General features: G+C 46.1%; 3 protein-coding genes across 9 annotated transcripts in view; 2 read left to right on the plus strand and 1 right to left on the minus strand.

Annotated features, from left to right (window-relative positions):
* The first annotated feature begins 23,391 nt into the window (after positions 1-23,391).
* Positions 23,392-83,183, plus strand: ube3b (ubiquitin protein ligase E3B). 7 transcript variants are annotated; one of them, XM_038816465.1, is made up of 29 exons: positions 23,408-23,615; positions 24,292-24,399; positions 25,958-26,145; positions 27,563-27,731; positions 33,789-33,906; positions 36,549-36,608; positions 37,307-37,411; positions 37,911-38,007; positions 39,011-39,096; positions 39,879-39,961; positions 42,087-42,192; positions 43,484-43,604; positions 44,632-44,809; positions 46,067-46,230; positions 47,697-47,864; positions 48,854-49,025; positions 51,044-51,162; positions 55,180-55,294; positions 59,042-59,141; positions 60,331-60,450; positions 61,713-61,889; positions 62,146-62,256; positions 63,204-63,341; positions 72,210-72,275; positions 73,062-73,120; positions 75,868-76,050; positions 76,340-76,451; positions 80,301-80,393; positions 80,800-83,183. In XM_038816465.1, exons 4-29 carry the CDS (start codon positions 27,571-27,573, stop codon positions 80,989-80,991), a joined length of 3,204 nt encoding a protein of 1,067 aa, XP_038672393.1. In that variant the 5' UTR covers positions 23,408-23,615; positions 24,292-24,399; positions 25,958-26,145; positions 27,563-27,570; the 3' UTR covers positions 80,992-83,183. The 7 variants fall into 7 exon arrangements, with proteins under 7 accessions (XP_038672479.1, XP_038672393.1, XP_038672054.1 ...); XM_038816126.1 differs by having other exon boundaries at positions 23,408-23,595; positions 80,800-80,991; XM_038816032.1 differs by having other exon boundaries at positions 23,408-23,506; positions 80,800-80,991.
* Positions 83,184-87,960: 4,777 nt separating this feature from the next.
* mmab (metabolism of cobalamin associated B) lies at positions 87,961-115,907 on the minus strand. The gene is made up of 9 exons (XM_038816682.1): positions 115,696-115,907; positions 113,337-113,398; positions 111,993-112,086; positions 98,841-98,898; positions 96,180-96,252; positions 95,201-95,298; positions 93,879-93,943; positions 91,791-91,850; positions 87,961-88,796 (listed from the first exon to the last, which is right to left on the minus strand). Exons 1-9 carry the CDS (start codon positions 115,809-115,811, stop codon positions 88,706-88,708), a joined length of 717 nt encoding a protein of 238 aa, XP_038672610.1. The 5' UTR covers positions 115,812-115,907; the 3' UTR covers positions 87,961-88,705.
* Positions 115,908-116,162: 255 nt separating this feature from the next.
* Positions 116,163-144,179, plus strand: part of mvk (mevalonate kinase) — a 38,963-nt gene continuing 10,946 nt past the window's right edge. The window contains exons 1-6 of the mRNA XM_038819791.1: positions 116,163-116,368; positions 117,358-117,448; positions 126,858-127,005; positions 131,582-131,732; positions 133,093-133,248; positions 136,347-136,450. Coding sequence (XP_038675719.1) covers positions 117,371-117,448; positions 126,858-127,005; positions 131,582-131,732; positions 133,093-133,248; positions 136,347-136,450 — 637 coding nt within the window. The 5' untranslated portion in view covers positions 116,163-116,368; positions 117,358-117,370. The remainder of the gene's footprint in view (positions 116,369-117,357; positions 117,449-126,857; positions 127,006-131,581; positions 131,733-133,092; positions 133,249-136,346; positions 136,451-144,179) is intronic.

Below are 144,179 nucleotides of genomic sequence, written 5' to 3' on the forward strand. Positions count from 1 at the left end.
TCTTGTCACTGTTTTCTAAGTGCTCTGCTACAATATCTTTGATAATGGATTCTAGACTTTTTTCCACTACTGTCATCAGGCTGACTGATCTATGATTTCCTGTTTTCTCTCTACCTCCCTTTTTAAATAGTGGAGTTACATTAGCTACCCTCCAATATGTAGGAACAGTTCCAGAGTCTATAGACTCTTGGAGATGACCAACAATGCATCCACTATTCATAGGGCCAACATCTGAGATGTATCAGGCCCTGGGGATTTATTGGCCTTCAATCCAATGAAATTCCCCAACTCCATTTCCATGTTAATACTGAATTCCTTCAGACCCTCCCTCTCACTAAATCTGGTGTCACCAACATTTCTGGTACAAAAACAAGGATAACAATTATACAATTGAGAGTAGAAGCCAACACTGAATATATCCAATCACGGTAGAACAACTGAAGCTCTACATTCTGTTTGCTTTTTATATTGGTAAATTAAATGCATTTTTTATTCATTCATGGGCTGTGGGGATTGCGGCTCGGCCAGCATTTATTGTCCATCCCTAATTGCCCTTGAGAAGGCAATGGTGAACTGCTGTTGTGCCCTCCTGCACTCTTCATTGAACCAAGGTTGATTCCCTGGCTTGGTGGCATTGATAGAGTGGGACATATGCCTGACCATGAGTTTACAGGTTCTGTTTGAGTACAATACTGTTGCTGCTGGTGGCCCACAGCACTTCATGGATGCCCAGTCTCGATTTACTAGACCTGTTCAAAACCTATCCTATTCAGCACAGTCGCCGTGTCATACAACATGGTGGACAACATTCTCAATGTGAAGACGGAACATTGTCTCCACAAGAATTGTGCAATGGTCACTCCGACCAATACTATCATGGGCAGATGTTACTGTGGCAAATTGGTGAGGATGAGGCCAAGTATGTTTTTCTCTCTTGTTGGTTCCCTCGCCACCTGCCCAGACCAGTATAACTGCTACAACCTAGGAACTAGGATTCACCAGTTCAGTCTGTAATGGTACTAACGGGCCACTCTTAGTGATAGACATTTAAGACCCCACCAAGAATACATTCTGCACTCTTGCCACCCTCAGTGCTTCCTCCAAGTAGTGTTCAACATGAGACTCCATTGGGTACGGAGCCGGGTTCAGAACTCCCAGGCAACTCCCTCCCGACTTTGTCTGGGACATAGTCATACTCATGCCTTACAAACAAGGTCAGGCTGTTGCTTGACTAGTCTGTGGACAGCTCCCAAAATTTTGGCACAAGCCCCCAGATGTTAGTGAGAAGGAATGTGCAAGGTCAACAGGGGTTTGCTGTTGTTCTTTCCCGTGCCTAAGTCGATGCCAAGTGGTTCACCTGGTTTTATTTCTTATAGACTTCATAGTGGTTTGGCACAACTGAATGGCTTGCTAGGCCATTGAGTCAGTCACATTGCTGTGGGCCTGGAGTCATATGTTTAGCACAGGGCTAAATCGCTGGCTTTGAAAGCAGACCAAGCAAGCCAGCAGCACGGTTCGATTCCCGTAACAGCCTCCCCGAACAGGCGCCGGAATGTGGCAACTAGGGGCGTTTCACAGTAATTTCATTTGAAGTCTACTCGGACAATAAGCGATTTTCATTTTTCATATGTCAGCCAGACCAGACAAGGATGGCAGAAAGGGCCAAATGTTTTTTACGACAATGAACAATGGTTTCCATTAGACTATTTTGATTCCAGATTTTTAAAAAGTCTGCCATGGTGTGATTCAAACCCAGGTCTCCAAAGCCGTTACCTGGGTCTCTGGGTACTAGCCCACTACAATACCACTATGTCACTGACTCTCCCACATTGAAAACCACATCCAGCTTTCTTCACCAACACACAAGAGAAACAACCAAGTCAAGAAACACAAAATGAAAAGACTTGTAGTTATACAATGTTTTTCTTGACTACTGACATTCCACAATGCTTTCAGCCAACAAACCGCTTATGAAGTGCAGTCACTGTTGTAATGCAGCAGCCAACTTGCATGTAGCAAGTTCCCTCAAACAGCAATGCAATATTGACCAGTTCATCTGTTTTTGTTCGTGCTGTTGATTGAGGGATATTTAATAAGGACACAAGAGTCCACACCAAGTAAGAATAACAATGGAGGAACAGGTGGAGGACGTCAGACCCTCTTTGGTTCCGGTGAAATGTCAAGCCCCCGAAGCAGCTGATCAGGTGGCGTATACCTCGAAGGGGAATCTGTGGCAAGAATGTGGTGGTGGACGATCGGCAGGAGGCAGCTGAACCATTGAAAATGCATCTGAGACCTCAGACATCTGCGCCTCCATGTCTGAATCTGAAGATACAACGTCAGGCATGTCGAAGTCGACTGGAGGCGTCATGGCAGCCTGGTCCAGCAATGGAGCTGGAAGATCCAAGACAGAATTCTTCTGAGGAACCTCACGAAGGCTCAACCTCCACGACCAAATATGATTTAAATGCCGTCGCATCAGTTGCCCCCGGACCCGAACTTGGTAACAGACTGGTCCTGTTTGACGGACGACAAAATGGTGCCCAGGGAGCCAGCGGGTACCGTCGGTGAAGTTACTACTTGGTCAGATGCAAAGAGTCGGGTAGGATGACGTTGAACCGGCTAATGCCCTTTCGACTCCTAGTTATGATGCCCCTTCATGCCCATGTCTTGGAGGACCGAATAAAGTCAGGTATGAAGCCGACGGTCCACAAGCATCTCAGGGGAGGCCATCCCAGTTACTGCTTGCGGAGTGGTCCTGTACGAGAATAAAAACGTGGCAGCCTGGTGTCAATCAAGCCTGAAGTCTGCTTCTTTAGCTCCCATTTAACTGTCTGCTCGGCCCTCTCTGCCAAGCCATTTGATGCCGGATGGTGTGGACAGTGGGGGGCATGTGAATCCCGTTGCTTTTCATGAAAGTGGCAAATTCTTCACTTGTGAAAGAAGCTCTGTTATCTGTTATGAGTACCTCCAGGATTCCATGGGTAGAAAAATAAATGTGCAGTCGCTCAATGGTCTCCTGGGAGGTGATCGTCGCCATCTTGTGGACGTCCAGGCACATGGAATGGGCATTCACCAGGATGAGAAACATCGGGCGCGATTTTCCGACCTCCACGCCAGGTGGGAGATTCGTGGGAGTGCTGGGCGATTTCTCGCAGTGCCGCCCTGGCACCTGCACGCGATTCTCCCCCCCCCCCCCCAAACGGCGTGCCGCGTTTCACGACAGGCCGCTCGGAGAATCGCCACTCGCCGTTTCTAACAGGCGAGCGGCGATTCTCTGGCCTGGAGGTGCCGAGCGGCCTGCCCAATCCGACAGGTTCACGCCGGCGCCAACCACACCTGGTCGCTGCTGGCGTGAACAGCGCGCGAATGCTGTGTGTGCGGCCTGTGGGGGGGGGGGGGGCAGGGAGGATCGAGCACCAGGGGGGTGCTCAGTAGGGGTGCCCACCGATCGGCAGGCCGGCGTCTCTAAATAACGCACTCTTTTCCTCCGCCGCCCCGCAAGATCAATCCTCCATGTCTTGCGGGGCGCCCACAGGGAGGTCGGCAACCGCGTATGCGCGAGTTGGCGCCGGCCAACCTGCACATGCGCGGGTGACGTCATTTAAGCGCCGCCGGCCGCGTCATTTATGCGGTGCCGCTTTGACGCGGCGCCAGGGCCCGACGCGCGTAATTGACGCGGCGCCGCTCCTAGCCCCCTGGGGGTGTGAAAATAGGGGGCGAGGAGTGGCCTCCGATGCCGGAGTGAAACACTCCGGTTTTCACTCTGGCTTCAGCACTTTGTCTCCGTTGGGAGAATTTCGCCCAAGGAATTCAGGAACGGACCAGCGAAATCAGCATGCTCTTGAGCCCAAGGGCAGCCTGGCCACTCTCAAGGGTGTTGTGGTGCCAACACGGGGAGCTTGCATTGCTCTTGACAGAGTGAGCATTGTTGAGCCAACGTCTCTATATCCATGTCCAAACCTGGCCACCAGACATACCTTCTCACCAATACCTTCATTTTGGACACTCCTGGATGCCCGCTGTCGAGGTCCTTCAACATGATTTCCTCGCCCTTCGCCGGATCAACAACCCTCATGCCCACAGAACGATACCATCTTCTAGGGTCACCTCTAAGAATTTCAAGGAGAGCTTTCAATTCACCTGGTAGCCGTCGATGCTGCCACCGTATTGCACCAGATGCCGCATCTCAGCAAGGATGGGGTCGGTTTGTGTCCAGTCACAAATGCATGAAGTGACAGGCAAGGAGTCCATAAAATTCAGGACAGCGACCACCACATCCACTGTAAGGGGGTTTGAGGGCTTGGTCTGCAGATGAAAACGGCTCAACATAATAATAGCTTATTGTCACAAGTAGGCTTCAATGAAGTTACTGTGAAAAGCCCCTAGTTGCCACATTCCGGCACCTGTTTGAGGAGGCCGGTACGGAAATTGAGCCCACGCTGCTGCCTTGTTCTGCATTACAAGCCAGCTGTTTAGCCCACTGTGCTAAGCCAGCCCCTAACATCGGCATGTGCAATCTGGGTCGCTGGGTGATGCTCAAAAGAGTACTCATAAGCAGCCAATAACAAGGCCAGCCTGATTCTACGCAGAAGCAATAGGTGGGATTCCCTTGCCTTCACAGAAGAGGCCTAGCAATGGCTTGTCATCCGTGATGATAAATAAATGGCCATCAAAGTACTGATAAAGTCTCTTCACCTTCTTTTTCTATTTGAGCCGACTTACGCTCAGCTAGCAGCCCACCCCCGGGAGGCAAAGGCAATCAGACATTCACGGCCATCGCTCATCCGATGAGACAGGATTGCCCCAATCCCATTTGGCAATGCATCATGTGATGAATAATGGCTTTGAAGGATCGAGATGCGTCAACACCCCCGAAGAAGACGACAGTTTCACTTCTTTAAAAAACTGTTTATATTGGTTTTCATGTTTAATGTTTCACACTTCAGTTTATAAATTACATTACATGTTGCATACCCATGCAAAAAAATGTGAAAAATTAACATTACCAAAAAAAAAGAGATAAGGAGAAGGCAAAACAAAGACAAACCAAAATATATTTATAAGCAATTGTTTCCCTCCCGCTGTGGCCGCCGTTCCCCCCTTAGCCGATATGCCTCTGTTATGCTCACCAGTGTGGCCAGAGTGCATCTTTACAGGTGTGTCTTTACCGTTTACTTTGGTTTTCAGCATGCACTCGGGTCCGTCCCCTGCGGTATTTCCCTTGTCTCTTTTGCCTATTTTGCGTGCTTTCGTTCTCTCCCACCTGTCCCCCATCCTCCCTTTTCCCCCATGTCTTGCTTGCGACTCCCACCACCCTCAGCCCTCCCCTGCCCTCTTTGACCCCTGGATGGCAAAATTTATTTTCTCCTGCCTGAGAAATACCGTCAAGACGGACAGTTTGCAGCTTTGGGTGGTGTTGCCGATCACCAGCTGAGCAGGAATCTTCAGCGGACGATTGGGGAGGCAAAGGCTAGGGCGCTGGCCCCCCCTCCCAATAAAGACTTCTGACTGGTCTGAAATTCCAAAGACTACCACTTTTGGGCAGGGCTCCACCTTCACGGCAGCACGGTAGCCTTGTGGATAGCACAATCGCTTCACAGCTCCAGGGTCCCAGGTTCGATTCCGGCTTGGGTCACTGTCTGTGCGGAGTCTGCACATCCTCCCCGTGTGTGCGTGGGTTTCCTCCGGGTGCTCCGGTTTCCTCCCACAGTCCAAAGATGTGCGGGTTAGGTGGATTGGCCATGATAAATTGCCCTTCGTATCCAAAATTGCCCTTAGTGTTGGGGGGAGGGGTTACTGGGTAATGGGGATAGGGTGGAGGTGTTGACCTTGGATAGGGGGTAGGGTGCTCTTTCCAAGAGCCGGTGCAGACTCGATGGGCCGAATGGCCTCCTTCTGCACTGTAAATTCTATGTAATTCACAACCTTGGACATTTCCTCAAAGAAGGTTGTTCAGAACCCGACGAGTCTGGAGTAGACCCAGAACATGTGAGTGTGGTTGGCTGGGCCTCCCTGGAACCGTTCACATTTGTCCTCCACTTCCGGAAAGAAACTGCTTATTCGGGTTCTGGTTCGGTGTGCTCTGTGCACCACGTTTAATTGCGTTAGGCTCAGCCCTGCGCATGTGGATAGTGAAACTGTGGTGGTGAATCTGTGGAACTCTTTGCTGCAGAAGGCTGCAGAGGCCAAATCAGTGAGTGTCTTTAGAACAGGGGTGGGCAAACTACGGCCCGCGGGCCGCATGCGGCCCGCCAAAGGTATTTCTGCGGCCCACCAAGTCATTAAAAAAAAAAAAAAAAAAATTTTTTTAATTTTTAAAAAAAAATTTTTTTTTTTTAAGGTTAATGGGGGGGCTGTTGGGTTACTTACTGGTATGGGGTGGATACGTTGACTTGAGTAGGGTGATCATTGCTCGGCACAACGTCGAGGGCCGAAGGGCCTGTTCTGTGCTGTACTGTTCTATGTTCTATATGAGGCGCCCAGAATCATAACCGGGTGAAGTAATTATTTTACTTAATATACTATGCGGCCCTTTGTGAATTGTGAATTTCTGAATGTGGCCCTTGCACGGAAAAGTTTGCCCACCCCTGCTTTAGAACATAGAACAGTACAGCACAGAACAGGCCCTTCGGCCCTCGATGTTGTGCCGAGCAATGATCACCCTACTCAAACCCACGTATCCACCCTATACCCGTAACCCAACAACCCCCCCTTAACCTTACTTTATAGGACACTACGGGCAATTTAGCATGGCCAACCCACCTAACCCGCACATCTTTGAACTGTGGGAGGAAACCGGAGCACCCGGAGGAAACCCACGCACATACGGGGAGGACGTGCAGACTCCACACAGACAGTGACCCAGCCGGGAATCGAACCTGGGACCCTGGAGCTGTGAAGCATTTATGCTAACCACCATGTTACCGTGCTGCCCCCTTTTTATAAGGGGCAATTTAGAGTGCCCAATGTAGCTATCCTGCATATCTTTAGGTTGTGGGGGTGAAACCCACGCAGACACAGGGAGAATGTGCAAATTCCATACGGACAGTGACCCAGGGCCGGGATTCGAACCCGGGTCCTCAGCGCCGCAGGCAGCAATGCTAGCCACTGCGCCACCGTGCTGCCCCCTTTAGACAGAGATAAATAGGTCCTTGATTAATAAGGGTACAACCAGCTTCTGTCGCGACACGACGGACTTCCTACAGAAACTCAGCACCCATGGACCAGTTGAACCAGGAACATTCCTCGCCACAATGGATGTCTCGGCACTCTAAACCAGCATCCCCCATGATGACGGCATTGCTGCAACAGTCTCAGTACTCAACACCGACAACTGCCAATCTCCAGACGCAATTCTGCAACTCATCTGCTTCATTCTGGATCACAACGTCTTCACCTTCGACAACAACTTCTTCATCTAGACACACGGAACAGCCATGGGGACCAAATTCGCACCTCAATACGCCAACTTCTTCATGCACAAGTTTGAACAAGACCTCCTCACCGCACAGGACCTTCAACCGACGTTATACACCAGATACATCAATGACACTTTTTTCCTTTGGACCCACGGCGAAGAATCACTGAAACGACTACACGATGACATCAATAAGTTCCATCCCACCATCAGACTCACCATGGACTACTCTCCAAAATCAGTTGCATTCTTGGACACAGTCGTCTCCATCAAGGACGGTCACCTCAGCACTTCGCTTTACCGCAAGCCCACGGATAACCTCACGATGCTCCACTTCTCCAGCTTCCACCCGAAGCACATTAAAGAAGCTATCCCCTGTGGATAAGCCCTCCGTATACACAAGTTCTGCTCAGACGAGGAAGAGCGTAACAGACATCTACAGACGCTGAAGAATGCCCTCGTACGAACGGGATATGGCGCTTGACTCATCGATCGACAGTTCCAACGCACCACAGCAAAAAACCGTACCGACCTCCTCAGAAGACAAACACAGAACACAACCGACAGAGTACCCTTCGTCGTCCAGTAATTTCCTGGAGCGGAGAAACTACGACATCTTCTTCGCAGCCTTCAACACGTCATCGATGAAGATGAAAATCTTGCCAAGGTCATCCCCACACCCCCACTACTTGCCTTCAGACAATCGCTGAGCCTCAAACAAACCATTGTTTCCAGCAAACTACCCAGCCTTCAGAACAGCGACCACGACGCCACGCAACCCTGCCATGGCAATCTCTACAAGACGTCCCAGATCATCGACATGGACACCACCATTACACGTGACAGCACCACCCATCAGGTAGGCGGTGCATACCCGTGCGACCCGGACGGCGTTGTCTACCTCATATGCTGCAGGAAAGGATGTCCCGAAGCATGGTACATTGGCGAGACTATGCAGACGCTGAACGAATGAACGGACATTGCGCAACAATCACCAGGCATGAATGTTCCCTTCCAGTCGGGGAACACTTCAGCAGTCAAGGGCATTCAGCCTCTGATCTCCGGGTAAGCGTTCTTCAAAGCGGCCTTCAGGACGCGCGACAATGCAGAATCGCCGAGCAGAAACTTATAGCCAAGTTCCCCACACATGAGTGCGGCCTCAACCGGAACCTGGGATTCATGTCGCATTACATTCATCCCCCACCATCTGGCCTGGGTTTGCGAAATCCTACCAACTGTCCTGGCTAGAGACAATTCACACCTCTGTAACCTGGGGTTACCCCATCTTTGGATCTGTAAAGACTTAATTACCTGCAAATTCTCGCATTCTAAGCATTGTCTGGCATCTTTGAATTTGTCTATATATATATATATATATATGTTTTTGGAACATACCTCTTCATTTACCTGAGGAAGGAGCAGTGCTCCGAAAGCTAGTGTTTGAAACAAACATGTTGGACTTTAACCTGGTGTTGTAAGACTTCTTACTGTGCTCACCCCAGTCCAACGCCGGCATCTCCACATCATGATTAATAAGGGGATCAGGGGTTATGTGGAGAAGGCAGGTGAATTGGGATGAGAAACATATCAGCCATGATTGAATGGCGGAGCAGACTCGATGGGCTATAAGGCCTAAATCTGCTCCTATGTCTTATGTGGAGATTGAGATCACCCCGTGCAGTTCTTCGATCCAGAATCCTTCCCCGACTTGCATGCCTAATTCTACCACCCATTTTTTCCTTGTCTCACCCAGGGGGGAGTGTACCTCCTCCAGCAGTCACCCGTACAATCCCCACAGTTCCCCCTCCCTAGATCGCCCACGTCCAGCAGTTCCTCAATTAGCGAATGTCCTGGTATCTGGGGGTATGTCGTTGTTTCATTACGGAGGTTAGTTTTTGACCTGTATGTGTCTTAGTTCATTTCCTTTTGGTGGTTGAAACCTCTCCGTGAGTTCCTCCAGGGTCACTACTCTATTTGTGTATATGTCTCTCACCGTCAAAATCTTCTTGTCCTGTCTCCACCCTTTGAAGGTGACATCCATTATTGTGGGAATAAGCCTGTGGTTGTTCCAAATAGGCGCCATTGTGGATATTTGAGTTGGGCCGAAGTGCTGTCTCATCTGGTACCATGTTCAGAGGGTGGCTACCACCACTGGTCTTCTTGAGTACTTGGTTGGGGTGGGATGGGAGTGCAGTTGTGACTAGGGCTTTGAGGGATGTCCCTATGCAGGAACTCTCCTCCATCTTCACCCATTCCGCTGCCCGTTCCTTCACCCATCCTCTCACTCTTTCTGCAGTGGCCGCCCAGTGCTAGAATTGTAGGTCTGGGAGGGCCAAGCCTCCCATGTTTCTTCTCCTTTATAGGACCTTCTTTTGGATCCTCAGGTTCTTTCTACCCCCACATAAATGCCATGGTTAGTTTGCCTACCGTGTTGAAAATGGCCTTGGGGATGTAGATTGGAAGGGATCTGAACAGGAAGAGGAATCTGGGCTGTATGTTATTTTGATCGTCAGCACCCTCCCTGCCAGTGAAAGTGGGAGTATGCCCCACCTCTGCAGGTCCCTTTTGACTTCCTCCACCAGATTCGTCAGGTTCCATTTGTGGATCCGTGTCCGGTCGTGGGCTATTTGGATCCCAGGTAGTGGAATTTAGTTTCGACTTGTTTCAATAATAGTCCCACCAGCTCTGTCCCTCTTCCCTCCGGGTTCACCGGGAAGATTTCACTTTTACTCAGGTTGAGTTTGTAGCCCAAAACGGATCCAAACTCCTTTAGGAGCTTCCATTCCATGCTGGCCTGAGGGTTGGAGATGAGCATGTCATCCACAAGGGGTAAGACTCTATGCTCTTTGGCTCCCCTCTGGGTACTTCTCCACCCCTTCGCCATTCTGAGGGCAATCGCCAGTGGCTTGATTGCCAGAGCAAACAGCAGCAGGAACAGCGGGCATTACTGCCTTGTGCCTCTGTGCAGGTGTAAGTATTTAAAGTTGGTGGTGTTTGTCTGTATACTCGCGGTGAGAGTGCTGCACAGTAGTTTCACCCAAGAGGTGACCTCTGGCCCGAACCCAAACCGTTCCAGTACCTCTATCCGTTTCTGCCACTCGACTCTGTCAAAGGCCTTTTCTGCATCCAGGGAGATGATCACTTCTGGTGTTCTCTCCTGGGATTGGGTCATTATCATATTCAGCTGGCGCTTGATGTTCGATGTTAGCTGTTGCCCTTGACAAAGCCTGTCTGGTCTTCCGCGACCACCTCTGGCACGCAACTCTCCAGCCGCTTAGCCAGGGTTTTTGCCAAGATTTGTGCCTCTACATTGAGTAGCGAAATGGGCCTGTAGGACCAACACTCAGCACCAGCAGATCTTTGTCCTTTTTAGGTATCAGCGATATTGAGACTTATGCAAGTGTTGGCAGCAGCGTGCCCCTTGCCAGCGAGTCTGCGAACATCTCCCATAAGTGAGGGGCCAGTGCTATTGCAAATCTTTTGTAGAAGCCGCCGGGAATCCATCTAGCCCCGGCGCATTCCCTGCCTGCATGGAGTTGATACTCCCCTGACTTCTCCCAGTTCTAATGGTGCTTCCAGGTCCCATCTCCTATCTTCCCCTACAACCGGCATATCCAGTCCTGTCTCAGTGCGTTCCCAGAGTCTGGCAGAGCTAATGAACTGCTTTCCTCGTGGAGAGTAGGTCAAAGTCCATTTGTAGTTTCTTCCTCTCCGTCAGTAGCTCTATGGTCGGGGCCATGGAGTACCACCGGTCCACCCACAGTATGGAGTCGACCAGTTGTTGCTTAGAAATTCTCTCTTTATCTTTGTGCGCTTTGTATGCGATAATTCCCCCCCCTTATCTCTGCCTTCAGTGCGTCCCAGAATGTGGAGGGTGAGACCTTCCCATTCCGTTTGTTGGTAACGTACCTGTCTCTTGCCTGTGATATCCGTTTGCAGAATCCCTATTGGCAAGGAGGGCCATGTCCAACCTCCATGGGGGGCATTGAGCTCGGCCCGTCTCCGATCTCACATCCATGTAGTGTGGAGCGTGGTTAGAGATTATGATTGCAGAGTATTCCGCTCCTACTACCCCTGGAAGCACCGTTTTCCCCACGACAAAGAAGTCATACCTGGTGTGGACCCTGTGTAACTGTAAGGAGAAAGAGAAAGCCTTCTCCCATGGATGTGTGAACCTCCATGGGTCCATTGCCTCCATCTGTTCCATGAATACGCACAGTTGCTTCGCCATGTTTGATTTTTTTCCCCCGATTTGGGATTTGTTCTGTCTGTCTGCGGGTACTGCAAGCAGTTACACCCCCCCCCCACCCCCTCCCATGATGAGTCAGTGTGTGTCTATGTCGGAGACTTTCATCATGGTTTTCTTCATGAATTCTGCGTCGTCCCAGTTGGGAGCTCATACATTTACAAGGACAACTGCTGCCCCTTCCAAGACATCACTAACCATGGCATACCGTTCCTCTTGGTCCATAACTATCCTCGTCGTAGTAAAAGTTGTCCTTTTATTGAACCACCCCTCCCCCAGCCTCGTCCCGTGGCACGAATGGTACGTCTGTCCTATCCAGCTCTTTCTTGCCCGCAGTCTGTCCTTTTTCCTCAGTTGGGTCTCCTGGAGGAAGACTACACCAGCTTTCATACTTTTCAGATGAGCCAAGACTTTGGATCTTTTCACTGGGCCGTTACGTCCTTTGACGTTCCAGCTGACTATTCTGATAGGGGGCCATCCAAAATGGCCGTGGTCACTGTATTCACCATGAGGCCGGACCCCTGCCTTCCAGAATTTCCCTTTGTCCAGAGGACACCCAAGATGGCCACACCATATTTGTGTGCCCCTGCACTCCAGAGTTCCCTTTGCTTGGAGGCCCTCAAAAGTGGCGGGGCCTTTGTGTTCCTTGCTGCCATGTGCGATCTGTTGTAGCCAGCCAACCCCCCCAGCTTTCCCCTTGGGTCTGTCTTCCCCTCCCCTTGTCTCTGGGAGTGTCCCCCCCCCCCCCCCCCCCCCTGTCTGTAGTATTCTCTCCCCCTGTCACCAGGCACCCTCTTCCCGATGGGAGATGTGCAGCGCCCCCCCCCCCCCCCACTGGCTCATACTTCCAAGCGCTAGCTCACCCGGTGGTCGATCTTTACCTCCCCGCAACTGATGTGTTCGTTCCCCCTTCTCATCCTCGCCTGTGACCTACTGTTCTCGCCCCCTCCTTTCTGAGACTCAACATCAGAATTTTAAATGAGGCGGTTCAGTCCCGCGCAAATATTCTCTGCATGTTACGTTTTGATGCGATGAGGTATCTGGTTCATTTCTGGTTACCCCGTCCATGCTTGTGGACAAACTCACCTACATCTGCCGGTGCAGTGAAATAGTATTCCCTGTCCAGGACCATCACCCAGAGCTTGGCGAGGTACATTGTTTTTATCGAGGGCCACTTGGCTTTGTAAATTCTGCCCGGCGCTTGGCCAGGCCTACTCCAATGTCTTGGTACACCCGGTTCAAGTGACCCTTACAATTGCAGGACCTTGTGTGTCTTACCCAGTTTAAGATACTTTCCTGGTCTTGGCACCGGTGCTGCTTTGCAATGATGGCACGTGGTTTTTCTCCGGCCTTGGGCTTTGGCCGGAGTGACCTACGGGCTCTGTTCACTTCTGGAGATTTGGGGAAACTTTCCCTACCAACCAGTTTGCCTAGAATCTGGGCCACAGACTCCATGGGATTCCTACCCTGGGTTCCCTCCGGTAGGCCCACAAGGCAGAGGTTCTAGCGGTGCTCCCGATTTTCTTGGTGCTCAACTTTCCCCTTTAGTGTCGCTTGTGTCGCCACCATCCTTAGCATTTCCATCTCCAGTGAGGAGATCCGAGCTTTCTGGTCAGTTGCGGCCTTCTCCAGCACCCTGATCGTCGCATTCTGCATCTCCAGCTGCCTTTCCATCTTCTCCAACGGCGCTTGCAAGGTGACCAGCACCTCCGCTACCGTCACTTACACCGTTGCCATCATTATATTTTGATGGCATCCTTGAGCTCTTGGAATTCATGGGGTAGGAAATCTTCCATTATTTAATCGGGGGGGGGGGGGGGGGGGGGAGGAGGCTCTGCGTACGCTCAGGTGTGGCCGGGACCTTATTGCCCTACCTGTTTGCCTTCGCCTCGGTCTCCTCTAAAGCCTGTTGCCATCTCCTTGGCTTCTAGGGTTGCTGCTGCTTGGCATGTCTTGGTGGTGTTGAACAAGGGTAAGGGAGTTTTCTCCCGGATTTAGCAGGCTATTTTGGGTCGAAAGTGCCTAAATTCGAATTTCCAGGAGGAGAGCCAACTTTTGTGCGTCCGGTCAGCACATCCCTGTCACTGGAAGTCCCTGTTTGACATTTTTAAACGGCTCCTTCTGGGCCTACTCCACACCCAATCTGGCGCTCTTTGAGGAGCAAATAAAGGGTGCCAGGACAGTCAGCAAATTCGGAATGACTCTGCCATAATAACTGACCAATCCAAAAGAGCAAAGCTCTGTGGCATCTTGAAGGACAGGAGCCAGTGGGATGGCTGTCACTTCCTTGGTGACCAGGTGTAGGCCATCTCAATGTACCCGATACCCCAAATAGACAACTTCATTTGCATGAAACATGCACTTTGCACGGTGCAGGTGACCCCATGCTCAGAAAAGCGTTGCAACACTGCTTCGAGGTTCCGTAAATGTTCCTGGTCCGTAGTTTGTTACAAGCACGTCATCAAAGAAGACCGCAATGATGTTACCATTATGCATTGAAAGGTTGTGCACGTTGAGGATACTCAGAATGGTAGTCAAGTATAGTCATAGAGACCCTTGTGCATATTAATCGTGACGTACTTCCATGAGGACTCATCAAGCTCCAGCTGTAGATAAGGGTTGCTCATGTCTGATTTCGCAAATGTGTAGCCTCCGGCCAAAGTAGCATAAATATCCTCGACACGGGATAAACAATAAAGGTTTAATCTCAAAGGTGTGTTCACCTTCTGTTGGAACTAAACAGCTGTGCTCACCACAGCTACAAGACTCCTCAACGACTCCCCCTCGGACTGATCTGTTCCCTGTAAGAACACTATACACAATGCCTGATGCTGCTCTTACTTATGTATTTGCTTTGTTTGGCCCCTTGTTCTGCACGGTAACCAATCACTGTTTGTCGATGTACCATTTGCCAATGTTCTCTGTTGATTATTCTTTTTGTCTCCCATGCACGTACTGTGTTTGTTCCCGCGGCCGCAGAAAAATACTTTTCACTGTACTTCGGTACATGTGACAATAAATCAAATCAAACCGTCAATTTATAGTCCCGGTAGAGGTGGACTGTTTTACCTTGCTTCATTACGGAAATCACCGGTGCCGTCCAATTGGCGAAGCATACAGGTCTAATGATACCCAAACTCTCCAAGCGACGAAGTTCGATCTCGGCTAAAGCGTAGGGAACTGGGTGGGTACATAAATATCAGGGACGGGCCTCTGGGTCCATCTGGATCTTGGCTACGGCCTCTTTAACTGTACCCAAGCCTGGCTGGGAAACCTCGGGGAACTTGCTCACAACCTCACACAGATCGCCAGACCTCATTTGTTGCCAATCCAACTACAGCTGGTGTAACCAATCATAACCCAACAGGCTAGGGCTGTTTCCCAGTGTGATAGTGAGGGAAAATCGATTGGTGCCCATAAGCTACCGGAGTAAGCGTCGTCCCCACAATATTCAGTCGCTCTCCCGTATAAGTGGCCAAACAGCTGCCGTGTCAGCCAAAGTGTGCGCACTGTTTAATAAGTTCAAAGGTGCTCTGCGCTACCACAGAAACAGCAGCACCTGTATCCAATTCCATTTGGAGCATATGGTCATTTACCTGTATCGGAACTCGAATAGCGGCCAAACAGTTTTCTTTGAATTATTTTTATTCAAATTTTTGTCAAAAAACATAATTTTTGAATAACCGTACGCAACCATTAACATAACAACATAAAAGTTAACCACATATACAGAGAAAAGAACAATACCATGTAACGATCCCCCCCCCCCCCCCCCCCCCCCCCCCCCCCGCCTCCCCGGGATGCTGCTGCTGCTGAGCACTATTGCTCTTCTAGAAAGTCGAGGAATAGCTGCTACCTCCGAGAGAAACCCGTCAAGGACCCTCTCAAGGCAAACTTTATCTACTCGAGACTGAGAAACCCAGCCATATCACTAACCCAGGTCTCTACACTCGGGGGTTTTGAGTCCTTCCAGATCAAAAGGATCCATCTCCGGGCTACCAGGGAGGCAAAGGCCAACACGTCGGCCTCTTTCGCTTCCTGAAGTCCCGGATCGCCTGACACACCAAAGATCGCTATCTCTGGACTTGGCACCACCCGCATGTATAAAATCTTGGACATTGCCTTAGCAAAACCCTGCCAGAATCCCTTAAGAACCAGGCATGCCCAGAACATATGGACATGATCTGCAGGGCTTCCCGCACACCTCGCATATTTATCCTCAACCCTGAAAACCTTGCTCATCCTGGTTGCCGTCATGTGTGCCCGGTGGGCCACCTTAAACTGGATTAAGCTAAGCCTGGCATATGATGAGGAGGAATTAACCCTGTTTAGGGCATCCGCCCACAGGCCCGCATCCAGCTCCCCGCCTAGCTCCTCCTCCCACTTGCCCTTGTTCTTCCGCTGGGGCTTCCTCCGCCTTCTGACGTTCCTGGTAGATGTCCGACACCTTCCCCCCTCCCCTACCCAGGTGCCAGAGACCACACTATCCTGTATCCTGCGTGGGGGTAGCAGCGCTAATGATACCACCTGTTTTTTGAGAAAGGCGCGTACCTGAAAGTATCTGAAAGCATTTCTGGGTGGGCAAACTGAATTTCTCCTTCAGCGCTTTCAGGCTGGGAAAGGTCCCGTCTATGAACAGGTCCCCCCATCCTTTTAATGCTTGCCCTATGCCAGCTTTGAAACCCTCCGTCTATCTTGTCCGGGACAAAATCTGTGATTGTTGCGTATCGGGTCCAAACTGAGACTCCCTCCACCCCCCTGTGCCTTCTCCACTGACCCCAGATCTTTAATGCCGCCACCACCACCGGACTGGAGTAGTGGGCTGGTGAGAATGGCAGAGGTGCCGTTACCAGTGCCCCTAGGCTGGTACCTTTGCATGAGCCGCCTCTAACCGCTCGCACGTTGACCCCTCCCCCAATACCCATTTCCTAGTCATGGCTATGTTAGCCGCCCAATAGTAGCTGCAAAAGTTCGGCAGCACCAGCGCCCCCCCCCCCCCCTCCCCTCCCCCGACTGCGCTCCAGGTACAGTCTCTTTACTCTTATTTGCCCGTACAAATCCCGAGATGATCCTGTTCACCCGATAAAGAAGGACTTAGGGATGAAGATGGGAAGTCACCGGAAGACGAACAGGAATCTGGGGAGAACTGTCATCTTAATGGTCTGCAGCCTCCCCGCTAAAGATAGCGGGAGCATGTCCCACCTTTTGAAGTCCCCCTCCATCTGCTCCACCAGCCGAGATAGATTAAGCTTGTGGAGGGCATCTGACTTTCGAGCCACCTGTATCCCCAGGTACCGAAAGCGCGACCATCTTCAGCAGAAGCTCACTCAGTCTCTTTGCCTGTTTGTCTCTTTGCTCGGCACAACATCGAGGGCCGAAGGGCCTGTTCTGTGCTGTACTGTTCTATGTTCTATGTTCTTAGCTTGGATCACAAACATCTCACTTTTCTTCTTGTTCAGTTTGTACCCCGAGAAATTGCCAAAGTCGCTCAGAATCTGCATGACCTCCCCTATCTCCTCGAAAGGGTCTGAGATGTACAGGAGCAGATCGTCCGTGTAAAGCGAGACCCGGTGCTCCTCCGCCCTCCCCCCCCCCCCCCCAAACCAACCCCTGCCAGTTCTTTGAAGTCCGCAGCACTATAGCCAGCGGCTCTATCGCAAGGGTGAATAGTAACGGGGCGAGGGGGCACCCCTATCTTGTACCCCGGTGGAGCCTAAAGTATTTCGACCTCACCCTGTTTGTGCGCACACATGCCACGGGGGCCTGGTAGAGTAGCTGGACCCAACCTACGAACCCCTCACCGAACCCGAACCTTCTTAGCGCATCCCATTGGTATTCCCATTCCACCCGGTCAAAGGCTTTCTCTGCGTCCATCGCCGTCACTACTTGTGCCTCTCCTCCCTCTGAGGGAATTATGATGATGTTTAGGAGCCTCCGTACATTGATGTTCAATTGCCTGCCCTTGACGAAGCCTGTCTGATCCTCCCCTATCACCGCAGGGACACAGTCCTCAATTCTAGCAGCCAAGATCTTGGCCAGCAGTTTGGCGTCTACGTTCAGGAGCGATATCGGTCTATAAGATCCACACTGTAGCGGATCTTTCTCTTGTTTGATGATGAGTGAAATCGAAGCCTGTGACGTTGTTGGGGGGAGGGTCCGTCTCTCTTTGGCCTCATTAAAGGTCCTTAGTAGGAGTGGGCACAGCAGTTCCGAAAATTTCTTCTAGAATTCTGCAGGGTAGCTGTCCGGCCCCAGGGCCTTGCCCGACTGCATGTTCCCTAGATCCTTTACCATCTCCTCCGGCTCTATCGGGGTCCCCAGTCCCTCCACCAGATCCTCTTCCACGTTTGGAAACTTCAGTTGGTCCATGAATTGCTTCATCCCCATCCCTCCCGGCGGGGACTCTGACTCATCCAATTTACCGTAGAACGCCCAAAAAACTTTGATCACCCCCTCTGGGTCTACGACCGTATTGCCCTCCTTATCCTGTACTTCCCCAATTTCCCTGGCCGCCGCCCTCTTGCGAAGTTGGTGCGCCAGCATTCTACTCGCTTTCTCCCCATATTCGTAGACAGCCCCTTTGGCCTTCCTCATCTGTGCTACCGCCTTCCCAGTGGTCAGCAGATCGAATTCCGCCTGCAGCCTCCGGCGCTCTTTCAGTAGCCCCATCTCGGGGGTCTCCGCGTAGCTCCTGTCTACTCTGAGTATCTCCTCGACTAGCCTTTTCTCTCTCTGCTCTGTCATTCTTCTCTCCATGGGATCTGATAGAGATCAACTCCCCTCTGATAACTGCCTTCAGGGCCTCCCACACCGTGGACGCCGCTACCTCCCCCGTATCATTAGTTTTCAGGTAATTTTTAATGTTCCTCCTTATCCGCCCACAAACCTCGTCGTCTACTAGCAGCCCCACATCTAGCCTCCATAGTGGGGGCTGACCTCTCTCCCCCCAAAATGCAAATCCACCCAGTGTGGAGCATGATCGGAGACTGCAATGGCCGAGTATTCTGTCACCTCTACCCTAGGGATTAGCGCCCTGCTCATCACAAAGAAATCTATATGGGAGTAAACCTTGTGGACATGGGAAAAGAAAGAGAACTCCTTCGCCCTCGGTCGGGCGAATCTCCACGGGGCTACGCCCCCCCACCTGTTCCATGAATCCCGTCAGTTCATTAGCCGCTGGTCGCTTCCCCGACCTGGGGTTTGACCGGTCCAATTCAGGGTCTATAATTGTGTTGAAATCACCCCCCATAATCAGATTGTGTGAGTCTAAGTCCGGAATTTTACTCAGCGTGCGTCTCATAAATTCCATGTCATCCCAGTTCGGGGCGTAAAAGTTCACTCGCACCAGGTGGATTGGCCATGCTAAATTGCCCGTAGTGTAAGGTTAATGGGGGGATTGTTGGGTTACGGGTATACGGGTTACGTGGGTTTAAGTGGGGTGATCATTGCTCGGCACAACATCGAGGGCCGAAGGGCCTGTTCTGTGCTGTACTGTTCTATCTTCTATCTATCACCTGAGTCCCCTGCAGTTTCCCACTAACCAATATATATCTGCCCCCCTTGTCAGCCACAATACTCCCTGCCTCAAAAGCCACCCATTTGCTGACCAGGATTACTACTCCTCTGGTGTTTGAATCCAGCCCCGAATGGAACACCTGGCCCTCCCACCCTTTTCTCAATCTTGTTTGGTCCGCAAGTTTTAGGTGCGTCTCCTGTAGCATGGCTACGTCTGCCTTTAACCCCTTTAGGTGCGAGAACACGCAAGACCCCTGACCGGCCCATTTAGGCCCTGCACATTTCACGCGATCAGCCTGGATGGGGGTCTAACCACCCCCCCCCCTGCCGGTTAGCCATCTCCCTTTTCGACCAGCCACGAACCCGCGTCTCCCGCTAATTCGAGTCCTCCCATTGGAGGCCCCTCCCCCCCGACTCTCCTTCTGTTCCCCCATGTTGGCTCCTTTTCTGTCAGCCATGCAGCATCCCATCCCACCCCCCAGCAACCCCGTGACCCCAAACCCCCAATTCAAGCACCCGCTTGACACTGGCTCTCCCCCATTACGCTTCCGTGAGTCAGCTGACCCATTTTTCGGGCCCCTCCCTCCCTGTGGAAAGCTAAACTTATCTGCTTCAACGGCCCCAAAAGAACATTTCCCTCCCCACAAACCCCAGGCGCAAACCCAACCCCACAAAAGAAATGGCTCCGGCTGCCAGGAGAGCAGCCCTACGTGTAGGGCCCCTCTCCTCCCTCTGCAGCCGAGCTCTACAAAAGCCGAAAACATGGCCGAAGAAACAGGGGCAAACAAAAATAAGAGGGAACAACATAATGTCGCTCCCTCTGGCTACTCAGCAATTAACATCCCCGCCAGAGTAACATCCCAGTGTGTCCTTTAAGTTGAGTCCAACTTTCCTTGCTTGATAAAGTTCCACGCCTCGTCCGGTGTATCAAAATAATGGTGGCGATCTTGATACGTGACCCACAGCCTCGCCGGATGCAACAGCCCGATCTTCACCCCTTTGTTGTGGAGGGCCGCCTTAGCCCGGTTGAATCCAGTGCGCCTCTTGGCCAGTTCTGCTCCCAGGTCCTGGTAGATGTGGATTACGCTGTTCTCCCACCTGCTGCTCCGCTCCTTTTTATCCCATTGCAGGACTCGTTCCTTATCCGAGAAGCGGTGGAACCGTACCACCATGGCCCTCGGCGGTTCATTTGTTTTGGTCTTCCTTGCAAGGACTCTGTGCACCCCATCCAGTTCCAGAGGCCGAGGGAGTGCTCCTGACCCCATCAAAGTCCCCAGTAACATGGTCACAAATGCGCTCGCGTCCGACCCCTCCGCACCCACAGGTAGGCCCAGAATGCGCAGGTTTTGCCTCTTGGACCTGTTTTCAAGGTCTGCCAGCCTCTCCTGCTACTTCTTATATAGGGTGTTGCGCGCCTCCACCCTGACGGCCAGGCCCAGTATCTCATCCTCATTATCCGAGACCTTTTTCTCAATCTCCTTGATCGCCTTCTCCTGCATTTTCTGGGTCTCAACCATTTTCTCCATTGAGTCCTTCATTGGAGCCAGCACCTCCGTTTTCAGGTCAGCAAAGCAGCTTCTAAGGAATGCTTGCTTCCCACAACCACTGGGCCCAAGCTGCCTGAACCAAGCCGGCCGCCATTTTCTGTTCCCGCGCCCGTTCCTGCCACTTCTCGTTGCTCGCTTGTTTAGCCGTCCTACTCCTGGTCCCCTCCATAAACTGCTGTGGGTTGCCTTCTAGCGCCGTTTGCCTGCTGATTTGTGCTGTAAAGGGGCCGTCAAAGTTCCTTGAAAGGGCCCATTAATCCGTTAGCGGCGGGAACTGCCGAAAACGTGATCTACGTTTGCCACATGACTGCCACATGAAGTCTGCGGCCAAACAGTTTAACTGTATCTCAGCCTCATCTTCTGCCTCTTCAGGGTCATCCAGATGTAAGCCTCGGCCCCGTGGCTGACGTCTACCTCAACCAGGGTACCTGGAACGCTGGCCCTCCTGCTGCCTGTGGTTACACCTAGATGGTCGCCTGCATGTCACACACAGGCCGGAATCTCATTCAGCTGAGTCCGGGGATGTCCCACATCTCGACAGTCGGCTCTTCGTTCAGAGACCAGAGTCACTGCAGAAGGTGGTCTGAGCCGTGGGGAAACGACGTGCGGGTCATCGCCCCAAAACTTTTACCTCCATCACTTGTATTTCTTGGATGCCATGTTCTGCTCTCTCGGGACAAAGAGATCTGTAGTGCCTGCTGGAAAGTCAGGGAGGTCTTACCCAAACGTTTTTTTTGTGTCTCCATATTATTTATACCGCAGACCAGGGCAGCACGGTGGCGCACTGGTTAGCACTGCCGCCTCACGGTGCTGAGGTCCCAGGTTCGATCCCGGCCCTGGGTCACTGTCCGTGTGGAGTTTGCATTCTCCCCGTGTTTGCGTGGGTTTCGCCCCCACAACCAAAAGATGTGCAGGGTAGGTGGATTGGCCACACTAAATTGTCCCTTGATTGGAAAAAATGAATTGGGTACTCTAAATTTATATTTTAAAAAAATAATTTATACAGCAGACCAAATGATTGTGGAGCAAGTCAGATAAATCAGTTCCATACTCACAAAACTCAGCTATCTACCATAGTTGTGATAGGAACTTGGTGACGGACTCACTGGGAGACCTTTCTCCCAGTATGACCGTCTGGCGCTCGTTCTCTGTGATGTTGTTGGCCCAGAAGAAGTAATGTAACCTTTCTGCGTATTGGTTCCAGTCTTCAACACTGATGTCAAATGCTTCCAATCGCCCAAACAGAGGCATGGCAAAATACTTTTGTGCTAAACAGAGTCCAGAAAATCAGGGAGGTGGCTCAGCTGAGTAGATTGTAGCTTCGGTGGCAAACCAGCTTACCAGTTTAATAAGGACACGGGGAGACCATACCGAGCAAGAATAACAAATTTTGGTTTAATTATGTTATATATAACTCCTGGTAGATCACCACTGAGTCTATTCTCGGTTGGTCCATTGCTGGCTGACCTTTTACACATAGTTGAATGGAGTTCCCCTGCCCCTCAGCGGGAGAGCTCATACTCCAGAGAACCACATGGAAGATAATCATTCCCACCCGTAAGTCCCCTGCGAGATATTACAGGATAATTATTGGCCTGGCCACTAGTGATTACTCCCTGCTCTAACAAATTCAAATCGTCAGAACTGTAAGTTCTGAAAAACAGTAGAAAAATGTCTTTAACCGTAGTAGGTGAATAAAGAATACTTGTAATAACCTTCAACAGCCTCAGAACATCCCAAAGCACATCACAGCCAATAAAGTGCTTTATAATATTGAATTTAATTGGATTTGTTTATTGTCATGTGTACCGAAGTACAGTGAAAAGTATTTTTCTGCGAGCAGCTCAAACAGATCATTTAGTACATGAAAAGAAAATACGTAAAAGATCATTCGGGATTTATGTCACCTGGTACATCTTCATCCAAAAAACAGATTAATGCCTGCAATAGTCTTCCTTATGGACATTGAGGCTCTTTCATGAAGCAGTTAAGATGCAGGATTGTCAATTAGGATCAAATGTGTTCCTGAAGGACTCAAATGATTTGCCCCCAAGCTCCAGCCATGAGTTGGCCAACACAGCCATCCCTGTGCCACACTGCCAATCAGAAGCATGATGTGGAGATGCTGGCGTTGGACTGGGGTGAGCGCAGTAAGAAGTTTTACAACACCAGGTTAAAATCCAACAGGTTTGTTTCAATCACTAGCTTTCGGAGCACTGCTCCTTCCTCAGGTGAATGAAGAGGTAGGTTCCAGAAACATATATATCGACAAAGTCAAAGAACAAGACAATGCTTTGAAAAGCAATTGGAAAGCAAACAGACTCATGTCCCCTGAGTGATGCTGTACTGGACAACCTGAGGTGATCAAAGAGGGTGTGGGGGAATCGCGCGCGCGTGGAAGCAACAGGCCGGACATGGGGTGAACAGAACCCCAGCATCTCCCTCCTTCCTCGGGATGCCAGGTCGGAGTCGTGGCAGGGCAGACAGAATATTCGGACCTGAGTTCTCCGCGGCTTTAACCGAGTTGGCAATCTGTTGTCGACTCACTGTGAGATTCGGCAGCTTTACCAAGATGGCGGAACCCTCCCCAGCCCGGTGGGCATGCGCAGTCTGCTCCCCCGCCCGCGGGAGGGGCGGGAGTACGACCGACCCCCACCTCCCCTGACCCGGAAACGGAAGCGGCGGCTGGCGGTGATGGGCTTCTTGTTGATGGAGTTGTGTTTGTTCCGAGAGGGAAGGAAATATAAAAGGAGAGCGGAGCTGGGAGTCAGGAGCCGGGTACTCACCTTTGGAACCTAATACTACAAAACCCACCATCACTATTACTCATAATACCTTTCAGGCTATGCACATCCCTGAAAGAAAAGGTCCTGGAACACAAGAGGAGGTTTTTTTTGGCCTAATTTCTGATTGTTTCAAGTTTGTGCAGCGACTGTAATCGTGTTGCTGCGTGTATGTATAATTCCTCTAGTTGCTGTGCTGTGAGATTGCGGAATGCAGGAAAGTCATCCTCACAAGGAAAAACCTTATTGCCATAATGCCTTTCTGACAGCCTGCACTATTCGTCTCAAAAGTCCTGCAGTGCAGGAAATGCTGGACAATCTCAGCAGGTCTTACCACATCTGTGGAGAGAGCAGAGAGCTAATGTTTGGAGTCATCGAGTCCCTACGGTTGCAGAAGGAGGCCATTTGGCCCATCAAGTTTGCACCAATCATCTGAAAGAGCACCCTACCTCGACCCCATCCCCGTAACCCACCCTAAAGGGCAATTTAGCGCGGCCGATCCACCTAACCTGCACATCTTTGGGCTGTGGGAGGAAACTGGAGCACTCGGAGGAAACCACACCGAGACACGGAAAACGTTCAAACTCGACAGAGTCATCAGAGGTCGGAATCAAATCCGGGTCTCTGGTGCTGTGAGGCTGCAGGGCGAACCACCGTGCTGTCCCCGATGAACAGTGCAGGCTGTCAGGAGGCTGGATCACTCTTTGTCAAAGCTTATAGTAATAGATTTGGGCTTGTTTTTAAAATAAAACATTATTTTTTGTTCTTTGGGTCTTTCAGAGCGAGTGTTTTCTGGTGCCACTTCTGTGTGTAAAAGTTGTGTAAGTGTTGTGCAAGATGAGTGCAGCATGTACAGACTTAAACAAAGATTGTCATCAAATATGCAAGGTGAAGGATGTTTGAGTGATCTGTCTTCTAGCTGAAATAGCATTGTAGTATTTATTTCTGTTTAATTATCTAACATAACTTGCATGGGGTTACAAATTCAAGATTATATCCTGGTGCTATGAGCCAACAAAAATGAAGCTTTGAAACAAAATTGTAAAACTTTAAAAATGTTTTAGATTTTTTCATGCACAAATTTGGATTGTTTTAAAAAATAATTCCTGTAATTTTTAGTGTCACTGGAATTTTGGAAAATAGTTATGCCAGTTAACTTAAATTTGTGTTGAATATCTGCCTATATTATGAGACACAACCAGAAGTACATGATCGATTCAGTCTCTCCAAATATGTCTGGAGAGTACAGTTTAGGATGTACAAAACAAAGGTAAAAAAGTGATGCCACATGTCTGCCACTGGTCTTTGAAGCGAGAATCACAGAACATTAGACCGATTTTTTTTCTTCCCCTTCCCTTCCCCCTTCCCTTTTTTTAAAACAAGTTATCAGTAAGCGTTGAGGCAGCATTGATAATGGATCTCTCGGAATGATTGCAAGTTTACAAAGATTCAGATAATCATAAACTGCACTTTGAGATTATAAGTTTTAAATACTTAATTGTCTTGTTCGCCAAAAATTACAGCTTTCTAATCTCTATTAGGCACATTATTTCCCAAGTTGCACCATTTGATCCTTTGAGAACAACATTGATGTCTCTACTGTGCGGATGTGTGTGAATGTACATCACATATATATCATTATATACATATTCCTGTACAGTGGTGCTGAGGTTATTCATGAAGGCCCCACCTTCTCGACCTTGCCCCTTGCCTGAGGTATGGTGACCTTTGGGTTAAATCACCACCAGTCAACTCTCAAAGGGGGGAGGAGCCTATGGTCCTCTAGGACTGTGGGGACATTTACATAAATATATTACATTTATTATAAATCACAATATTCTAGATCTGTGTTACTTAAGTCCTGGGTATGAAGTTTTGTGAAAAAGAACACAGAAAATGTGCCTGTGTGGTCATTTTGTTAACGCTGTAGGAGAGAATCACAATTATATGGGTTCAGATACAGAAATACGCTGCACTTAGAAGCAGGAATGAAGATTTTAAAAGCCATTAATCTTTGAAATCAAGAACAAGGAGGTGGTGATGAATTTCTGTTCGGCGTATGAAATATATTGCCATAAGTAGCATTTGATGCTAATTTAATCATGGTGCTTGAGTGGGAGTTGGGCAAACACTTGAGGAAAAATAAAGATTATAATGAACAGGAAAATGGAACTGCATTGTGTAAAGTTTAATGGTGGTGCACAATAGCCAAAATGACATTCTGTACTTAAATTTGCATGATTCGTCCAACTCCGTTAGATGTACTAATTCAGCTTATGTCAGGTAGTTTATTAGGCTTTGAATGTTTGAAATTCAGCAGCCAAATCAGCCAATTTTGGTAGTCAGCAGTCAGGGTAGATATTAACCTCTATCCATTACAACTTGTAAATTGGCAGTCATAAAGGATGCATGTCTAATTTTTATGACATATTTTGTTCTTTTTTAGGGTTTTCATTGTGCACAGTCGTGTAGATAGCAATTTTGCTCTGAGAAGATAGACTTGAAATGAGTCATCCTGTTATCAGTGCATAATGCCCATTCACTCCAGATCGGCCACTCTGAATGAGTGCCTCATGTCCATGCACCAGGACTGAAGAACTGATTTCCAGTCTTGGACAGCACTATACAATTGAGGTAAACTGGTGCTTTACTTTACTGATAGTTTGTCACCATTATTCCCTTTTGCTTAACTGGTAGTGAAACGGCTGTCATTTCTATAAATGTTGGTGGTGATCTAGTTATAATATGCATGGGCAGTGTCTTCTTGATGTAAGTCAGAACCATAAGAACTGAGAAATATGGGGAATAAAGAGCAAGTGAGAACTTTCAGGAACGGGGATGGATGGAGAAGTTGCTCTTCGTGTGGGAGGATGTGATGTCACCTTGGATGAGTAGCACCTAATTTAGAGTGGAGCTCGGGCGAACATTAGAGTTTGGGAAAATAAAACTTGTATTTATGTAGCGCTTTAACCTAAAAGGTACCAGGGCACTTCACAGGAGCATTATAAAACAATGCTTGACACCGAGGGACAACATGATGCTAGGTCAGATGACCTAGGAGTGTCTTAAAGGAGGAAAGTGAGGTAGAGATAGGGTGAGTTGTAGGCAGGGGAATTTCGGAATTTGGGTCCCAGGCAACTGAAACCAATGATGGAGGAATGTTAAAGAGAGGGATAGTGTCGGGCTATGGTGTGCCATTTTCTGGAAAGAAAAGGTAGGACATCCTCTGTCCAGTCAATGTTGAATTGAGGAATGTTCTTGTTCATCCAGGACACACTGTCAGTTCAGCAGTCAGTCACAGTGGTAGCAGAGAGGCAGAGCTGGCGGTCAGTGTCCTGGAAAGCTAACTCCATGCTGAAAAATAATGCATCTTGTAATATGGACTAGAGTCAGTGTAGCATTAGCTAGCCTAATAAGCTAGTGTTATATTGGAGCTTTGCTTCTGAATGTGCCGGTACTTTTATGGTGTCCACAAAACTCTGTCTTGGGTTAATCTCTGTAAAAGCCAGTACAGTAACGGGTGTAACTAGGTGTGCCAGTCTTTCATGAGAGAACGTCTTTCAGGACTGTTCTCATTCGGCCTTCAGTGTATAATAGGCTCAATATGTGAAATTTTCCTGCTAAGCCCATTTAAACTATGAAACATCATCTAGCAGAATAATTGGATCATTAAGTCTCTCATGTTCCAAATTTGTGCTGTCTCTAATGAGAGGATTTTAAACTGTACAACACTGAGTCCTTCGAGTTCATGTCTTTTTTTGGTGGTAGGAACTGTTTGAACTAATGTAAGAGCAACAGTCAAGAGGTGAATGTGCTTGTGTTTCCTATTGTGCATTGGTATCAAAATGTTAAATGTAGTGAAGAGGCTTGGTGAGGCTTTAAATTTGAAATAGTTCATGTATGCATTCAAGTGTCAGAAAATGTTAACAACACTTGGGACTCCGATAAATAATAATGTTGGAATCTTGGGTCATGCTATTGAGCACGTGCATTTGGTCATCGATAAGAGAGAAAATCCTTTCAAAAACTCCTGTTGTTGTCATGTTCACAGAAGCAAGAATGTTTAGCACTACACAAACTTCCAAAACGCAGTTCCTGGACAAAGCCCGGGCGGCTCGGGAAGAGAGGAAAGGGCAGAAGGAACGGGAACATGCAGCTATTCAGATTCAAGCGCTGGTCAGGAGGTACCTCTGCAGGTGTCGGCTGCTTCGAGAAATCAGGTCAATTATTTTGTTTTGCAAGAAATATCATAATGCAATTTTCAAAAGAATAATAGTATAAAGAACAATCAGAAGTAATAATGTTGGCCGCAATTCTCTGGCCCTTCGCTGTTGGCAGGATTCTCTGGTCCCGCCGGCATTGCACCCCCGCCCTCGTGTTTCCTGGTGGCGTGGGGTAGCTTCAATGGGAATTCCCATTGAGAGGTGGGAGTTGCCAGTGAACGATGCTGCCTCCTACTGCTGAGAAACATGTGGCTGCAAGGCCAGACAATCCTGCCCATTATGTTTTAGAAACAAAGCAAAATCCCAATAAAAGACAAAACGGGCAAAGTCATAGCAACAACTGCTATAAACTTTATAAAGCCAAAGAACATCCAAGACTTGGAACATTGCACTCCTATCTATGGAAACTTTTAAGCCTCAGTTCTACTTTCCGCAGTTTTTAGGCTTAAAAAAACAGCTTGGTATAGCTCCATTGCCGCTACTCTTTCAACAATACTGTGGGGCTTGGATGTTTCCCATAGTTTTAAAGAAAAACACGCACTCCCAAGCGCCCTGGGAAAGCTGATTAGATTCCAGTTGATATGCCAGTTTAGAAAGGAAGTAATGGATAGAACAAAGAACAATACAGCACAGGAACAGGCCCTTCAGCTCTCCAAGCCTGTACCAGTCATGATACCAACCTTTGCCAAAACCCTCCACTTCCTTGTGCCGTATACCTCGATACCCATCCTATCCATGTGTCTGGCAAGATGTCTTTTGAATGCCGTTACTGTATCTGCTTCCACAACCTCCCCTGGCAACACGTTCCAGGCATTCACCACCCTCTGTGTAAAAAAAAAAAAAACCTGCCTCGCACATCTCTAAACTGTGCCCCACTGAACTTAAACCTATGCCCCATGGTGACTGTCCCCTCCACACTGAGAAAGAGTCCCTGCCCATCCACTCTATCCATGCCCGTCATAACCTTGTAGACCTCAATCAGGTCATCCCTCAACCTCCGTCTTTCTAATGAAAACAGTCAGAGTCTATTCAGCCACTCCACATAGCTAACACCCTGCAGGCAAGGCAACATCCTGGTAAACCTCCTCTGCACCCTCTCCAAAGCCTCCACATCCTTCTTGTAGTGTGGCGACCAGAATTGTGCGCAATATTCCAAGTGCGGCCTTACCAAGGTTCTATACAACTGTAGCATGACTTGCCAGTTTTATACTCGATGCCGCATCAAATGAAGGCAAGCATCCCATTTGCTTTCTTGACTACCTTGTCCACTTGTGTTGCCACCTTCAAATATCTGTGGACATGCTCTCCCAGATCTCTGTGACTTTCTATATTCCTAAGAGTTTTGCCATTTACGGTATATTTCCCCTCTATATTAGACCTACCAAATGCATTACCTCACATTTGTCCGGATTAAACTCCATTTACTATTTCTCTGCCCAAGCCTCCAACTTATCTATGTCGTGCTGTATCTTCTGACAGTCCTCAACACTATCTGCCACTCCACCAACCTTGGTGTCACCCGCGAACTTACCAATCAGACCGGCTACATTTTCCTCCAAATTGTTTATGTACACCGCAGGCAACAGAGGCCCAAGCACAGATCCCTGTGGCACACCACTAGTCACAACTTTCCAGTCAGAGAAACTCCCTTCTACTGCTACCCTTTGTCTTCTGTGACCGAGCCTGTTCTGTATCAACCTCACTTCTGATCCCGTGTGACTTCACCTTTTGTATCAGTCTGCCATGAGGCACCTTGTCAATGGCTTTACTGAAGTCCATGTAAACAACATCCACCTCCCTCCCCTCGCCAATCATCTTCGTCACCTCCTCAAAAACCTCGATCAAGTTAGTGAGGTACAACCTCCCCTTTACAAAACCATGCTGCCTATCGCTTATGAGTCCATTTGTTTCCAAATGGGTATAAATCCTGTCCCTGAAAATTCTCTCCAATAATTTACCTACTACTGACGTGAGGCTCACCGGCCTATAGTTTCCAGGATTATCCCTGCTACCTATTTTAAACAGTGGTACCTTATTAGCTGTTCTCCAGTCCTCTGTAGTCAATGAGGATACAAAGATGTCAGTCAAGGCCCAGGCAATATCCCTTCCGGCCCAGGAGACTTATCTACCTTAATATCTTTTAAAAGACCCATTACCTCCTCCTTTTCGATGTTAACATGATCCAGACTGTCCACACACCCTACCCAAGAATCATCTTCCACAAAGTCCCTTTCTTTGCTGAACACTGATTCAAAGTACTCATTTAGTACCCTACCCATTTCCTCTGGCTCAACATCAATAGATTCCCCCACTGTCCTTAAGTGGTCAATCCTTTCCCTGGCCACCCTCTTGCTTTACATATGAATAAAAAGCTTTGGGATTCTCCATAATCCTACTTGCCAAGGGCTTGTCATGACCCCTCCTAGCCATCCTAATTTCCCGCTTCAGCACCTTCCTACTTCCTTTATACTCCTCAAGGGTTTCGACTGTCCCCACCCTTCCAGACTGTACAAAAGTCTCCTTTTTCTTTTCGACGATGTTTACAATATCCCTTGTTATCCAAGGCTCCCTAAACTTCCCAAATTTATCCTTCGTTCTCTCAGGAACGTGACTTTGTTGAATCCTAATCAATTGTCGCTTGAAAGACTCCCACATGTCTGATGTTAATTTACTATCCAACAGCGCACCCAATCCAAATTCTTCAATTCCTGTCTAATGTTATCGTAATATTCCTTTCCCCAATTTAGCACCTTAACGTGAGGGTTGCCCTCATCTCTGTCCAAAAGTACCCTATAACTTACGAATTGTGGTCACTACTACCTAAATATTCCCCTATTGAAACCTCAATCACCTGACCCCTTCCCTAGTTGGACTATCTACATATTGCATCAAGAAGGCTTCATTGATACACCTTACAAATTCTGCCCCATCCAAACCCCGAGTACTATGTGAGTCCCAGTCAATATAGGGGAAATTAAAATCCCCTACCACAACAACCCTGTTACTTTTGTACCTATCCAAAATCTCTCTACCTATCTGCTCTTCTATCTCTCGCTGGCAGTTGGGGGCCTGTAATAAATGCCAACATTGTGATTGCCCCCTTCCTGTTCCTGAGCTCTACCCAGATTGCCTCATTGTATGAGCCCACAGTACGGCTATAATATTCTCCTTATTCAGTAATGATACTCCCCCACCCCTTTTACATCCCCCTCTATCTCTCCTGAAGCATCTATATCCTCTAACATTCAGCTGCCAATCCTGCCCTTTAACCATGTTTCTGTGAAAGTCACGATGTCGTCATTCCAAGTATTAATAGGTGCTCGAAGTTCATCTGCTTTACCCGTTATACTTCTGCCGTTGAAACAAATACACTTCAAACCACTGCGTTTGAGCAGACAGGGTGATGTAGCCCCCCCCCCCACTCTACTATTCTATCATGATGTTGTCTATATGAACGTCAGTAAGGCCTTTGACAAGGTCCCTCATGGCAGACTGGTACAAAAGGTGAAGTCACATGGGATCAGAGGTGAGCTGGCAAGATGGATACAGAACTGGCTTGGTCATAGAAGGCAGAGAGTAGCAATGGAAGGGTGCTTTTCTGATTGGAGGGCTGTGACGATTGGTGTTCCGCAGGGATCAGTGCTGGGACTTTTGCTGTTCGTAGTAAATATAAATGAGTTGGAGGAAAATGTAACTGGTCTGATTAGTAAGTTTGTGGATGACACAAAGGTTGGTGGAATTGCTGATAGCAATGGCCACTGTCAGAGGATACAGCAGGATTTAGATTGTTTGGAGACTTGGGCGGAAGATGGCAGATGGAATTTAATCCGGACAAATGTGAGGTAATGCATTTTGGAAGGTCTAATGCAGGTAGGGAATGTACAGTGAATGGTAGAACCTTCAAAAGTATTGACAGTCAGAGAGATTTAGGTGTACAGGTCCACAGGTCACTGAAAGAGGCAACACAGATGGAGAAGGTAGTCAAGAAGGCATACGGCATGCTTGCCTTCATTGGCCGGGGCATTGAGTATGAAAATTGGCAAGCCATTTTGCAGCTAGTTAGTTAGGCCACACTTGGAGTGTAGTGTTCAATTCTGGTCGCCACACTACCAGAAGGATGTGGACGCTTTAGAGAGGGTGCAGAAGAGATTTACCAGGATGTTGCCTGGTATGGAGGGCATTAGCTATGAGGAGAGATTGAATAAACCGGTTTGTCCTCACTGGAACGACGGAGGTTGAGGGGCGACCTGATAGAGGTCTACAAAATTATGAGGAGCATAGAGCATGAGGATAGTCAGAGGCTTTTTCCAGGGTAGAGGGGTCAATTACTAGGGGACATAGGTTTAAGGTGCGAGGGTCAAGGTTTAGAGGAGACGTACGAGGCAAGTTTTTTTACACAGAGGGTAGTGGGTGCCTGGAACTCGCTGCCGGAGGAGGTGGTGGAAGCAGGGACGATAGTGACGTTTAAGGGGCATCTTGACAAATACATGAATAGGATAGCAATAGAGGGATAGGGACCTCGGAAGTGTAGAAGATTTTAGTTTCGACGGGCAGCGTGGTCGGCGCAGGCTTGGAGGGTCAAAGGGCTTGTTCCTGTGCTGTACTTTTCTTTGTTCTTTGTTCATGCCTGGGATCAACCCTGGTCAATGAGGAGTGCAGGAGGGCATGCCAGAAGCAGCACCAGGAAAACCTAGAAATGAGGTGTCAACCTGGTGAAGTTATAACACATCACTACTTGCGTTCCAAACAGTTGAAGCAGCATGCGATAGATAGAACATAGAACAGTACAGCACAGCACAGGCCCTTCGGCCCTCGATGTTGTGCCGAGCAATGATCACCCTACTCAAACCCATGTATCCACCCTATACCCGTAACCCAACAAAACCCCCCCCTCCTCCCCCCTCCCCCCTCCCCCCTCCCCCCTTACTTTTTAGGACACTACGGGCAATTTAGCATGGCCAATCCACCTAACCCGCACATCTTTGGACTGTGGGAGGAAACCGGAGCACCCAGAGTAAACCCACGCACACACTGGGAGGATGTGCAGACTCCGCACAGACAGTGACCCAGCCGGGAACCGAACCTGGGACCCTGGAGCTGTGAAGCATTTATGCTAACCACCATGCTACCGTGCTGCCCTTTGGGCTAAGAGATCCCACAACCATTGGATCAGATCTACGCTCTGCAGCCCTATCTCATCCAATTGTGAATGCTGATAGGTAATTAAACAATTCACTGAAGGAGGAGGCTCCACAGGTGTCTCCATCCTCCGAGATGGAGAAAGCCCAGTACATCAGTTCAAAAGACGAGGCTGAAGCATTTGCAATCATCTTCAACCAGAAGTGCTGAGCGAATGATCCATCTTGGCTTCTGGAGGTCCCCAGCTTCACAAATGCCAGTCTTCGGCCAATTTAATTGACTCCACGTGATATCAAGGATCGGCTGAAGGCACTTGGTACTGCGAAATATGGGCCCTCACAATGTTCTGACGAGAATACTGATGACTTGTGCTCCAGAACCAGTTGTGCGCCGAAGCAAACTCTTCAAGTACAACTACAACACTATCTGTGGAAAATTGCCGAGATTTGTCCTGTACACAAAAGACAGGACAAATCCAATGTGGCCACTTATTGCTCCATAAGTCTACTCTTGACCATCAGCAAAATTATTTTTTTCATCCATTCATGGGATGACAGTGTCTTTATTTGGATTCTGAGTGATCAGTCTTCAAGGACCATGTAGAATTATTGCACTGTCATCTTTTGTGGATACTGTTTGGTCCAGCAAGGATCTTAAACTCATTGCCATACTCTTTTAATCTCTTCCATTTTTAATTTAATCATTACCTTGTATTTAAATAGTCCTTAGTTCATCTTATTTCTCCTCTTTTACTCAACCTTGAACCTTATTAATATTTAGCTCAATGGGCCTCGACCCTTCACCTAGGCTTCTTAAAACAAAATCCCAGGGACATCTTTTTGAAAGCCACTTTGTATAGTTCCCGTTATTAAAATATTATCAGCATTGGTTAATTAGGTGATGTTGCCTTTACAGGATGGAAGTTGATTTCTTTGACACCGATGAAGCAAATTCATCAAAAAGAAGTGCACTTGCTATGTTTAAAATCATAAGGAAGCTACTCTTTGTGTATCATGTGAAAGAAGATAAAGAGGTAAGTGTGCGGGTTAATCTTGAATAGGGAGGGAAAATCCACACGTTGGGGATTCTTTGAGTGATGTTGCTACTTTTATAAAATTTACAGCTAAACGGGAGGACGTAATTGAAGTAATTTAATCCAGTTGGGAGTTGCATAGAACATTACAGCGCAGTACAGGCCCTTCGGCCCTCGATGTTGCGCCGTCCTGTGAAACCCCTCTAAAGTCCCTCTACACTATTCCCTTATCGTCCATATGCCTATCCAATGACCATTTGAATACGTTTAGCGTTGGCGAGTCCACTACTGTTGCCTTACATCCCTATCCCTTTTCCTACCTATGTCGTTGGTACCTATGTGGACCACGACTTGGGGCTGCTCCCCCTTAAGGATCCCGAAAACACGATCCGAGACATCGCGGACCCTGGCACCTGGGAGGCAACACACCAACCGCGAGTCTCTCGTTCCCACAGAATCTCCTATCTATCCCCCTAACTATGGAGTCTCCAATGACTAATGTTCTTCTCCTCTCCCCCCTTCCCTTCTGAGCAACAGGGGCAGACGCTGTGCCAGAGACCTGTACCCCATGGCTGACAGTATCCAAAGCGGTATACCTGTTAGTAAGGGGAACTACCACAGGGGATCCCTGTACTGACTGCTTCCCCCCAGCCCCTCTCATCGTCACCTGACAACAGCCCCTCCAGAAACCACCTTCAAATTACGGTGACCGCACTGCACGAATGCAAATTTCCCCGGAACAGCCAATCAGGAGCTCCACTCTACTGCCCTCTGCTGGATCCAAATTAGATACTTGATGTCAGCAGCAAGGATTGTCTAATTAGCTGAGACATAAACTCTTCTCTTGCAGGGTCAGATTTAATGTATTCATGTGTTATCCATCATCTATTTCTAATATATAATTTCAAGTTATCCTAAAGTCTGGTAAAAGTGAAGCAAAGGATTCTCAGACCCATGTTTACAAAGAACAATACAGCACAGGGACAGGCCCTTCAGCCCTCCAAGCCTGCACCGGTCATAATATCACCCTTGGCCACAACCCTCAGTACTTCCTAGTGCCATATCCCTCTATACCCATCCATGTATTTGTCGAGATGCCTTTTGAATGCTTTTAATGTATCTGCTTCCACAACCTCCCCTGGCAACACGTTACAAGCACTCACCTCCCTCTTAAAAAAAACCTCACACATCTCCTCTAAACTTTGCCCCATGGACGTTAAACCTATGCCCCCTAGTGACCGGATTGAAAATGTCACTCCAAGATCAAAGGGTGGCTGGTGTGGGAAATAGGAAAAGTGTCACACTGGTACAGTTTTGTGATTGAAGATGGGCAGAGAAGAAAGAGTTTATGTCCCAGCTAATTAGACAATCCTTGCTGCTGACATCAAGTATCTGAAATTTTCTATTCCCCAGAATCAACATCCCACAAGTGAAAAAGTCTTATAAAACGTTGCAGCTCTGGGAACTAATGCATCATGTGATCTATGTGGAATTCTTAAGCGGTGTAGAGTTCCTTTAGGCCAGCCTGTTGGTGCTGAATGAATTGATAATCAACACATTTTACTTCAATGTTCCCCTAGTTGCTGAATTTGTGGTCCCGGCCAGGCCAGGACCTGCACCATTACCAAGTTGAGAGGACAGGCTTGAGGGCAGGGCAGCCAAATGGTATGTTGGCCTTCATAGTGAGAGATGCGAGTACAGCAGCAGGGATGTCTTGCTGCAATTATACAGGGCCTTGTGAGGCCACACCTGGAATATTGTGTGAAGTTATGGTCTCCATATCGGAGGAAGGATATTCTTGCTCTAGAGGAAGTGCGGCGAAGGTTTACCAGACTGATTTCTGGGATGACAGGACTGACGTACGAAGAGAGATTGAATCGGTTTGTATTGTAATTGCTGGAGTTCAGAAGAATGAGGGGGCGATCTCACAGAAACCTATAAAATTCTAGCAGGACTAGACATGGTCGGTGCAGGAAGGGTGTTCCTGATGGTGGGTGTGTCCAGAACCAGGGGTCTGAGGATACGCGATAGATCAGAGATGAGGAGACATTTCTTCACCCAGAGAGTGGTGAGCCTGTGAAATTCATTACCACAGGAAGAAGTTGAGGCCAAAACATTGTATGTTTTCAAGAAGCAGTTAGATATAACACTTGGGGTGAAGGGCATCAAAGGATATTGGGGGAAAGCGGGAGTAGGCTATTGAGTTGGATGATCATAAACAATGGCGGAGCGGGCTCAAAAGGCCCAAGGACCTCCTGCAGCTCCTATTTGCTATGTTTCTATGTTTATATCCCATAGTCTTCAGTGCCACAAGTAATGATTCAATTAAAAATGGAAGAGATTAAAAGAGTTGTTAAGATTGACAGAATTGCCTTCCTTATAATCTCCAGTGAGCATCAAAATTAACTTTGATTTGACATTTCTTTTGCCAACATGTCATTAGAGACAGAGGAATAGAGAGTTTGCCAAACATGCAAAACGGTGGCATAGGCATTCCAAAGTTCATCCTTCTAGTCACTGCATAGTTTGTGGAAATTGGGAATGTCATTTGTCCATCAAGGTTCAAAACCGTGTGCAAATCCTACCTCTCCTCGGGAGATCTGCATCGGTTGCTATAGTAATGAGTTGCTTTATCTTTCCAGAGACTTCAGAAGCTGTGCCGCTGTATCCTTAATAGCATGGAAGTAGAGAATGAGTCCAAGGTTTGTATGTAATAGTATTGGATTTCCCCATTTCTATGCACCTCCAGTGGTTTAGTTGATAAATGTTCTGCCCAGTGTGGAATTCAACTACACAGATAATCAAAGTCCCATTCAATTCTTACTCGCATGACATTCCATGGTATTTGGGGTTTTCATTGTGCGACGCCATCTGCCTTGTCCATGAAAACTGAGCACCAGTGGCCTTTGTTATCAGTCTTGTTTCAATGTATTTTCCATACTACATTAATGAACTGTAGGGGAAAATAAACTTGACCTTGATTGATCCTATTTATGCTACTGACAGGTATGTATTCCACCCCTCCTTCACCCCAACGCTGCACAGCACAAATACTCTCTCTAGTCATATTGTGAGTTAGGCAGAGCCAAATTAGTATTTGTACTGCTGGATGTTTTCACAGCCCAAGTGGACACATCATGTAAATTTCATCTAGTTACCTTTACACTCTACTGTAATCCCATTAACAGGAATGTTGAGCAAGATCTAGCGAGTGCAGGTAATTTATGCACTTTTATGATTTTTGTTAATATACTGGCACATATTTAGCATTGGGCTCGTGCGTTGGGCTCGTGCTGTTCTCCCACAAACATGCTCTTTATTTTGGAACAGGATTACTGATTGATTTTGTTCCCATTTAGAAAAAATATAATATATACATAAATGTCATGTCTATTCACAGGTCTGGTATGTGTCACTAGCACTCTCCAAAGATCTCACCCTGCTATGGATCAAACAAGTTAAAGACCTACTCTGGCTCTGCTGTGAGTTTCTGAAGCAACTGAAGGTAAATGGAAAACTTGTTCAAAATTCCCACTGTGTGCGGAGAGAAGGGAGCTGCAATCGAAACTCCGAAATGACTCTTTCAAAAAATCGTTACTGCCATGAGATTTTCATTGACAGTGGACCAGAGTATTTAGTAAGAGTGGTATTCCAACTTTATCTTTTTATGGAGATCCCTCTGGACTCCTGTTACTGAACCAGATGTTCCCACCATTTAAATGCCACTCTTGTTCTCACTGAACTTTAGTGTATTCAGAATAACCTGCCCTCTGGGGAGAAAATTGCAGTTCAGCCGCTGATGTATGATTGATATGCTATCTTCTGTATCGCAGTTGTTTTCCAACTAAAATGTCAGCTAAATTAAAATTAGAATTTTTCATGGACACAGTGGAGCAGCAGCTTCCTAGAATTTGGTACAATATGGGGTGGCTCAAAGTCATGTTGCTTATTTAAGGTAAGGAATTACTGAACAGATGGAAATATTTGAAGTTTTTTTCTTGCAGCCTGATATTCTGCAGGACTGTAAGTTCATCACATTGTATCTCACCATGCTGGTCACATTCACAGACACCTCAACCTGGAAAATACTGAAAGGGAAAGGTCAGTGGCAAAAGCAACCTCTGCATTAATTCGCTAATAACCAGAAGCTTTTCATCTGCTGTAGACTTTGCTTTGGACTTTTGAGGTAGTTCCCACCTTTTTTGGTTCTGTATTCCTCTGTTTCCTCTTTCTCTGCATCTGTGCATGTCCGGCTTTCAGGATTTTGTCGATGCCCCTTTGTAACTCAACAGTCCAAGTGATCGGATGTTCATTTTTTCTTTCTTCTTCCTCAGTCCTTCCTGAGGAATTGCTTGTTCTCCACTAAATGTTCTCCCCTATCAGCACAAGTGAAATCTAAGAAGTGAAGTCTCAAATCAGGTTTCCGCCTATTATAAAAGCATAACAACGGGGTAAAGAGTCGATCAGTATCACATCTTCTATTTCAGTTTGACGTAATGGGAATCATTACAACTGTGAATTAAATGGAAAATATTGTCACAGCCCCATCAAATCATTTCTTAATGTCATTTGTTTTTATTGCCCTCCCTGCCCACTCCCCCCTCCCACCGCCCCTATTTTCCTGGCATGTGCTGCAGTAAAGGTCTCTATTTGTTGGATATCTTCTGGTGCATTATTGCAGTGGGCAATTGCAGGGACTTCAAAGCTGAGTCCAGTACTATCCTCACATTTCCAGCACAGGCCCCTCGAGGGAAAGAGAGAGAAGGAAAGTTCAAAAGTGAGAACCCTGGCTGAACTTCCATCCTCTATTCCAAGGACTTAAGTGGACATTTCAGAGTTCCGACCACCACTTCAGCTGGTTCAGCACAAGTAGAGAGTTAAGGCATTAACATTCCGCAGAGTGCAGTCGATTTATTGATTAAGTTTATAATCTAAACAAGTGTAAATTTTCTGTCACGTACTTGAGCGACATCAAGGAAATAGTCATTTTTAATTTCTGAAAATGTTGCTAACCACCTAAAAAGCCACATTTCAGAGCAGTGTAAAAATTCCGTGAACTTGTTCGTCTCACGTTGCCAACACCGTTGATTTTTCTTGATGACAGGAGAAGCTCTGAGACCTGCCATGAACCACATCTGTGCCAATATCATGGGACATCTCAATCAAAAGGGATATTATGTTGTGCTACAGGTTTGTTCAAAAATAATGCTTAAATTCTGTAAATCTAGTGTTTAAAAACCAGTAGTTACGTTCATTGGACATTGAGTTAGGACTGAGCTTTTGTGTGTATATTAGCTGGATATTTGATAGAAACCTCAACATCAGGTTAGAGGGTCACCAAAGAAAATTACTGAATTTCCAAATGTTTCATTTTGTTCATGGGATGTGGGCATTGCATGCAAGCCCAGCATTTATCCCCCATCCCGAATTGCTTCTGAAAGGGTGTGATGAGCTGCCTACTTGTATTGCTGCAGACAACATGGTGTAGGCACACGCTCCATGCTGTTAAGTAAGGAGTTCCAAGGTTCTCACCCAGTGATGATGGATCGATATATTTCAAAGTCAGACTGGTGTGCGACTTGAAGAGGAACTTACAGGTGGTGGGCATGTGCCTGCTGACCTTGTTCTTCTAGGAAGTAGAGATTGTGGGTTTGGATGCTGTTAAAGGAGAATTGCCGACTGCTGCAAGGCGTGCACATTGTTGTCACCGGGTACACCACTTCCCCAATGAGAGACTAAATGGGCTCTGAGACAATACTTAAGGACCAACATGCTGTTTGTGTTTAACTAGCCAAAAGTAGGTGGTTGATCACAATAGAGCAGCTTGGACTGAAGTTGAGGAAAGTATCTACAGGTGTGCATAGGATTAAAGCTGATTTCTCTGTGTGTGATGATCAGGTGCAGTATAGAGAATTTCTACTTGCATCATTTTTTGTTCATCGGTGATGGAAAATAAGTTTCTTTATCTCCAGATATTGTTAACAAATGGACTGGCAAGATCCAAACCATCTTTGTCCAAAGGCACTTTAACAGCTATTTTCAGCCTTGCATTACGGTAAGGGAACTTCCAGGTCAAACTTAATTTCTGGTGTATCTTGCTTTAAACCCTCCTTCATGAACAATGCAAAAGCAAATTCTTAATCGCTGTACCTGTCCCTCTTATAAACACTAGGTTTGGAGCAGATTCTTCCATTGTGTGGCTGGATTTCACAATCCTTTGACTCCTAGTCAATAATAATAGCAGCCGATTTAGGGTTTTACAATCCAATGGTCTGGATTGCGGGGGTTAACAAAAAGCTTGAGCAACATTGTTTGAGGTTAAACCCAATTGCAGTGACAGGATGTGTGTGGGGGTTGAAGTGGGACCTCCACTGCAGAGCCTGAGGTTCCAGTGTCTGAGCTACTGGTCTTAAAGTAATGATTCCAGTGTAGGTGCCCGCCCCAGCCATTTTCCCTCTTGCCTAACAGAACTGACCCTAATACAGCAATCAGTTTTCTAGATAATTGCATTTTTCTGGATAATTTAAAGAGCATTATTAAGTCCTCTATCCCATAACACATTAATTTTGGCCTTAATACTGGGGCCATAATTTAAACTGACACTCGTTACAGCTACAGAGTGGTCACTTCAAATCAATATTTTTTCTTATTTTTATAAATATAGAGTACCCAACTATTTATTTATTTTTTCCCAATTAAGGGGCAATTTAGCATGGCCAATCCATCTAACATGCACATCTTTGGGTTGTGGGGGTGAAATTCATGCAGACATGAGAATGTGCAACTCCACACGGACAATGACCCAGAGCCGCGATTCGAACCTGGGTCCTCAGTGCTGTAGGCAGCAGTGCTAACCTCTGTGCCGCATGGCGCCCCGCTTCAAATCAATATTAAAATCCTATTCACCATCACATGTGTGCTCACGAAGCAACATGTCGATTTAAAAATTCAAATTCTTGTTTTCAAATCCCTCCATGGCCTGACCCCTCCGTTTCTCCAATCTCCTCCAGCTCCTCCACCCTCCAGGATACCTGCGTTCCTCTAATTTTGACCTCTTGAGCATCCCTGTTTTAAATCGCTCCACCATCGATAGCCGTAGCGTGGGCTGTCTAGGCTCTAAGCTCTGGAATTCCCTCCCCTAATCCCCACTCATCTCTGCCTTGCTATCGTGCTTTCCTCCTTTAAGGCACTCCTCTTTGACCAAGCTTTTATTCATTTGCCATAATATCTCCTTTTGTGTCTGTGTCATTTTGGAGGGAATTTAATGGAGTTTTGTGGCAGGAGGGTAGCAGGTCGGTACCTCCACCCTGATTCAATCATTGATGGGGAAGCCCGTGGATGGCCTTCCCTCCCTGCTGTCAATTGAGGTCTTTGAGTGGCCAATTAATGGTGTTCGCCAAGCGGCATGAGAGCTCAACATGTGAGAGCCCAATAACGGGTTTGCTTGCTGGCTACCAGGGGAGACCCTCTTTCATAGGCATTCAGTGGCATCAGGAAGAAGGGGGACCTGCTGAGAGCCACCTCTCTGCCCGTTGCTGCCACCGTTTACCTGTGGTCCAGTGATGGTGCTGGGCCTCAGGTGGGTCTTGTACTGGCAGCAGCCACCGTCTTCCTGGTGATGCTGCCAGTCAGTGGAGCTGCAGGCTTCTGATTGGCCTGAAGCACTCAGTGGGTGGGACCTCCGTCCCCAGGGTCCTTGACCAGTTCAGTGCCTGAATGACATTTAATTTTATGTGCCTTCCCTAAAAGAGGCGACGCTGGGCTCCCAGCAGCTCTCCATCCAGCAGGCAACATGTCTGTCACCTCCATTAAATCCAGCCAATTGTATTTTGTAATGCTCTGAAGTGTCTTGACATTTTATTAAAGGTGTTCGATAAATTAGAGTTGTTGTAAAAATATGGTCTTTTATCATTTGAAGTGACACAAATCTGCAGTTGGTTAAATGATGTAGGGAGAAAAGAGTAGAAGAGTACAATAGAGATGGATGACCAGGAGTGGAAGGACAGTTAATTGGAGGATAAACACTGGCATTGACGTGTGCTAAACGATCGGTTTCTGTGCTGTGAATTCCATGTATAATACCATTGGTTTGGTCCTTTCAGGCTAGTATGTACTTATTTTTTTAAAGCACCAATTGTTAACTCTTTTGGCACACTAATAGTTTACGTTCTTTTCTCCAGCCCAGTGATTGCTGCCCATTTCTCAGACAACCTTCTCCGTTCCTTTCTGCTTCACATCATGTCAGTCCCAGCACTGGTGACGCATCTCTCTACGATCGTACCTGAGGTAAAGATGTGTCACAAGGAAAATTGCATGCAACTTAATATCTGTTTGTATAGGTACCTTTCCACTCTTTTATTAGTTTTTTTTGAAAAGCATACTTTTTGTTTCCAGCTTCACCCCCCCCCCCCCCCCCCCCCCCCCCCCATCTCCCCAAATTTGCCAACTTCCAGTTCTTTTTTCCAATACATTGCACCATGAGAGCAAAGGTGCATACTCTCATCAATTTCATAGTTGTACTGGACACTATGGGGTGCAAAAAATGATGATCATTTGGAAATGGTTCCTCCTCTTCTCCTCATTTCCTCCCCCCCCCCCCCCCCCCCTCTCTCTCTCAGAAACAGCTTTAAAATTGTTTCTTGCCTTTGTCTTCCTCATCCCCTTCAGACTGCCTGGCTGGCTAATAATTTTAAAAAAAGGAAACAGGGTGGTGGTAGAACTGCAGAGTGGGTTGATCGGCACCTGGAGGTGAGCACTTCCTATTTACAGGTGCTGGTGGTGCTGTTTTGCATTCCTCGTACTTAATGTTTTTGTTTCAGAAATTTATTTTTGGTGAATTGCTGCATTTATTCTACACGGTTAGGTGATGCATTATTATCCCAAGTCTCTGCAGCTTCAAAATATTATTGGGTTGTTTGTTTTTGGTGCTGTTTGAAAAGGCTGGGTTTGTCACTCCAGAGGCAAGCTGTATCTTTGCAGCACAAGCAGACACACCGCTGTTATCTACAGGTTCAGGGGACAGGCTATTCATTTAATAAAAGAAGGATTAGACAGTACTTCCAGTAGATCAGAAGCTGCTGCAGCACATGTTAGTATTTTTGAATTGTTTTAGGCATTACAGAACTGAGATTTGTTTGTAACTTCATTTTAAATCCATTTACTCCCAATGGCCATTTTTTTTAGAAAAGTTTTTTTGCCTCTGTTAGAATGAGTGGACATTTGGCTTTAAAAAACTGTGGCCGTTTTGATCCATTTGCGGGAAGAAATGTAATTGTAGGTATTTTTCCATTTTGAGAGCAGTTATCCCTGGCATATCTTTTCTTAACTGCTCAGTTCCTTTGCATTTTACCTGATGATAAGTAAGTAATTTGCACTACATCTTACAATAGCCGGGAAGTTCAATGGAATCACCTTTTTGTTTTGCTGTAATCACAGCAGTTTCTGAGGAAGATTCTGAGCTGAATGTGGCACAGTGTGACGATCTCGCACCAGAGTGCTTTTGCGCTATATCCGCCCTCCCATGAGATATCCTCTCACCTTCTCACCAGATCTGAATGAATTGTCTCTTTCTATTCAGTGCATGGCTACGGTCCATTCCCATGAGCTGTTACGGAAATTCATCCTGTTTTTAAGTCGTGACGAGCAATGTGATGATATCTGTGTTTGCTTGGAGGGAAGCCACACGCTTTGTCTGCTGGGTGAGTGTTCCAAGAATATCTACTTATTCAAGGTTATGCTTGCAATGTTGTTATTTTGCCAATGTTTAAAATAATGATTTGTTTCACCATAGCATACGCAGTTTCTTTAAAAGCATTGTGCATGCCAGATACCCATTAACCTTTGTGTTAGATATTGAGTGGGCCCCCGTTTTCTCTATTCTGAAGTAAGATCATATCTGGGCGCTCTCAGTGATGTAAAGGATCAGTGGAAGTGACCACAAGGCAAGTTCTGGATGAAATTACCCAAAGTTGATCATTCTATCTGACCTGTTTAATTTATTTTGGTAACGTTGGGAGACACAATTTATCTTGCCAATTCTGTTGTATTGAGGGGGAAAATACATTCCTCATGCTCACCACTATCTGCGACTTTTGCTGGTAAACTACACGTGAATGTTGGTTTAACCTTGCATAGGACGTCTCTCATTCTTGAATAGTTTACTGATGATCACTGTTTATGCTCACTCATGAGGGGAAATTTGGCCAAGTCTTACAAAGTTGCTCATGCAAGCATAGTCCAGTATAGAACTGCAGAAGGAGGCCATTTAGCCCATCTAGTCTGCACCAACCCACTTAAGCCCTCACTTGCACCCTTTCCCCGTAACCCAATAGCCCCTCCTAACCTTTTTGGACACTGAGGGCAATTTAGCATGGCCAATCCACCTAACCTGCATGTCTTTGGACTGTGGGATGAACCCGGAGGAAACCCATGCAGACACGGGGAGAACGTGCAGACTCCACACAGATAGTGACCCAGCAGGGAATCGAACCTGGGACCCTGGCGCTGTGAAGCCGCAGTGTTAGCCACTTGTGCTACCGTGATGCCCATGAGTCAGTGTGAGTCAGTGCAATCAGGGAAATCGAAGGGGAAATTGGGAGAGGAGGTGAATTAAATTTATCTTATTTGGACCACAGAACAGAATAATCGCTGAATGTTGATAAAAGTGGCAGTTTGTTCTTAACTTCGATTTTTTTTTCCAAAATTAAATCTGTCCAACTGACACAGGAAATCTAATTTATCTGGCCTACCTGTCTGAGAATGTGTTGGAGGAAGAGACAAATCACTTTGTCAATGTGCTGACTGCCATGCTGTCATATTGCCAGAAATATGTATCTCAGAAGAAGTCTAACCTGACGCACTGGCACCCAGTACTTGGTTGGTTCTCGCAGACTGTTGATTATGGGTATGTGCTATCAGTGGATATTTGCGTTGATCTGATAATATCTGTCGAACTAACGGTGTTACATTTGTTTAGTTTGTCAGGTCTGCTTGTTGACCTCAAACCTCTGCTAATAGTCTCAGCCCCTCTCAATGGGAACAGTGTTATGTCATTTGCGCTGTATCTAATATGTGCTTTGCTTTACCTGGGGGAATTTGATGTTGACACTGTGCGCAAAATTGTGGCAAAATGTTCCAGTCCCCAGCACTGATGTTTATTACCTCAACGTCAATATTTGACCAAAGATACAAAGAAAATGTTTGCCCAGCCTTATCAATAATTGCTTATCATCAATAAGTTGTAGCTGTTGACCAACTTGAAATGTTAAATCACTTTCCATTTTGACAATTTAGTAATTCAGCGAGTTAGGACACTGTCCTTTTTACCTTTAGAATTTGTTTGTAAATCAAACCTAGAGTTGATGGAACTTTTGTTTCATGATGGTTATAAGAACCTGAAGTGAAATTTGTTTGGGGAGACTTGAATATTTATCACTGGGTGAGTTTTAAATTTCCCCATTTTAAACTTTGATGCCACAAGAGCAATTGAAAATGCTGACGCACAAATGATCCTCAAATTGGCACTTTCACAGAAGAAAACTAGGACAATTTGTGTGTTAAAAGGAAAAATCTCGCATTCGTTTAGCAGGAAATGCTTTTCTGAAGTTGGGCCAGAGAAATATTGTGTAGATCCACTAATATCGGCTTTACACTGAGCCATTTCCCCCAGATAGAGTTGTCAACAGAAAGTCTGTTCCCAGTTGTGATATCCCAGTGCAAGGTGTTTTTTTTTGGTTGATAAATTTAGAGTGCTCATTTAATTTTTTTCCAATTAAGGGGCAATTTAGCTTTAGCTTGCACATCTTTGGGTTGTGGGGGTGAAACCCACGCAGACACGGGGAGAATGTGCAAACTCCACACGGACAGTGACCCAGAGCCGGGATGGAATCAGTGCTGCCTTAGCTAGTGCAAGGTGTTGACCTTTAATGCAAAACATCAGGAAACATTCTGTCCTTCAGCGTTGACACATTTCACATTGATTTGTTGGGCTTCAAAGATTGAGTCTTTACCTGATAATAAAAATTGAAGCACAATTAAGATACATATTGAAACGCAAGATGACAAAGTATAACCAGTATTTAATAGTTTGCTCTGTGAACCATTAAAGAAGCTGTATTCTAACTAATTTCTCCAATGATTCCTTCATTGTGCCTCTTTTCAGGTTGAACGAAGCAATGCCTCTGGTCACCAAGCAGTTGCAATACTTGTGGAGTGTCCGGGTTATTCGCATGCTTTTCCATGATGTATTGAGCAAGAAACTGGCTGAGAATCATGATATAGCACATAGTCATTACTCTAGTCCTTCAAATAACATTCATGTCAAAAGTAAGCATCTGTTTTAGTATGTATCCTCCATGAAAAGCACTAAAGGATTGTTACCACCACAGCTTCATTTTCCTTTTCTAACCACTTTGATATTTGGACTGATCTTGGTTGCGAACAAAGGACAATACAGCACAGGAACAGGCCCTGTGGCTCTCCAAGTCTGTACCGGTCATGATACAAACCTTTGCCAAAACCAGTTTCTCATTATCTGGGGGGAAAGCTGTTAGCGTGGAGAAGTTATCTCTATGGCAAGCAATAACCAGTCTTGACCAAAGCTCCCTAGTCTGTGTTTTCTTCACAACCAGGCTTGGGAATTTCCCTGACACTAAAGACTGGGCATTTCCTTATGCCTTCACCTCCTAGACTCACACTTGAAGAATTATTATATAAGTGAGTTCTATAGAACCGCAGAGAGCTGAGTCAGTCTGTAAGGAGAAAAGAAAACTGGCGACAGGCAGAAATGGGACTTAAAATTAGACAGCTTGTGCGATGGATTGGGCTGCAATGTGCTCTTTATAAATGCTTCACAGCTCCAGGGTCCCAGGTTCGATTCCCGGCTGGGTCACTGTCTGTGTGGAGTCTGCATGTCCTTCCCGTGTTTGCGTGGGTTTCCTCCGGGTGCTCCGGTTTCCTCCCACAGTCCAAAGATGTGCGGGTTAGGTGGATTGGCCATGCTAAATTGCCCGTAGTGTCCTAAAATGTAAGGTTAAGGGGGGGGTTGTTGGGTTACGGGTATAGGGTGGATACGTGGGTTTCAGTAGGGTGATCATGGCTCGGCACAACATCGAGGGCCGAAGGGCCTGTTCTGTGCTGTACTGTTCTATGTTCTATGTTCATCTCTAGGACTTAATTTGGAAACCATCCCTGACTATGGAAGTAAAGTCTTCCTCTTCCTGTAGCAGTGAAGGTCCCAGTGGAGCAGGCTATGGCATAGTGGTATTGTAACTGGAATAGTAATCCAGAGACCCAGGGTAATGCACTAACTAGGGCGTCAGTTTTGAATCTCACCATGGCAGATGGTGGAATTTGAATTCAATAAAAATATGGAATAAAACATTCTAATGACCATGAAACCATTGTTGATTGTTGTAAAAGCCGATCTGGTTAACCAGGCCCTTACTTGGCCTGGCCTACATGTGACTACACCCACAGCAATGAGGTTGACTGTTAAAAAGCCCTCTGAAATGGCCTACCAAGCCACTCCTTTCAAGGGCAACTAAGGATGGGCAATAAATGCTGGCCCAGCCTGAAACACCCACATCCCTTAAATGAATAAGAAAAAGTATGCCCTTGCAGACAAAGTCTGTACCGCAACTTCACGTTGCTTTACCTGCAAACGCTTGCTGCTGTCCGTGGAAAATTGGGAAGGTTCTGCAATTCTCAGACCCAGATCCAGCATCTGTCACCTGATAAGCATTAAAATAATGTTTCCGTGTGATGGTTTGATTTTTTTTTTTCTCTTGTAGATCTCTTCAGGCGAGCATTTCAGAAGTCGGCATCCATGCGAAACATTCTGAAGCCAGTTGGTGGGAAGCGTGTGGACTCTCCAGAGGTGCAGAAGGTCTGCAGTATCTGTGTGCTTTATCAGACAGCGCTGACTACACTCACCCAGATTCGACTCCAGATTCTTACTGGTCAGTCTTGTGTTTTTAAAATGTCCCTGTAAAAGTCAACACTTTTTCTGAGGTAGTGCAGCAAAGATATTTTTCCAAATGAATAAACTTGCAGTGAGGAATACAACAGAAAGGAATTTCGCCCAAGTTTATCTGTAATGGAGTGCTGATCTATTGTCATTTTCCCCAGGTCCTTTTTAACTTTATGTTCTTTTACAAATATTTATTCTACTCTTTTAAAGGTGTAATCAATCCTGTTTTCATTACTGTTTCAAGTAAGACTCCATAAGTCCTCAAACCCCTCCATGTGAAAGAGTTTCTCTTAATCTTTCATTCCTTTGATAATCATCTTGAATTTATGCCCTCCAATTATCAACTCACCAGAAATAATTTTTCCTTGTTTCTTATCGAAACCTCTTAAAGTTTAGAACAATGATGCAAGATCTTTTAAACTTTTTCTAGTGAAATACAAATCTATATTCCTATCTTTTCATTATTACTAAAGCCTTTAATCATTGGTATCATTTTACTCCATCTCTTCTGTATGACATTGGCTTCGGTCCCAAAGAAAGGTCCCCAAAACTTTGCACAATACATCTGCAGCCTCTCCAGTGATTTATCCAGGTTTAGAATTATCTCAGCTTATGTTTTTCTTGCAGTCAATAAAATCTAGGATTCAGTAACAGTTTTATCAATTTAACCATCCACTTCTAAGGATCACACCAGACGTTGTATCTACTCACTGAGCCATTAGGAAAGCCTGGAAAATTAATGTTTCAAAAATATATACTTTTAGTCTAAAATACTCGCGCACTGTTGATGCTTAATGGAACAAATTAATAAAACATCTTCAGAGTCATAAATGGAGGAAGGAGAAATATATTTGAGGTCAATGCATTGCGCATTGTAAACTATTTTAATTGGGAGTTGAGTGAACATTCTCAGCCCATCTTGTATCCAGGGGATGAGGGCTTTTTTGTGTTTTTAGTGAATTTGTATGTCTGTTTCAGGGTTAACCTATTTGGATGACTTGTTGCCCAAGTTGTGGGCATTTATTTGTGAACTTGGACCTCAAGGGGGTCTGAAACTATTCCTTGAGTGCCTGAACAATGATACCGAGGAATCCAAAAGGCTTCTTGCAATGCTGATGTTATTTTGTGACTGCTCACGGCACCTTATCACGTAAGTTTGTGTGGGATTTGAGATAGACCTGTCGGCTTAAATAAAGTGCCCTGGGATGTTGGTGGTAGAACAAAGCAACTTCATTTAAAGAGTAAAAGCAATTAAAGGTGAAAGATTTCTGCTCCCAAGAACTCCAAAATCGTATAGAAAACGTTACTGAGATAAATGATTGTGTTTTTTAAAAATAATGAAAAGCAATTATCTTGCCAGCAGCAGGTCCGCGATGGGCTGATAGGCCACATTGATGATGTGACCGGTGAGAAGCATCCACATTCGTTCTCTATTTAAAAAAATAAAAATAGCTGTGTCAACTTTAAACCAAACTTGTCGCGACACCAGAGCCATCCATTTGAATTATTCTGGAGACTGGGAATTTCTTGTCCCAGCCTGGAAAATATGTTTTTGCAAAGCCTTAAACCAGTTATTATCACCAACTCTTCCAATTAATTTTGAGTAACTTGTCCCATTTCATTGCAAAATGTCTATGAAAGGCAGTGGCAAACTCATCAACCTATTTAAAATGATGGCCGTGGCACAGTTTTGCTTCAAGGGGTGAGCACATTTAATCCCATTGAACCAAAATCTTAATGCTGGAGCTGAATTATATTTTTAGTCTAGTTTTTCTTCCGACTTGATTTTATGGCGTGTCTATTTTGACAATAAATATGACTATTGCTGTGCTGGAAATTTAAAAACTAAATTATTTTCAATTAACGCATGATGTTAATGACACAATATTAGAGATCGTCATTTGATCCTGAATACCTGTATCAGCACAACGGGGAGGCAACGGCGTAGAGCTATTGTCACTGGACTAGTAATCCAGAGACCCCCAAGGTAATGCTCTATGGACCTGGGTTCGAATCTAACCAGGGCAGGTGGTGGAGTTTAAATTCAATACAAAATGTGGAATTAAGAGTCTAATTGACGTAAAACCCATCTGGTTCAATAACGCCCTTCAAGGAAGGAAATCTGTCATCTTAACCTACATGTGACTCCAGACGCACAGAAATGTGGTTGACTCTTAAATGCCCTCAGAGATGGGCAATAAATGCCCAGTCAGCGATGCCCCCAAAACAGTCTCAATTATTTACTCTGATTAAATTTCTGTTTTTAATAAATAATTCTGATTTTTTTTTTTACCTCACTACATTGTGTTGGGTTATCTTGTTGCGGGAATTCATTTTGCTTCCATGGCATTTGCAGGAGTCCACGTTAACCCAATGAGTCTGTTGCCATAGTCGTACAGTTACCAGGAGTGGATTTTATGAGCAGGCGTTTTGCCTTGGAAGCACAAGCTATTGAGAAATAAAGAAGGTGTGGATCTATGTAACACCTTTCACAACCTTTGGATTTATCAAAGTGCTTTGCAATCGATTAAATATTTTTGAAGTGTAGTTACTGTAGGGAAACACAGCAGCCTGTTTGTGCACAGCAAGATCACATAAACAGCAATGAGATAATGACAAGATAAACCTTGTTAGTGGCTTTTTGGAGGGATATAAATTGACTAGGACACCAGGATAACTCCTCTGCTGTTCTTCGAATAGTGACATGAGATTTGTTGTGCCTATCTAAGTGGGCAGACAGGGCCTCAATTTGAGGTCTCATTGAAAAGACAGCACCACTGTCGATGCAACACTCCCTCAGTGCCAATGAGGGTTTCATCTGACTCGGTAGCCACTAACAATAAACACAATCTTAAATTTTGGTTCACTTCATGTGGCACCACTTTATTGATGGGTGTATTCAATAAGAATAATGCAGCTCAAATGTTGTGTACACAAGTAGAATGTCACACCACTGCGCCTTAGTGCCGAGTTAAGTATCATTTATTTCATTTGTGGTTCTCCGTAGCAAGCCCCATCTGCTGATGGAGCTCCATGGTTCATTAGGCAGCTGTTGACTACAGGCCTGGGTAAATCTAACTTTTTTTTCTTTTTTTTTGTACCACCTGCTTCACCCTTAGTTTTCTGACTCCTGTCCTGTGAAAATAAATTCTAACAATATTATTACAGGATCTTGGATGACATTGAGGTGTATGAGGAACAAGTTTCATTCAAACTGGAAGAGCTCGTCACCATCTCCTCCTTCCTGAATAATTTTGTATTTAAAATGATCTGGGATGGCATTCAGGGTGAGTTTACTTGCGTAATATCAAGAATTATAACTGGTCTGTTGTGACAACTATCTGGTTGGGTTTGTGGGGCCTGTGTTAAAATTTAACCAGTGATTCCTTTGCTTAAAGTCCCATGCTGTGAGGAGAGATTGATTAGAATGGACCTATGATCTCTGCAACTTAGAAGGATGTAAGGTTATCTTGTTGAATCGTATAACATTCATTGGAAGGTTTGATAGGATAGATAATGAAGCTGGTTCCCATCACTGTAATCTATACCTGGGAGTCATAGTCTCAGGGTAAGGGGTTGTCTAATTATGACCGAGATGAGAAACCTTTTCACTCGAGAGGTTTGTGAATCTTTGGAGTATTCTCCCTGAGGGCTCTAGATGCCCAATCGTTGAGTATATTAAAGACTGAGATCAACAGATTTTTGGACACTAGGGAATCAGTAGCATAGGGCATAAAAGGGAGTTGAGGTCGCAGATGGAATGGTAATACAGGTTCACGGTGACCCGCCTCCTGCTATTTCTTGTGTTTCTTCTATTGTGACAAGGATATTCTTAAAAATTTGAACTTTCTGTTGAAATAAATAAGGAAGCAATCTTTTCACTTCTGAAATCTGGCAATGAATCCAGTTCAGATAAAGATAATGATGTCTTTATCATTAATAGGGATAACCCTGGGAATTACAGTCCAGTTAGTCTTACTTCGGTGGTAGGCAAAGTAATGGAAAGGGTACTGAGGGATAGGATTTCTGAGCATCTGGAAAGACACTGCTTGATTAGGGATAGTCAGCACGGATTTGTGAGGGGTAGGTCTTGCCTTACAAGTCTTATTGACTTCTTTGAGGAGGTGACCAAGCATGTGGATGAAGGTAAGGCATTGGATGTAGTGTACATGGATTTTAGTAAGGCATTTGATAAGGTTCCCCATGGTAGGCTTATGCAGAAAGTAAGGAGGCATGGGATAGTGGGAAATTTGGCCAGTTGGATAATGAACTGGCTAACCAATAGAAGTCAGAGAGTGGTGGTGGATGGCAAATATTCAGCCTGGAGCCCAGTTACCAGTGGCGTACCGCAGGGATCAGTTCTGGGTCCTCTGCTGTTTGTGATTTTCATTAATGACTTTGATGAGGGAGTTGAAGGGTGGGTCAGTAAATTTGCAGATGATACGAAGATTGGTGGAGTTGTGGATAGTGAGGAGGGCTGTTGTCGGCTGCAAAGAGACATAGATAGGATGCAGAGCTGGGCTGAGAAGTGGCAGATGGAGTTTAACCCTAACAAGTGTGAGGTTGTCCATTTTGGAAGGACAAATATGAATGCGGAATACAGGGTTAACGGTAGGGTTCTTGGCAATGTAGAGGAGCAGAGAGATCTTGGGGTCTATGTTCATAGATCTTTGAAAGTTGCCACTCAAGTGGATAGAGCTGTGAAGAAGGCCTATGGTGTGCTCGCGTTCATTAGCAGAGGGATTGAATTTAAGAGCCGTGAGGTGATGATGCGGCTGTACAATACCTGTGTGCAGTTCTGGTCACCTCATTTTAGGAAGGATGTGGAAGCTTTGGAAAAGGTACAAAGGAGATTTACCAGGATGTTGCCTGGAATGGAGAGTAGGTCTTACGAGGAAAGGTTGAGGGTGCTAGGCCTTTTCTCATTAGAACGGAGAAGGATGAGGGGCGACTTGATAGAGGTTTATAAGATGATCAGGGGAATAGATAGAGTAGACAGTCAGAGACTTTTTCCCCGGGTGGAACACACCATTACAAGGGGACATACATTTAAGGTAAATGGTGGAAGATATAGGGGGGATGTCAGAGGTAGGTTCTTTATCCAGAGAGTAGTGGGGGCATGGAATGCACTGCCTGTGGAAGTAGTTGAGTCGGAAACGTTAGGGACTTTCAAGCGGCTATTGGATAGGTACATGGATTATGGTAGAATAATGGAGTGTAGATTCATTTGTTCTTAAGGGCAGCATGGTAGCATTGTGGATAGCACAATTGCTTCACAGTTCCAGGGTCCCAGGTTTGATTCTGGCTTGGGTTACTGTCTGTGTGGAGTCTACACATCCTCCCCGTGTGTGCGTGGGTTTCCTCCAGGTGCTCCGGTTTCCTCCCACAGTCCAAAGATGTGCAGGTTGGGTGGATTGGCCATGATAAATTGCCCTTAGTGTCCAAAATTCTATGATCTATGATTAACCTAGGACAAAAGTTTGGCACAACATCGTGGGCCGAAGGGCCTGTTCTGTGCTGTATTTCTCTATGTTCTATGTCAATCTGATTATCTGTTAGAACATAAGAACTAGGAGCAGGAGTAGGCCATCTGGCCCCTCAAGCCTGCTCCACCATTCAACGAGATCATGGCTGATCTTTTGTGGACTCAGCTCCACTTTCCGGCCCGAACACCATAACCCTTAATCCCTTTATTCTTCAAAAAACTATCTATCTCCATCTTAAAAACATTTAATGAAGGAGCCTCAACTGCTTCACTGGGCAAGGAATTACATAGATTCACAACCCTTTGGGTGAAGAAGTTCCTCCTAAACTCAGTCCTAAATCTACTTCCCCTTATTTTGAGGCTATGCCCCCTAGTTCTGTTTTCACCCACCAGTGGAAACAACCTGCCCGCATCTATCCTATTTATTCCCTTCATAATTTTATATGTTTCTATAAGATCCCCCTGTTAGTTGCTACCATGGCCTTGCGTTGGGTGCTCTGTGTGAAATTCCAGTTCAGGTTGCTTTTACATTTTGCATTTTCAAATACCTTTAGCTGCACCTAGAGTTATAGAGTTTTTACAGCCTGGAAAGAGACCCTTCGGTCCATCGTGTCCACACTGACCATCAAACACCTACCTAGTCTAATCCCATTTTCCAGTATTTGTACGCTATGGCATTTCAAATGCTCATCTAAATGCACCTTAAATGTTGAGAGGTTCCCGTCTCTACCACCCTTTCAGGCAGTAAGCTCCAGATTTCAACCACCCTCTGGATGAAAAGGTTTCCCCTCGCATCCCCTCTAAACCTCCGGCCCCTTAACTTAAATCTATGCCTCCGGCTATTGCACCCCTCTGCTATCGATGCCCCTCATAATTTTATACACTTCTATCGGGTCCTCCCCACAGCCTTCTATGCCCCAAGGAAAACAACCCCAGTCTATGCAGTCTCTCTAGATAGCTAAAACGCTCCAGCTCAGGTAACATCCTGGTGAATCTCCTCTGCACCCTCTCTAGTGCAGTCACATCTTTCCTAAAGTGTGGCGACCAGAACTGCACACAGTACTCTAGCTGTGGCTTACAAGCATTTAAAACAGCTCCATCATAACCTCCCTGTTCTTGTAACCACCTTATCTGCCTGTCCTGTCTTCAGGGATCTGTGGACATGCACACACCAAGGTCCACCTGATCCTCTGCACTTCCTAGGCTCCTATCGCTAGAAATCAATTCTAACACATTAGAAGAACCTGAGTTGCATTTTCATTCTGAAAAATCTTTGAAACTTCACGCATTAAAGCTTTAATATTTAAAAGATTATTAGTTGAAAGGTGTTTTTTTTTCAAAAATCAACTTTTATTAAAACATAATTAGTTGCTCGTAGACAACCCTGTCTATTTCTTGTTGAATTTGAATCAAGTGGCAGAAATCTGGCAATGTTGGATTCTATCCCATCGGCGTCCCATTGGGCTACTGTGAAAATTGGATAGATCTTATATGCTGATGAATTTTCTTTTCCTTTGTGAAGTCATTGCATCATTCCATTCATGCCAATCCCAAAAAGCAAAAGATGAATTACTCCAAAGTAATGCGGACAAACATAGAATGAGCATTCTGAGCACCTCCCAATACCAGCAGATTCATATCTGACATGGTCCAATAAATGGAAGTATCTATTAATCTAATTGGGAAAATTCAGACCAGCTTTTTTGCGAGGTGGATTTGATCCCTTCCTTGTCTCCCACCTAAATACCGTTTGTGTTAGTAAAAGCAGAAACCTCATTAGGAAAAATCTGAATTGAAACTTTTGTTTCTATATCTGTAGAAAATGCAAAAGGAGAGCAACTGGAGCTGTTCCATTCCGTTCACGGCTGGCTGATGACTCTGTATGAGCGAGACTGCCGCCGACGCTTTGCTCCTGAAGACCACTGGCTGCGCAAGTAAGTGAAGAATAAAATCACCACAAGGCAGTGCCCTTGCCTGCATCTTTCCTCAAAAAGATAATGCAAGCACTAATCAGACCGTTTCCCCTTCCTGTCTTTTACACAGCCTGCTCCTTTACTACTGTTTTTAAAAAATTGCTGTATGGAAAATATTAAGAATAAACAAGTACTGAAAGCTCATTGGACTGTATTTTACTCTGCTTACCAGTGGGTTTGAAGACAGTAGGCAGCTTGTCCACCTTTGACCTGTATGAAATCATGCGCAGGAAAGGGGAGGCATTGGGCAATGCACTTGTGCCCTATTGAGGTCCTTAAATGGACAATTAATAGCCGGTTAGGTGCCTTATCCCGCCCCTGTTGGTATTTTACCCTCAGGATGGACCATGCCATGCAGGAAGCTGGGAGATTTAGCTGTGCAGGCTGCTGTCAGGCAAGGGGTGAGAACCTCCTTTAGGGTTCCCTGGGGCTATTGGAGGAAAACCCCCTGCTAGTTCAACGTCCCCGTTAACCCTCCCCTCAGGCCTGTTGAACCCCTTTCTCCACCCACCCCCCCCCCCTCCCACCCCAGCCCAAACTTAATTGGGTTTCTCAGTGTGGTGGGTCTGCCTGTAATGTCAACAGTCACCATGCCAATCTGGGGCTACAGACCCGTTGGTGGCTTTTTCAGGCAGGACTTCCTTCTCAGATGGGGCGGAAGTATCGCCTTAAACCAATTAAGGCTGCTTCAGTTTAAATTGTTGTGAGGAGGCGTTCAGAATTGTGGGCAGGCTAATTTTGTGTGTCTAGAATTTAGTTGTAGTTTAAATATGCATAGACCGTACGACTTTGGAGTCGATGTTTTGCTTTATACTGTTTGACAAGAATTAATTTATTAAATTTTCTTCTAGAGCAGAAACTGGTACCACCCTATTTTTATATACTAGTGGGCCAAGGGTTTGCAATTAAATGAATGCATTCAAAAGGTCATGTTTCTAAAACAAGTCTTAGAATTGTGGAATTGAAGGGCGGGGCAGTGTTTAGCACTGCTGCTTCACGGCATCGAGGACCCAGGTTCGATCCCGGCCCAAGGTCACTATCCGTGTGGCATTTGCACATTCTCCCCATGGCTCCGTAGGTCTCAGCCCCCACAACCTTAAGATGTGCAGGGTAGGTGGATTGGCCTCGCTAAATTATCCCTTAATTGGAATTTTTTTTTAAAGAATTGTGGAATTTCCTTCGATGCTATTACATTTTTTGTAGTTTGAAAAAAGATTCTTTAATAATTGCACCAGTTTTAGTATTTATAAATTATGATCTGGTGAATGTGTTTCACGTTCTTGAGCAGAAGGGTTGCCGGTAATTGTTGAACATGTGGTTTCATGGTAAAGGAGCTGCTACAGAGCAACTCCAGAACTGTTCGGCAAAATAGAATCACAGAACTGTTACGGTGCCGAAGGAGGCCACTCGGACTATTGTGTCTACACTGGCTCTCCAAATCAGCATTATGATTTTGTGCCATTCTCCTGCCTTTTCCCCATAGCCCTAACACATTTTTCTTACGATAATTATCTAGTGGGCAGCACGGTAGCATGGTGGTTTCACAGTGCCAGGGTCCCAGGTTCGATTCCCTGCTGGGTCACTGTCTGTGCGGAGTCTGCACGTTCTCCCCGTGTCTGCGTGGGTTTCCTCCGGGTGCTCCCGTTTCCTCCCACAGTCCAAAGATGTGCATGGTAGGTGGATTGGCCATGATAAATTGCCCTTAGTGACCAAAAAGGTTAGGAGTTATTGGGCTAGTGGGATAGGGTGGAAGGGAGGGCTTAAGTGGGTCGGGGCAGACTCGATGGGCCGAATGGCCTCCTTCTGCACTGTATGTTCTATGTTCTAGCGCCCTCTTGAATGCCTCGATTGAACCTGTCTTGACCACACAAGCTGGCCATGCATTCCAGACCACAACCAACTGTCGAAAATGTTTTTTCTCACATTAGATTTGCTGCTTTTGCAAATCATTTTAGATCTGTGCTCTCCTGTTCTTGATCCTTTCATGTGCTGGAACAGTTTCACCCTGTTTACTCTGTCCAGTCCCCACACGATTTTGAACACCTCCGTCAAACCTCTTCTTGGCCTTGTTTCGAAGTGGAACCTTCCCAACTCAACTGAAGTTTCTCCTCTCCGGAGCCATTTTTGCAAACCTCTTCGGCACTCTCTCCAATGTGTTCACATCCTTCTGAAATTGTGGTGCCCATAACCTTACACAATACTCCAGCTGAGGTCACCGCCCTATACAAGTTCAGCATTACCTCATAAAATAATCAGAAGTTATTATAATTTCATGTCTTTTATAATTGGAAATATCCCAACCAACATTCTCGGCCAATTAGCCGCAGAAATATGTCAGATTAAATGGTCATTCAGCATGGAGTGGTTATTGTGTCCGCCTTTTGGATAACTTCACTGCTAGATATTTAATGGTTTGAAGCAGTTTGGGGCATTTTAATATAATAAGATGCTATAAAACTCCCGTCTCTTCCAGATGGATTCCAATATTATTAGACACTTTAAATGTTCTGCAGTCTTCCTTAAGACCAATTTTATGTTTTTTATTGATGCTTCATAGCTTCTTTAGTCTTACATGAGAGGTTTTTCACAAGAGGTGTACAATGAATGCAATCAATAGTTGCATTCATGATATTAAAGTATGTTTGATTAAAATGATGGAAACATTGGTTTTTTTAAGCACCTGAAGACTGAGACTTCGATTTTTTTAAATACGATTATTTAAGCAGCTAATTTTTTTTCAGCTCCCTCTGACCTAAGATAGTTTGATACTTCTTTAATTTATGTGAACACATGATGTGGTCCCTGCGATGAGGGGTTTGTCCGACGATGAAAGGTTGAGTAAATTGATCTTTTATTCTTCAGAGTTTAGAAGAATGAGAGGTGATTAAAAGCTATAAAATTCTGAAGATAGATTCCCCAAAACACGGGGTTACAGCCTCAGGGTAAGGGGACCAATCGTTTAGTACTGTGATGAGGAGAAATTACTTCGCTCTAAGGGTTATGAATCTTTGGAATTGCCAACCCCAGAGGGTTGTGGATGCTCCATCGTTGAATACATTTAAGGTTGGGATAGACAGATGCTTGGTCTCTCAGGGAATTAAGGGATATTGGGAGGGGTCAGCACGATAGCACAGTGGTTAGCACTGTTACTTCACAGCTCCAGGGTCGCCAGTTTGATTCCCGGCTTGGCTTTCTGTCTGTGTGAGTCTGCACGTCCTGCGTGGGTTTCCTCCGGGTGCTCCGGTTTCCTCCCACAGTCCAAAGATGTGCAGGTTGGGTGGATCGGCCGTGCTAAATTGCCCTTAGTGTCCAAAAAGGTTAGGTGGTGTTACTGAGTTATGAAGGTGTGGGCTTGGGTGGGGTGCTCTTTCCAGGGGCCGGTACAGACTCAATGGGCCGAATGGCCTCCTGCGCTGTAAATTCTATGGTTCTATAGACAATGGAATTGAAACCTAAGAACAGCCATGATCGTACTGAATGGCAGAGCAGGCACAATGGGCTGTATAGTCTACTTTCTTTTAATGTTCTTAACACTATTGCTTTGTCATGAACCGTAATACTGGTTTGAATTGCTGATGTTCTAAAACACCTTTTCTTCCCGAGTTGGCTGGCAATGTTAGGGACAGATTTTGTATATTGAGAGTGAGAGTCGCACATTCCAGTGGCTTTTTGTCACTCCACATTGAACTGTTCATCTTATTCATAAAGGGATCTGAAGCCCAGCTTGATATTCCAGGATCTGGATAAAGGGAAGAAGAGAGCCCAGTTACTATTGCAGTACATCCCACACACTATTCCACACAAAAACGTAAGTACCGTTTTGAGTAATGCTGTGCGCGAACAGCCCCGTTTATTTAAGTAGTTCATCTAGTAACTAAGCTCACCAAATATCCTGGCCATTACCAGGATCAATTTTCCCACCAACACTTGCAGTAATATTTTACTGACTGAACTGTTCTTTTGCTTGCCCTGTGAAACCAGTTGAGTTATTAAAGCTTTACAGCTGACTAACCCAGCACACTGAGCTATATTTTTAATGGTCTTGCTGAATTTATTGAGTCACAATCCTATTATTTTAAACAGGCTGCCAGTGGCATTTATGACCCAACTGCCTCAGCATTATAATTAATTTAAATAAGTTAAATGGATAACCCTAGACCTAAAATATCACCTAAGTGAGCTATACTTATGTACACCATGCGTGGACTGCATTATCTGTACACTTGGAGGGAGCCTTCCTGGTGGACAATGGAAGTTGCCATTTAATTATAGATCCCCAATTTTCATCCTCCACATATGGCCACATTTTAATAATAATCTTTATTGGTGTCAAAAGTAGGCTTACATGAGCAATGAAGTTACTGTGAAAATCCCCTAGTCGCCACATCCCGGCACCTGTTTGGGTACACTGAGGGAGAATTCAGAATGTCCAATTCAGCTAACAGCACGTCTTTTGGGACTTGTGGAGGGAAACCGGAGTACTCGGAGGAAACCCACGCAGACATGGGGAGAATGTGCAGACTCTGCACAGACAGTGACCCAAGCCGGAAATCGGACCTGGGACCCTGGAGCTGTGAAGCAACACTTCTAACCACTGTGCTACCGTGCCGCCCATGGGGAACGAAGACAAATAAAATGCATTGATAAAAGCAACAATAGAGGGCTCCACCTCAGGGAACCAGTGGCATGGTCAGGACCTTTCTGTCTTTTGTTAGATGTATTTTGACAATTTGGAGTTCAATGGATTCAAAGTTTATATACTAGTGGATCCCACCAAGTCCCTTCCATTCTGTGACGTGCTCTCAGATTGTCACTGTAATGTTGGCAAAAATGTTCAAAAGTGTAGAAGGGACAAAACTTCATTGAAGATGTAGATATTTTAAAATTTCTTGAAAACTTATTCCAGTTTACTAACACTTGACGACAGTAATTTTGAAAAGCTGCTTGTAAGTTGTCTCAGTGATAAATTTAACTCGCATTGTGCTTTCTGTTGTTAGAGGGTGCTGCTTTTCCGGAACATGGTAACAAAGGAGAAAGAGTCGCTGGGGTTGGTGGAGACAACATCTGCATCCCCTCATGTCATTCACATTACAATACGCAGATCCCGAATGCTCGAGGTAACCTGTCCAAATTTCAATGGAGATACCCCTCTACTTTGCTTTACCGCACTCTAATTGTAATATTCCCAATGTTGGACTTTCCCTTTATTCTGCAGGTACAATATAGTGATCAAGACTTTTCCCAAATTTTCTCAGAGTTTCTGAATTTCGCGAGTTGCCCTACATTTCCAACTGGTCTGCTTTTGTTATTTAAGAAGTCTTACAACACCAGGCTAAAGTGCAACAGGTTTGTTTCGAATCACTAGCTTTCGGAGCGCAGATCCTTCATCAGGTGAAGAGCTGTGCTCTGAAAGCTAGTGATTTGAAACAAACCTGTTGGACTTTAACCTGGTGTTGTCTTCTTACTGTGCCCATGCCAGTCCAATGCCGGCATCTCCACATCTTTGTTATTTATTGGATGCTAGTTCTGGTACAGAGCTGGCATTTTAGAGAGCCCTGACCTTTGGGTTTCCGACCAACCTTAGGAACATAGGAACAGAAGTAGGCCATTCAGCCCCTCAACTCTGTCCTGCCATTCAATGAGATCATGGCTGATCTGTGACCTAACTCCATATACCTGCCTTTGACCCATCTCCCTTGATATTTTTGCCTCACAAAAATCTATCTATATTAGATTTACAATTAACAATTGATCTACCTTCAACTCTGTTTGTGGGAGAGAGTTCCAAACCTCTAACACCCTTTGAGTGAAGAGATTATTCCTAACATCTCTCCTGAAAGGTCTTCCCCTAGACTATGCCCCCTGGTTTTAGAATTTCCAACCAGTTGAAATAATGTATCTTTATCTATTCTGTCTTTCCCTGTTAATATCTTGAATACTTTGATCAAATCAACCTTTAGCCTTCTAAATTCCAATGAAAATAGGCCTATTTTGAGTAATCTCTCCTTGTAACTCAACCCCTGTAATTCAGGTATCATTTTTGTAAACCTACATTGCATTCCCTCCAAGACCAAAATATTCTTCCTAAGGTGTGGTCCCCAGAACAGCTCACAGTGACTCCAAACTGGGATCTAACCAGGGCTTTGTATAGCTGCAGCATTATCCCTGAGCATTGGTATGCAAAACACCGACAACTACTTCAGAAGCTATTCACAGGCTGTGAACCTGATTTGGGATATCCTGGGGATGTGAAAGGCTCCGAATAAAAGCAGGTTCTTTCAATGGTTTCTTAATTTCTTCAGTGATGAGATGATAACAGGACATGTCCTCTGTGTTTCCAGGATGAGATGATAACAGGACATGTCCTCTGTGTTTCCAGGATGGGTACGAACAGTTACGGAGACTACCAGTAAACACTATGAAAGGAGTCATCAGAGTGAAGTTTGTGAATGATCTAGGAGTGGATGAGGCTGGGATTGACCAGGATGGTGTCTTCAAAGAATTCTTAGAAGAAATCATTAAGAAGGTTTTTGACCCTGCTCTGAATCTCTTCAAGGTAAATCACTGCTTGGGTAAAATGTGGGGGGAATATAATTTAAAGAAAATTCTTTAAATCTCTCTGCCTCCATTGTTGTTCTCTCATGTGTTCCCCTCTCTCCCTCTTGACATTTGGTGGCCTATTCCCTATTGTCCATTCTAAACTATTGCCTCTGTATCTGTGTGCTGCCCAAATGTATCTCCTTGTTTAAGAACATTTCACCTCCAGTAAGTTCTTCTCTGCTTAGTTTATTAGTTCATTTTTTCTCCTGCAGACGACCAGTGGAGATGAGCGACTGTACCCGTCTCCCACCTCTTACATCCACGAGAACCACTTGCAGTTGTTTGAATTTGTCGGAAAGATGTTGGGAAAAGCTGTCTATGAGGTATAAACAGGGACTATCAAACCTTGTCTGAAGCAGTGCTGGTTAATAATTCCGTTCAGAGGAGGATTTCGGGATCTGGTGAAAAGCTAGGATTGATTTGTTAAAACGAGTTAAGCCTAATGGTCTTTCCCTGCCCAAATAAACACCCCGGGAAACATACTTCCCAACAATCAACTCATTCTCGTGTTGGATTTGACATTTTCTTTGAACTGCTACAGTAGCCACCATGGTAATCACAGGAGTGTGAATTGCACTGTAGACATATTGACACCAAACCCCCTTCCTTGCATTCACACCAAATGAATGTTGAAGCTGCACCTCCTTTAAATCACACCCAGGCCAACTCAACATACGTACACAGAATTTAACAAATCGCACAGCAACCGTCCAGTTTGATGTTAACGATGTTTCCTAAGACACTGAACCCACAGGAAAAATGAGGATTGAAGCTTCAGGAAATGTAAGAATTAAAAAGAGGAGTGAACAAATAGAATTTCAGAAACCTCCACATGAATAGGCTGCGGTTACTAATTCACCTTTTAGGCCCAAAGGGAACAGCAACGGCTTGCTTTTATAATCTGCCTTTAATATGGTCAGCAATCCAAAGCACTCTGCATAGCAGAATTGGATACAGAGCAACAAGAAGAGTTCAGAGATAATTGAAATCACGTTGAAGAAACAGGTTTTTGGGATGTTTTTAAAAGTGGGCAGACAAGTAGCTCAGCAGAATGAGTGTAGGGAGAGTGTAGTTAGGAAAGTTATTTTGCCTCTGATGATGGTTTGGATGTACAGGAGGTCAGATTCAGAGGACTGAAGGGCCTGGCTGGGACATAAGCCTGTAGATATTTGCAGAGTTGGAATGAGGCAAGGCTGTGGAGAAATTTGTAAGCGAGGAAGAACATTTTGAATACAAGTCAAATGTATCCTTTATCTTTTTCCCCTTACAGGGAATAGTAGTGGATGTCCCATTTGCTTCTTTCTTCCTCAGTCAGGTGCTGGGACATCATCATAGTGCTCTGTACAGCTCAATCGATGAACTTCCATCCCTGGACTCCGAATTCTACAAAAATCTCACCTCCATCAAGGTAATTATCACATCTGATATTGGTGGAAAGAATGTTGCATCTCAAAAGATGGAAGCAATGTCAGAGAATTTGATCGCAATTTAAGTTTGCCTCTATTACCATCACGTTATCCTGCATAAATAAACTCAATTAAAACCATCAGCTCAGCTTGGCCAGAGAACCATTTATCATAGAATCCCTACAGTGCAGAAGGAGGCCAATCTGCACCGACCCTCCGAAAGAGCACCCCAACTAGACCCATTCCCCCACACTATCCCAGTAACCCTCCACATTGATCGTGGCCAATGCACATATTTGGAGACTACGGGGCAATTTAACATGGCCAATCCACCCAACCTATGCATCTTTGGACTGTGGGAGGAAACTGGAGCACCAGTTTAACATGATCCCATATCAAATACTGGGCAAAGCACAATCTGATGTATTGCTGTAACTTTATTCCTCCACTGAACATGAAACAGTGATGCAGCTTTCAATATATCACGACATAACCATAATTTATAAATAAGGGCGGCACGGTAGCACAGTGGTTAGCACAGTTGCTTCGCCGCTTCAGGGTCCCAGGTTCGATTGCGGCTTGGGTCGCTATCTATGGGGAGTCTGCATGTTCTCTTCGTGTCTGTGTGGGTTTCCTCCGGGTGCTCCGGTTTCCTCCCAAGTCAAAAGATGTGCAGGTTAGGTGGATTGGCTTTGTTAAATTGTCTTTCGTGTCCAAGAAAGGTTAGGTGGGGTTACTGGGTTATGGGGATAGGGTGGAGGTTTGGCTTGGGTGGGGAGCTCTTTCCAAGAGCCGGTGCAGGCTCGATGAGCCAAATGGCCTCCTTCTGCACTGTAAATTCTATGATTCTATAATTTAGCTTCAGAAATCCAACACCAGGATAGTCAAGTTGAACATGATATAATAATTCTACATTACAGTATAACAGACTTATGATTTCAATTTAGCATAGTTACAACATTCAATATTATGGATTGCAGTACGTGCTTGGAACGACAGCCACTGCAATTTCTATAGCAGGGAGCAAGCGTGCACATTGCTCCAGAACTATGCACGTTAATTAAATAACTGCTCAATGTCCCTTTTCTGTCTTTGACAAATCATCTATATCTTTGCTTCTCTATTTTCATTGTTTAATTTTATTCTTTGTTCTATAACTTTTCTTGTTTGCTTTCACTATTGCTCTCTTCTCTCTCTCAAACTTACACTTTTAACTTTTGATGCATAATCTTATCTACATCAAAATTAAAACAATATAGCACCTCGGGATGCTTTCCTATGTAAGAGACATGATGTAAATGTAAGCTGTTAGCATTACAGCATTAACAATCAATCATTCCTCTTTGTTCCTCTCATTTAAAACTGCCAATTGTCCAGCTAGCTTTAGCTCTGTTCACATATTCAGTAAGTTTTAAGTTAAATTTTAATAGAGCTCTCCCAAATTCCACGGCAATGGAAGATGATGCGTCTTTACCTGATTTCTATGATCTCGTTGATCATCAATATTCACTCTAAGCTGTAGAGTGTGAGGCTAGAGCAATGGAAAATGCGGCAGGCATGGTACAAATGGGCCATGCACATGCAGCAGTCCCTTTAGGATGCACGCGTGCGCAGTGACGGCAGCATGGTAGCATGCCAGGGTCACAGGTTCGATTCCCGGCTGGGTGACTGTCTGTGCGGAGTCTACACGTTCTCCCCATGTCTGTGTGGGTTTCCTCCGGGTGCTCCGGTTTCCTCCCACTCGTACCGAAAGACGTTCTGTTAGGTAATATGGACATTCTAAATTCTCCCTCTGTGTACCCGAACAGGCGCTGGAATGTGGCGACTAGGGGCTTTTCACAGTAACTTCATTGCAGTGTTAATGTAAGCCTACTTGTGACAATAAAGATTATTATTATTATGTTAAATGGGCTTGAGGGCCGAGTGGCCTACTCCTCTTCCTAATTCATATGTATGTTTGTGTAGCACAACAGACGGATCGCATATAGCTAAGGGAAATTAGAGGGAATACTGCTTATTATCTTTAAAGTTCCTCTACCTGGATGCTGTTAGCGTGATACGTAAGAACAAAAGTTAGCCATAGTGCTGCATTTGTTATAACATTTCCCAAAGAACAATCCGGGTTAAACCCGACCTCGGAGCAAATATTTTAAAAACAATTTTTGTAAATTTAGTGTACCCAATTTATTGTTCCAATTCAGGGGCAATTTAGCGTGTTCAATCCACCTACCTTGCACATCTTTGGGTTGTGGGGTGAAACCCACGCAAACACGGGGAGAATGTGCAAACTCCACACGGACAGTGACCCAGAGCCGGGATCGAACCTGGGACCTTGGCGCCGTGAGGCAACAGGGCTAACCCACTGCGCCACCGTGCTACCCACCTCGGAGCAAAGATAAAGGTAAAAGGATAAAAGAAGGGAAACATTTCACTGATTCTTGCCAGAGATTTTTGTCACATTGCATTGATCAACTTGGTGGTGAATTACATTATATGGTACTTCGGTAATTATAACATTTGCTGGTCCCTTTGCTGAGGTTATTCATGAAGGCCCCGCCGTCTCAACTTTGCCCCTCGCCTGATGTGTGGTGATCCTCAGGTTAAATCGCCACCAGTCAGCTCTCCCTCTCAAAGGGAAAGAAGCCTGTGGTCACAGGGCGGCATGGTAGCACAATGGTTAGCACTGTTGCTTCACAGCGCCAGGGACCCGGGATCGATTCCCGGCTTGGGATACTGACTGTGTAGAGTCTGCAGTCAGCAGTCCCTTTAAGATGCACGCGTGCGCATTGACGGCAGCATGGTAGCGCGCCAGGGTCACAGGTTCAATTCCCGGCTGGGTGACTATCTGTGCGGAGTCTGCATGTTCTCCCCATGTCTGCGTTGGTTTCCTCTGGGTGCTCCGGTTTCCTCCCACTTGTCCCGAAAGATGTGCTTGTTAGGTAATTTGGACATTCTGAATTCTCCCTCTGTGTACCTGAACAGGCACGGAGTATGGCGACTAGGGGATTTTCACAGTAACTTCTTTGCAGTGTTATTGTAAGCCAACTTTTGACAACTAATAAAGATTATTGTTACTATCTGAGACAATGACGACTTTACCTTTATTTGCTGGTGTCAGTTTCTCACTGGCAACTCACTCGAGAGCTGTTGAACTTTGACCCCGAGTATCATCACAGAAAACCTGATTTTAACATCTAAGAACATGTGTTTTTGGAAGGGTTACTGATAAGTAAGAATCCCGGCTCATTTTACTTTTCTTCCTCCCAACCCAGGTGATGCTAATTTTGGATCACCTTGGCTACAATCGGAGAACTCAGCATAGACAAGACATAAAACTCGGGACTTTCCCCTTTTGTAAAATTCAGCTGAATGCACGTAATGAGCAATTAGTGGAGCAAGCTGAATTCTTGGGTGTTTTATTGATTATTCCTTGATAACCATATAATTTCATGCCAATCTTCAAAGAGCTGATGCTGAGAGCGGCACGTGGCACAGTGGTTAGCACTGCTGCCTACGGCACTGAGGACCCGGGTTCGAATCCTGACCCTGGGTCACTGTCCGTATGGAGTTTGCACATTCTCCTTGTGTCTGAGTGGGTCTCACCCCCACAATCCAAAGATATGCAGGTTAAATTGCCCCTTAATTGGAAAAAAAATAATTGGGTACACTAAATTTGTTTTTAAATAGAGCTGATGCTGAAGAGTGTAACTGGTTCTCCTTCTGTTATTTTCATGGACTCAGATAAAGGGTGCCCGTCAGAATACAGGAGACCTCCAATGTTGAAAAGTCTAGAGGAATTGAAATAAGGCAGAAAGAATACTGGACACCAAGCTTGAGCTTTAGAAGCTTGCTGAATGTAGGAGTACGGGAGGATTGGGGAAAGTAATTCCACATTTTTGAAGAATCTGGGAGAGAATGAGTTACTGTAGGGAGAGGTACAATGAGTGGATTTCGGTTAGGTTTGGATGCAAGATAGAGGAGGTTATTGCATACGTTTTGCTTCAGTTGTATATGGTGCTGGTAAGACCACATCTGGAGTAGTGTGTGCAGTTTTGGACTCCTTGAGAGGATATAATAGCATTCAAATTAGTTGGGAGAAAGTCCGCTCATTGATTCCTGGGATGAAGGGGTTAACTTGTGAGGAAAGGTTGGACAGGTAAGGCTTGTGTCCATTAGAATTTAGATGAAAGAAGGGCATCTTATTGAAACATACAAGATCCTGAGGGGAATTTAAAAAAAATAATTAATTTACGGGATGTGGGCATCGCTGGTTTATTGCCGATCCCTGGTTCCCCTTTAGAAGGTGATGGTGAGCTGCCTTCTTGAACCGCTACAGTCTCTAAGCTGTAGGTACACCCACTGTGCTGTTAGGGAGAGAGGTCCAGGGATTTGACTCAGTGACAGGGAAGGAATGGCGATATATTTCCTAATCAGAGTGGTGGGTGACTTTGAGGGGAACCGCCAGGTTGGAAGGCCTCCCAGGTATCTGCTGCTCGCGTCCTTCTAGATAGTAATGGGCTTGGATTTGCTGTCTAAGGAACCGTGGTGAGTTCCTGCAGTGCATTTTGTAGATGGTGCACACGGCTGCCACTCTTCATCAGTGGTGGAGGGATTGATTGTTTGTGGAAGGGGCAGCAATCAAGCCGGCTTCTTTGTCCTGGATGGTGTTGAGCTTCTTGAGTATTATTGGAGCTACACTCATCCGGAAAGTGGAGAGTATTTCATTACACTCCGACTTGTGCCTTGTAGATGGTGGAAAGGTTTTGAGGGGTCAGGAAGTGAGTTACTCGCCATAGGATTCCTAGCCTTTGACCTACTCTGGTAGCCACAGTATTAATATGGCTAGTCCAGTTCAGTTTCTGATCAATGGTAACCCCGGATGTTGTTTCAGTGATGGTAATGTCACGGGGCAGTGGTTAGATCCTCTTTTGTCAGAGATGGTCATTGCTTGGCACTTGTGTGGCGCAAATGTAACTTTCCAATTGTCAGCCCAAGCCTGGATATTGTCCAGGTCTTGCTGCATTTGAACCTGGACTGCTTCATTATCTGAGGAGTCATGAATGGTCTGTCTGCTAGCTTTGACTAAGAGTCATCGGACTCGAAACGTTAGCTCTTTTCTCTCCCTACAGATGCTGCCAGACTTGCTGAGATTTTCCAGCATTTTCCCTTTCGTTATTTATTGAGTCATGAATGGTTCTGAATATTGGGCAGTCATCTGCGAACATCCCCACTTCTGACCTTATGATGGAAGGGAGGTCACTGATGAAGCAGCTGAAGATGGTTGGGCCTAGTGCACTGCCCTGAGAAACTCCTACAGTGATATCCTGGAGCTTAATGATTGATCTCCAACAACCACAACCATCTTCTTTTGTGCCAGGTATGACTCCAACCAGCGGAGAGATTACCCTCTGATTCCTATTGACTACATTTTTGCTAGGACTCCTTGATGCCATGTTCGGTCAAATGTTGCATTGATGTCAAGGGCTGTCATTCTCACCTCCCTCTGGCATTCAGCTCTTTTGTCCATGTTTGAACCCAGGCTGTAATGAGGCCAGGAGCCAAGTGGCCCTGGCGGAACCCAAACTGAGCGTCCGTGAACAGGTTATTACTGAGTAAGTGCCGTTTGATAGCACTGTTGATGACTCCTTCCATCACTTTGCTGATGTTGGAGAGTAGACTGATAGGGTGGTAATTGGCCTCTTTCTTGTGTACAGGACAGATCTGGGCAATTTTCCACATTGCCGGGCAGATGCCAGTGTTGGAGCTGTACGAGAATATCTTGGGTGCAACAAGTTCAGGAGTACAAGTCTTCACTACTATTGCTGGAAAATATTGTCAGGGCCTATATAGCCGTTGCAGTATCCAGTGCCTTCAGCTGTTTCTTGATGATGAATCATATTGGCTTAATGCTGACAGCTGGGGATCTCCGGAGGGGACCGCGATGGATCAGCCACTTGGCACTTCTGGCTGAAGATTATTGTGAATGCCTCAGCCTGGTCTTTTGCACCGATGTGCTCTGCTCCTCCATCATTGAGGATGGGGAAATTTATGGAGCCTTCTCCTCCAATGAGTTAATTGTCCTCCACCATTCACGGTTGGATGAGGCAAGACTTGCAGAGCTTAGATCTGGTGCGTTTGTTGTGGAATCACTTAGCTCTGTATATTACTTGCTGCTGATGCTATTTAGCACATAGTAAGAAGTCTTACAACACCAGGTTAAAGTCCAACAGGTTTGTTTCAAACACTAGCTTTCGGAGCACTGCTCCTTCCTCAGGTGAATGAAGAGGTATGTTCCAGAAACATATATACACACAAATTCAAAGATGCCAGACAATGCTTAGAATGTGAGCATTTGCAGGTAATCAAGTCTTTACAGATCCAGAGATAGGGGTAACCCCAGGTTAAAGAGGTGTGAATTGTCTCAAGCCAGGACAGTTGGTAGGAATTTGCAAGCCCAGGCCAGATGGTGGGGGATGAATGTAATACGACATGAATCCCAGGTCCCGGTTGAGGCCGCACTCGTGTGCGGAACTTGGCTATAAGTTTCTGCTCGGCGATTCTGCATTGTCGCGCGTCCTGAAGGCCGCCTTGGAGAATGCTTACCCGGAGATCAGAGGCTGAATGCCCTTGACTGCTGAAGTGTTCCCCGACTGGAAGGGAACGTTCCTGCCTGGTGATTGTCGCGCGATGCCCGTTCATTCGTTGTCGCAGCGTCTGCATGGTCTCGCCAATGTACCACGCTTCGGGACATTCTTTCCTGCAGTGGATGAGGTAGACAACATTGGCCGAGTCACACGAGTATGTACCGCGTACCTGGTGGGTGGTATTCTCACGTGTAATGGTGATGATCGATGATCTGGCACGTCTTGCAGAGATTGCCATGGCAGGGTTGCGTGGTGTCATGGTCGCTGTTCTGAAGGCTGGGTAGTTTGCTGCAAACAGTGGTTTGTTTGAGGTTGCGCGGTTGTTTGAAGGCAAGTAGTGGGGGTGTGGGAATGACCTTGGCAAGATGTTTATCTTCATCGATGACGTGTTGAAGGCTGCAAAGAAGATGTTGTAGTTTCTCCACTCCGGGGAAGTACTAGATGACGAAGGGTACTCTGTCAGTTGTGTCCCGTGTTTGTCTTCTGAGGAGGTCAGTGCAGTTTTTTGCTGTGGCGCGTTGGAACTGTCGATCGATGAGTCGAGCACCATATCCCGTTCGTACGAGGGCATCTTTCAGTGTCTGTAGATGTCTGTTACGCTCCTCCTCGTCTGAGCAGATCCTGTGTATAGGAGGGCCTGTCCATAGGGGATGGCTTCTTTAATGTTTTTAGGGTGGAAGATGGAGAAGTGGAGCATCGTGAGGTTATCTGTGGGCTTGCAGTCCACATTTAGCACATAAGTAGTCTTGTGTTGTAGCTTCACACGCTGACGCCGCATTTTTAAGTATGCATGATGTTGCTCCTGGCATGCTCTCCTGCACTCTTCATTGAACCAGGATTGAATATCTGGCTTGGTGGTAATTAAAGAGTGGGGGATATGCCGAGCCATGAGGTTGCAGATTGTGGTTGAGTACAACTCTGTTGCTGCTGATGGCCCACAGCACTTCATGGATGTCCAGTCACGAGTTTCTAGATCTGTTGGAAGTTTAGCACGGTGGTAGGACACAACAGGATGGGAAGGGTATGCTCAATATGAAAATGGGACTTTGTCTCCACATGCACTGTGCGGTGGTCAATTCTACCGATACTGTCATCAACAGGCAGTTTGGTGAGGATGAGATCAAGTATGTTTATCCCTCTTGTTGGTTCTCTCATCATCTCCTAAGTCCCCACCCAGAGTATATTCTATACCCGTGGCACCTTCAGTGCTTCCCACAAGTGGTGTTCAACATGGTGGAGTACGGATTCATCAGCTGATGGTGGCCGGTACGTAGTAATCAGCAGGAGGTTTCCTTGCCCATGTTTAACCAGAAGCCATGAGACTGCATGGGGTCCAGAGTTGATGTTGAGGACTCCCAGGGCAACTCTCTCCCGACTATACCACTGTGTCGCCACCTCTGCTGGGTCTGTCCTGACCAGGCTGGGTTTGCCATTGTCGTTTCCAATGCCTGGGCAGATGCCAGGTGATCCGTTCAATTAAATTCCTTTTTGTGTTTTTGTAGCGGTTGAATACAACTGAGTGGCTTGCTAGGTCATTTCAGAGGGCATTTAAGAGTTAACCATATTTCTCTGGCTCTGGAGTCCCATGTATATCAGACAAGGATGGCGGGTTTCCTTCCCTAAAGGACATTAGTGAACCATATAGGGTTTTATGACAATAATCAATAATGGTTTCATTGTCATCATTGGACTTTTAATTCCAAATATTTTACTCAATTTAAAATCCACCACCTCTTTGGTGGAATTCAAATCCGGGTCCCCAGATTATTACCGTGGGTGTCTGGATTACTAATCCAGCCACAATATCACTACGCCACCGCCTCCCGTGGCGAATGCTGAGAGGATGTTTCCCCTGATGGGGGAGACCAGAACAGTTTAAAAATAAGAGATCTCCCATTTAAAACTGAGGAGAAGTTTCTTCTCTGACGGATATTGGTGCGTGGAATTCTCTTCCTCAGGGAGCAGTGAAGGCTGGGTCACTGAATATTTTTAAGGTTGCGTTATAAAGTCTTGTTTGACAAAGGAGTCAAAGAGTATAGGTGGATACAGACAGGAAAGTGGAGTTGGAGCCCCAATTAGATCTGCCATGATCTTATCAAATGGCGGAGTAGGCTCAAAAGGGCTGAATGGCCTACTCTTGCTCCTAATTGATATGGTGTAAGTTTTATGTGCACCAACACGGCCTGTGATAATATAGTGATTGTATTTCAATTTTTGTTTTTACAGCGTTACGATGGTGACATTGGTGACCTTGGTTTGACTTTATCCTACGATGAGGATGTTATGGGTCAGGTAATGCCCTGACATTTTGTAAATTAGTAACCATGGTAAAATCTAGGATTTATGACTAGGCTATACAGTGTCAGTGGTGCATGGATCTGCTGTTGACACAGTGGGGCCCTGTTTTAAGAGTCTGATTCGATTCCGATGCAGTCGACAGCATACAGCTCTGCTGTGATCTGGAACTGTAACAAAGGCTCAAATCAGATTCAACATAGAATTTGTACATAATTCGGGTTTTATTATTATCCAGAAACTTTCTATATTTTCTCCTTTTTTTATATATAAGTAAAACTTAATTTGGAAACGTGAAGGGTTTTTCACATTCATCTTGACTTTTAACTATTTAAAACCAGTCTTGGCTGCCTTGTTTTGTTTCAATCACTGGTATTGGTACATCCTTGATGGATAGGTACCTGGTGTGGAAGCAACCCACAGAGCCCCATATTGGGTTTATTCTTCAGTCTGTGCCGAGATAGCTTATTTTCCTGGGTGCTATCATTGGTCTCACTGGGGAAAGAATAGGGGGAAAAAGTAGGAATGAACTAAGTTACCTGCTTCTAATCACTGGTCAGCGACACTCTTGCTGGTAAATAAATGTTCAATTGGGTCAGTTAGTATTGGGATTGGACATATAGCCTGGGTGAGGTACTGCAAGGCTTCAGGGGTCTGTGGAAATTTTTCCCAGCAAGAGTCAACAAATTCAAGAGACTATTTACTCGGCTGTCTTGGTCATTAGGCTCAGTAAAATTCTGACTTTACATTGTAATCAATTGGGTTTTCTTTCTGATTCAACAGCTTGTTTGCCATGAGCTGGTGCCTGGTGGGAAGACCATTGGGGTTACCAATGAAAATAAGTGAGTATGCCACTGGCCAAATGTTGTGCGTTGTTAACCTTGTTTTACAATTTATTTTCAAATACTTTCCCCAACATATGGATGTGCCCCTTTCCACCCCGTTTTCACCGGTTCCCATGTTCTTCAGGTATCTATGCCGAGAAGAGCAAAATTAGCCTCTGTGTGAATAGGCCACGGTTCTCATCTGTTTTGAAAGTCTTTTGCTTAATTTTTAATCATACCTCTCTGAGACATTTTGTTTGTCTCAGGAAATAATCAGTGCAGGTACGAATTGGAGTGCAAGGGAATTGGCATTAGGAAACTCCCACAGTGCACCAAGTCACTGTGTTAATACTCGTTTTGGTGTATTTTGCCAATTTAATATCCATATTCATGTTGATTGGGCTTACACATGACATGTAAAACCTCGCGATGACAGGTGCTGGTGGTGTTCCCAAGTGTCTGCTACCTTTGTCCTTCTAAATGGTAGCAGTTAACGGTTTGGAAGGTGCTGCCTAAGGAGCCTTGCTGAGACCCTGCAGTGCATCTTGTGGATCATACATATGGCTGCCACTATTTGGCAGTGGTGCAAGGAGTGAATGTGGAAGGAGTACCAATCAAGCGGATTGCTTTGTTCTGGTTTGGAGGGTGAGGAGCTGCAGTTTTGGATTTTTGCTATATGGCAGGGTTGTCTGTTTGCATATCTGTACGGACATTGTCCCGCCATCATCAGTTGACTGAGCACGGTCTGTGCACTACCAGATTTTACTATTCTGTCCAGTTCAGGCTAATTACAGCATGATTGAAGCTGTAAGGAATCTGTGCTTTGCCTTTCCAGCTGATTTTGTCCTTAAAACAACTGTCAGGATCAAAATGTAAGACCCATGCTCCAGTTCACTGTCATTATGCACCAAATAGTATCTTCTAAATCATAGTTGAAAGCAGGTACAATTTGACACTTGGAATAGTCAAAGAGAGCTAGGATTTGATCCTTGCATCCAGCCAATAGCTCCAACACTTTATCTCCAGCATTGTTTTTATTCTAGTACACAGTAGAGTATCTATAATTAAACGCAAGACATAACATAAAAACTAGGAGCAGGAGTAGGCCACCTGGCCCCTCGAGCCTGCTCTGCCATTCGATAAGATCATGGCTGATCTTTTTGTGGACTCAGCTCCACTTACCCACCTGCTCACCATAACCTTTTATTCCTTTATTGTTCAAAAATCTATCTACTTTTGCCTTAAAAACATTCAACGAGCTAGTTTGCCTTAAAAACATTCAACAAGCTAGCCTCAACTGCTTCACTGGGCAGGGAATTCCATAGATTCACGACCTTTGAGTGAAGGAGTTCCTCCTCAACTCAGTCCTAAATCTGCTCTCCCTTATTTTGAGGCTATGCCTCTAGTTCTAGTTTCACCCGCCAGTGGAAACAACCTCCCTGTTGCTATCCTATCTAGTCCCTTCCTAATTTTATATGTTTCTATAAGATCCCCCCTCATTCTTCTAAATTCCAATGAGTATAGTCCTAGTCTACTTAGTCTCTCCTTATAAGCCAATCCTCTCAACTCAGGAGTCAACCTTGTGAATCTCCTCTGCACACCCTCCAGTGCCAGTACATCCTTTCTCAAGTAAGGAGACTAAAACTGTACACAGTCTCCAGCACCCTATACAGTTTTTAAACTCCATCCCTCTAGCAAAGAAGGACAAAATTCCATTTGCCGCCTTAATTACCTGCAAACCAACTTTTTGTGATTCACGCACAAGGACACCCAGGTCCCTCTGCACAGCAGCATGCTGCAATATTTTACCATTTAAATAATAGTCCATTTTGCAGTTATTCCTACCAAAATGGGCGACCTCACATTTATTAACATTGAACTCCATCTGCCGAACCCTTGCCCTCTCACAAACTATCTATATCCCTCTGCAGACTTTGTGTCCTCTGCACACTTGGCTCTACCACTCATCTTAGTGTCATCTGCGAATTGTGACACGTTACTCTTGGTCCCCAACTTGATCATTTATGTAAATTGTGAACAATTGCAGACCCAACACTGATCTCTGAGGTGCACCACTAGCCACTGATCTATCCGCCTTTATCCCCATTCTTTGCTTTCTGTCAGTTAAACAATCCTCTATCCATGCTAATATATGACCCATAATGCCATACACCTTTATCTTATGCAGCAGCCTTTTGTGTGGCGCTTTGTCGAATGCCTTCTGGAACTCCAGATACATTCCATCCACCGGTTCCCTGTAGTCCACTGCACTCGTAATGTCCTCAAAGAATTTAGAATTCCACTAAATTAGTCAAAAATAACCTGCCTTCCATGAACCAATGCTGAGTCTGTCTGCCCAATGGGACAATTTCTATCCAAATGTCTCGCTATTTCTTCCTTAACGATAGATTCAAGCATTTTCCCCACTATAGAAGTTGAGCTAACCGGCGTATAGTTACCTGCCTTTTACCTACCTCCTTTTTTAAACAGTGGCATCACATTTGCAGTATTCTGATCTGCCGGATCCACCCCATAACTTGTCTTTGTCTCTGACTGCCCTGTTATGCATACCAACAGTTTCCAATTTATTTTGGATTCCTGGGAATTGTTTCTCCTCTTACAGCTGCTTACTATCACCATCACCTTATTTTGTGATAATGCAGCAGTTCAATTCTTCTGTTTGCAGCACAGAAAATAAATGTGTTTGAAAAGTTGGACGGGTTGTTCAATACTTAGAGGCTAAAATTCCTGCCATCCACCAACAGAATCAGTTATATCCACCTCATGGCTCACTTCCGAATGCACACTCAGGTTAAAGATCAGACGATCGCTTTCATCCGAGGATTCCGGTCCATTATTAACCCAGAATGGCTCCGTATGTTCTCAACTCCTGAAGTACAACGTTTAATTGCTGGAGACAACGCAGAAATCGACCTGGAGGACCTCAAGTAAGACACTGAAGAGACGTTTCGTAAATTGCAGATAGTTCATAAAACAAAAAAAAATTATGCTGCTTATTTGCTCATGAACATTTCTACAGTTGTGTCTAGTCACTTATGTACCTGTAGATGGAACATTAATGCATTCTTGGGGAAATTCAATGTCCTGAATTTCTGTGGCAAAAATCACAGGCAATCCACTAGTATAATATTTATCGTATTGTTTGTGAACAAAAGCATTGTGCTTATTGGGATTATTTATGTCTATGTAGAATGATCACTCTTCTCCCCTCTACAGGAAGCATACTGTGTATTATGGTGGTTTCCACGGCAGTCACCGTGTCATTACTTGGCTGTGGGATATCTTGGCTCGTGATTTCACGTCAGAAGAACGAGCCATGTTTCTTAAGGTTAGTGGACCTCTGGCAGTTCTCTTTCCCCTGTATCTTTTCTCAGCTCCCTCATATCTGATATGCTACTTTCTTTTAACTGGGCAGGTTTCTTCTACAGTTATCTTGTTCACCGATAAGGGTTAATAAACTTGTCACTAGTAGCCTGATCATGGCCTAGGTTCAGAATGTTGGCGTTCTGACTGTCCAGACCGGTGTGATGGGAAAGGACCTGAATTGGGTTATGCCGTTGAACCCAGATCAGCATCAAAAATATATGTTTATACAATGATTTTATACTCCATGCTAGTCAGATTTTAGCCAAGTGTTGTCTCATATTGATTTCTATAAAGGCTCTGTTACTCCAATCATTTTCCTTTACTAGAGATTTGCTAGTGCTCTTCAGAGGGGTTTAAACTAATTCAGCAGGGGGATGGGAACCTAAATTGTAGTCCCAGTGTACAGGATGTTGAGAGTAGTGAGGTCAGGGATAGGGTTAAAAGGGTCGAAAGAGGGCACCGGCAAGCAAGACACTGGTTTGAAGTGTGTCTACTTCAACACCAGGAGCATCCGGAATAAGGTGGGTGAGCTTGCAGCATGGGTTGGTACCTGGGATCTCGATGTTGTGGCGATTTCGGAGACCCGGGTAGAGCAGGGACAGGAATGGTTGTTGCAGGTTCCAGGATTTAGATGTTTCTGTAAGAACAGAGAAGATGGTAAAAGAGGGGGGGGTGTGGCATTGTTAATCAAGGAAAGTATTACGGCGGTAGAAAGGACGTTTGAGGACTCGTCTACTGAGGTAGTATGGGCTGAGGTTAGGAACAGGAGAGGAGAGGTTACCCTGTTGGGAGTTGTCTATAGACCTCCGAATAGTTCCAGAGATGTAGAGGAAAGGATTGCAAAGATGATTCTCGACAGGAGCGAGAGTAACAGGGTAGTTGTTATGGGGGACTTGTCTGGAAATACTATAGTTCGAGTGCTATAGATGGGTCAGTTTTTGTGCAGTGTGTGCAGGAGGGTTTTCTGACACAGTATGTAGACAGGCCAACAAGGGGCGAGGCCACATTGGATTTGGTACTGGGTAATGAACCCGGCCAGGTGTTAGATTTAGATGTGATAGCACTTTGGTGATAGTGATCACAACTCGGTTATGTTTACTTTAGCAATGGGCAGGGATAGGTATATACCGCAAGGCAAGAATTATAGCTGGGGGAAAGGCAATTATGATGCTATTCAGCAAGATTTAGGATGTATAGGATGGGGAAGGAAACTGCAGTGGATGGGTACAATCGAAATGTGGAGCTTTTTCAAGGAACAGCTACTGCGTGTCCTTGATAAGTACGTACCTGTCAGGCAGGGAGGAAGTTGTCGAGCAAGGGAACCGTGGTTTACTAAGGAAGTTGAAGCACTTGTCAAGAGGAAGAAGAAGGCTTATGTTAGGATGAGACATGAAGGCTCAGTTAGGGCACTTGAGAGTTACAAGTTAGCCAGGAAGGACCTAAAGGGAGAGTTAAGAAGAGCGAGGAGAGGACACGAAAAGTCGTTGGCGGATAGGATCAAGGAAAACCCTAAGGCTTTCTATAGGTATATCAGGAACAAAAGAATGACTAGAGTAAGATTAGGGCTAATCAAGGATAGTAGTGGAAAGTTGTGTGTGGAATCAGAGGAGATAGGGGAAGCGTTAAATGGATATTTTTCATCATTGTTTACACTGGAGAAAGACAATGTTGTCGAGGAGAATACTCAGGTTCAGTCGACCAGGCTAGATGGAATTGAGGTTCAAAAGGAGGAGGTGTTAGCAATTTTGGAAAATGTCAAAATAGATAAGTCCCCTGGGCCAGATGGGATTTATCCTAGGATTCTCTGGGAAGCCAGGGAGGAGATTGCAGAGCCTTTGTCCTTGATCTTTATGTCGTCTTTGTCGACAGGAATAGTGCCGGAAGACTGGAGGATAGCAAATGTTGTCCCCTTGTTCAAGAAGGGGAGTAGAGACAACCCTGGTAATTATAGACCTGTGAGCCTTACTTCGGTTGTGGGTAAAATGTTGGAAAAGGTTATAAGAGATAGGGTTTATAATCATCTTGAAAAGAACAAGTTGATTAGCGATAGTCAACACGGTTTTGTGAAAGGTAGGTCATGCCTCACAAACCTTATTGAGTTTTTTGAGAAGGTGACCAAACAGGTGGATGAGGGTAAAGCGGTTGATGTGGTGTATATGGATTTCAGTAAGGCGTTTGATAAGGTTCCCCACGGTAGGCTATTGCAGAAAATAAGGAAGTATGGGATTGAAGGTGATTTAGCGGTTTGGATCAGTAATTGGCTAGCTGAAAGAAGACAGAGGGTGGTGGTTGATGGCAAATGTTCATCCTGGAGTTCAGTTACTAGTGGTGTACCGCAAGGATCTGTTTTGGGGCCACTGCTGTTTGTCATTTTTATAAATGACCTGGAAGAGGGTGTAGAAGGATGGGTTAGTAAATTTGCAGATGACACAAAGGTCGGTGGAGTTGTGGATAGTGCTGAAGGATGTTATAGGATACAGAGGGACATAGATAAGCTGCAGAGCTGGGCTGAGAGGTGGCAGATGGAGTTTAATGCGGAAAAGTGTGAGGTGGTTCACTTTGGAAGGAGTAACAGGAATGCAGAGTACTGGGCTAATGGCAAGATTCTTGGTAGTGTAGATGAACAGAGAGATCTCGGCATCCAGGTACATAAATCCCTGAAAGTTGCCACCCAGGTTAATAGGGCTGTTAAGAAGGCATATGGTGTGCTAGCCTTTATCAGTAGGGGGATTGAGTTTCGGAGCCACAAGGTCATGCTGCAGCTGTACATAACTCTGGTGCGGCCGCTCCTGGAGTACTGCGTGCAGTTCTGGTCACCACATTATAGGAAGGCTGTGGAAGCTTTGGAAAGGGTTCAGAGGAGATTTACTAGGATGTTGCCTGGTATGGAGGGAAGGTCTTACAAGGAAAGGCTCAGGGACTTGAGGTTGTTTTCATTAGAGAGGAGAAGGCTGAGAGGAGACTTAATAGAGACATATAAGATAGTCAGAGGGTTAGATAGGGTGGACAGTGAGAGTCTCTTTCCCCGGATGGTGATGACCAACACGAGGGGACATAGCTTTAAATTGAGGGGTGGTAGATATAGGACAGATGTCAGAGGCAGTTTCTTTACTCGGAGAGTAGTAGGGGTGTGGAACGCCCTGCCTGCAACAGTAGTAGACTCGCCAACTTTAAGGGCATTTAAGTGGTCACTGGATAGACATATGGATGAAAATGGAATAGTGTAGGTCAGATAGGCTTCAGATGGTTTCACAGGTCGGCGCAACATCGAGGGCCGAAGGGCCCGTACTGCGCTGTAATGTTCTACATGAGCAAGCTGACCAAGAGAAAAGACAAATTATTGTAATGAGAAAAAAATCAAGGTGAGCAAAATTTTGTAAGTCAATGGATCCAATTTTGCTTTCAGATACTGCTGTATTCCTAGAACAAGAAATAATATCCCGCTGGCTTTGACAAGAATATTTTTGCGCTATCTCTCTCAGTACAATTTACAGCTGTTTCTGGAGCCGAGTTTGCAAATGATGGTCTTGACTTTGTCTTATGTTGAAACTGGTCCAATTCCGAATGCACCATTTTCATTTTTTACCTCTTCTCTATACCACTTTTTCTCTCTCCAATTCATTAATGGAACTACAGTATCAGCAACAGTAATAATGGCTGGGAGAATACAGATTGAACCCTTTACTAATGTCCTAGTGACTGGGGAACTTCCAAGGACTGACACAGTTCCAGCTCGGGATGTATTTTCTCTTTAGGTAATGCAGCAGACCTAACTGAGGCTTTATTTTTTTCCTCGCTACCTTTGTTCCAGTTTGTCACTAGCTGTTCCCGGCCGCCACTCCTGGGCTTTGCCTACCTCAAGCCTCCCTTCTCCATTCGCTGTGTAGAGGTGTCAGATGATCAGGTAATTATGTTTTCATTTCCCTCTCTTCCTCCCATCCAAGCACACAACACTTTTCCCACATGGTCAATGTGCTGGTTTGAGCAACCTCACCTGAATGACCTTGCTTCATCTGTGAGCTCAGATGGTGAGTGTCGGCAGACTTGCTCAACCATGCAAGGCACTATTGCCAAATCTAATAATGTATCTGTACCAGAGGTCATTGGATAGTGATCAGTACTGGGAGTCATGGCTGGTATTTCCCTTCGCTAGCGTGGCAACACCCTGCTGCTATTTGACCTGAGATAGTTAATGCAATGGAACATGGATTAAACATGGGACAGTACAGCACAGTTTATCAGTTTTTAAAAATGTCCTATTTCTTTACTGAAAGCCCTGGTTTAGGATTTAAGATATGTTTGTATTTCAGGACACTGGAGATACACTGGGAAGTGTGCTACGGGGTTTCTTTACCATTCGCAAAAAGGAACCAGGTGGTCGGCTGCCAACCTCTTCCACCTGCTTTAATCTCCTTAAGCTTCCAAACTACAGTAAGAAGAGCATCCTGCGAGAGAAGCTCCGCTATGCAATCAGTATGAACACTGGATTTGAGCTCTCCTAATCACTATGACAAAGACGTTGGTGTGTATACACCTTTGTGCACGTATGCAGCTGTGCGCTGCACAGGATTGCTGAGGTCGGAGTATTTTTGTCGTTCAAAGAAACCCAAATGATGTCTCACCAACTGCAGTGAATCATTTGGATATGAAGACCATGATGTGTTTCAGGGTGAAGCTGAATGACCAAGGCTCTCATCATCTGTTAAGATTAATTTCCCCAAAGAGCACAAGTATAAGTCCATCGCCAGGATAGACCTTTGAATGAATCAATAGTTAAACTGGTCTCCTCCCGAGTGAGAAATAGATTGTTTGATTCATAACATCCGAAGTCCAACTTTATCTTGATTTATACTGCTCAGTGATTACAAGGATACACCTCACTCACATAAATGTATCCAGGATTACAATGTTATAAGATTCTTTTAGCGTACAGTGAAGAAATGTTCATGAGTTTCTACATTTTGCTAATTGTACACCATCACATTAATTTTCAATACATTTTATATTACTTTAGCAGGTGTTTCAAAGGACAGGACGTTTCCAGCAAAGTTGTTTCCAAATGGTTTCATCATTCCACTATCACTCGATTCTCAATCACAGCAACACCTGGATCAGTCAAAATAATATGCCCTTTATAATTGTACAGTGATCAGTGAATCGATGCAAATGATCAAGTCACTAATGAACAAAACCTCTTAATTCTACTGCCTCTACCCTCCCCTGGCTTGTTGATTTGTGGCGCTGCTACCTTTAATGTAAAAGAAGTGATGGCAAATTCTAACACTTTGTGTTAGCATTGGACTTTGGAACAAACAATATATTATGTCTTTTCCCTGTTTGGCTAAATCTGGATGATGTGGACTCCACAGAAAATGTTGGCAGGCTGCTAAATCACAAGCATTTCAAATAGATTAACTCCATGTGTACCTTTATCTAAACCCCAAGACTGAATCCTGTTTTTAAACTACTCGGCAGCATCTCTTGTTATTTATAAGTAGTGAATATTTAATGTAAAATATCTTTTTAAAGGATTTTTGATGCACAGGGAATTTAACTGCATGGTCTAGCATATCTTGTGAGATGAGACTGTGTAATATTAACACATTATTTTGGATAGCAAGTCAGAAAAGTTTACTATTCAGTTCACTAAAATAAGTTATGATTAACCTATGTGAATTTCTTGGGCATTGATTATATACTATATTTTAAGCAGGTTTAACCATTGAGGCTATTAAAAAAAACAAATGTCTGTTGCTAAGACTCTGGATTTTAGCAATGTGAGATGCAGATCACAAGTGACAGAAGCACAGTGATCCACAAGTTCCAAAATAGTGGGTGGAAATGGTGATGTGGTCAAACTTGTTCTTACATTAGTTCCTGAATGGGAGTAGTGGGCAGGTAATTAAGCCAGGTAAAGCCTCAGTTAATGGACAGTAAGAAGTCTTACAACACCAGGTTAAAGTCCAACAGATTTGTTTGTTTCGGAGCACTGCTCCTTCCTCGGGTGAATGAAGAGGTATCCTTCAGCAATAGTCATAATCCATGTACTGCAATGAATGCAACTCGCGACTCTGCAACCATCCGTCATCCCTAATTGGACAGGAGGGCTGCCTCCAGGAAGATCATGGATGGTATGCAACTCGGAACAGGAATTTCAATGTGCCAGTGTTCTAATGCATCTTCTGCCTGTGTCCTTCTAGGGGGCAGTATCATACCGTGGCACGTTGCCGCTCTGCATCATGTAGATTGTACTCATTCCAGTCATAGTGTGTCGGTGGAGAAGTAACTGAATGTTTAAGGTGGTAGATATGATGCTGATCAGACTGCGGTGCCCTGGATTATCCCATTAGCCTTGCTCTTTTATTCCCCTCCTGTAGAATGATAAATGCTAAATCCCAATGTAAAATTTTATTATTTGAATGACAATGTCATTCTGGATAGGGTGGAGGTGTGGGCTTGGGTAGGGTGCTCTTTCCAAGAGCCGGTGCAGACTCGATGGGCCGAATGCCTCCGTCTGCACTGTAAATTCTATGATTTTATTCTTCTGAAACAGTCAAGGTGATTGCCCAGTGGTGTTTTTGTTCGAAATTATAACGGTTAGTGTTTAAAATGTTTACATGTTCGAATCCAGAACAATCTTAACAGTTACCTCACCTAACTATAGATACAAAATATATTGCTTTACGTGAATCTATTCAATTCATCGCACTCTGGCTCCTTCCCCTTAAGCCCTGCAATTTTCATTTGTCCAATTCCATTTTGAAAGTTATTACTGATGTTGCATTAGCAATAATAGTGAATGTGAGCATTTCTGAAACGGACAGCATACTAATTACAAACAGTCCAAAGGTGTGCGGGTTAGGTGAGGTTACAGGAATCGGACGGGTGAGTGGGCCGAGGTAGGGAGCTCTTTCAGAGGCTCGGTGCAGATCTGCTAAGCTGAATGGCCTCCTGCACTGTACGGATTCTATGAAACACAAAAATCCAGAAGCTGCTGTCAGTGATTCTCCAGTGGGGCCACTGTTGAATTCTCCGCAGATTACAATCAATTAGAAATCACTGAACTGAGTCTTGATTTATAAATTGCAGAGATGTAATTGAGACGTAACTATATTTTTAAATGGCATACGTAGTTTATAATTACTGCTAACCATCCTGTGGCCTGGAAAGTAATTTTGTATTTCTTGAATCCAACATTGATCCATAAGGAATCATACTTCATTTAATTAAACTTTGGTGTGGCGCAGTGGTTAGCACTGTCAAGGACCCGGGTTAGATCCCGGCCCCGGGTCACCCTCCATGTAGAGTTTGCACATTCCCCCACAACCCAAAGATGCAACGCGGTAGCATAGGGGTTAGCACAAATGCTTCACAGCTCCAGGGTCCCAGGTTCGAATCCCGGCTTGGGTCACTGTCTGTGTGGAGTCTGCACATTCTCCCCGTGTGCGCGTGGGTTTCCTCCCACACTCCAAAGATGTGCAGGTTAGGTGGATTGGCCAGGCTAAATTGCCCTTAGTGTTAGGTGGGGTTGTGGGGATAGGGTGGAGGTGAGGGCTTGGGTAGGGTGCTTTCCAAGAACTGGTGCAAACTCGATGGGCCGAATGCCTCCTTCTGCACTGTAAATTCTATGTATCTATGTGCAGGGTAGGTCATGCTAAATTGCCCCGTAATTGGAAAACAAAATAATTGGGTACTTTAACTATTTTTTAAATATAATTTAAAAGTTTGTTTGGGGCATAACATGGGGAGAAGCTGAAAAAAATGTTAAAATTAAAAGTGAAGGGAATAGGTGGCTTATTCCTGGTTAATACCCAAGAATGCCTCGATGTGATTAGCTGCTTACTCAGAATTTACAGTGCAGAAGGAGGCTATTCGGCCCATCAAGTCTCCACCAGCTCTTGGAAAGAGCACCCCACCCACGACCGCCCTATCCCTGTGACCTGGCAATTTAGCATGGCCAGTTCACCTAACCACATCTTTGGACTGTGGAAGGAAACCGGAGCACCCGGGCAGGAGGGAGTTGCCCTGGGAGTCCTTAACATCAAGTCTGGCTTCAGGTTAAACATGTGTCTGGAAATCTCCTGCTGTACCTCCATACCGTCCACCATCAGCTGATGAATCACTACTCCTCCATTTTGAGAAGCACTGAGGGTGGCAAGGGTACAGAATTTAGCTGGGTGGGGGACGTCAATGTCCATCATCGGTAGTACCACCACAGACAAAGCTGGTCGGGTCTTAACGGCATAGCTGCTAGACTAGACTCTGAGCCCCGATAATATTCCGGCAATAGTAACCCTAGCCAAGCTGTTCCAGTACAGCTACAACACTGGCATCCATCATGCATTGTGGAAAATTGCCCAGGTATCCCCCAAGGGCAGCACGGTATCACAGTGGGTAGCACTGTTCACAGCGCCAGGGTTCCAAGTTCGATTCCTGGCTTGGGTCACTGCACATTCTCCCTGTTGATGACTTCTATATTTTGATGTGAACCACAAGCTGTTTCTTATATTGACTGAATTACTACACAACTAGTGTATTAGTTCAAAGACAGTTTATTAATAACACCAGACTTATTACTATATGCAGTAACACACGCGACTACGCACTAAACTAGACCAAATAACTAAGATGACCTTTACTTAACTTCGGGGTGACCGGCTGTGCGAGATAAGGCTCTGTGTCCACATGGGTCGGTTGGAAGTCTTCAGGTTCGTCTCGGCTGGGCTCATCCTTCAGGTAGTGATCTCGGGTCCTTCAACTCGGCTAGTTGATATGCTGCAATTGGTCGCAAACAGGCCAAAAGAGGCCGATCCCTCGTGTGCAGGGCTTCTTTTCCTACTCTTTTGCGCCCTTTTGGGCAGTCCTAACTTCAGATCCAATAGATCGATAGGGTTTCGATCACCCTTATTGATCCTGGCCAATTAGGGGGCGGATATCTCGGTGGGGGGGCACGTCATATGCACGTAGGCCTTTCCAAATAAGGGGAAGTGGCGCCGGTTAGTCTGCTACTGTTGTAACTCCTTGATTCAAACTATTGTTCTGGGGGAAATGATGATGGACTCCTAATGGATACATGTTTCAGTCAAGTCTGGCTTCTTTGCACAATACACAGAGGCTGTGTACCTGTCTGTGTCCAAGCTAACCACAATTCCCATGGTCCTATGCAGGTGGCCATTTTAGATGGCTATACCGTGTCTGCATGGCTTTCCTCCCACAAGACGTGCTGTTAGGTCGATTGGACATTCTGAATTCTCCCTCTGCGAACCTGAACAGGTGCCGTAATGTGGCGACTGGGGGCTTTTCACAGTAACTTCATTGCAGTGTTAATGTAAGCCTACTTGTGACAATAAAGATTATTATTATGCACATGAAACAGGACAAATCCAACCCAGCCAATTACTGTGCTATCAGTCTACCATCCACCATCAGCAAAGTGATGGATGAGGTCAGCAACAGTGCTATCAAGTGGCACTTACAGCAATTACCTGTTCACAGATGCTCAGTTTGGGTTCAGCCAGGGCCACTCAGCTCCTGACCTCATTACAGCCTGGGTTCAAACATGGACAAAGAGTTGAATGCCTGAGGTGAGAGAGACTGCCCTTGACATCAAGGCAGCATTTGACCGAGCATGGCACCAAGGAGTCCAAGCAAATGTGGAGTCAATAGGAATTGGGGAAATCTCTGCTGGTTGGAGTCATACCTGGCATAAAGAAGATGGTTGTGGTGGTTGTAGGTCAATCATCTCAGCTCCAGGACATCACTGCAGGAGTTCCTCAGGGTCATGCCCTAGGCCCAACCATCTTCAGCTGCTTCATCAATGTCCCCCTTCCATCATAAGTTCAGAAGTGGGGATGTTTGCAGATGACTGCACAATGTTCAGCACCATTTGTGACTCCTCAGATAATGAAGCAGTTCATGTTCAAATGCAGACCTGGACAATATCCAGGCTTGGGCTGACAAGTGACAAGTAACATTCGTGCCACACAAGTGCCAGACAATGACCATCTCCTACAAGAGAGATCTAACCATCGTCCTTTGACATTGAATGGCATTACCATTGCTGAATCCCCCACAATGAACATACCATTGATCAGAAACCGAACTGGACTCGCCCTATTAACACTGTGGCTACTAGAGCAGGTCAGAGGTTCGGAATCCTACGGCGAGTAACTCACCTCCTGACCCCCCAACCCCCCGCAAAGACTGTCCACCATCTACAAGGCACTAGTCAGGAGTGTAATGGAATACTCTCCAAAATCTTAAATCTTGATTATTTTATTCTTAATCATCCATACTCCAGAATAAAAGCCTAGTCTGTGTGACCATTCCTCAATTTAATTTTGAGCTGCATTAGTTAATATATTGTTCCGGAGGTGCAGTTGAAGATTCAAGCCAGACCTTAAAGAACCACTTCTACACAGGTGTCAGAATTTTGGAACACTGCGGCCCAAATGCCTAGATCAGTTGTGAAGTTGATTAATTTTTATTATCTAAAAGGTATGAAAGGAAACGGTAATAGACAGGTATTATGATGTTAGCTCGGAGACCAGACATTATTTTAATTGAATGGCAAAAGTTTGCAAGGGGCTAAATGTTCTACTTCTGTTCCAAAGAATGTTCAAGAAGATCACAATTGTAATGGAGAACTGTTGCAAAAAGGTCAAGAAAATAATGGCAAAATCTTTTTTAAACTTGTAACAACAATACAGCCCAGTAATTTTTTTTGTACAGCAAATGGCATGGTCACTTTACCCAGTTCTATTGACCTACTGCAGAGTATCCATTTTGAGTAAATTAAGGGTTAATTTAGTCTCATCGATTTCTTCAATATTTTTATTTAGAGTACAGGATTTTAAAAAAAAATACACTTTCAGCTCAGCATAAATCATTGATGGAAATTAAAAGGCTTACAGGATGAATTCAGTGATGAATGTTCGCAAGACATCTTTCATGAAACAGCATAGAACATACAGTGCAGGAGGCTATTCAGCCCATAGAGTCTGCACCGGCCCACTTAAGCCCTCACTTCCACCCTATCCCCGTAACCCAATAACCCCTCCCACCCTTTTTTGGTCACTAAGGGCAATTTATCATGGCCAATCCACCTAACCTGCACGTCTTTGGACTGTGGGAGGAAATCGGTGCACCCGGAGGAAACGCACGCAGACACGGGGGAGAACGTGCAGACTCCGCACAGACAGTGACCCAGCGGGGAATCGAACCTGGGACCCTGGCGCTGTGAAGCCACAGTGCTACCGTGCAGAACGATTACTTAGCAACACAATTATGATTAAACAGATTGTACGGAATATCAACTAGAAAATTTGCAAAAATAAAAATAGAACAGCATCTGAATGTAGAACTTTCACCAAAATGTGAACTGGCCTTCTTTCAATGCCTTAGCCAGCTTTTTCAATTTTAAACCAAACTGCAAATGTATAACTATCGTAATGCATCCATGAACACAGAGGTCAGAATTTCTAATTTTAATACCTCACCTTAGTTGTGATAACAGAGCAGTCGCCCCACACTGAATGAAGAGTAACCCTGGGTCTTCCAGCCTAACAAAGAATCTGGATGTAAGCCACTCTGCCTGCTCTCTGGATAGTTATATGTTGTGCAAAATAGGAAGGAAGAGGATAAAAAATAAAACAGCTTTTTCGGGAAAAGCCTGAAGTACAATTCTTATCAGAAGACTGGAGTTGTAAATCTATTTTATTAATGAATTGGAAGTTTCCTTTATACGCAGTGAGTTTGTGTCACAGGTTTGGTGATTTCACTGTAATTCTTTCTTGGCAAAAATCACAACTCAAGAGCCTTCTTCTGAAGCTGGGGGGCCAAAGAGTACAGGAAAACAGAATTCTGCATCCAACTCATTCCACACCTAACCTCATATAGAATTTCTACAGTGCAGGAGTACATTTGGCCCATCGAGTCTGCACCTACCATCTGAAAGAGCACCCTATCTAGGCCCAATCCCCCACCCTATCCTCGTAACCTAACCTACACTAATTTTCCACCAAATGAGGAGACATAATGTCAAGTGGCTAGCATAGCACCAATCTCCTGAAATGTCAAATACAAAGCAAGCCGCCCAATTAAAAGCTTCATATACCTTTGTCGCTGATACAAATAAAAGGGTTACAACTGTAATATAGAATAGTTCTGAAGGTTTTCCCATCTTCATTTTAAGTGGAACATAGGGTCCGCACCCATCTAGTCTTGATTTATCCTCTTGTAAATCTGCTCATTTTTGCCTTCCTTCATGGCAGCATACCTTGCCAATGTGAATAAGTAGTCACTTAACCTGTGAAGAAACAGGAGAACCCGGAGGATTATTATCACTGCAAAGTATTAGAAATCAATACAATATATTTCTGTGACCGAGGATGGGTCATTGTAGGGAAATCTGATGAATGACCAACTTTCATAAAGAAACTGCGTATTTAACAAGTGCCTTGGTGAACTTCAATTAATTTTATTTGTTTTTAAATCCAATTGCCCTTTCCCACATTTTTGCAATCCTCTCGAAGATGCCTGAAAGCCCTTTGCAGACACCATTTTCCCAGTGTCGGGACAAGCAATAATTCTACTATTCTATGGACATCCTCCCTGCTACGTTGATCCTATTCTCAGTCAATGCCCACGCACATTTGCAGAAAGAGACACTGAATGCAGTTAAGAGCTTTCGTACAGAAAAGTCAAATAAAATGCCCCTTTTGCCTAGATGAGAACAGAGATGCAAAAAAACCATAACGGAAAGGATCACAAGATATCAGTTCTTGATCAATAAGGGGATCAGAGATTATGGGGAGAAGGCAGGAGAATGGGGATGAGAAAAAGATCAGCCATGATTGAATGGCGAAGCAGACTCAATGGGCCAAGTGGCCGAAATCTGCTAAAACTTATGGTCTTATATTCTTAAGCCTACTGGCCAAAGGCATACAGAAAGAAAAGCTCCCCAAATGACTGCCACCCAATTGGGACGGTACATTCACACTAGTCAATAGTTAAGTTATGTTTGGGGCAGTCTAAAAGCTTCATTCTGTAATAAGAACAAAGAAAATTACAGCACAGGAACAGGACCTTCGGCCCTCTCAGCCTGCGCCGATCCAGATCCTTTATCTAAACCCGTTGCCAAGGATCTATTTCCCTCTGTTCCCCGCCCGTTCATAGATCTGTCCAGATGCATCTTAAATTATGCTATCATGCCCGCCTCTACCACCTCCGCTGGCAAAGCATTCCAGGCACCCACCACCCTCCGCGTAAAAAACTTTCCACGCACATCTCCCTTAAACTTTCCCCCTCTCACCTTGAAATCGTGACCCCTTGTAACTGACACCCCCACTCTCGGAAAAAGCTTGTTGCTATCCACCCTGTCTATACCTCTCATAATTTTGTAGACCTCAACCTCCGTCTTTCCAATGAAAACAATCCTAATCTACTCAACCTTTCTTCATAGCTAGCACCCTCCATACCAGGCAACATCCTGGTGAACCTCCTCTGCACCCTCTCTAAAGCATCCACATCCTTCTGGTAATGTGGCGACCAGAACTGCACGCAGTATTCCAAATGTGGCCTAACCAAAGTCCGATACAACTGTAACATGACCTGCCGACTCTTGTACTCAATACCCCGTCCGATGAAGGCATGCATGCTGTATGCCTTCTTGACCACTCTATCGACCTGCGTTGCCACCTTCAGGGTACAATGGACCTGAACTCCCAGATCTCTCTGTACATCAATTTTCCCCAGGACTCTTCCATTGACCGTATAGTCCGCTCTTGAATTAGATCTCCCAAAATGCATCACCTCGCATTTGCCTGGATTGAACTCCATCTGCCATTTCTCTGCCCAACTCTCCAATCTATCTATATTTTGCTGTATTCTCTGACAGTCCGCCTCACTATCTGCAACTCCACCAATCTTAGTATCATCTGCAAACTTGCTCATCAGACCACTTATACCTTCGTCCAGATCATTTATGTATATCACAAACAACAGTGGTCCGAGCACGGATCCCTGTGGAACACCACTACTCACCTTTCTCCATTTTGAGGCACTCCCTTCCATCACTACTCTCTGTCTCCCGTTGCCCATCCAGTTCTTTATCCATCTAGCTAGTACACCCTGAACCCCATACGACTTCACTTTTTCCATCAACCTGCCATGGGAAACCTTATCAAATGCTTTACTGAAGTCCATGTATATGACATCTACAGCCCTTCCCTCATCAATTAACTTTGTCACTTCCTCAAAGAATTCTATTAGGTTTGTAAGACATGACCTTCCCTGCTCAAAACCATGCTGCCTAACACTGATAAGTCTATTTTGTTCCAAATGTGAATAGATCCTATCCCTCAGTATCTTCTCCAAAAGTTTGCCTACCACTGAGGTCAAGCTCACAGGTCTATAATTCCCTGGATTATCCCTGCTACCCTTCTTAAACAAAGGGACAACATTAGCAATTCTCCAGTCCTATGGGACCTCACCCGTGCTCAAGGATGCTGCAAAGATATCTGTTAAGGCCCCAGCTATTTCGTCCCTCGCTTCCCTCAGTAACCTGGGATAGATCCCATCTGGTCCTGGGGACTTGTCCACCTTAATGTCTTTTAGAATACCCAAAACCTCCCCCTTCCTTACCTAGAGTATTTAAACATCCATCCCTAGCCTCAACATCCGTCATGTCCCTCTCCTTGGTGAATACCGATGCAAAGTACTCATTAAGAAGCTCACTCATTTCCTCTGACTCCACGCATAAATTCCCTCTTTTGTCTTTGAGTGGGCCAATCCTTTCTCTAGTTACCCTCTTGCTCCTTATATACGAATAAAAGGCTTTGGGATTTTCCTTAACCCTGTTAGCCAAAGATATTTCATGACCTCTTTTAGCCCTCTTTATTGCGCGTTTGAGATTTGTCCTACTTTCCCGATATTCCTCCAAAGCTTCATCAGTTTTGAGTCGCCTCGATCTTATGTATGCTTCAATCGCTGTAGTTTTCCTGACACTGGCAGCTTTAGGCTCGCCGTGGGTCCAAAATGTGATCAAAGTATTCAATTGTCCCTACCCACCAACTGGAGTACAAAAAATTATGAAACCCTACTTATTCAATTTCCCAATCCCACTGAGCCCAAGAGGGAGCCACTCATCATCTGCAGGGAAACTTCTCTCCTTTCAATACAAATATCTGCTTTTCCTAGTGCTCATTTACCCCTCTTGGACAATTCAGATGGGAATGGAGATCACCTAGTCCTCTGGTCGAGCTTTACATTAACAATTTCTATAGCACAAAACTGATTTTACCTGTTGAGGTATCTTGCAGCATTTTGGTCAGCTTCTCCAGCTCGAACGATAGAGACCATGCTGTTGAAGTAAACGTATAGTTAACTGGCAGATTAGTGTAAACTCCAAGATACTCAGATTTTAAGTTTTTTTTTATTTGAAATTTCTCGCAAGTATTCCCTTTACTTTTATATCCGATTCATCTGACTGGTCTGAGGATCGCAGCCAAGACAATGCACCAACTACTCCTGAGTGGTTACCCATGACCACTACCAAGAGAGGGAAAGGATAGTGGGGTCTGGTTAGTGGACAAGGTGGACAGATAATGAGGGTCGGATCAAAAAAAATTAGGGAAAGGATTGGGATCAGAAGTCAGCGAGAGTGAAACTTTCTGCAGGCAGCATGGTATCATAGTGGTTAGCACTATGGCTTCACAGCGTCAGGGTCCCAGGTTCGATTAGAAGTCAGCGAGTGAAACTTTCCACAGGCAGCATGGTAGTATAGTGGTTAGCGCTATGGCTTCACAGCGCCAGTGTCCCAGGTTCGATTCCCTGCTGGGTCACTGTGCGGAGTCTGCACGCTCTGCCCATGTGTGCATTGGTTTCCCCTGGGTACTCCAGTTTCTTCTCACAGTCCCAAGATGTGCAGGTTAGGTGGATTGGACATGCTCAATTGCCCTAAGTGTCCAAAAAGGTTAGGAGGGGTTATTGGGTTAGGGTGGAAGTGAAGGCTTAAGTGGGTCGGTGCTGACTCGATGGGCTGAATGGCCTCCTTCTGCACTGTATGTTCTATGTTTTCCTTCTTTTCCCCTCCCACAATTCCCAATAGACTCCACAGCCTTCACTTGCATCTCCCTGCTCAGCAAGACCCAGTTGAAGTGATGAGACTTCTCAAATATCAGTGAGCAATGATAAACTACCCCAGAAATAAAAACCTTTGTTCAATCAGTATGATCAAGCAGGTTGTTTTTGCCGGAAATATATTTTGGCAGACTTTTGAGTAGAACATTCACCAGGTCATTTTTTATTTTTTTATTTAAAGTGCCCAATTGTTTCTTTTTCCCCAGTTAAGGAGCAAATTTAGCATGGCCAATTCACCTACCCTGCACATAATAATAATCTTTACTACTGTCACAAGTAGGCTTGCATTAACAATGCAATTAAGTTGCTGTGAAAATCCCTTAGTCGCCACACTCCGGCGCCTGTTCAGGTACGTGGAGGGAGAATTCAGAATGTCCAAGTTACCCAACAAGCACGACTTTCGAGACTTGAGGGAAGAAACCGGAGCACCCGGAGGAAACCGACACAGACACGGGGAGAGTGTGCAGACTCCACACAGACAGTGACCCGGGGCTGGGATCAAACCTGGGTCCTCAGGGCCATGAGGCAGCAGTGCTAACCACTGTGCCATTGTGCTGCTCCTCACCAGGTCGTTTTGATGCCGATTGAATTTACATGGGTCAGCTTCAGCTCACTACATAGAATGTTGAAGCAGGCGATTAACATGTTAATTTTTTTTATTCATTCAAGGGATGTGGGCTTCTCTGACTAGGCGAGCATTCATTGCCCATCCCATAATTGGTCCAAGTATATTGGTGGCTCCAAATTAGAGATGAATAAGTAAACCTGCTTTGAAGGTATTCACTCCCAAGGATTCTCCCACTCCCTTCTGAAGGCATTGATTCATTCTTGGGTACAATCATATCATTTCTCTACTGTCACATCCAAATGGTCATTCTTCAAACATAGACAGTTTGAAGGATAAGGCAAATCTATTGAATAAATCAGGGCTGGGTTCTGAGGCTTGATGGATAATTGTAATCTGTCTATAGTCATGCCAGTTGAGATTATTAAACTTTGCACAATCCACTTTGAATCACAATATCACATTAGATTGTGTATTCACTTACTTAGCCAGAATGAGGCTGCTGTGGAAGGTGGTTTCTTATAATGCTCCAAATCATGCAGCACTTCCATATGTTTCAGCACCCCCCCCCCCAAATTACATTCCCTATATCAGCATTATTCATCTAAATGCAAAAAGGTAATGAGAGACTCAGAGAATGCTGCTGGAGTGGCAGTTAAATAAAGACCCTGTTCATTAATTTACCTCCTTTCTGCCCTACGACAGATTGCTCGTGCCAAATGCAGGGTTGCACTGCATCTTCCTCCTGACTGCAAAAGAAAGAGAAATGATTCTGGCAGTCTGTGTTCAGTAGAATACAAGATATCAACAGTAAACACAGAGTTTGAGTCAGTGGGTGCTGCAGTCACCTGTGGGCACAATAAATGCACTTTGCCAGAGAGGCATTGGCAGGTCTCACCCCAATGCCCCATCTTGGTTAAACCATCACGAACCGCACAGGAGAGGTCAAACTAGAGTTTCAGTCAGTACTGTGTACCCCTCTTTTTAATTATTGGAAACAGCTTTCTTAGTTGATAAATAAGAATGGAGCTGAATAAAGATTTCAATTTGAAATAACAAGCAAAGTTTTGGGTCTTTGAAGAGCCAACAGGTGGTATGATACTTTATTTCCTTGCCAACTTCCATTAACATGCAGTCTGATATGCTATTCACATGAAAATTAAAAATGCTGTTTGTTTTCAGTTCTTTCAAGAAAGCATATCCATAAATTTGGATTTTCCCATGCTTTTGAAATGAAAAATGAAAAGAAAATCGCTTATTGTCACGAGTAGGCTTCAATGAAGTTACTGTGAAAAGCCCCTAGTCGCCACATTCCGGCGCCTGTTCGGGGAGGCTGGTACGGGAATCGAACCATGCTGCTGGCCTGCTTGGTCTGCTTTAAAAGCCAGCGATTTAGCTGAGTGAGCTAAACCAGCCCCTGCTGGTTTTTGCTATCAGAGCTGGTGGGTGGGCACAAGTGAGAGGGGAAGAGGATGATTTGCTACCAGACCACTTCCAGTGCTCCGTAGACAGCTTCTGAAAAGTTCATAAATATATCCCAAATGATAATCCTCCTCTGGAGCACCCCATCTGGCACTTTCCAATGAAAACCACAAAAGTGTGTAAAATTGCACTGGGGGACAATGATGGCCAGATACACTGGCCAGATACATCATTCTGTTTGGTGTTTCTCTCAAACAGAGCTAGAGATATTTGAAACTGCCTACTCCATTCCTGAGATTCCGGGCACAGAACTACCCTGATCTGGAGGCCTAGCCACACTGACTGACAGAAACATATGCTTCATCTGTGTAAAATTAGTTTTGTGGCAAATACAACTGATGTTGAAAGAGGTCTTTGTACATTGTGCCCTGATTTAATTCACAGCATGATAAAGTACAAGAACACAAGTGCATTTGCAAGACACCTTAACAACCTGTTACAAAGATGTGCTTTAGCTTGATATCATGGAAAGTGAGATTTGCGAAAACAGTAACCTGCAGGCAAGAATCCCATGATATACGTACTGGTAAGATAAAGTTTGAAAGAGGTGGAAGCTGCTCTGTATATCGATCGATCCAATTTTCCAGCTCAATCACTGGCTTCTCACTAAATGTTGTTCTCTCTAGTACAAACATACAAAGGATAAATCAACATTTTCATGGATGTTAAAGAATCCTCTCAGCAAAATGCTATGTAAAGTAACTAATTACAGAATCAGTTCTGTGCAGTGTTTTAAATATCTATAATCCCTGTTACAAGCAGTATATTGATGTAACATGTGGAGACAGCAACTGCAGTAGTGGCCAACCACCAATGCTGTGTTGCAAATCTCTGTTCTTTACAATGAGCTGCTGAGCACAGGCTAGTTTCACCCTGCTCTAGCACCATCTTGTGGCACAGGCAGACCTCACCATGTTTTTGCACATTAATTCCTTGAGGCAACAATACCACATGGCAAGACCTCAATGTTAGAAATATGGATCCCTTTAAGAGGAAACCAGGACTAGCTTCAGAGTGAATTGAGAACAGGTGATGCCCATTGAAACGTGTATTTACGAGCTGGGTTTTCCCCAGTATTAAGCGGTTTCTGGACAGGGAGAGGATCCTGAAGGGAAGAGTGGAAACCAGTATTTGTACTGAACTATAACATCAACAATAAAACAGTTGTGAATCATTAGATGTCTGCCTAATTTGGTAAATGGATACTCACCTGCGAACACAGGATTGGAGTTTTCTTGTGCGCAGGGACCATTCCCAATTTCAGCTAGTCACCCTTTTCAAATGGGAGGAAGGAAATGCCACAGACGAGTGAATCACCACACGCTGCCCTCAAGCATTGCCTAGCTGCTCGTTTAGGGCAAAACCAGTACATGTTTGGGGAGGATAGCCTGTTCACTATCAGTCAGATAATGTGTGTCCAGGTGGGGTGGTGGGGTAACAAGGGTTCTACAGATCAGGAGAATTATAATTAAGTGTGCTTTAATTGATTTTAAAATTCCTTACTAAGATGGCTCTCTCGTGCAGAGGAGATAGGGGTAGCTATGTTGGATCCAACATCCTGTAAGATACACTGGATCTGTGAAACAAGCCAAACAAAATTCAATATTAAATATAGTCATTGTACACAGGTGTGCACCTGAAATAATTGATTACATCAAGAATATAGTGATTATCTGGCTGTTCTTCATGGTGATTATACAAATTATAGATTTACTGTGGTTATTAGAGTTCAGTGGTGTTGTATTTCCTGCATCTTATATTCAGGGGGTTGCTCGGACTGCCTAACATTTGATAGTACAACTCGGAAGGTGTAACAATAAAACCCTGGATTTGCTGCCTTTATAAACTGTGCTTCAATCTTTCAGTAGGTGGATGATTTGCCCTCAAGAGACAAGGTCTGATACAATTATTAAGCTGTTTTATTTAAAAGAACGTGACTAAATGAGCTTCACTTCCTGCACACAATTTCATTATTATTTTTTAAATAAAGCACACAACTGGTCCCTTTCATGGGCTGGGTAATTTTGGCATTATTCTTCTTTCTAGAAAACGTCAAACTTCAAAAACTGAGCTCCTGCTTCTTAGTTTGTAACTTCTTGTCAACAGCTGACCCTTGCAGATGATTAAAACCTAAATGATTGCCCTCCCTTTAATTCCATTGCCTCTGCACAGGTCATAGCGAACTCTTCCTTTCCTCAACTTCTCAGTTTCTGGGAATAGGTTACCGACCAATACCCACTTTAAGCCCAAGGGCTCCCACAGCTACCCTGACCACACTTCCTTTCACCAAGCCACACAACCGATATTTGGGTGAATGACCAAAAACTCGCTCAAAGAGGCAGGTATTAAGGAGCATTTAAAGGGGGAAAAGTGAGGTGGAGAGGTTTAGAAAGGGAATTCCAGACCCCACGGCCAAGGTAGCTGAAGCACAGCCACCAATAGATGCATGCTTAACATCCCAGGCCCAAAACACTCATTCCAAGTTAAGCAGCGTTTCACATGCATCTCTTCAAATTTGATTTACTGTATTCGCTGTTCCCAATGTGGTCTCCTCTATATCGGAGAGACCAAACGCAGACTGGGTGATCGCTTTGCTGAGCATCTTCGGTCTGTGCGTATTTAGGACCCTGATCTTCCATTGCTTGCCATTTTAACAAAAGACCCTGCTCCCATGCCCACATGTCTGTTCTTGGCCTGCTGCAATGTTCCAGTGAAACGCAACGCAGGAGGAACATCTCATCTTTTGGTTAGGCACGCTACAGCCTACCAGTCTCAACATCGAATTCAACAACTTCAGATGATCAGCTCTACCCCACCTCGACCCATTTGTTTACATCCCATTTCATTTTAACTGTCTTTTACCATTTCTTTCTTTCTTAATATATATTTAACCCCCCCCCCCCCACAATCTTATCCATCTTTCCTTAATCTTTCTCCTCTTTTCTTCCCCCTTCCCCTCCCCCCACATCTACAGTTCATCCTCTGATGTTAGTTTCTCTGCTGTTTGGCTTTTCACATCTTGTGTTCTCTCTGGGGACTGCCATTAACACTCTTTCCCCTTGGTTTCTGTGGCCATTAGCACCCTGTTTCCCTGGGTTTCTGTGGCTATGACTCATCTTTCATTCTCACTACGCAGTATAAATATTTCCCACTTTCTCTGTTTGTTAGCTTTGACAAACAGTCATCGGACTCGAAACGCTAGATCTTTTCTCTCCCCACAGATGCTGCCAGACCTGCTGAGATTTTCCAGCATTTTCTCTTTTGTTTCAGATTCCAGCATCTGAAGTAATTTGCTTTTAGCCACCAATAGAATGGGGCTGGTTTAGCACAGGGCTAAAGAGTTGGCTTTTAAAGCAGACTAAGGCAGGCCAGCAGCACGGTTCAATTCCCGTACCAGCCTCCCCGAACAGGCGCCGGAATGTGGCGACTAGGGGCTTTTCACAGTAACGTGATTTGAAGCCTACTTGTGACAAAAAGCGATTTTCATTTTATTTCCATTTCAATAGAAAGTGTTTCCACTGGCAGGAGGTCAGTAACCAGAGGGGATTTAGCACCAGGACATAATTTTACTATAGAGAGTATTTAACATTCAATTACAACATGGTTGATTTGTATCTTAATTTGATCAACCCACCATGATCCCATATCCTTTAATGTCCCTTGGCAGCAAAAATCTCAAACATTTACTATACTAGCATCTACTGGTTTTTTTTATCAGGATGGGGGGGGGGTGGAGAAGAGAGAAAAGTTCCCACACATCCAACCCCGTTTGCAAGAAGTGTATGTCCTAACTTCTCTCCTGAATGGTCTGGTTTTAAGGTTATGTCCCCTTGTCTTAAGACACCCCCACCAGCAGATAACGTTTCTATCTACCCCATCATTTCCTTTCATATTTCTAAAAAAATTGAAAACAAATCACCAACTTAACCTTCTATATTCCACAAAATACAAGCCTCTTTATGTAATTTTTCCTAAATCTAATCCTCGGCATTGTGGTAATGTGTTGGTGAATGTACCCTGTACTCCTTCCAAGGCCATCATGTCCTACGTGTGGTGCCCAGAGCTGAACACAAAGGAATGGGACTAATTCCTTTGCAGAGCTGGCACAGGCAGAAAGAGACAAATAGCCTCCTCTGGGTCATTTGATTCAATGATTCATTGTACCTTGTAAAGTTCCTCCCCAAACTCATGACCTTGCTCCAAGCAGAACTCGACGGCCAGCCTGAGAACAAACAGACAACCATTATGAAAAATAAAATGAAAATGAAATAAAAATCGCTTATTGTCACAAGTAGGCTTCAATGAAGTTATTGTGAAAAGCCCCTAGTCGCCACATTCCGGCGCCTGTTCGGGGAGGCTGGTATGGGAATTGAACCGTGCTGCTGGCCTGCCATGGTCTGCTTTAAAAGCCAGCGATTTAGCCCAGTGTGCTAACCAGCCTCTATTATCTTCAGGATAATGTCCTCAGGATAACAAGGCCCATTATGAAAGCCAGGCTTAATTTCTTGTCAAGCCAGGAAATCCAAACCTGAGTTTCTGCATTTATGCAAACCAGGAGAGGGCTGTACATGTGCAGTTCAGCATTTTACGTTCTTAGGGCTGAGGGTGATTCCAGCACATCAATGCATGAAAGAAAACAGCACAAAAACCATCATATGACCAGAAAAGCACACTATTGAAGACAATCCCAGGCAATCCCTTGGGAGAGATCCTGGACAGGGAGAGAAATAAATCCCAGTTAAAAAGTAAATACATGGCTGTGGTTAGCAGCCTTTCATTGAAGAGGGCTCAGGTGAAGTCCTAAAAATCCAGCAGAATGTTGGTCACTCACTGCTGCGAGCTGTTGAAGCAAATGTAACCCTTTGGAGCACCAGCATTCTACTCAGAATGGCAGAAGAGCAGAAGTTGTGCTTGTGAAGTTGCAGAGCACACGGGAATAGTGAATTCGGGGAATAGTGAATTCGGACCACACTCCGCACTTTCTAGATGTCAGACTTCGTTCGGGTCAGGTGCAGAGGCCGGTGTGGAAGTTGGATTCAGGGTTTTGGGCCATCAAGGAGTTCTCTGGGAAGGTGCCGGTGGTAATTAAGAATTATGTGGAGCTTAATCAGAATAGGGAGGTATCGGCAGTTTTGGGAGGCCTTGATAGCGGTGGTCCAGGGGAAATTATTTTGTTCAAGGCCCGTAAGGATAGGATGAAGACGGAGGAGCATAAGCGACTGTTGGAAGTGATAGTGGAGGTGGATAGGATGTATTCTGTGGCCCTCACGAAGGAGTTGTTGGAGGAAAGAAAGTAGTTGCAGGGGCAGTTTGAACGGTTGACGATGGGTCAGCTATGAAGTGCGAGGGGGTTGCAGTATGAGTATGGGGAGAAGGCGAGTCGCGGGGCGTGCGGGAAGGAGGGGGCTGACATGGGTCGTTTTTTGGATGGGGTAGACTTCCCGGAGCTAGAGGTGAGGAAGAGACAGGTGCTGGAGGAGCCGTTAGAGCTAAAGGAGGTGATGGAGTGTCTTGGCATGATGCAGTCATGGAAGGTGCCAGCCAGATGGCTTTCCAGTAGATTTTTCAAAGCAGTTAGAACATAGAATATACAGTACAGAAGGAGGCCATTCGGCCCATCGAGTCTGCACCGACCCAGTTAAGCCCTCACTTGCACCCTATCCCCTAACCCAATAACCCATCCTAACCTTTTTTGACACTAAGGGCAATTCAGCATAGCGAATCCACCTAACCTGCACGTCTTTGGACTGTGGGAGGAAACCGGAGCACCCGGAGGAAACCCACACACACGGGGAGAACATGCAGACTCCACACAGACAGTGACCCAGCGGGGAATCGAACCTGGGACCCTGGAGCTGTGAAGCCATAGTGCTAACCACTATGCTACCGTACTGCCCACAGTTCGCGAGGAGTTGGCCCCCCGCCTTTTGGGCATGTTTAGTGAAGTGGTGGAAAGGAGGGAGTTGCCGGCCACGCTGGCTCAGGCATCAATTTCGCTGATCCCAAAAAAGGGGAAGGATCAATTGGACTGAAGATCCTATAGGCCCATCTCGCTGCTAAATACCAAGGTGAAATTCCTGGCAAAGGTATTGGCTAGAAGATTGGAGGAGTGTATGCCAGAGGTGGCTTCAGTGGACCAAACTGGCTTTGTGAAGGGGAGAAAGCTCTCTAGTAACATTAGGAGGTAGCTGAGTGTAATTATGACCCCGTGAAGTGCCAGAGGTGATAGTGTCCATGGATGCGGCGGAGGTCTTTGATCGGGTAGAGTGGAGGTATTAAAATTTTGTGGAGGTTTGGGTTTGGGCAGAGGTTTGTGGCATGGGCCCGGTTGTTGTGTGTGCCTCCCATGGCAAATGTGCAAATGAATGAGACAAGCTTGAGGTATTTTGGGTTTATAGGACACGAGGTAGGGGTGCCCGTTGTCTCCGCTGTTCTTTGAGTTGGCGATTGAACCCTTGGCTATGGCACTTCGGGCCTCGGTTGAGTGACGAGGGATTGTGAGGGGAGGCAGGGTGTACCAGATGTCGGTGTACAACGATGACCTGTTGTTGTTCATGTCCGACCCGCTGGAAAGCATGGGCAGAATCATGGGCCGACTGGAGAGGTTTGGGGCTTTTGCGGGTTACAAATTGAATGTAGGGGAAAAGTTAGGTGTTTCCTGTGAAAGCTGTGGGGCGGGGGCCGAACCTGGGGCTCTGCCATTTAAGGTGGCACGGGAGTGGTATTGGTAATGCACAAGTGGGCCACAATGCATAGGTGGAACTTGACAGGGTTGGTGGAGGAGGTCAAGGGGTCCTTAAAAGGTGGGATACACTGCACCTGACATTGGCGGGGAGGGTGAAGATGGTGAAGGTGAACATGCTGCCAAGATTCCGGTTTGTGTTTCAGTCCCTCCCGATTTTTCTCCCCAAGGCCTTTTTTCAGGCGGTGGATGTGCTAGTCTCGGAATTTGTGTGAACAGGGAAGGTGCCGACGGCAGGGAAAAGGGCTTTGTGGTAAAGGCAGAGGTGGGAAGGGGGGTTGGTGCTCCTGAACGTGTTGCATTACTATTGGATAGCGAATAGGGAGAAGGTGAGACGTCGAACTGGGTCAGGTTGGAAGAGGGGTCTTGTAAAGGTACAGGCCTGAGGGCACTGGTGAAGGCCCCGTTGCCGCTCGCTCCGAGGAAGTAATGGGGGTGTCCGGTGGAGCAGACATCTGTAAAAATCTGGAACCAGCTGAGGAGGCACATTAATCTAGATCACATGTCGGGGTTGACGCCATTGTGACGGAACCATAGGTTCACACCGGGGGATGGATGGATGTGTAGGTGGGTTAGTGCGGGTGAGGGACATGTTTCAGAGGGGAAATTTGTTGGGTTAGAGGAGCTGCGGGAGAGATTTGAGTTACCAAAGGGAAGTGAGTTGAGGTACTGGCATGTGCAGGACTTTGCGCTTAAGGAGCTGCCTTTGTTGCCTCAGGTACCTGACAGGAGTATACACTTCTGGAGAAAATGCTGCTTCCAGATGAGGTGCAGGATGGCAGGATTGGGGATATATATGGATGGTTGGGAGAGCAGGACAAGACATTAGGGAAAGGATCAAGGAGAAATAGGAGGAGGAGTTAGGGAGGGAGATCGGATGGGGACTTTGGTGTGAGGTAATGCAGCGAGTGAACTCAACCTGCTCCTGCGCAAGAATGAGTTTGACAAAATGTAAGGTGGTGCACAGGGTCCACATGACTCGGGCTCAGATGAGTGGGTTTTTCCAGAGGTTGCAAATGGGTGTGGGAGGGGCCAGAGAATCATGCTCATATGCACTGGAGGTGTGAGGAATTGAGAATTTTTGGGTGACAGTATTCGGAGCTCTATCAAGGATTGTAGGGGTTGAGGTGAAGCCGGACCCTATGGTGGTGATCTTCGGGATGTCGGACGTGCCAGGAGGGCTTCTTAAAACAATATGTAGATAGTCCAACTAGGAAAGACGCTGTACTGGACCTGGTATTGGGGAATGAGCCCGGCCTGTGGTAGAACTTTCAGTAGGGGAGCATTTCGGGAACAGTGACCACAATTCAGTAAGTTTTAAAGTGCTGGTGGGCAAGGATAAGAGTGGTCCGAGGGTGAATATGCTAAATTGGGGGAAGGCTAATTCTAACACTATTAGACGGGAACTGAAGAACCTAGATTGGGGGCAGATGTTTGAGGGTAAATCAACATCTGACATGTGGGGGGACTTCCGGTTGCGGCTATGCAGAGCTAAGTCGCATGTTTGGCAGCTCCCGCTTGGAACGGACTTTTGGGCTCTTTTCAGGGCCCCCAATGGCATTTTGTCGACATTTCCCGGTGTAGGAAGGAGACTGCAACATTCCCCCGACAGTGTATGGCTTGGACCATGAGCGGAGCGACTAAATAAGTGGTGGTGAAGCCAAAGAAAGTGCGAGGGAAGAAAAGGAAGATGGTGGCGGGCGGAGACCAGGCAGCGTGGATGCAGTGGGCGCAGGAGCAGCAGGAGGTTACCCAGCGCTGCTTCAGGGAGCTTAAAGCAGACCTGCTAGAGCTGATGAAGGCTTCTATTGATAAGCTGCTGGAGACCCAGGGGGTGGCGATCCGTGAGGTCCGGCAAAAGATCTCAGATAGCGAGGACGAGATCTTGGGCCTAGCGGTAAAGGTGGAGGCGCATGAGGCGCTCCACAAGAAATGGCAGGAACGGGTCGAGGAGATGGAGAATCGGTCGAGGTGGAAGAATTGGTGGATCCTGGGCCTCCCGGAGGGGCTGGAGGGGTCGGACGTGGGGGCCTATGTGGTTACCATGTTAAACTCGGTGATGGGAGCGGGGTCCTTCCAGGGGCCCCTGGAGCTGGAAGGGGCCCATAGAGTGCTGGCGATGAGGCCCAAGGCAACGAGCCGCCACGGGCGGTGCTGATGCGGTTTCATCGGTTCGCTGATCGGAAGTGCGTACTCAGGTGGGCCAAGAAAGAGAGGAGCAGCAGGTGGGAGAACGCGGAGGTTCGAATATATCAGGATTGGAGTGCGGAGGTGGCAAGGAAGAGTGCCGGGTACAACCGGGCGAAGGCGGTGCTGCACAGGAAGGGGGTGAAGTTTGACATGCTGCAGCCGGCGCGCCTGTGGGTCACCTACAAGGACCGGCACCATTATTTTGAGTCCCCGGAGGAGGCTTGAGCCTTTGTTCAGGCCGAGAAGTTGGACACAAACTGAGGGTCGGGATGGGGGGGGGGGGGGGGGGGGGGGGGGGATTGTTGTGGTTGTGTTACATTTTGAGGGGGTTCTTTGTTCTTGTTTATTTTTGGTTCGGTGTGGGTGGTTAGGGTGGGTTGGGCACTGTTTTGGTTGGGTCTGGCGGGTGGGCTCTTGGAGGGGGCAAGTAAATGGAGTGAGGGGTGGATGGCCAGTATGGTGGATGGCCAGTAGGGGGGATGGGGCCCCGCGGGGGAGGGTGAGGCCTGAGTCGGGGGTGAGGGGACTGGGCCTGTAAAAGGAGCTGCGCCAGAGGAGGCGGGGCCAGGCAGGTGGAAAGCGCGGGCTTTTTCCCGTAAAGGCTGGAGGGGGCGGGGAAGCGCGGGCTTTTTCCCGCGCTTGGGATGGCAGGGGGAAGTGGAGAGCCTGCTGGTGGGTAATGGAGGGGGAGGGGAAATCCCACAATGGGAGGAGTCGAAGGAGAGGCGGGAGCGGCCGGGGTCAGCAGGAGTCAGCTGGCTTGCGGGAGTGCAATGGGGGGAGCAATGCAGCTAGGAAGGATCCTAGCTGGGGGCGGTGGGGGGGGGGACCGGGTTGCTGCTGGTATGGTCAGGGGGGAGCTGGAGCGAGTAAAGGGGGTCGGGACAGGGGTCTGCCGCCGTGGGGAACGGGCCGGGCGTGGGCACGTGGCTGGCCGAGGAGCGTTATAGCTAGTCGGCGGGGGAGGGCAGCCCCCTGATCCAGCTGATAGCCTGGAACGTAAGGGGACTGAACGGGCCGGTTAAGCGGGCCCGGGTGTTCACACACCCGAAGGGGCTGAAGGCGGATGTGGTCATGCTCCAGGAGACACAACTGAAGGTGGCGGACCAGGTGAGATTGAGGAAGGGGTGGGTAGGCCAGGTGTTTCATTCGGGGCTGGATGCCAAAAATCGGGTGGGGTGGCGATCTTGGTGGGAAAGAGGGTGTCGTTCGAGGCGTCGAGCATTGTGGCAGACAATGGCGGCAGGTGCGTAATGGTAAGTGGTAGCTGCAAGGGGAGAGGGTGGTGCTGGTCAACGTGTACGCCCCGAACTGGGACGATGCGGGTTTTATGCGCCGCATGTTGGGTCGGATCCCGGACTTGGAAGTGGGGGGCCTAATAATGGGGAGGGACTTTAACACGGTGTTGGATCCAGTACTGGATCGCTCCAGGTCTAGGACGGGTAGTAGGCCGGCGGCGGCTAAAGTGCTGAGGGGGTGTATGGACCAGATGGGAGGGGTGGACCCTTGGAGATTTGCAAGGCCGGGGGGCTAGGGAATTTTCATTCTTCTCGCATGTTCATAAGGCCTATTCCCGGATCGACTTCTTTGTTATGAGCAGGGCGCTGATTGCGAGAGTAGAGGATACCGAGTACTCGGCGATAGCCATTTCGGATCACGCCCCGCATTGGGTAGACTTAGAGCTGGGGGAGGAGAGGGACCAGCACCCGTTGTGGCGCTTGGAGGTGGGGCTGTTGGCGGACGAGGAGGTCCGGTTGGCGAGCGGGTCTGAGGAAGCATAGAAAGATACCTGGAGGCCAACAATAATGGGGAGGTCCGAGTGGGGATGGTCTGGGAGGCACTGAAGGTGGTGGTTAGGGGAGAGCTGATCTCCATTAGGGCCCACAAACAGAGGAGAGAACAGAGGGAGAGGCTGGTGGGGGAGATGGTGAAGGTAGACAGGAGGTACGCGGAGGTGCCGGAGGAGGGACTGTTGAGGGAGAGGCGTAGCCTCCAGGCCGTATTCGACCTGTTGACCACCAGGAAGGCGGAGGCGCAGTGGAGGAAGGCCCAGGGGGCGATTTACGAATATGGGGAAAAGGCAAGCTGGTTGCTGGCGCATCAGCTTTGGAAGCAGGACGCAGCTAGGGAGATTGGGGGAGTTAAGGATAGGAGAGGGAGTGTGGTGCGGAGTGGGGTTGGCATCAATGGGGTCTTCAGGGACTTTTATGAGGAACTGTATCGGTCCGAGCCCCCACTGGAGGAGGGAAGGATGGGCCGCATCTCTGGACCAACTGAGGTTCCCGAAGGTGGAGGGGGGACTGGTGGTGGGATTAGGGGTTCCGATTAAGCTGGAGGAGCTGGCCAAAGGGATAGGGAGCATGCAGGCGGGGAAGGCACCGGGGTCAGACGGTTTCCCGTCGCATTTTACAAAAAATATGTGGACCTGTTGGGCCCGCTGCTGGTTAGGACCTTCAATGAGGCAAGGGAGGGGAGGGCTTTGCCCCCGACGATGTCCCGGGCACTGAAGCAGGACAAGGATCCCCTGCAGTGTGGATCTTACAGGCCGATTTTGTTGTTAAATGTAGATGCCAAGGTGCTGGCGAAGGTCTTAGCCACGAGAATTGAGGATTGTGTGCCGCAGGTCATCCACGAAGACCAGACGGGGTTCGTGAAGGGGAGGCAGTTGAACGCGAATGTGCGGAGGCTCCTGAATGTTATTATGATGCCAGCGAGGAGGGGGAGGCGGAGGCGGAGGTAGTGGCGGCGATGGACGCCGAGAAAGTCTTTGATAGGGTAGAGTGGGAGTACTTGTGGGAGGTGCTGAACAGGTTGGGGTTCGGGGAGGGGTTCGTCAGGTGGGTTAGGCTGTTATACGAGGTCCCGATGGCGAGTGTGGCCACGAACAAGAGGAGGTCTTCTCAGGGTACAAGCTCAACATGAGGAAGAGCGAGTTGTTCGTGGTTCACCCAGGGGACCTTGAGGGGGATTGGCGAGCTCCCACTAAAAAGGGCGGAGAGGAGCTTCAGGTATTTGAGGGTTCAAGTGGCCAGGAGTTGGGGAGGCCTGCATAGACTTAATTTCACGAGGCTGGTGGAGCAAATGGAGGAGGAGTTTAAGAGGTGGGACGCGTTGCCGCTGTGCCTGGCGGGTAGGGTGCAATCAGTCAAGATGACAGTGCTCCCAAGGTTTTTGTTCCTGTTTCAGTGCCTCCCCATTCTTATCCCGAAGGCCTTCTTTAGGCGGGTCAACAGGATCATAACGGGGTTTGTGTGGGCGCAAGGCACTCCGAGGGTGAGAAGGGTGTTCCTGGAGCGGAGTAGGGATTGGGGGGGGGGCTGGCGCTGCCCAACCTCTGTGGGTACTACTGGGGCGCTAATGTGGCGATGGTGCGCAAGTGGGTAATGGAGGGGGCGGCATGGAAGAGCGTTGGAGACGGCGTCGTGTGAGGGTACGAGTCTGGAGGCGCTGGCAACGGCGCCGCTGCCGCTCCCTCCAACGAGGTATACCACGAGCCCGGTGGTGGCGGCTGCCCTCAAAATTTGGGGGCAATGGAGGCGGCACAGGGGGGAGGTGGGGGCCTCGGTGTGGACCCCGATACGGGGGGAACCACCGTTTTGTCCCGGGGAGAATAAATGGAGGGATTTCGGGGTGGCACAGGGCAGGGATAAGAAGGTTGGAGGACCTGTTTGTGGATGGGAAGTTTGCGAGCCTGGGTGAGCTAGAGGAGAAGTACAGGCTCCCCCCGGGAAACACCTTTAGGTATCTACAGGTAAAGGCGTTTGCCAGGCGGCAAGTGGTGGAATTTCCGCTGCTGTCGCCACGCACGGTACAGGACAGGGTGCTCTCGGGGGTGTGGGTTGGAGAGGGGAAGATTTCGGCAACATACCAGGTGATGCAGGAGGAGGATGAGGCCTCGGTGGAGGAGCTGGAAGGTAAGTGGGAGGAGGAGTTGGGGGAGGAGAGCGAGGAGGGGACGTGGGCAGATGCCCTGGGGAGGGTGAACTTTTCCTCTTCGTGCGCGAGGCTCAGCCTCATACAGTTTAGGGTGCTGCACAGGGCACACATGACCAGGACAAGGATGAGCCGGTTTTTTGGGGGTGAGGACAGGTGTGTAGGGTGCTCAGGGAGCCCAGCAAACCACACCCATATGTTCTGGGCATGCCCAGCGCTGGAGGAATTTTGGAAGGGTGTAGCGAGGATGGTGTCGAGGGTGGTTGAATCCAGGGTCAAACCGGACTGGGGGCTCACAATATTTGGGGTTGCAGAGGAGCCGGGAGTGCAGGAGGTGAAAGAGGCCGGTATTCTGGCCTTTGCGTCCCTGGTAGCCCGGTGGAGGATTCTTCTTCAGTGGAAGGATGTGAGGACCCCAAGCGTGGAGGCCTGGATCAATGACGTGGCGGGGTTTATTAAATTGGAACGGGTGAAATTTGCTTTGAGGGGGTCGGTGCAAGGGTTTTTCAGGCGGTGGCAACCGTTCCTAGACTTCCTGGCAGAACGGTAGACAATGGTCAGTAGCAGCAGCAACCCGCGGTGGGGAGGGGGGTTCTATTTTATTTTTGTTTTTCTATATTGGGGGATCTGAGGGGGTGTATATATTTGTTATGTTTGCTATGTGTTTCGACGGGTGTTAATTTATTATTTATGTATAGGGGGAGGGGGGCATTGATTTGTTTTGTTCTGTTTTGTATTTAATTCTATTGGGTTCCTTTTACATTTTGTTGTTGATATTTTGTGAAAACTTTAATAAAAATTATTTAAGAAAAAACATCTGACATGTGGGAGGCTTTCAAATGTCAGTTGAAAGGAATTCAGGACCGGCATGTTCCTGTGAGGAAGAAGGATAAATACGTCAAATTACGGGAACCTTGGATAAGGAGGGATATTGTAGGCCTCGTCAAAAAGAAAAAGGAGGCATTTGTCAGGGCGAGAAGGCTGGGAACAGACAAAGCCTGTGTGGTATAGAAGGAAAGTAGGAAGGAACTTAAGCAAGGAGTCAGGAGGGCTAAAAGGGGTCACGAAAAGTAATTGGCAAATAGGATTCAGGAAAATCCCAAAGCTTTTTACATGTACATAAAAAGCAAGGGAAAGGGTTGGCCCACTGAAGGACAGTGGAGGGAATCTATGTGCGGAGCCAGAGGAAATGGGCGAGGTACTAAATGAATACTTTGCATCAGTATTCAACAAAGAAAAGGAATTGGTGGATGTTGAGTCTGGAGAAGGGTGTGTAGATAGCCTGGGTCACATTGAGACCTAAAAAGACGAGGTGTTGGGCGTCTTGAAAAATATTACGGTAGATAGGTCCCCAGGGCCTGATGGGATCTAGCCCAGAATACTGAAGGAGGCAAGAGAGGAAATTGCTGAGGGCTTGACAGAAATCTTTGGATCCTCAACTGTCTTCAGGTGATGTCCCGGAGGACTGGAGAATAGCCAATGTTGTTCCTTTGTTTAAGAAGGGTAGCAAGGATAATCCAGGGGACTACAGGCCTACAGAACTACACACTACCAGAAGGATGTGGAGGCTTTAGAGAGGGTGCAGAAGAGATTTACCAGAATGTTGCCTGATATGGAGAGCATTAGCTATGAGGAGCGGTTGAATAAACTCGGTTTGTTCTCACTGGAACGACTGAGGTTGAGGGCCTACCTGATAGAGGTCTACAAAATTATGAGGGGCATAGACAGAGTGGATAGTCAGAGACTTTTCCCCAGGGTAGAGGGGTCAATTACTAGGGGGACATAGGTTTAAGGTGCGAGGGGCAAGGTTTAGAGGAGACGTACGAGGCAAGTTTTTTTACACAGAGGGTAGTGGGTGCCTGGAACTCGCTGCCGGAGGAGGTGGTGGAAGCAGGGACGATAGTGACGTTTAAGGGGCACCTTGACAAATACATGAATAGGATGGGAATAGAGGGATACGGACCCAGGAAGTGTCGAAGATTTTAGTTTAGATGGGCAGCATGGTCAGCACAGGCTTGGAGGCCGAACGGCCTGTTCCTGTGCTGTATTTTTCTTTGTTCTTTGTGCCGGAGCGACGGATACGTTTGAATTGGAGATCAGCTGCACCACTGCGAGTCGTGGCGTGACTGGGGGATCTCAGGTTGGAGAAAATCAAATTTGACTTAAGGGGGTCAGAGGAGGGCTTCGAGGTATGGTGAAGGCCTTTTATCGCTATATTTGAGGAGCTGTTGGGAGCGGGGGGGGAATTAAAACCAGGAAAAGAATGTACAAACTGTGTACTTTGATTAGATGTTAAGCTGGTGTTATTTTGTTGAGTGTGTTTGGAATAAAATATCCTTTAAAAAAAAATTAATAAAACAGCTCACAGTCATGGATGCTTTACTGACACCATAAAACATGAGAAAACAGCAACAATTATTTCTCCATCACTCCCTCTTCTGGGAGTACAAATTAAGTGTGTTTGAAAAGCTTTACCCAGTTGCGACAAAGCATTAGCACGTAACCCAAAATTCCAGACTAAGACTAAATTAGCAATCATATTAACAGACAAGATCTGGCCTCGGAAATGGAAAATTCCACACCGATACAGAGCTTGAGGTAATCGTGAGGTTAAGATTAAGGCACATGACCGGGCAGGGTAAAGCTAGCAATGGTGGGTTTAAAGCCCTATATGCTGTACCTGACCAGACAATATTTGATGCACATTTTGGCTGTGAAAATATGTTCACATCCATGTGAAGTGGAAATATTGTCCCAAATACCAGTCAGGTTTCAATGTAAATCTAAGATCCCAGCAATGATGGTGTGCCAACTCAATGCAACCCAGTCCGTTGGTTTATTGTAAAACAGAGTTAAGGTCAGTTTCTGGTGGTTCAGAAAAGTGAATTATATTATTCCTTTCTGTTCTTCTTCTCTCACACCTTCCCCAAAGATGATGGTTCCTGCTCAAGTTTACTTACGGCTAAGGATAATATTCATGTAAAAACAGTGAATCATAGAATATCTACAGTGCGGAAGGAGGCCATTCGGCCATCGAGTCTGTACTGACCCTCTGAAAGAGCATCCTACCTAGGGTCAGGCCTTCACCCTATTCCCGTAACCCCACTTAGCCTTTTGGACACTAGGGACAATTCATCATGGCCAATCTCACTTAATTGTGGGAGACTTCCTGATCAATACCACAATCAGTAAAGATAAACAACAACACTTCCTCCACGACAGTCCTCAATACCGGGGCCCCGCAAGGCTGCGTACTTATCCCCCTACTATACTCCCTGTGGCAAAATTTGGCTCCAACTCCATCTACAAGTTTGCTGATGACACGACCATAGTGGGTCGGATCTCAGACAACAAGTCAGCATACAGGAAGGAAACAGAGAACCCAGTGGCGTGGTGTAACAACAACAATCTTTCTCTCAACATCAGCAAAACGAAGGAGCTGGTCATTGACTTCAGGAAGCAAAGTATCGTACACACTCCTGTCTGCATCAATGATGCCAAGGTGGAGATGGTTAACAGCTTCAAATTCCTAGGTGTGCAATCTGTCCTGGTCCACCCACTTCGACTCTACGACCAAGAAAGCACAACAGCGCCTATACTTCCTCATGAAACTAAGGAAATTTAGCATGTCCACATTGACTCTTACCAACTTTTACAGATGCACCATAGAAAGCATCCTATCTGGCTGCATCAAGCTTGGTATGGCAACTGGTCGGCCCAAGACCGAATGAGACTACAGAATCGTGAACACAGCCAATCCATCAGACAAACCCGCCTCCCATCCATTGACTCTGTCTACACCTCCTGCTGCCTGGGGATAGCGGGCAGCATAATCAACGACCCCTCCCACCCAGCTTACTCACTCTTCCAACTTCTTCCATCGGGCAGGAGATACAAAAGTCTGAGAACACGCACTAACAAATTCAAAAACAGCTTCCCCGCCATTACCAGATTCCTGAATGACCCTCTTATGGACTGAACTGATCTCTTCACACATCTCTACTGAGTAGTACTACACTCTGTATGTTTCACCTCATGCCTGTGTCTATGTATTGCATTGTGTATTTATGTATGTCCTACTTTTTCATGTATGGAATAATCTGTCTGGACTGTACGCAGAACAATACTTTTCACTGTACCTTGGTACATGTGACAATAAATCAAATCAAAACATCACAAGCAGTGTTCGTATCCAATATCCCCCATACCTGGGGAAGGAGTAAAAATCCCGGGGTAATTTTACTTCTCCAAAGCTCAGGGACAGTACAGAAAATTATCTTACCTCACCTGCTGACCTGACTGAGCAAGTTTAATGACGCACGAGGGATTCAACCTTCTTGGTCTGGAGAGTTTGCTGTGTAGCGCCTGCAGCCCTTGAGCAATACAAGTGTACCACCAGCACAAGTTTCTCAATAGCTCCCAATATTCTTCAAACATTAACGGTTACATACCCGATTGCAGAAGTCAACTCATCTGTGCTGCCCAAAGCTTCAAACACGTAATCATCCTTTTGCCTACGTTCCCCAGTGAATATGCTGGAAAACCCTTTAAAAACATGGATATTAGAAAGGCATAAGGAACAAACATCTTTGAAAGGGTCTCTGGGGTATATAAACTTGTCTGGACAGTTACACTGAAGTCAAGTGCAAGTGCAAATGCAAATAAGTCAGGGTGGGGTGAGAAACAGTGTACTGATTTGAATAACAAAAGCAGAAAACGCTGGGCAATCCCAGCAGGTCTAGCAGCATCTGTGGAGAGAGAATAGAGCTAATGTTTCGCATCAGGATGACTCCTTGCCAGCTTTGACATTAGCTCCATTCTCTCTCCACAGATGCTATCATACCTGTTGAGATTGTCCAGCAGTTTCTGTTTTTGGTTTAGATTCCAGCATTCACAATAATTTGCTTTTATCCTACTGAATTGTCAACACAGATAACAAGATGGATTTATGCCCCTTTCTGCATATTTAAAAAAAACGAAGGAGTACAAAGGATAGGACAATACTTGTAATCTTATCACACTCGGTGATCCAATAGCAACACAGCACATTGAAGATGCAGTTCTAGGACATTTAGTGTCATTATTATCTCGAATAATTATGCAAATTTGATGGGCAGCACAATAGCACTGTTGCTTCACAGCACCAGGGACCCAGATTCAATTCCTGGCTTGGGTCGCTGTCTGTGGGGAGTCTGCACATTCTCCCCGTGTCTGGGTGGATTTCCTCCGGGTGCTCCGGTTTCCTCCCACTAGTCCCGAAAGACGTGTTTGGTAGGTGAATTGGACATTCTGAATTTTCCCTCAGCGTACCCGAACAGGCACGGAGTGTGGCGACTAGATGATTTTCACAGTAACTTCATTGCGGTCTTAATGTAAGCCTACTTGTGACACTAATAAAGATCATCAGAGAAATTCCTGATCCCAGGGGAACTGCCATCAGGAACAACTCTCATGTTCCCTGCTGTAGCACAGGGAGAGGACTGGGACAGGCCACTTGTAACCCAAGAGTTCGGGAGATTAATTCAACAAAGAATTAAAATAAACTTACAATTATAGTTGAGCAATTGTTTTCACCAGGTTTTCATGCAAGGTGTGAACAAATATTTCAAGTCTAATGGATCCTCTTACCCCCAAACACACACAACTTTAAAAAAATCCCACAAAATTACTTTCTTCTACATCACAAGAATAATGTATACTCTGGTTTGAAATTGTATCCCCATTCCAACACCTTTATTAATTCTAGCGGAGCAGCTCTAACCTTCAACAACCAAGCAAACGGTATCATTGCAAACCTTTGTCTCCTGTTTTTGTGTAAATCTTTGGAGTCTTCGGCTTCTCTGTTTTGGCATTAGAACTGCAAAACAAAATATTATTTTGAAAAAAACCAGATAAACACATTAACTGCGCAATCATGAGCTAGCTCCAAAGCAAAAATTATCTTCAGACTTGCCTAAAGGTTTAGTTGGTTATGCATCAACTAGAAGATCCCACAGTCATTGTCTGTTATCTTTCAGTTAGCTGGCAGGGGGCAGCAACTGGGGTGCAACAACAGATGTGTATCACTGGGTTAAGCAAGGATGGCTCGGGCAGCACAGTGGTTAGCATTGCTGCCTCATGGCGCCAAGGTCCAAGGTTCGATCCCAGCTCTGGGTCACTGTCCGTGTGGAGTTTACACATTCTCCCCGTGTTTGTGTGGGTTTCGCCCCCACAACCCAAAGATGTGCAGGTTAGGTGGATTGACCACCCTAAATTGCCCTTTAATTGGAAAAAAGTAATTGGGTACACTAAATTTATTTTAAATGTGGCTCCTTTTTATTCATGCATAGTGCTGGAATGCAGGAGCTAGGTTGGTCAAGGAAAGAATGTTTTATGTTGCAGAAGATTAACTAAAGATGCAGTATTGATGAACCGGAACTCTGCAACTAGCCTTTGCTGGAACCAACTTCCAGTATTGATTTTAAAAAGATAACTTTTTTAAAGATCTTAAGACAGCAGGTTGGGAATGCTTTTGGGGGTGGAAAAGGGGTGTCAGGAGCCCTTAGATAACAGCTTAGGTTAGATTGGTTCTAGCAGGCATATTAATTGAAATGTGTAATACGTTATATGTGTACATAACTTTAAAATTATATATACAAAACTTTTATTATTTTAAATAACACGGGTTTCACCACTTCAGAAATCCGACCCATTTAAAATAACTTTCCTGGAAGTTTTTTAAAAGTATTATTGTATGGTATTGCTGACTGGACTTTCCATTTGGTACCATGTATTAATGCAATCAAGTGCAATTGAGATAAACCCAAATTCAGTGTTTGTACAAATCTGACCAGTTCTCTAAACGTTAACACCCTTCTCTCGCCACAGATGTTGTCATGCCTGCTGTGAATGTCCAATAGAGGGGCAGCACAGTGATGCAGTGGTTAGCATTGCTGCCTCACGGCACCGAGGTCCCAGGTTCGACGCTGGCTCTGGGTCACTGTCCGTGTGGAGTTTGCACATTCTCCCCGTGTTTGTGTGGGTTTCGCCCCCACAATCCAAAGATGTGCAGGGTAGGTGGATTGGCCACACTAAATTGCCCCTAAATTGGAAAAATGAATTGGGTACTGTAAATTTATTTTTTTTAAAGTGAATGTCCAGTATTTTCTGTTTTTGTTTCAGATTTCAGCATCCAGAGTAATTTGCTTTTAATTTTGGTGTTTGTTATTTGGTCAAAGCTCTTTCTGATTAAAGCACTTGGAAAGTTGCATTTCCAGGTCAGAAGCATAAACTACATCTCCCAAAGGATTGTGAATCTGTGGAATTCGCTACCCCAGAGTGCAGTGGATGCTGGGACATTGAGTAAATTTAAGGAGGAATTGAACAGACTTTTAATTGGTAATGGGTTGAAGGGTTATGGAGAATGGGCAGAACAGGGGAGTTAAGGCCAGGATGAGATCAGCCATGATGAAATGGCAGCGCACACTCGATGGGGCAAATGGCCTAATTCTGCTCCGAAATCTTATGAATTTGTCAACCTTTCAGAGTTATTTTTAAGATTGCTTTCACCATTTAATTAAGATTGTGAGTAGCATGTGTACTAAGATTTTAGTCCACATATATAGGAGCAATGCTCCGAAAGCTAGTGTTTGAAACAAACCTGTTGGACATTAACCTGGTGTTCTAAGACTTCTTACTGTGCTCACCCCAGTCCAACGCCAGCATCTCCACATCATCACATATCTAGAGGCTGGGGACTTGTTCTCATGATTTTAATTTGTGTCACATTTGCATTAAAATTTTAATGGGAGGCTGTGGGGCTTGATTCAATTTCCTAATTTTTCCCTCTATCAGAAGAACAAAAAAATTTCAAATCCCTGTATTCTTAAAAGAAGAGTAATACTGGCACCAGTAATTCTGGAGTTGCATTTTAAGGTAGACAAGGCCAGTTCAGGCAGTTTTTACTGGTAGCCTTCATTTCCCAACTTTACAGTTTTCCCTCCCCCTTCTTCCTACAAGGGCCCCATCTCCACTTTGCTGCTGAAGAGAGACACAATTTAATTTCCATCTGGCAGGGTCCCAATCACCTGGAGGTGTTTGTGATGAAGGGACAACAGTTGTTGTTGCTGCTGCTCCCTGACTCTATTTCCTAATCCCTCTTCGGGCGGTGCTCACCTATCACCGTCTGTGTTGCTGCTGCTGGAGCTCCGCCAGCTCCATAACCAGGCGGCAGCCGCTCCCGCTCGTTGGCCGCGCACACAAGCGGCCAGTCTGAGCGCAGCCGGTGACATCCAGCCAGCCTCGTCCCCCACCCAGCGCGCGACTCGAGCCGTCAACGGCCGGCAGTCAGGCCACCTCACAACCCGGCAACCCCATTGGCCAGCGCCCGCTGGGCCCATCCGCCTCCGCCCCTCCACCATTGGCTCTCCGCATCCGGTCGCTGATTGGCCCGCCGCCGCCTCCCTCCGATTGGGCGAGAGGAAAACGCGACCGCCATTGGCTGGAGAGGCGGCCTGTCATCGATTGGCTGGGAATGGGGTTGATTGACGGGGCGATCCGTGTTTCGATTGGTGGCTCGGCAGGTGAGTGCTTCCACCTGACTGGCCGACTGGAGGGAGTCCCGCCCTTTTGGCTGCCGCCTCGAGCGGGACGTAACGGCACAGCTGTCAGAGCCAGCGCGGCGGCTGGCCGGTCAGGAAGGGGTGGGTGCTGCGCATGTTGTGGCTTCATCAATGTAAATAGGTGGACAACCTCCGCTGCTTCGCCAACCCCCTCAGTCAGAAGTGGTACGAAATATATTAAGTCACAGAAAATGCAGGAAACTCGCGGCTGCCTCTGAGCCTTCCAGGTAATTAATAGACCCTTCTTCGCCTGAACTAACATCAGAGGAACAGACTGGAATGTGGTCGGGAGGTAAAGCGGTGACGGGGCAGGAGGACCCGCTGCTGAAGGTGTTGCCTGTGGTGCACCTTGGCCTTTTGTTTTGAGTCAGAAATCTTTATGGAGCCCTGAGCAAGGCTTCCCACTGAGGGGATGCCGCACTGCCGCAGATGCAATGTCAAACCTGCCTTCGTGGATGTACACGACCCCCAAGGCAGTACTTTGAAGAACAGCAGTGGAGTCAGCCTTGGTGCCCTGACCGATACTGACCCTTCACCTAACATCACTTAAGAGGTTATATTTGATCACATTCCTGTTTGTGGGCGCTTGCTGTGTGTGGAGTCATGCTGTGCACCATACATTACAACAATGACTACACTTCCAACAGTCCCCATTCTCTGTCAAGTGATTTGGGACATCCTTGATGTGGCAATGCCAGGGCTGGACTGGGGTGGGCACAGTAAGTGAGTCACCTGATGAAGGAGCTACGCTCCGAAAGCTAGTGATTCAAAAGAAACCTGTTGGACTTTAACCTGGTGTTGTAAGACTTCTTACTTGGGACATCCTAGCAGTTGCTATATTAATGCAAGTCTGCCTTGATGTCCTACATAACATTCCAGTGTGAGTGCCATAGTTCATGAGGAATGTGGCATACAAACATACACATTAGAAGCAGGAGTAGGCCACTTGAATCTGCTCTGCTATTCAATAAAATCTTGGCTGATCTGATTGTGACCACAACTCCAAATCACCACCTACCCCTGATAACCTTTCATTGTGAGCTTTGCTGGCATTCTTTCATTGTTCTGGGTGTATATATAATAGTCTTGCTCAAAACTTCTTTAATCATTTTATCGTGTGAATTAATTTTGACTTTGCAATTTAAACAAATTATCCCAATCAAGAAGTTAATGGATTGAAACTTTTTTTAATTAAGTTAAAATTTATCTCTTTTAGGATACACTTTGGAATGGCAAACAAAACATTTATTATATCTGCCCCAGGGAAGGTGATTTTGCATGGAGAGCATGCTGTGGTCCATGGAAAGGTAAATCATAATTTAAAAGGAAGACTTGCCTTTGTATTTCTACATCACAGCATTGCAACATTGTTACAACAGAGAAGGAGGCCATTTGGCCCATTGTGTCTGCACTGGCTTGATGCACAGAGAGATCTGGGAGTTCAGGCCCATTGTGCCCTGAAGGTGGCAACGCAGGTCGATAGAGTGGTCAAGAACGCACACAGCATGCTTGCCTTCATTGGACAGAGTATTGAGTACAAGAGTCGGCAGTCATGTTACAGTTGTATTGGACTTTGGTTAGGCCACATTTGGAATACTGCGTGCAGTTCTGTTTGCCACATTACCAGAGGATGTGGATGCTTTAGAGAGGGCGCAGAGGAGGTTCACCAGGATGTTGCCTGGTATGGAGGGTGCTAGCTATGAAGAAAGGCTGAGTAGATTAGGATTGTTTTTGTTGGAAAGGCGGAGGTTGAGGGGGGACCTGAATGAGGTGTACAAAATCATGAGAGGTTTAGACAGGGTGGATAGCAACAAGCTTTTTCCAAGGGTGGGGGTGTCAATTACAAGGGATCACGATTTCAAGGTGAGAGGGGGAAAGTTTAAGGGAGATGTGCGTGGAAAGTTCTTTACGCAGAGGGTGGTGGGTGCCTGGAATGCTTTGCCAGCGGAGGTGGTAGAGGCGGGCACGATAGCATCATTTAAGATGCATCTAGACAGATTTATGAACGGGCGGAGAACAGAGGGAAGTAGATCCTTGGAAAATAGGTGACAGGTTTAGATAAAGGATCGGCGCAGGCTGGGAGGGCCGAAGGGTCTGTTCCTGTGCTGCAATTTCCTTTGTTCTAGTGCCATTCCCCTGCCTTTTCCTTGTAGTCCTGCACATTCTTCCCTTTTCAAATAAGAATCTAATTCCCTCTTGCCTGCCTTCATTATGATCTCGGGTAGTGAATTCCAGACTCCAACCACCTGTTTTGTGAAAAAGTTTTTTTTCGTATTGCTTTTGCTTCTTTTGCCAATTATTTAAAATCTATGCCCTCTCGTCCTAAATCTCTTCGTGAGTGGAAACCGCTCCCCGCTATCTTTTGAGAAGGTGACTGAACAGGTAGACGAGGGTAGAGCAGTTGATGTGGTGTATATGGATTTCAGTAAAGCGTTTGATAAGGTTCCCCACGGTCGGCTATTGCAGAAAATACGGAGGCTGGGGATTGAGGGTGATTTAGAGATGTGGATCAGAAATTGGCTAGTTGAAAGAAGACAGAGAGTGGTAGTTGATGGGAAATGTTCAGAATGGAGTTCAGTTACGAGTGGCGTACCACAAGGATCTGTTCTGGGGCCGTTGCTGTTTGTCATTTTTATAAATGACCTAGAGGAGGGCGCAGAAGGATGGGTGAGTAAATTTGCAGACAACACTAAAGTCGGTGGAGTTGTAGACAGTGCGGAAGGATGTTGCAGGTTACAGAGGGACATAGATAAGCTGCAGAGCTGGGCTGAGAGGTGGCAAATGGAGTTTAATGTGGAGAAGTGTGAGGTGATTCACTTTGGAAAGAATAACAGGAATGCGGAATATTTGGCTAATGGTAAAATTCTTGGTAGTGTGGATGAGCAGAGGGATCTCGGTGTCCATGTACATAGATCCCTGAAAGTTGCCACCCAGGTTGATAGGGTTGTGAAGAAGGCTTATGGTGTGTTGGCCTTTATTGGTAGAGGGATTGAGTTCCGGAGCCATGAGGTCATGTTGCAGTTGTACAAAACTCTAGTACGGCCGCATTTGGAGTATTGCGTACAGTTCTGGTCGCCTCATTATAGGAAGGACGTGGAAGCTTTGGAACGGGTGCAGAGGAGATTTACCAGGATGTTGCCTGGTATGGAGGGAAAATCTTATGAGGAAAGGCTGATGGACTTGAGGTTGTTTTCGTTAGAGAGAAGAAGGTTAAGAGGTGACTTAATAGAGGCATACAAAATGATCAGAGGGTTAGATAGGGTGGACAGCGAGAGCCTTCTCCCGCGGATGGAGGTGGCTAGCACGAGGGGACATAGCCTTAAATTGAGGGGTAATAGATTCTTTAAAGCAGCACAGGAGATCAGTTTGTTGCTCCTGGGCCCACAGCCTCCAATCCTCTGGGGCTCCTCCGGCGGCCATCTTGGATCCCTTCCCCCGTTTTTTCTGAGGAGCTGCTGCTGTTTTTTCCCCCTTTCCACTCCGAGTTCGAGTCATGGACTGCAGGGAAAGTCGTTCAGCACACCTTCCCCCACCGGGAGACGTCGAAAAATTTCCGTTTTGGGCTCTCAAAAGAGCCGAAAAATCTCTTTAAAACGGGAGCTTCCAAATGTGTGGCTTACTGATCCATCACAGCCACCGGAAGTCCCACTCCCCATTGAGGGGTAATAGATATAGGACAGAGGTCAGAGGTGGGTTTTTTACGCAAAGAGTGGTGAGGCCGTGGAATGCCCTACCTGCAACAGTAGTGAACTCGCCAACATTGAGGGCATTTAAAAGTTTATTGGATAAGCATATGGATGATAAGGGCATAGTGTAGGTTAGATGGCCTTTAGTTTTTTTCCATGTCGGTGCAACATCGAGGGCCGAAGGGCCTGTACTGCGCTGTATCGTTCTATGTTCTATTATCTACCCTGTCCAAGCCTGTCATGATTTTGAATACCTTTTTCAATCTCCTCTTGGCTTTCTGCTCTCCCAAGGAAAACAGTCCCAACTTCTCCAGTCTATCTTCATAACCGAAGTTCCCCAACTCTCTTGAATCTTTTCAGCACTCTCTCCAATGCCTTCACATCCTTTCTAAAGTGTGGTGCCCAGAACTGGACACAATACTCTGGCTGTGGTCGAACTAGTGTCTTATGCAAGTTCAACATAACCTTCTTGCCCTTGTACTCTATGCACCTATTAATAAAGCCCAGGATTCTGTATGCTTTGTTAATCACTCTCCCAACCCTTCCTGCCACCTTCAATGACTTGTACACATATACATCCAGAACCTTCTGCACCTGCACTCTCTTTAGAAACATGCCCTTTATTGGGTGTCTCTCATGTTCTTCCTACCAAAATGAATTAACTCACATTTCTCCACATGGAACTTCATCTACCACCTATCCGCCCATTCCACCAACTTGTCCATGTCCCTTTGATGTTCTACATTATCCTCAACGGTTTACGATGCCGACCAAGCTTTGTATCAACTGCAAATTTTGAATTGTGCCCTGTGAATCATTAATATATGTCAGGAAAAACAAGGGTCCAAACACTGACCCCTGGGGAACACCACTACAAACCTTTCTCCAGCCTGGAAACATCCATTAACCTGTTTCCTTCACTCAGCCAATTTCCTATCAATGTTGCCATGAGCTATAACCTTGCTCTCAGGTCTGTTGTGTAGCATTATATCAAATGACTTTTGGAAGTCCCGATATACCACGTCAACCGCATTGCCCTTGTCAACCTGCTCTGTTACCTCTTTAGAAAAACTCAGCAAGTTACATAAATGCAATTTTCCATTAGGAAACCCATGCTGGCTTTTCTTAATGAACCCACATTTGTCCATGTTATTATTGATTTTGTCCTGAATTATTGTTTCTCAATGTTCCCCCACCACTGAAGTTAAATAACTGGGCTGGGCAAATCTTTACACTTTTTTTGCAGTTCTCTGGCATTTGCCCTGAGTCTAAAAAAGATTGAAAAATTCTGGCTAGTGCCTCTGCAATTTCAACTTTCACTTCTCTCCGTATCCTTGGATACATCTCATCAGGTATGGTGCCTTATCAACTCAAAAGTACGGATAGCCTATCGAATACCTCCTCCTTATCAATTGGAAACCCATCTATTGGCTGAACAACCTATTTTTCACATGGCCTGAGTAGCATCTTCTTCCTTGGTAAAGGCACGTGTATAAGCGTGCATTTAATATGTCCTCAATGCCCTCTTGAGTCCTTCTGCAAATCCCCTTTTTGAGCCAAAATTGATCCTACATAGTTCCCATATAGCGTAGGACAGTTTTTCTCAAACTTCTTTTCCTGGGACCCACTTTTACCAACCGTTTGACTTTCGCGACCAACGATGGTTGACCTTTGTAACACAACATTTTCGCTTATCTTTAATGCGACAGGTGAGCCTGCTTTGTCCCCATGATCTCACTTGCTTTGTCATTCAGTGTTACATTTCTGCTAAGAACTTCACCAGAGGGCCTGGAGCTCTGTACAGAGCTAATGCCAGCACTGCCTTGTCCTGCTGTGGACTCTCACGAGCAGTTCTCTTCAGCAAATTCAGCTGTGAGTTCCTGGCCAGGGGCGGCACGGTAGCACAGTGGTTAGCACTGTTGCCTCACAGCTCCAGTGTCCCAGGTTCGATTCCCTGCTTGGGTCACTGTCTGTGTGGAATCTGCACATTCTCCTGCGTCTGCGTGGGTTTCCTCTGGGTGCTCCGGTTTCCTCCCACAAGTCCCGAAAGATGTGCTGTTAGGTGAATTGGACATTCTGAATTCTCCCTCTGTGTACCGGAACATGTGCCGGAATGTGGCGACTAGGGACGTTTCACATTAACTTCATTGCAGTATTAATGTAAGCCTAGTTGTGGCAATAAAGATTCTAAAAAAAAAAAAAATCTATCTGCACCCCTGTGATATGAGACCAGGGCTCTGACTGGAAACTGCCGTCACCACTTATACTGAGCTCCCATCTTCCCACTCCATGTTCTTTGTAGATCCGCTGTTCTTGCTGTCTCTCACCACTCGTTCTGAGCTCATGAAACGGGCACAGGAAAGAGAAAAGGTCTTTAAAAAGCAACCCGTTTGATTCGGAACGATTTCAAGCCATTGAGCTCATCAAGGGGGTGCAAGTGATATCAGATAAATGTAATGGATAGTCTTGCCATTTGTAATTGCTTTTTAAATTAGTCGATGAAATTGCTGCCCTGCAATCCATAGAATCCCTACATTGCAGAAGGAGGCCTTTCGGCCCATAAGGTCTGCACCGACCCTCTGAAAGAGCACCCTACCTATGTCCAAGCCCCCATTCTATCCCCGTAACCCAGTGAGTGCACCTAACATTTTGGACACTATGGGGCAATTTAGCATAGCCAATCCACCTAACCCGCATATCTTTGGACTTTAGAGGAAACCCACACAGACACTGGGAGAACGTACAAAATTGTACAGACAGTCACCCAAGGCTGTAATTGTACCTGATGCTGTGAGGCAGCAGCAGTGCTAATCACTGTGCCACAATGAGGATGAGCTATTTACACTGTCAAATATACCCTCCATGATATGCCTTGAAATTTCACATTAGCTGTATAGATCACCAGAGTTTGATAAAAAAGGGCCTTACAAGATGCACTGCAGTAACTCACCAGGGTTCCTTCGACAGCACCTTCCAAACCCACAGCTACTACCACCTAGAAGGACATGAGCAGCAGATACTTGGGAACCCCACCCTGACTTGGAAATATATCGCCATTCCTTCGCTGTCGCTGGGACAAAATCCTGTAACTCCCTCCCTAACAGCACAGTGGGTGTACCTACACTGGAAGGACTGGAGCGGTTAAAGAAGGCAACTCACCACCACCTTCTGAAGGGCAACTAGGGGTGGGCAATAAATGCTGGCCAAACCAGCGACACAGACGTGTGTGCAATGTGTCCTTGGACACTGTTATGGGCCAGGGTTTAGAGAACCCCAAAGTGTATCATGGAGTTCATCTGATGCAAGCTTTTAATAGATTGTAGTATGAGGAGCACACGGCCCACTCTACAGGTGTGGTACAGCAAAAATAGAAAAGTATGTTTTAAAGCAAAACAATGTTTATTCTATGAACTCAAGTTAACCTTTTTAAAACATACAGTGAACATCTCAGCAACCATTAATTCAAATACAACCCCCAAAGAATACATCACGAAGTAATCATTTAAGCTTTCCTTTTAACATCCATAAGACTTAAAACACCTTTTACCAGAAGCAGATTAGGTTTACATTCACTACTGAAAACATTTATAATTCTGAATTCACCAAATGATCAAGAGAGAGTCTTTTCATGGCAGAGAGATCAACAGTACACCTGTTCTGTCTGGCTTCAGTTCCAACACTGAAAACAAAACTAAAACACACCCTGCAGCAAACAGCCTAAAACGAAAATAAAAAGCTGACATACAGCCCAGCTCCACCCACTCTCTGACATCACTGCAGTAATAAACACCCATTTCTTAAAGGTACTCTCACTACAGATATTTATATACATAACCATTTATAAACACCCATTTCTTAAAGGTACTCTCACATGACACCTCCTCCCAAGAAAAAAAAATAAACCTTCAACTTGAAGATGGTTTCATTTTTCACCTTTTCACTATCCTTTAAGAAATGCGCACAGTAAATATACTTTATTGTTTCAAAAAACAACACAAGCAAACAGGTATAATATAGTACGTTTCTTTTTTTTCTTCTTTCTCCAACTGAAATCCTTCTCGATTGACACTTTCTTTGAACAAGAAGGTCTCTGCACAATCTGTCCATTTCTCTACGCCTTGGCATTTCTCTTTAAAGTCAGATACTTCAGTTCAATCTGATCAGAGTCCCTTGTAATTCTCCATCACAGGAGCATTGGTTATCACAGCTCTCAGGCAGTCAAATGCCTGTTGAAACTCCGCTGTCCACTGGAATTTGTTACGCTTCCTGAGCAAGTCCGTTAGTGGAGCAATCACGCTACAAAACATTTGCACAAATGTTCGATCAAATCCACTCATGCCAAGAAATCGCATTATTTCCCTTCGTCTTGAGGGTATTGAAAACTTCTCAATAATTGTTGGTTTCACATCCCGTGTGACCATTCGACCCTGTCTGATTGTATGGCCAAGGAAAGTGACTTGGGTCTTTCCAAATTCACTTTTGGCTAGGTTTATCACCAAACCCGCCTCCTGAAGTCGATCAAATAACTCCATCAGATGTTTCAAATGTTCTGCCCATGTCTGGCTGAAAATTACCAGACCGTCGATGTATACCGCACAATTGGGTAATCCTGAAACAACTTTGTTTGTTAACCGTTGAAATGTGGCTGGTGCGTTTTTCATGCCAAATGGTATATACCATCTGGAGTCACAAAAGCTGAAATCTCCTTTGCCCTTTCGGATAAAGGTACCTGCCAGTATCCTTTAAGTAAATCCAGTTTAGAAATAAAAGCTGATTGTCCCATTTTCTCAATGCAATCCTCCAAACGTGGGATAGGACAAGAGTCTGTTCTTCTAACTGCATTAACCTTTCTATAGTCCACACACAACCGTTGGGTACTGTCTGGTTTTGGTACCATCACTATAGGTGAGCTCCATTGGCTGCAACCCACTCCAATTATGCCATTTTTAAGCATACTCTCAATCTATCTGGATGTTGTTTGATTGGAACAGCATTTCCCACATCTACATCATGTATAGCCATTTTGGTACTTCCCAATTTATCTCCACAAACTTCCCATGAAATATCGATAACTCTTTCAGGTCAGTCTGTTTTTCCTCTGGAAGGTAACTCGGCAATTTATCCCAATTTTTAAGAACATCCAATTTAATTTGAGGTATGTCAAATTCACAGTCATCTGGATTCATTTTTCATTTCATTTTCATTTGGTTCGTCACTTTGAGTTAGAATCATTAAAACCCCCTACTTTTTCTTTCCTTACCTTTCAAAGTACCTTTTAAGCATATTCACATGACACATTCGGTGTGTTTTTCTTCTATCCGGTGTTTTTACCACAATCAATCAGGACCCTTGTAAAAGGTTCCCTCAAATACTGGAATGGGTATTAAGGGCGCTGGTTTTATCACTGCTTGAGGTTTCCCTATCACTTGACATGTGTGACATGATTGACAAAATTTAACTAAATCTTTATGTAGTCCAGGCCAAAAATATGTTTCTGGATTTTAGCTTGAGTTTTCCTTATCACCAAATGACCTCCCACTGGTACCTCATGTGCAACTGTTTTGTTTATACATTCATGGTATGTGAGCATCGCTGGTTGGGCCATTACCCATCCCTAATTGCCCTTGAGAAGGTAGTGGCGAGCTGCTGTCTGGAGGCATTGCAGTCCATGTGGTGTAGGTACACCCACGGTTCTGTTAGGGAGGGAGTTCTGGGATTTTGACTCGGCCACAGTGAGGAATGGCGATATATTTCCCAGTCAGGATGGTGAGAGGCTTGGAGGGAAACATTTTAAGTGGTGGAAGTTCCCCATTCTGACCTTACCGTGGAGGGAATCTCATTGATGGAACAGCTGAAGATGATTTGGCCCAGGACACGATCCTGCGGACCTATTGCAATGTTGTCCTGAAACTGGGGTGATTGACCTACAACCATCACAACCATTTTCCTTTGTTGCAGGTATGATTCCAACCAGCGGAGAGTTTCCCCCCCCTATTTTCCATTGATTCCAGTTTTGCTAGGGCTTCTTGATGCTATACTCAGTCAACTTCTGCCTTGCTGGCAAGGGAAATCACTCTCACATTGCCTCTGGAATTCAGCTCCTTTGACCATGTGCCCCTGGAGTTCAGCTCTTTTGCCCCTGTGTGAACCAAGGTTGTAATGAGGTCAGGAGCTGAGTGCCTCTGGTGGAACCCAAACTGAGCATCAGTGAGCAAGTTATTGCTAATCAAATGCCTCTTGATAGGGGTAGTTGATACCCCTTCCATCACTTTACTGATTATCATGGTAGACTGATGGACAGTAACTGGCCGGTTTGGATTTTCCTGCTTTTGCTGGACATGCCTGGACAATTTACCACATTGCCGGGTAGATGTCAGTGTTGTAGTTGTACTGAAACAGCTTGGCCATGGGCACATCAATGTCTGGAACTCTAGTCTTCTGTACTATTGCCAGCATGTTATTAAGGCCCATAGTCTTTGCAGTATCCAGTGCCTTCAGCTATTTCCTGATATCACGTGGGGTGAATCAAATTGGCTGAAGACTGACAACCGATGCTGGGGACCTTGGAGATTTAACAAACCCTTGGGACAAACTACATTATGTTTTCTTCCCCGCATACCAATGTAAACCTACTCCCGTTATGATTAACCTCCAATTTGACCTTTCATTTAATTAATTGGTTGATTAATGTAGTTTTGCATTTAAAAACTCCTAGAGGCAGTTTAAATGCTAATTTCTGAACAATGGCAAATCACTTGTCTGACTTGTAATCACTCTCTGTATTCGATTTTTATTAATGACCTACACAGTGTTGTTAGAAGGGTAATTTTTTGTAATTTTTCTTTTCATGTTCGTTTCATAAAATAGATGTTATGGCACATGTCAATCAGCATCTAAAAAATGTAATGCTTTTGTTGGGTATCGTTATTGTAGCAGAGGCAGAAATCTCTGACCTTCTGAATGTGAAGAGTTTGCAGACGTTTTTGTTAATTCTAAGGTATTCATGCTAACTATTTTTTTTGATTTATAGGTGGCTCTGGCTGTCAGCTTAAACTTAAAAACATATCTCCGGATACAACCATGTTCTGATCAAAAAGTACAATTAAACTTACCAAATATTAACGTCCATCTTAACTGGAAACCTGCTGCCCTCCAGTTCCTGCAGTCAGCAATTGACGGTAAGATGCAGCCAAATCAACAGCATTTTAATGAATAAAGGGCATTGCACCTGCAAGTTCTCTTAAGGGGAGGGGCAGAGACATTAATTCATAAAGACATAGCTTACAAAGTGGTACAGCCCATAGAAAACCATGCTAGGAGGCAGCATCTGTACTTTACTCGGCTGTGTGGTGGTACATAATGATTAAGGCCACATCCTGCCTTCACACCAAGATCCATGGATAGGTACAGTAAGAATTCTTACAACACCAGGTTAAAGTCCAACAGGTTTGTTTCAAATCAATAGCTTTCGGAGCACTGCTCCTTCCTGAGGTGAATGAAGAGGCATGTTCCAGAAACATATGTATAGACAAAGTTAAAGATGCAAGACAATACTTAGAGTGCGAGCGTTGGCAGGGAATTAAGTCGTTACAGATCCAGAGATAGGGGTAACCCCAGGTTAAAGAGGTGTGAATTGTCTCAAGCCAGGACAGTTGGTAGGATTTCGCAAACCCAGGCCAGATGGTGGAGGATGAATGTAATGCGCCATGAATCCAAGGTCCCGGTTGAGGCCGTACTCATGTGTGCGGGACTTGGCTATAATTTTCTGCTCGGCGATTTTGCATTGTCGCGCGACGTGAAGGCCGCCTTGGAGAACGCTTACCCGAAGATTAGAGGCTGAATGCTCTTGACTGCTGAAGTGTTCCCCAACTGGAAGGGACATTCCTGCATGGCGATTGTCACGCGATGTCCGTTCATCCGTTGTCGCAGCGTCTCGCCAATGTACCACGCTTCGGGACATCCTTTCCTGGAGACAACATTGGCCGAGTCGCACGAGTATGTACCGCCACCTGGTGGGTGGTGTTCTCACATGTAATGGTGATACCCATGTCGATGATCTGGCACGTCTTGCAGAGATTGCCATGGCAGGGTTGCGTGGCGTCGTGGTCGCTGTTCTGAAGGCTGGGTAGTTTGCTGCAAACAATGGTTTGTTTGAAGTTGCGCGGTTGTTTGAAGGCAAGTAGTGGGGGTGTGGGGATGACCTTGGCAAGATGTTCATGTTCATCGATGACATGTTGAAGACTGTAAAGAAGATGTTGTAGTTTCTCTGCTCCAGGGAAGTACTGGACGACGAAGGGTACTCTGTCAGTTGTGTCCCGTGTTTGTCTTCTGAGGTCGGTGCGGTTTTTTGCAGTGGCGCGTTGGGAGATGTTCAACATCTCACTATCAAAGGGGACCCACGATGGCCCAGGCCTCGATCTCACTGATCACCAAAAAGTCAAAAGACCCAACACCTTGTGGAGCATACAGATCCATCTCTCTCTTAAACACTCATTCAAAAATCCTAGCGAAAGCACTGGCGTGCGCCTGGAGAGCTGCCTGCCAGAAGTGATCGCAGAAGATCAGACGGGGTTTGTCAAGGGCAGACAGCTAACAGCGAACGTCAGACACTTGCTGAATGTAATAATGACCCTATCTGGGGAGAGGACACCAGAGGTGATAGTATTCCTGAACGCTGAGAGAGCATTTGATAAAGTAAATGGAGGTATCTCATGGAAGTGTTTGAGCGGTTTGGGTTTGAGTAGGGTTCACTGCGTGGGAGAAGCTCCTGTACAGAGCTTCTACAGCGAGTGTATGGACGAAAGCCACCAACTCAGAGTACTTCCGGCTGCACAGAGGAATGAGCCAAGGGTGCCCGTTATCCCTACTTCTGTTCACAGGCAATCAAACCACTGGCTTTCGCCCTTAGATCGGCGGAGTGGTGGACAGTCATTCAGACAGGGGGAAGAGAGCATACCGTGTCATTCTATGCAGATGACCTGCTCCTCTATGTGTTGAATCCCCTCATCAGCATGGGAAAAATAAAAGGAAACTGGAAGTTCAGTGCCTTCTCAAGTTACAAACTCGACCTGGGAAAGAGCAAAATCTTCCCAGTGAACCTCCGAGAGGGAGGAGCAGGGCTGGAAGAACTGCCGTTCAAAGTGACCCAAACCAAGTTCAGGTATCTGGGCATTCAAGTGGCCCACACTTGTTGGAGGCTCCACAAATGGAACCCCTCCAGCCTGGTGGAAGAGGTGAAGAGGGACCTGCAAATATGGGACTCAATCCCTCTTTCGTTAGTGGGAAGGGTAGAGATGGTCAAAATGAATGTGGGGTGGGATTCTCCGCTATCCGGCGGAGCGTACCGGCGCCGAGGCGTGGCCTGAACTACTCCAGCGTCAGGCCGCCCGGTAGGTGCGGGATCCTCCACACCTTCAGGAGCTATGGCGGCGCGGGTGGGTTTGGTGCCGCACCAGCCGGCACCGAAGGGACTCCGCCGGCCGGCGAGAGTTGGCGCATGCGCGGGAACGTCAGTGTGTACTTGCATCATCCCAGCGCATGCGGGGATCTTCGCGCCGGCCATGGTGACCGTTACACCGGCTAGCGCGGAGGGAAAGAGTGCCCCCACGGCACAGGCCCGTCCCCGAATCGGTAGGCCCCAATCGTGGGCCAGGCCACCGTGGACCCCCCCCCCCCCCCCGGGGCTAGATCTCTCTTCCCCCTGCGCCCCCCCCCCCCCCCCCCCCCCCCCCCCCGAGGACTCCGCAGGCCGCCCGCAGAGCCAGGTCCTGCCAGTATGGACCTGGTATAATATACGCCCGCGGGACTGGCCGAAAACAGCCGGCCACTCGGCCCATCGCGGGGTGGAGAATCGCCGGGGGGGGGGGGGGCGCTGCTGCCAACGGCCCCCGAACGGCGCGATTCGATTCCCACCCCCACTGAAAAACCAGCGCCGGAGAATCTGGCAATGGGGCAGAATTCATGCCGCCCCCGGCGATTCTCCAGCTCAGCGGAGGGGGGGTCGGAGAATCCCGCCCGTGCTGTCCAGGTTCCTCTTCGTATTCGGGTCACTGTCACGCGGGGGTGACACGTGGAGTCGTACCCATCTGTGGCGGATGTCAGAGCATCCAGAGCCCTGGATGGGGAATAGGATAGACGCCCTGGTCTTCGCCTCACTGATCGCCAGGCGGAGACGTCTGGAAGGCTGAAAGTTGGCAACGCCATCCAGGACCACTAGTGGCTCTCCGATCTGGCCAAGTTCCAACAACTAGAAAATTCTCAAGGGGATTCAAGGAGAGATTCCATGACATGTGGAAGAAGTTCACAGACCTGTTTGCAACGAGCAACTAATTGGGGGGGGGGGGGGGGGGGGAGACGACATTAGCATGAAGGAATGGAGAGGAAGGCTATTAGCAGGAAGGGACATAGATCCCTCCCACGTGTGTCAAATCAGGAAGACGAATCAGACTAGCCTTTCCCGAGAACTCAAGGGGGGAACAGGACATCCCTCCCCTACAAACAAATGTAATTATAAACAATGTAAAGAGTCCTGGCAATAATTGTAAATGCGTATGCAAAGTTGTGTGTTGATTTTTATTCCTAAATGTTAAGAGTCCCAATAGAACACTTTTTTTTAAAAAACAAACCACATGATACACACTAATGTAAATAATGTAGGGAAAAGGTAGAACTGGGACCACTGTTGCAGACACAGTGACAGCTAGTGATACCTGTGTTGGTGTTATTAATGTGTTGGTTATTATTGTTTCTATATTGTTCTGCAAAGTTTGGGTATCAAGTGCAAAATTGCAATAAAAATATTTTCAAAAAGAACGATTATAGAGTGGGGAGGATACATTTAATTAATTTAGGGTCCGGTAAAATTAAAGGGCTGAACGACTCTTGAAGGTTGGTGACTTATCTTGCTTTGTGCTGAATTTGGTGTTCCTACCATTTTCACTCGGTGATCCTGTTGCTTTTGGCATCAAAGCAGTTTAAAGATTCTAGACAGACAGTTTATCTGTACCGGAAACATAGTGTTGGGTTGAATTACTTTTTAAATCTGTCTGTGGTACCTGAACAGTTTTTAAAACATGCAAGTTGGGTGGAGAGAGGACAGGAAATAATCCACTCGGGGGTCTTCTGCCTTCAGTGTCTCAGTTGCTTCTGCCGTTCTGCAGAAAAATCAGGTGGTTATCACATGACCTGCCTCCCAGTGCCCCAGATACTCCAGTTATCTTGGGATCATGGCTGGGAATTCTCCTCTCAGCCAGGGTACCCCATTGTCCAAGCGATATTACCTAATGGTTTGCCTCCACCCAGGTGATTGTCTGGATACTTTGCTAATGGATTATCTCTCTTTTTAAGGCAGTTAGCCCTAGTGCGGCTTTGCAGACAGGTTGTATCTTTTTCAGTAGTTTTGCGATGTAGAAGATACAGTGATGCAAATATGGCCCAAGCCAGCCGGCCTTCGGGCCCAATGCAAAGTAAGCATTCAAATTAAATATATACTGCCTGTGTAGGAGTGGTCAGAGGTAGAAAAATGATTGTTTGGGATATATAGTTCTGGTATTAACTCTTCTATTGTTCGCATTTATTATACTTCTCATCAAATAATGTGTAGATAATTGTTAAGTCAAGGGATCAGGATGTTGTCTGTTGCTTCTGGTGTTCCTTTCTTCAAAAGCAAAGTAGTGGCACAGCAGAATACTTTGTGTTGATGCACTGACTTCCCATTATCCCCACTAATGACGATTGTTGTTCGCTTTATTTCAGTAGCTGATGTGTTGAATCCAAAGACTGCAAGCCAGATACAGGTGGATCAACTGAGACGGTTTGCAGGAATTCCAGAAGGCTCCACAGACACAGCAAGCATCAGTATCCTCTGCTTCCTCTATCTGTACAGTGCTATCTCTGCCAGCTATGGGTATTGGATTTTTCTACCCCATTAATTCACTGTGGAATGAAAGATGCGATTCACATGCCACCAATTTTGATTATGGAAGGCAGCAGAATGATGTCAATATTGCATCTGTTTAGGCTGTAGTATAGAACCAATTAGAAATGTATAATAGGGCAGCACGGTGGTGCAGTGCTTAGCACTGCTGGATCACGGCGCTGAGGATCCGGGCTCGATCCCGGTCCCGGGTCACTGTCCTTGTGTGGTTTGCACATTTTCGCCGGTCTCACCCCCCACAATCCAAAGATATGCAGGGTAGGTGGCTTGGGTGGACAGAGTTGTAACCTAAAGATAAGAAAAAGATCAGATGAGAACATAGGTCAAAGTTGTGGATCAACAGCAAACTAACTGAAAGTACAAAGCTCTGTGTGTACCAGGCTTGTGTTGACAGCACCCTCCTTTACAGTAGCGAGGCATGGACATTGAGAACGGTGGCTGAACAGCTTCCACCTCCGTTGCCTGAAATTAATATTGGTGATCTGACAGGAGAGAGTGCCGAATTGGAAATAAACCAGTACGTTTGGATCCCCAACATGTTTGCCCCTTGAGTCAGTGGTGACTCCTTGACTGGATCATGTGATCTGAATGGATGGCACCCCCTTTCCCAAAGACATGCACGAATACCAGCTTGCTATCGGCACAAGACTAACAAGTCACCATGGCTACACCATGTCGACCATATAAGGATATCTGTAATGAGACCTCAAATTTACGGTGATCAATGTTATACAAAATAAGACCTTGCTGTACTGGAGTGCCTAGAGCGAAGCAGCGAGTAAGAGCATTGAACAAGTAAATATCTAAGAAGCTACCACGTGGCAGAAAAGACCGCCCAGTGGAAGGAAAAAATATCAGTCAACCATGGGTTAATGCTGTTTATCTGTACCAGCTGCGGAAGGGAATGCCATTCAAGAGTTGGCCCCTACACCGCAACAATGTTCAGTTCAGAAGTTTACATCAATATCTCGGCACAGTCCATCATTTCCTGAGGCAAATGGATGCCTATTAGTGTATTTAGAAACATTAGGGAAGAAAAAATGTGTGGAAGGGGTAGATGTGTTAATCAGAAGCTGCAAATACAGTAGCGAGAAAGAACATGACCAACAAAGGGATAGAAACAGAACTTTGGACAGTGTTTTTTCCTGGAGAATGCTTCAAGGAGGCAAGAGGATTATTTATGTTTTTGTACGGAAAGAAATGAGAAACAGTAGAAAGAAATCTGATGTTGAGAAAATATGCAACTTCTATGAATCTAACCTATATTAATGTAGCAGTCAAAACTCCTAAAATAGTATTATGCTGATCTTATTTTTTTTTTAAATTGCAGGCAGATGCCGAGTTTAGACATATTGGTTTGGTCTGAACTTCCTATAGGAGCTGGTCTGGGATCCAGTGCTGCATACTGTGTGTGTCTGGCAGCAGCCCTTTTATCAGCCAGTGGGGCTATTACTTGTCCTGTTCCACAGGAGAAAGATACCACCAGGCAAGTAAAGATACTTCTGGTTTTATAGCCTGTCCTGCAGTATTCTAATGAAGGTTTCGCCACAACACAAAGATGTGCAGGGTAGGTGGATTGGCCATGCTAAATTGCCCCTTAATTGGAATAAATGAATTGGGCACTCTAAAATATTCTTAAAAAAGAAACAAAATGAAAAATAAATTGAATGTAGGGAAATGTGAGGTGTTTCCGGTGAATGCTTTGGGGGGGGTCAACCTTGGGGCTCTGCCATTTAAGGTGGCATGGGAGCGGTTTCGGTAACACACAAGTGGGCCACAATGCATAGGTGTAAGCAAACTGGGTTGGTGGAGGAGATCAAGGAAGACGTTAAAAGGTGGGAAAAGTGACAATAAACAAATCCAAATCCAAACCTGACATTGACTGGGAGGGTGAAGATGAACGTGCTGCCAAGGTTCCTGTTTGTCCCTCCTGATTTTTATCCCCAAGATGTTTTTTCAGACAGTGGATGCCCTAGGTTTGGAATTTGTGTGGGCAGGGAAGGTGCCGAGGATGAACAGGGCTTTGTGGCAAAGGCAGAGGTGGGAAGTTTGGCATTCCCAAACTTGTTGCATTACTATTGGACAGCGAATGTGGAGAAGGTGAGACTATGGTGGGAGGGGGCTCCCAGATGAGGTGGGGGTTGGCAGGATTGGGGATATATATGGGTGGTTGGGAGAGCAGGACTAGGCATTAGGGAAAGGATCAAGCAGAAATGGGAGGAGTTGAGGAGGGAGATAGGATGGGGACTTTGGTGTGAGGTAATGCAGCGACTGAACTCAATCTGCTCCTGCGCAAGAATGAGTTTGATACATTGTAAGGTGGTGCACAGGGTCCATATGACTCGGGCTCATGAGTGGGTTTTTTCCGGAGGTTTCAAACTGATGTGGGAGGGGGCCGGCAAATCATGTTCAAATGTTCTGGGAGTGTGAGGAGTTGAGAACTTTTGGGAGGCGATGTTTGGGACCCTATCAAGGATTGTAGGAGTTGAGGTGAAGCCGGACCCTATGGTGGTGATCTTTGGGGTGTCAGAGGTTCCGGAGTTAATAGAGGGGATGGGGGCCGATGTCATGGCCTCTGCTTCTCTGATTGCCCGACGATGAGTACTTCTGAATTGGAGGTTGGCTACACCAGCGGAGGCGCAGCACCTCTGGAGGACCTGAGTGTATTTCTCAGGCTAGAGAAAACCAAATTTGCCTTAAAGGGGTCAGAGGAGGGCTGCGAGGTACAGTGGAGGCCATTCTTGGTTATATTCAAGGAGCTGTTTGTTGAGGGATGGGATTAAAGAGAGAAAAATGTACAAACGGTGTACTTTGGTTATTAAGCTAGTGTTATTTTGTTAAATATGTTTGGAATAAAGTATCTTTTTTTTTTAAAAAAGGTCTACTGGTGGCCAGAAAACCATGTTGATTGTTGTAACAATCCATCTGGTTCACTAATGGCCTACATGTAACTTCAGACCCACAGTCATGTGGTAGACTCTTGAATGTCCTCTGAAATGGACTAGCATCAGTTAAAGGGCAATTAGGGATGGGCAATAATTAGAGATGTCCATATCCCCTGAACAAATTTTAAAAAAAACGATTAAGCTATTGCAGGGAGTTGGATTATTAGTGGGTGTATTTACTCCGGATTCTGTAAAGTACACATTTGGTAAAATATCTGTAACTTGATTCTGGACTTAGAAATATCTAATGTCGAGACTTTTAGTTGGATATTTTAAGTCAAACTGTCCAACCAACTGACTGAAATTCTCACGCTCGGTGTCTGATAGCAGTGTAGCTATCCACATAATGGGCGTTTTTATTTTTTGCCACTGATGCAAAAAACAAATCACTTGAAGCTGTAAAATCAAACCGGTCTGCCAAGATCAGCTGATGAGGAGATCCCCCCCATCTCCATTTTAAGTGGAACATGAGTACTGGCTCTATTCTAGTCACTTGTTTTTTGTTACCTGCTGCATTTTGCCAATGTGAACAGATAATCACTCGGCCCGTTGAAGTAACTTGAAGCATTACTGTCAGCTTCCCCAGATTATATGATGCAGATTGTGCTCCTCTCTGCCCTGTACACTGGCTGATCCACAACGGCCTACAACAGGCTGCATAAAAACTCATCTGATTTTGGGTAGCACAGTGGTTAGCATAGTTGCTTCACATCCCCAGGGTCCCAGGTTTGATTCCCGGCTTGGATCACTGTCTGTGTGGAGTCTGCACGTTCTCCCCGTGTCCGCTTGGGTTTCCTCCGGGTGCTCCGATATCCTCCCACAGTCCAAAGATGTGCAGGTTAGGTGGATGGCCATGATAAATTGCCCTTAGTGCCCAAAGACTGGTTTAGCTCAGTGGACTAGACAGCTGGTTTATAATGCAAAACAAGGCCAGCAACGCGGGTTCAAATGGGGTTCCTGGGTTATGGGGTTGCGGGGATCGGGTGGAGGCATGGGCTTAAGTGGGGTGCTCTTTCCAAGGGCCGGTGCAGACTCGATGGGCCGAATAGCGGCCTCCTGCACTGTAAATTCTACGATTCTATGACATCTCTGGTATCTATTCACTGAACCTCTAGTCCTGCTCCATGACAAGTACGAGGTAATTTTTTTAAAACCTTGCCTGTGTGAGGTTTTCACTTGTCAAAAGCTGTAACTTTCATAGAATCCTAGAATGGTTACAGCACAGAAAGAGGCCATTCAGCCCAAGTGTCTGCACTGGTAGAAAGCTGACTGGGAATCTAACCTCAGCAATGGCAGAGAAATGTGGAATCCTAACCACAAGATAACCAGGGAGACTTTAATCAGAGCAAATGAATCATCTTGGTATCAATTGTGTATTCCCCCAATAAGAAGCTAGTTCATCGAAAGGGTACAAATTGCAACTGGTGCCGTAAAATGAGATTTCAGTAGGATTAGGAAAGCTTAGAACCTGATTAATTGTATTTCAGATGCTGAACACGAGAGAGGAGAACTAAAGAAAAATTGCCTTTGAGCACAGTTCAGTACAGCAATGCCCTGGTAGTGTTTCATTGGGTAGAAATGTTGATCCTCTTGATCAGAGTTTCGATGATTTTATTTTTCTTTCTTTACCCACAACTAGATGGAATGAGGATGAACTGGAACTGATTAACAAATGGGCCTTTCAAGGAGAGAAACTAATCCATGGAAACCCATCTGGTGTGGATAATGCTGTGGGAACATGGGGTAACGTTTATTTGTATTGAAATCAAAACAGTCATTTTGCGAATGCTGTAGTAATTTGTCTTGATAAAGTGCCATCAACAGCATCCAACAAAATAAAGGATATGAATTCCACCTTAACAAATACCAGCGATTTAAATTTACATGGATCCTGAAAGATGTAGTCAGAAGTAATGCAAAATCAGTGTTATCTCCATTGGCCAGGCAACAGGCAGCTCATTAAGAAAATGACATTATAAAAGTTCAGGAGGCCCAAGAAGGTAAATTAAACAGCATTTAATGAGTTAACATAAAGTAAAGGCTGCAAAGTGGCTTACAGCTCAAAGATCTCAGCCGGGACTACCAGCTCAAAGATCTCAGCCGGGACTACCAGAAGTGCCGGTCCCAGTCTGGGGCAGCTTTTATAAGGTAAATTCACAAACCCCAGCTAGACGGACCTCTGCTGATTAGCGGGAGAGCCTGTATTTCACAGGTCCCATGTGAGATCAGTTGAGGTGTCTCCGTGGGCCTCGTGAGGGTTATATACATGGAGAATCAAAACCCAACTTGGCAAATACTGTTCTTTTGCACTATTTTCCCTGGCTATGTATGTAGTCGACTACTTGAAATCAGCGCGAACATGCTCTTATGTTCACATTATGATGTACTCCTACTCCAGGAAGCACCACCAGGGATTCATATCTTGGAGGAGAACCTTCTGCTCTACAAACATCTAACTTCTTTGTGCAACAATCCCTCGACTCTTGCTATTGAGACTTGATTTAATAATAAAACCGTTGGAACAAAGAAAAGTACAGCACAGGAACTGGCCCTTCGGCCCTCCAAGCCTGTGCCGATCAGGGGGGGAGCATTGTGTGGCAAATCACCACTACACAGTGTGAACAGATGGAGATCTAATCATTTGGCTTGCCCAGTTACAGTCCGAGTCAGGGTTTGCAAGAAGATATCAATGCTGCGCCTGTAACTTGTTGTCGGGAGAGGGGGAAATAGATATTACTCATGTCTGACCTAATTAACAACCAGAGAGGGCATCGGTAGTTGGAGTAAAATGACCACCTGCTTCTTGAATTCATGCATCAAGAATTCAGGACCCGATTAGGAGAAAATCTTCATTGAAGAGTAAATATTTCCTACAATACAAACCTGTTATTACTGAAACAAAGAATTCAAACATAAGATACTGTATATCCCTTTAGGGTGATTACATTGAAGGAATTGCTTGCAATTCAATTCCTCCATACCAACAACCACAAAGATATAAAGATTAATTATCCTCCAGTGCTTGTAGATGTTATCTCGTAACTGTGTACATCTGTGTTGTTTCACCTTTTATATTGTCAGGCTCAGCAATTGCTTCAATCAGCAATCACTTCCCTCACTGACTTGCCTCTGGAGAAGGAGTGCAGCTTTCAAATACCATTAGTTATATGAATCTTTCCCATGTGTGCCTTGCCCAGCCTCTGCTTACAAAGACTTCTGCCTATAATTCTGTAAGATAGTTTCAATTCAACGTTGGACTTATTGCTGCATGGTATATTTAATTTAATAGTCTTTATTGTCACAAGTAGGCTTACATTAACACTGCAATGAAGTCACTGTGAAAAGCCTCTAGTTGCCACATTCCGGCGCCTGTTCGGGTACACTGAGGGAGAATTCATAATGTCCAAAGTACCTAACAGCACATCTTTCGGGACTTATGGGAGGAAACTGGAGCATCCAGAGGAAAACTACGCTGACACAGTGAGATAAAAGCAAATTACTGTGGATACTGGAATCTGAAAACAAAGAGAAAATGCTGGAAAATCTCAGCCGGTCTGGCAGCATCTGTAGGAAGAGAAAAGAGTTAACGTTTTGAGTCCGATGACTCTTTGTCAAGACACGGTGACACCAGACAAGACAGCAGACACGGGTGAGAACATGCAGAGTCCGCACAGACAGTGACCCAAGCCAGGAATCTAACTCCTGGGTGAAAACCTGTGAAGCCTTGAGCAAATCGAGGAGGAGACTCCCACCAACAGCCATCAAGAGGAGCAGTGGGGGTGACGCTTGATCTCCAAGCCAGGGCTGAGGAGGGTGGACGGGCAACCAACGAAACAAAGAGGCCAGGCCAGATAGCCAACAACAGCAGTCTGCCAGGAGCACACATCGTCCTCAAGGCCCGGCCACTTGAGCATAGGGTGAGAGGGGCAGCAATTGGGAGAGGTGCGAAGACTAGGCAAGCACTAGCCTCATTGGCTTTGGCAAATTTGAGAGTAGCAGCCAGCGGAAGCAGGGGGTGACTCGACCAGCGTCTATCCAGGATTGAGAGTGAGGGGGCTGGGCAACAACCACATCATCATCTTGTTTTTGAATGTTGAGTTTACTGCCATATTGGAGTCATTTCTCTCTGATCGATGTCGGTGTTTTTGTATGGTACACTTGGCCATCGGCATCACAATGTTCCCAAATATTATTATTAGTTACTCTGGTAGGATTTTGGCAACAAACTCCAGCTCCTCCTCACACCACACCAATTCTTTTCACAATTTCTGAAAACTGCCAATTCTCTCTTGCTTTGTTTAATTCGGCACTGCTTTTGAGCAGCTTAGGGTCTGGACAGTTGGATGCTTTTGCTTAAGGTGGCTTCACTCGACTGAAGATTCGTATTCGTTTAATCAAGACACATCAGTCAATAAGAACAGACAGGCTTCCGGTGGGGCTATGAAGAAGGAGGTCACGCTAAAGCCCTTGGTTTTTGGTCCTTTTTACCTGGTTCCCAGGGGTAATTGGTGAACCGATCTGTCCTATTTGAGAGCATTTTGAGAGGATGTCAAGGTGCAAGAACCAATATTGGGAAGAAAGGTGTGAAAGGCAATTCGGCAAGGGAACGGATTGCTGGGAACCCTCAAAGTCGGTGGAGGATGCGTTGGTCCCAATAAAGGAGGCATTGGGAAAAACCTCGGAGACAGTGTGGGAACATGGTGAGGCGCTGAAGGAGGTCGAGGAGACACTGTTGCAACACATTGACTAGTTGGCCTTACTGGATGCTGAGCTGCGTGCAGGGTGGAGAACAGGAACAAGGGCCTGAGGGCTAAGGTCGAGAACCCAGAGAATAGGTGCAGGTGGCATAATCTCAGGATCGTGGAGTTGCCTGAGAGGGTGGGGTGTCTGAGGCCGACTGAATGTTTCTAGTCTATGTTTATGAAATTGATGGGGGAGGAGGATCTCTTTCCCCCCCCCCCCCCCCCCCCCCCCCCAACCTCCCGGTGGATTGGCCATGCTAAAAATTGCCCCTTAAGTGGAAAACAAATAATTGGGTAAAAATAACAGAAAAACGGGACTTTGCTGGTGGTCGGGATGGGTTTGTTTGGGGACGTTGTTGTAAAATTGTGTTTTCTTTCTTTCTTTTCCCCTTCCCTTTTTAACCAAGTTGTGGTTAATTGAAATTGGTGTGTTCTGTTTGGAATTTATTCTTTTATGTGTTTTCTCTTGGTGGGCGTATTTGGCGTGGAGGTGGGGTCTTGGGGAGTTTCAGGGTTGAAGGAAGGGGTGGTGGAGTTTTAGCTCTTGGGTGTAATGGAATGGTTGGGGGTTTTGATTTCTTTATTTGGTTGTTTATTTGTGTGATGTGCGCACTGGCGGGGATGGCTACCACACCAGTGTGATGTGGGCTCAGGCGGGGATGGCTACCACGCCAGTGTGATGTGGGCTCTGGCAGGGATGGCTACCTCGCCTGTGTGATGTGGGCTCTGGCGGGGATGGCTACCACGCCAGTGTGATGTGGGCTCTGGCGGGGATGGCTACCACGCCAGTGTGATGTGGGCTCTGGCGGGGATGGCTACCTTGCCAGTGTGATGTGGGCTCTGGCGGGGATGGCTACCACGCCAGTGTGATGTGGGCTCTGGCGGGGATGGCTACCACGCCAGTGTGATGTGGGCTCTGGCGGGGATGGCTACCACGCCAGTGTGATGTGGGCTCTGGCGGGGATGGCTACCTTGCCAGTGTGATGTGGGCTCTGGCGGGGATGGCTACCACGCCAGTGTGATGTGGGCTCTGGCGGGGATGGCTACCACGCCAGTGTGATGTGGGCTCTGGCGGGGATGGCTACCACGCCAGTGTGATGTGGGCTCTGGCGGGGATGGCTACCACGCCAGTGTGATGTGGGCTCTGGCAGGGGATGGCTACCACGCCAGTGTGACGTGGGCTCTGGCAGGGATGGCTACCTTGCCAGCAGGCTGAGATTCGCTAGTACAGTGTTTTTCAAACTTTTTTTGTCCGGGATCCAGTTTTACCAACTGGTTTCTTTCGGGGCCCATGCCAGCCGACCTTCGCAACCCACACCACCCAAACTTCACTTACCTTTAATGTGACAGCTGAACTGCTTGGTTCTCACTTGCTTCGTCACTCAATGTTACATTTCTGCGAAGGACTTCAGCTCTTGATTTAAGTTCTCACTGCATCCTTGGAAAAAAATCAAGAGGTTTGTCCTCTGACTCGCTATGCTTAGTCTTCAAATGCCTTTGAAGTTTTGAGGATTTTAATCTTTCATTTGCCAGTACTTCCCTGCACATAACACACATGGGCTTTGCATCCTGCTTTACATTGGCACAATTAACAAAGCCACACCATAAGAAATTATCTTGAAATGCAGGGATCAGTGCTCGGACCTTTGCTGTTTGTAGTATATATAAATGATTTGGAGGAAAATATATCTGGTCTGATTATAAGTTTGCAGACGACACAAAGGTTGGTGGAATTGCGGATAGCGATGAGGACTGTCAGAGGATACAGCAGGATTTAGATCGTTTGGAGACTTGGGCGGAGAGATGGCAGATGGAGTTTAATCCGGACAAATGTGAGGTAATGCATTTTGGAAGGTCTAATGCAGGTTGTGAATATACAGTGAATGGTAGAACCCTCGAGTATTGAAAGTCGGAGAGATCTAGGTGTACAGGTCCACAGGTCACAGAAAGGGGCAACAAAGCTGGAGAAGGTAGTCAAGAAGGCATACGGCATGCTTGCCTTCATTGGCCGGGACATTGAGTATAAGAATTGGCAAGTCATGTTGCAGTTGTATAGAACCTTAGTTAGGTCACACTTGGAGTATGGTGTTCAAATCTGGTCGCCACACTACCAGAAGGATGTGGAGGCTTTAGAGAGGGTGCAGAAGAGATTTACCAGGATGTTGCCTGGTATGGAGAGCATTAGCTATGAAGAGTGGTTGAATAAACTCGGTTTGTTCTCACTGGAACGACGGAGGTTGAGGGGCGACCTGATAGAGGTCTATAAAATTGAGGGGCATAGACAGAGTGGATACTCAGAAGCTTTTCCCCAGGGTAGAGGGGTCAATTACTAGGGGGCATAGGTTTAAGATGCGAGGGGCAAGGTTTAGAGTAGATGTACGAGGCAAGTTTTTTTACATAGAGGGTAGTGGGTGCCTGGAACTCGTTGCCGGAGGAGGTGGTGGAAGCAGGGACGATAGTGACATTTAAGGGGCATCTGGACAAATATATGAATAGGATAGGAATAGAGGGATACGGACCCAGAAAGTGTAGAAGATTTTAGTTTAGATGGGCAGCATGGTCGGCACGGGCTTGGAGGGTCAAAGGGCCTGTTCCTGTGCTGTACTTTTCTTTGTTCTTTGCTTTGTCCCTGATTTCAGCTTCTTAATGGGTTGTTCACCAGAGGCCCTGGAGCTCTCGCCAGCACTGCAGGCAGCTACAAAATGGAGGAATCTCTCTCCCACCCAGAGCACGTGGCCTGCTCCCCGCCACCGCTTCTGGAGAGAAGACTCCATGGATATTTAAAAAGAATCTGCTCCTGGGTCAGTGTGCTGGCGTCAGGAGGAGGCAGTCTGCCTCGTTGGGCTTTGGACCTACCCACTGCTGAGGGGGCAATATGCACGGGACGGCCAGCATTCTGAAAGCCAGTCGCGGCTGGCATTTTTAAAAGCCGGTTTGGCCGTTGGGTGCTTCTTCCCAAGATGAGAAATGCCGCGACCGATGGACCCGCAGCCCTCCCGACCCCCACTCGTCACGACCCTGAGTTTGAAAATGACTGGGCTAGTGAACGGGAAGGGGGTGTGGGGAGGGGCTGCGACTGGCTGGATCTGTTTAGGCCGGTTTCAATGTGATTAGAAGGTGTGAGTGGTGGGGGGGAAAAGGATGGAGGAGAGAGGTGTTGGTTCAAGAGGAAGTGGCTGGCAGATTTCTGGGATAGGGGAGGGACAGTTAGATTGCTGACAGTGACTGGGGGTTGCTCTTTGTCCCATACAGTGGGTGGGGCTGGCTGCCATCTTGGGTGGGCTCTGGTTTCGGGAATATGGGAGATGGAGGGTATAATCCCTCGCGGTGGAAATGGCTGGCCTGAGGGGGTAGGTCTGAGCACCCCCCACAGGGAGGAGTTGGATATGTTGGAGATCTGGAGGGGTTGGAGTGTCCAAAGGTGAAGGAGGGGGATCGGGAACGGTTGGATGTGATATTGGGGGAGGAGGAGATCCTGACAATAATTGGACAAATGCGGATGGGTAAGGCGCCGAGGTGGGATAGGTTCACAGTGCAATTTTATAAAACGTTTGCTGATTGACTGGTGCTGTTATTGGTGGAGATGCTTGGGGATTCTGTAGCGCGGGGTCTCTTCCAGAGACAATGATGCAAGAGTCCATTTAGCTTCAGTTAAAGAAGGATAAAGACCCGGTAGAGTGTGGGTCGTACCGCCCGATTTCCTTATTGAATGTGAATGCTGAGGTTCTAGCTAAGATTCTAGCGCTGAGGTTCTAGCGCTGAGGTTGGGGGAGTGTCTCCCTCAGGTTATTGGGGAGGATCAGATGGGGTGTGTGAAGAGTCTCATGTGAGACGGCTTTTAAACGTGATACTGTCCCCGGCGGGAGGGACGGAGCAGGAGGTTATTGTGGCATTGGATACCGAGAAGGCTTTTGACAGTAGAATGGGGGTATTTTTTGCGGTGTTGGAATAGTTTGGAATAGGGCCTAATTTGTGTTGTGGGTTAGGTTGTTATATAAAACACCTAAGGCTAGTTTCCATACAAATAATGTGAGTTCAGGATACTTCCACCTGCATAGGGGAACAAGGCAGGGGTGCCTCACGACCCCCCCCCCCTCTTGTTTGACACAAAGACAGAAAATACTGGGCAGCACGGTAGCACAAGTGAATAGTCCTGTGGCTTCCCTGTGCCAGGGTCCCAGGTTCGATTCCCTGCTGGGTCACTGTCTGTTCTGTCGCTGGCAAGATTTATGGTAGGATTCTTGTGGAGGACGCAGTGTCGTTGGAGGAAGTTAAGGTTAAGTGAGAAGAGGAGCTGGGGTTGGAATTGGAGGATGGGGTTTGGTGCGTCGCCCTGCAGAGGGCGAATGCAACCAGGGGCTCATTTAGCTCACTGGGCTAAATAGCTGGCTTTTAAAGCAGGCCAGCAGCACGGTTTGATTCCCGTACCAGCCTCCCCGGACAGGCGCCGGAATGTGGCGACTAGGGGCTTTTCACAGTAACTTCATTGAAGCCTACTCGTGACAATAAGCGATTTTCATTTCATTGTCTGCGAGCTTAGGGTTGATATAGTTGAAGGTAGTGCACAGGGTCCATTTAACAAAGTCTACGATGAGCAGGTTGCGGGAGTGGAGTATGAGTGCGAGTGTTGTGAGAGGTGCTCGGCTAATCATGCTCACATATTCTGGTCGTGTCCTAAGCTCTTGGGGTTTTGGGTCTCCTTCTTTAGCACCTTGTTGGCGATTCTACAA

Source organism: Scyliorhinus canicula, chromosome 1 (assembly GCF_902713615.1).
Source record: "Scyliorhinus canicula chromosome 1, sScyCan1.1, whole genome shotgun sequence".
Taxonomy (NCBI): domain Eukaryota; kingdom Metazoa; phylum Chordata; class Chondrichthyes; order Carcharhiniformes; family Scyliorhinidae; genus Scyliorhinus; species Scyliorhinus canicula.

Coding starts and splice junctions, on each gene's coding strand:
- ube3b (XM_038816551.1), top strand. CDS start 27,571: ATGTTTAGCACTACACAAACTTCCAAAACGCAGTTCCTGGACAAAGCC. Junction 36,609..37,306: donor AAGTAGAGAATGAGTCCAAG/GTTTGTATGTAA, acceptor GTCTATTCACAG/GTCTGGTATGTGTCACTAGC. Junction 61,890..62,145: donor CTGCTCTGAATCTCTTCAAG/GTAAATCACTGC, acceptor TTTCTCCTGCAG/ACGACCAGTGGAGATGAGCG.
- mmab (XM_038816682.1), bottom strand. CDS start 115,811: ATGTCACCGGCTGCGCTCAGACTGGCCGCTTGTGTGCGCGGCCAACGA. Junction 95,299..96,179: donor TGCACGAGAGAGCCATCTTA/GTAAGGAATTTT, acceptor TGTTTGTACTAG/AGAGAACAACATTTAGTGAG. Junction 93,944..95,200: donor TTTCAAACTTTATCTTACCA/GTACGTATATCA, acceptor TTTCTTTTGCAG/TCAGGAGGAAGATGCAGTGC.